We start from the raw sequence: 121,896 nt of genomic DNA on the forward strand, positions 1-121,896 counted from the left end.
TTTACCAATAAATTGGTCATTATGTCTTTCTGGATTTGTTGAGGGTTTTGGAAATTTTGTCATAATCTGTAAGTGTTTGGGATCATTTCAAGCCTAAAAGTGTAATTTTTTAGCTGCTCGATTTGTGATAAAATAACTTAATATCAGACCATGCTGCTGCCAGTTAGTGTCCGGTTGTTAGCATGCTAGCTATCCTCTTAGCTAAGGTAAAATTTTAAAGTGTAATTTCTTTGAAATGACAACTAGCTGAATAACATTACTTACATTAGTTAAAGTGGATAGTTTATACTCAAGTGAATTTGCAATAGTATATTAAGTTTAAGCGAAGTCCTTCAACTACTAGTCACTTGTTAGCGCATAGCTGTATTGCCATAGCTACTCCCATCCACTTGTATAGCATTTTAAGCTAGCGTTAGCTAGCTAGCTAGCTCGGTTCACATGACTAATTAAATTATTCATATCATGTCCTTAAGAATGATTCATTGGTATCATACATGATTATGGACAATAATACTGTGAACACAATTATGTTTATCTGTTCTTATTGCTTATTAAGAGAGAAAGTTTATTTAGTGACGTAAGGTGACACTCCCACTTATGCAGACCGGAACTGTCCCGTTTTGCTCCCATAGTAACGAATTACGTTGCTCTATCTTGCTAGTAATCAAGGATCTTTGGTTTTAGCTAGTTGTCATTTCAAAGAAATTACACTTCTCCGTTTAAAATGTTACCTTAGCTAAGAGGCTAGCTAGCATGATAACAACCGGACAGTAACTGGCAGCAGCATGGTCTAATATTAAGTTATTTTATTACAAATCCAAACACTAAAAAATTACACTATTAGGCTTGAAATGATCCCAAACACTTACAGATTATGACACAATTTTCCAAAAAACCCTCAACAAATCCAGAAAGACAAAATGACCAATTTATTGGTAAAATTCCACAAGTCTCCATTGACATTAGTGCAGCAAGGGCTTACTCTGGTTCTGCATAAAGGGGATTCCTTGCAATAATCGAACGCGGAAATTGTCGAACGTTTGCGCCTCTCGCTCCGCTTGAACCCTCTCTGGTTTTACTGTCTGACCATTACAGAAGGCATTCCGTCCACGAAATAGCCTAACTTAATATCATGGACGAAATTAGTGGCTTTTCGAAATCATAACGGACGAAATTATACTAAACGGATTTAGAAATCATAACGGATGAAATCATAACGGACCATAATGTAGCCTTGTCATAGTGTCATGAGGTCATGACATTTACATTAAACATATTTTATGGGCGCCGTGGCTTAGATGGTTAAAGCGCCTGTCTAGTAAACAGGAGATCCTGGGTTCGAATCCCAGCGGTGCCTTATGGGAAGTGCTGTTTTCTGTTCAGAAATCCCAGAGCAAAAAGTGCTGTTATGTCAACCGAAACTCACCCGAAGACTAGACGACATCGGTAGGCCTATACCCAATTATCAGAGAATGTCTAGTAGGACTAAGGCTAAGGCTATTTGGTTCAGCATCTGAAAACTGGCCTACCTGTAAATTGACATCGGTAGCCTACACCCAAGCCAAATTATTAGTCTAGCAAGCTTGACCTAGCAAACCATGCGAAAACCTTGCAAACAGATGATCAATGATGATGTTTTGGCAAAATTGGTTAAAGATCAGGGTGTTCTAATGCGAATCACAATGTTTATGCCTATTTGTCCCTAGCTATCAATATAGCCTAGCCTATATAAAACATGCCCACAAATGAACTTGTGCTTGATGCGAGTCGTTGGTAAGTAAATAATAAGCACTGAACATTTTTTTTGATAATAACCAGGTCCCTGGTGGTCTAGTGGTTAGGATTCGGCGCTCTCACCGCCGCGGCCCGGGTTCGATTCCCGGTCAGGGAATAAGTTTTGCCTCCTCCAGCTATCCATGTTCAAGCAAACCTCGTGGTTGTCGTAGAGACCTTTGAGAAAAGACATTCGAGGTAACGACAGCGAACATATGTTAGGCTTCGTCTTCACCTGTCATTCTGACTCTCACTTTGATGTTGCAGACTTCCACAGGAACTTCGACGAATCCACTGTAGGCATATTCTGGTTTCTACTAGATCTGGTAGCATGTGTGCATTGTTGGCTCGTTTCGATTAGTTGTTTTTTTTTGGAGGAAAATGGACTACTACTGACACCTAGTGACAAACCAAGTCCTAGTATCCCAACTAGAGTTAAAACAGTCATAAACCTGATTCGTCCGTTTCTGAAGAAAAAGAAACAGCCACTATACCAGTGATTAATAATGCCTAATGAATATTTATACAATTTCCAATCCGCGTACGTCAGTATTTTTTATTGAGGTGCGCTATGTGTGTGTTCGCATGGTGTGTGAATTTCAACAGTGTAGGGTCGTCTGCTCGTCTCAACTCAAACACGAACTCCGTGCACTTAACAGAAATGACGGCAGTAGCAGTAACATTTAAACATGTTACGCAGTTTGAACGCTCTTGAGCACATATGAAGCATTGTAATTGGAACATTGGAAGAGAATTGAGTCAATGACTTGAATTGTCTCATTTTTTATAATTTATGCCACTAAATGTCAGTACCTGCCCGGCTAGCTCAGTCGGTAGAGCATGAGACTCTTAATCTCAGGGTCGTGGGTTCGAGCCCCACGTTGGGCGACTTGTTTTGAGTTTAGAAAGGAGAACTCGATGTAAAATGTCCAATCTTGTAATGGAGACATTTCATGCACTACTTAAAAGAATATTCAACAATTTGGGGAATTACACTCTTTTTTTACACCTCCCCTTGACTTAAACATTTGATTTTTACCTTTCTCCAGTTCATCCAGCTGTTCTCTGAGTCTGGCGATACCACTTTTAGCTCCAGCGTAGCATAGATTATTGAATCGGATTAGACCATTAGCATCTCGCCTGCCAGCATCACGTTTAAAAGTCCTCTCCTTCCAGCGAATAATCAAGGCAGCAGCACATATCATGCAGCACCTGAAAATAGTCTTCCAGGAACAAGGAAGGTTGAGGTGCAGCAGACGAATTGGTTAGTGACTGGATTATTAAGCCTGAATGAGAGTATAGTTCCATGTCAAATCAGCCTAGAAAATCACCACGTTTCATTTTCCATTGGTCTTATTACACTTTCTAACTTTACAGGAGACAAGTTTTAAATAGGAAAATTACCGAAAATCACTTTTAAACGTGATGCTAGCAGGCGAGATACTAATGGTCTAATCTGATTCAATGATCTATGCTAGGCTGGAGCTAAAAGTGGTATCGCCAGACTCAGAGAACGGCTGGATGAACTGGAGAAAGGTAAAAATCAATTGTTTAACTCAAGGGGAGGTGGAAAATGAGTGTAATTCCCAAATGGTGGAATATCCCTTTAACAATACTGCTTAGTCTGCTCCTCAAAGCAAACAAGTAATGTGTTGTTACTTGTCAACACTAAATAACTAAAGATGGTCCATCTATGATAGTGTGCCATACTTGTGTCAAGGAATGATGCAAGTTAACACAAATTATCAGTTATGCTTTTTACTGTCATGATATAATATATAATAATAAAAAAAACATTGCATTTGAACTGAACAAGAGTACTCATTAGTCTTGACAACAGCTAACACTGTTATACCCGTAAAGTGGTGAGTTGTCCATAGAGAGGAAGGAGAAATAATTGTATAGTTAACTGCTACATAATCTACATCTATTGCTGAGGTAGTACATGTATTTGTAGTAATGTGACAAACAACTGGGAGTCATTTCACTGGTCCAATTCTTTACATTGATATAGTTAGGCAGTGGCACAGGCTCAACTTAACTTTGCATATCAGAAGACACATAAGACCTAAAGACACTGCCCAGCGCCAAAATGAGTTCTTAACAAGCCATCATTTTACTGCCTACCATTTACTTGTGCTACTTTAATTTTTAGAAGGCCATGATTTCAGAGGAAACTGCTATTTTTACCATGTTCCCACCACTTATATGCTCCAGTCATGGGTAGTCTTGTCACTTTATTTATGGTAACTGTACTAAAATTGCAATAAAAAACAACGTAATGTATGCAAAGTGTGGCCCTTTCTCCCTTCTTTTATCTGTATTGAAATGTTTATTTGCTCATTGTTGAAACCCCTCCACAAGCAGCTGACTGTTGGTGTGTGCGCAGGTTGCAGATCCAGGCAAAGTGTTTCCCGCAACGGCCACAGGTGTAGGGTTTCTCTCCCGTGTGCACGCGCTGGTGCTTCTTCAAATTGCCTGCCTCGGAAAACAGCTTCCCACAGGTAGTGCAGCGGAAAGGCTTTTCCCCGGTGTGAACGCGTTGGTGTGCCTCCAGATTTGACTGGCCAGCGAACGCCTTCCCACAGAATCGACACACATACTTCTTGCTTATCACACGCTCCACTGGTGGGAAGAGAATCTGTGGAGGCTGCTGCTGTTGCGACAGCCCCATCAAAGACTTGTGAATCTGCGTTGCCGACATGTCGGATGGCCTGAGCCTAGCGAAGGTTGACGGGACAGGGTTTACGGAGACCCTTTGGGGGAGTTGTGACGGAGGGGGGCATGTGCTGGTGGCACTCTCCAGAGAGATGGCATCCGTCTGACTCCTACGCAGCGCGTGCAGTTGACCACTCCTTGCCACGGTGGACGAGTGCCACTCAGCGAGTCTGGGGTTGGTGCCCATTACAGCCACTACTCCGTCTGGCCTCAGCGCCCTCTGTGGCCCCGAGGAGGACACTGTATTCCCAGTCACCACTGGAGCACCACAGACCGCCACGGATCTCGTCTGAGGCCCAGGGTGGACCAGGAGACAGTCCTGATCCGGGTCTGGGTCGCTGGAGGAGTAGGAGCAAGAGGGCTCGCCCGGTCGAGGTGGGCTTTCTGTGGGCCAGCATGAGAAGAGGTTGTCCAGTTCTGCAGGCCTCTCATACAGGGGGTAGTCTGAGCCCAGGGCTGCACTGCTGTTCCTTCTCTGCAGGCCCTGAGCCGGGTGAGTCTCCAGCTTCCCCTCTGGCGTGTCATCAGAGCCCGTCAGGTCCCATATAGTACCGGAGGTGACACCTTTGGTGCGTTTTGGAGCTATCTGTTTCTGCAGTACCTGTGTGACTCTTTCTCTAGACGGTTCAGAGCCCACAAAGCCTGAGACCACAAAAATAGAGGTTTGGATAATTTAGAAAGGTTTACTAGGTAACATTAAAGAAATATGTTACTGTCCACATGAATCTTACACAAACTGTACACAAAATTGATACTCAGAAAGACAACTTTTAAGCTAAAGAGGAATTTTTGTGTTTATGTAATTGGTTGAGATAACGATCTAACAATCAGCAGGCTTGACTTGCAAACATTATTAGCAATTACAGCTTACACTGACTAAAGCTAATTAGCCTGCTCAACTAATAGTCTTTTAGCAATATGTTCAGTAACCTTATCCTGTACTTTGCCAATTTTTAGCTTTTTTTTTTTTTTTTTTTTTTTTTTTTTTTAAAGGCCAGAGCACAATAAATCGTGAATAGTCTGACACCTTGTAGCAAGATCAGGTGTGTTCATCTCCAACACATGGCCATTTTACAACTGAAATAAATTGAGACATTAAAGAAACCGAGCAATTACAAAACCTGTCCAACAGGCGGTTTTAAATAAACATCTCAGACATAATGAATGATACTACCTTCCATTCTGGACTGTACTCCTCCTGATGGCACAATATCAATGGCCACCAGCTCATCCTTGTCTTCCTCTTTGGACAGCTCCATTGGTCCAGACTGTAGATGATGCAGGAAACACCCATTAAACCCATTTCTTTTATTTCGTTTGATTTCATTGAATTCATTAAGCCATCATTTACTTTCTGTATTGTCACCACCCCCTCTAATACAAGTATACTGTAGATCATGGGTGTCGGAGCCATTATTTGAGGGTGGGACAAGGACCCACTCACTTTTTAATACTAGATATACCGCATAGCGGTACAAAATATGACCGCCGCTCAGTCCTGTACATCTGTTCCGCGAAAATAAATCACACTTCAATTTGTCTCCATATTTTACTCCATCCCCCACTCTTGAAACTTTTGTGTATGCTTGTTTGGCATGCCTGAGTGTGTGTGTGCGGCTGCACAGAAAGTACCCTACTGGTGCTGAAAAGGTGAATAGATTGTAGAATAGCCAAAGAAGATGTAGCATTGTTATAAAACCTTTAAAATCTCTAAACAATCACAAGTAGGGCAGTTCATCACAGTTCATCCATTGCAACTGGATTGATGAAAGGTCACTTACACCTGTAGGCTACATTGTATTTGGGAAAAGCAAAAGGTATCAGCATAATGTTATTTATTTTTAAAAAATTTTTTTTATGTATTTTTAAACAAAAACATCTCTGTCAGTTCCATGCCGTTTTCAACAGCTATCAAAAACAAAGGTCATTTTGGATGGATGGATTTTTTTGTGAATGTTTCTTCTTCTACATAAGATTTTAGTAATCTTTAGTTCATGTAATACTTTATTGTCAATGCACAAATTAAGTAACAGTAGTCTGAAACGTTATTGTTAATGCACAAATTAAGTAACAGTAGCCTAGTCTGAAACGAAATGCTGTTTTACATCTAACCAGTGGTGCAAATAACTGACATGTCCAAATGGGCCTTGATGAAATGCGTCGCTAGACTGTTCATACACATTTTATCGGGCCAAAGTTGAAGAGCTTTTGTCCGTTATTGTTAGTGCAAATATAGGCTGATTCGTGTTCCCTTGCATTGTTTAACTGAGGTCCATGGCTAGTCTGGCTTTCATCAGACCAAGCTCAATCTTTTAAGAAATCAAAAAATAAATAGCGGGCAGATCAGGCTGGGTTCACGAGCCCTAGTCCATAGGCACCCGATATTGTTTAATTTCCGATTGAGATATACACACTCTGGCTATTCTAAATGCAAAAAATGCATCAGGGAGTTATGACAAAATGGTAACTAACAAACTAGATCCTAATAGAAAGCTGTTAGCTTCCCTAAGCTACAGGTAGGATTATAAGGTAGGCCTATTTACAACATAAATTGTCAATAGGCTATGCTGGCGACACAAATAAAATCTCCTTTGAAACCAATGGCTTACGCCTTACAGTATCAAGTGGACTTAAACTGTCATATCGCGGGCGAAAGTTGTAATAACATTCACGCAGCTCCATGAGTCAAGGAAGGCGCTGAATGAAGTAGCCACTTTTAAATGGGACCCACTACACAGTAGCTTAAGGTGTTTTGCTAAAGCAGCCATAATGAAATGAAGGTGTCATTGTTTGGATACTTCACACACACGTGCTTTTTTAATTTCACAGACTACAACTACCAAGCTGTAATCAAAGCACATCGATTCCCCTCTCACACCCTGCACGCACTTAAAACAAAATAAACAGGCGCCTCAGTCTCACGCATGTATAGGCAAAACTGTATCAGACCGGTTAACGCGTTGGTAAATCTTCCATTGCACAGAATGATTGTGTAGCACGCGTGCAATAAATGACAGTCGAAAGATACAAACAGTGCTGCTATACATTTGCTTGGTATAACCGCATTTATAGTTTTCTACAAATGCAATAAATCAAATGCCTCCATCACTCAACCAACGCTAACGGTAACATTACCTAGGTCCTTATTGATATTACAAGATTAACGTACCTGCAGTAAAACCAAGCATATCCGATAAAACATCCTCAGATCTATTTAGCTTCAAGAAGAAATGGGAATTACACTTCATGTGAACATCGTCCTATCCTTATTAGATGTTCGCTGCGGTAAATTACAGTCCTTGTATGAAGCGTCCATTGTTTTTTCCAACCCACTTTTAACTTCCAACAAAATTACGTCTCACTGCAACGATGCGCCATCTAGTGGACAAACGACTACTTATCGCCAATACTGAAAATGCAGCCATGATGATGATGAATATTTATTTTGGCTTTCTTTTAATCCTACTGAATTTGTAATTATGTATCGGCCGTTCTAATACCGATAGTATGTGGGTGCCTGTGTGTGTGCATGTGTATATGTGTGCACCGCCATTTACAGGCCAATAAGTGTACAGTCACTAAATGTACACATAACCTAATTTTTTTAGACCCCCCCCATGGATGAAATTCTACGAAACTTGGCATACTCCCGGAGAATGCCAGGTCAATCATACACATAACATTTGGTGCAGTTCTGAACATAACTGAAGATAGGGGCGATTAAAGCAGAATAATATTGCATTTTCATTTTTTTTACCGGGGGTGGGGGTGCAAATCACAAATGAGTGATTATGAGCCAGGTTGATGTGGGCCCTTGAGACCAACATACCATAAAAAGATTCTTCATCCTCAGTGCCACGGTTCAGGTAGTTATTTAGGAAAAACTGTTTTTTTTTGCGGTTCAGGGGCCCAGCACGGGGTTGGTGGTGGTCCCGGGGGCCGAAATGAAATTTTTCCCAGAAAGTCTAGTGGGGCTACATACCCACCAAATTTCATGTACCCGGTAGTTCGGTGTCCCGGTATCAATGACCAAAAATTCAGGTAGTAGATGACGGGAAAAATTCTTGAATTGTGTGCATGTGTCGCGTGTACAAATTTATGTTTATGTGTGTGGGTGTGTGTGTGTGTGTGTATGTGCTGCTTGTGTGTTTTTGCCTGCGTATGTGTGTTTGTGCATGTGCATGCATGCATGCATACATATGTCTACTGTGTGAGTATGTGTCATCATAATTATGATTACTGTAAATGTATGTGTGTGCGTGTGTATCTGTTTATGCACATGTGTGCACATGGAATGGGTTAACATGACCCCTGGAGGCAAACATACACGGAAAAATTGGTCATCCTAGGCCCTACAGTTCTCAAGATATTCACAGAGAACTGTGTCTGCCCTCCCTCCTTCGGGGTCCAGTCCAGCGGGGGCTACAGATCAAAAAACGAAGAATGACGGTTCCATGCTATCCATGTGGGGTACATGCCCACCAAGTTTTGTACCCGGTCTTTCAGTGTCCCGGGAATCCTTGTTGGTGTACGTCACTAAATGTACACATAAATTATTTTATTGTAAGGCCCCCCATGAACGAAAAGTACACAAAACTTGGCATGCATTCGGAGGGTGTCATAATGATCCTACACTTTTAATTTTGTGCAGTTTTGACCTTGTCAGCCAGAGATATTGTGATGAAAACACCTAATTTTTTGCTTTTTAATTTTTTAACTAGGTGGCTATACATGAAATAAGTGGTAATGGGATGGGTTGACATGCCCCTTAAGACCAACATACATAAAAAAGGTGGACCTCCTAGGCCCTACGGTTCTCGAGATATTCACAGAAAACTGTCTCCGCCACCTACAGACCAGTTGGTGTATAGTAACATAAATTAATTTATTGTGTGGCCCCCCCATGAATGGAATTCCACAAAACTTGGCGTGCATACAGAGGGTGTCATAATGATCCTACACTTCCAATTTCGTGCAGTTTTGACTATGTTAGGTCACAAATACCTTCAATTACAACACCTCATTTTTACTTTTTTGTATTTAACTAGGTGGCGCTATACATGAAATGAGTGGTTATGGAATGGGTTGACATGGCCCCTTGAGATCAACATACAAAAAAAAAAAATGGTCCTCCTAAACCCTACGGTTTTGAGATATTCACAGAAAACTGTGTCTGCCCTACCCTCCTTTCGGGGTCCAGTCCAGCGGGGGCTACAGATCAAAACGAAAAACGATGGTTCCATGCTATCCATATGGGGTTACATGCCCACCAAGTTTCGTGTACCCCGGTCTTTCAGTGTCCCGGGAATCATTGACGGAAATTTGGGCATGCGAAAAAAAAAACAAATCTGACTAAACCTATATGACCGCCGCTTCGCTGTGCGGCGGTCATAATTATTAGTTTGGACCCGCCCCAACCCCCACCACCCACACACACACACACACACTTTTACCATGTCGACATAACTCTTTCAATCTATTCATTGCCTCTTTTTATGTGAGCTTCCATATTGAATCCACCCCCCAAAAATACCCAAATCAGTGACATGCCATGTTTTCACTGCAACCTCCTGGCAGAATTATTGCACCCAAGCGCAGAGCAGAAATGCGAAGCACATAATGAGCACAAGTAGTGTTTAGAAATATGGCTAGTCTACCCTATTCTGTATCTTGGTTGTAAATAAAGGTGAAGTTTTATTTTGAACACTTACTTGTCTTCTTTGGATTTGTACTACAAGAAGAACGTTAGGGTCCAAATAACAGATAAACCATGAACCAAACTCAAATTCATGGTAGGGTATTTCACGTAAAAGCATAATTAAACATGTTGAAGGAAAAGGTGGATGGGGCAGTACAATGCCATGGTAACGTTAGGCTAAATGTAAAGATAATCGCGCCCTATTCTCCTCGATTAACCTGGCCGATTCAGCCTAGGCTATATGTGCCAAGTTTGATCCAATTTAGCCATCTTAGCAACTGTCTAAAATTGTAATAGCCCACCTTGCTATAGTAACAGAAGTAGTCAATGCCTATTTGTTTCCCTATTTACAGGCTAGGCAACAAAGAAACGCGTATGTTATTAATCTGAATGTCTTGTTTTGCTTAACTGTTTCATGTCTGGATAGCACCCAGCTCACCTAGATCACTCAAAAAGTCACAACTGAACTTGTCAAGCGGTACAAAATGTCTCTTACATCATCAATGTATGCCTAGATTGAGCAATGTTGAAGGACAATCACATAACCTGTTCCATGTGTTCCAATTGGATGATTAAAGTTATCAAGAAACTTGTACACGTACACGTTACTCATCTTGCACTAGATCATCTTCCTGAATCTCAATGTTCTGATCACAACAACTGTCAGCACCAGTCCAAGGCTGCATTCAATGTTTTGCACTTTTAAGTCACTACAAAAACACACCTTTAAAGTATTTTCATACAAAATAAGAAGCCATTTGTTCAACAAAATAAAATTACAAATGACAACATACTATTTTGTATTTGAAATACTTATTTTAAATAGATGTATCAGAAATACTGCCTATCGCTGGCTGTTGGCTGCAGCAACTCAAACTAGGTAGTACCGATTTTTTTGTGTTTGTGTTTTGTGTTTGTCAATTTTGATCCAATCTGACCGCTTTGCTATGTTGCCCACCCAACATTTCTACCAGCCCAGTGAGCCCACCCAAATGTAGTAGGCTAAAACCAGCGCTGAGCCTAGTCGTTGTTTAATATTACTAGTATTCGAATCGTGGTTTAACCCAAATGCAGCGCAATTTCTGTTATTCTGGAGAGCATGCTCAGCTCAGCCAGGTTCGCTTGTGCAGTCAAAACATAATGTGAACGAAAAAAGGTATCGCTCTTCTCCAGTAGGCCACCTGTTAGAATGCACCAGAATAAAGGAAATCACATCTACTCAGTTAAAAAAATTCCTGAGGGAGAACCCCCAGACCCATGAGTTTGGTTTCAGCTTTGGTGGGGACACATCCCCAACTCCTGTTGTCACGATACCAAAATTATTGTTTCGATACTGATACCAAGTGAAGAAACTCGATTTCGATACTTTTTGCGATTTTTAAAATTTGAGGGCCCCCACCACCTTGATGCCATCAGTAGCCTAATATTGAATATTGTGTGATCACTCACATCGGTGGTGATCCTAGACTTTGATTGACCCTCCACACACATACACATAGAATGTGACGGCTTTTATGGCTTTTATAGTATTTTATGATCTGCATAATTACTAATAGCTGAACATATTTTATAATTTGAATACATCACAGTACAGATAAAGATACCTTTATATGGCTCTGGGTAACTCTATGTGACTTCTATTTTGTTGTGCTATAGGCTATGCGACTGTCCGTGCTGCACACCCCTAATCAACATGACTCCTAACCTTGGTTGAAAGATTACAGAAGCTAAGTTTGGCTGTGACAATATCCTGGGTATATTATATATTACTACACACAGTTAATGTTGTTTTTCACAGTAGAATCCGCATTTAAAAGCCTGGTCATGTTAGGCTACCTGTTACCAGTTTGTGTGGCTAGTTATTTTGCATACTTAGACTCTGCATAATGAAAAAGTTTTTTGTATTCTTCTTTGGTGGCATAGCTTTGGTGGCATAGCTGATCTACAAAGCACAAAAGGGGGCAAAAATATACATGCTGAAGGGCAAACGGTACATATTAAGATGTTTTACACTGGCCTTTTTTGGGTCATGTATTGGTAGACAGCCCTGATAACTTAGCATACACTTGGCCAATCAAATGACAGTGTTTCTTTTACAGTCGTCCTGGCCGTCGGAATTAGTCCAAATAGCACAAAGGAGTTAGGGATTGGTAGGGACAATTTTGTAATCTCAAAATATTGATGGGGACTAGTACCTAGTGTCCCCCCGTAAACCTACACCCATGCCTTGACCCCCGCTACTTTGTCCCACCCAGGTTTGAAATACCTCCGACGCCCTTGCTGTAGAACTTTGCCTTGCCCTTGCTGTGAACATTTCAAAGACCTGATAATGTCTGTGATGCACTCACCTCAAGAGCATTGATTTCTACATTTGCTTCGGAAACTAACACTTGTGCTTCTGAGGGCTGGTCCACTCCAGAGTCACCGGTGCTGGACTCAACCACTCCTGTTGAGAGATAAAGGAGGACCATTGGTGCAAAGAAGAAATATAAAAAAATGGTCGGACTCCAAAATCGTTTCTTTTTGCTAATTGTTAGATGTAGTTGTTAAACCCGGTGAATAAAATATAACAGTATCATATCAAGGATACAAGGAAGTTTATTGTCACATGCATATAGATAGATAGATAGATACTTTATTGATCCCCAGGGGAAATTCAAGGTCTCAGCAGCAGCATACATACAACACAAACACATTCTTTAACAGCAGAAAAGTAATTAAAAGTATATAATATAAAACACAACTAAGCAGTAAGGACAGTAGAAGATAAAGAATATGCTAAATATACTAAATACAAATTATACTAACACTTAATACAATATATAAAAATATACTAAAATACAAATTACAAAAATACAAATTATACTAACACTTAATCTAAATCAATTCTAAAAACAGTATCCACATAGTGGTGATTAATCAATCAGAGGCTTGCAATGACTGAGGCAGGGGACTGAGCCTGTGATTCTCTGTGCATAGTAAGGTATGGTAAGGTGCTCTAAGGTGCTCTGTGTGAATGAGTGTCATGGTGGTAGTGCAATGGTGATAGTGGCTATGGTGATAGTGCAAATGAGTAAGTCAACAGTGCAACAATGCAGAAATAAAGTAAAGTAAAGTCTATATATTTAACTATTTAAGAAAATGTATAAGTGTGGCCACAGTTCGGCTGTGGCATGGGGGGGTTATGCATATGTGCTAATGTGCTAATATAGGGGGGGGTTATGCATATGTGCTGATGTGCTAATATAGCACGCAAACAGTGAGGCATAAAGACAGTGGTACAAGTGGCTAGTGGACAGACAGTACCAAACATGGAGGGGGTGAAGAGGCAGACAGACTATGCAGACTATCTCTCCTCTTCCCTTAAGTGAGGCATTGAACAGTTCAATGGCCCTGGGGACAAATGACTTTCTCAGTCTGTCAGTTGTGCAAGGCAGTAAGCGAAGTCTCCAGCTGATCAGGCTCTTCTGCTTAACAATAGTGCTGTGGAGTGGGTGACACTCATTGTCCAAGATGTTGATCAGTTTGTTCAGGGTCCTTTTGTCAGATAGTGAAGTGATGCACTCCAGTTCAGCTCCAACTACAGAGCCAGCTTTCCTTACCAGCTTAATATAGTTACTGGATGTAAGAAATGCAGTGAAATTATGTCTGGTGTCAGCCTATTTGTGCATTTATGGGGGCAGTGTGCTGTAAGTATGTTGGGGATGTGTGTTGGAGAAGCTTAATGAAATAATGTGCTGTGTATGTAGGGGAGAGTACTGCAAGTATGGTGAAGGGACTTACTATTGCAAGCAGAGTACTGTATGTATGATGTATGTGAGTGATGACAGTGCAGATGTGTGTGTGGGCGGGAGGGGAGTGGAGCAGTGACTGTGTGTGTGTGTGTGTGTGGGGGTAGGTGGGGGCAGTGTGCTGTAAGTATGTAGAGGATGTGTGTTGGAGAAGATCCTGAAGACAATGTGCTGTGTATGTAGGGAGGGGGGGCAGTGTGCAGCAAGTATGTAGAGGAGGCTTACTGTAGCAAGCAGTGTGCTGTATGTATGTGAGGTGATGACAGTGATGATGTAAGTGTGTGTGTTTTTTGTGTGTGTGTTGGGAATGGGGGTGGGGGGGGGGGCAGAAAGGCTAGGCAATCAAGGACATGGGTAGATAGATGGAGGAGAAATCAAAAATAATAAATAAAAAGTTCTATGGAGATGTGCAAAAGTTGGAGAAAGTCAGATATGTGTGTGTGTGTGTGTGCGTGTGTTTTGACGTGTGATGAAAATGAAATAAGAAAAAAAATAAAAGGTCTGTAGCATAGGGAGAGGGATGTAAAAGTGCTAAAAGTCATGTAGGTGTGTGTGTGGGGGCAGGGGGGGGGGAGTGCTGATGAGTGAATGAGTGCAAAGTCAGTATAGTATAGTGTGAGTTCAGAGTTGGGAAATGTTTGAGAGTGCTGAGGAGTGAATGTGTGCAAAGTCATGTATCAGATCTTTGAGTACCATAACTCAAATCCAATAAAATAATAATTATTTACAGAATCATAGATGTTCTGTAGGCCATCTATCTCATGCATCAGTCAGGAGCCATAGCCAATGAAAAATACATGATAAGAGTTTTAGTGTCACAATGCCAAAATTATTGTTTTGTCAAGTCAAGTCAAGTATTTTGATACTTTCTTGGGAGCCCCCCACCACACCAGTGGAGTTCATAGACATTACACAACATAGACTTCCCCCAATGAGGGTGGCTTCATATCATATGTTTGTATTTCATACATTTTGAAATTCATATTAAGTTTATATTATTTATGATCTGCATAATTACCAATAATCATATTGATTTTTATTTTAATTGACATTATCTCCCTCAGCCTCCCCATAGACACACCCCTGCTACTCACCCTCTTGTACACTCAACCCCCTTCTCTTGCCCTCCTGGTCTTCCTCTGAGCTCTCCTCCTTAATGAACAGTACGTCAGGTTCTCCTTCTTCCATATCTTCTGGCTGGGGGAGAGATAGGACACATGGTCCCATTATAAGCATGATATTTGGCCAGCACTGTCGTATATATAAATACACACACACACATTTATATATATATATATATATATATATATATATATATATATATATATATATATATATGTATATGTCAGATGTCTAAGAGCTCTTACTGCATGGAAGCACAATATTAATACATTTTTGACAGATTTCTCTCACCACAAAATGGAGAGAATGGACCCAAATCTGTGATTTATTTACACTTCTCCTATAGAGTCAGCTGATTTAGTACTCTAGATGCATTAATCTCTGGAAGTGTCCACCAGAAGTAGGCCTCTAACTAAGAGCAGAATTATGTAAAACAAGATAAACAAATATGCAGCTTTTCACATAAACATGCATCCAAACGTTTTAATCTAAGGCTTAGGTAAACAACACATTTCCATTACAAAATGTAATTTATTGAAAACAAACCAGATGATTTAAGACACAATGCAACTCTGTGCACAATGAGATACATTTATGAGAAATAATATTGTCTAAACTAGGTAATAGACATGTTTAACTTGGTCACAATTAATAACATATAAATCCAATCACTCACCAGTTTTAAAAGAACACAATAGCTGAATTGTGTGTCAAGGTGCTTGATTTTAAGTATGGCATAATTGAATATGATATTTGGTGTACTAAGACCATTGGTGAGTGGAAAATTCCTTAGCCTTAATTTAATACAAAGTTCAGACAGAACTAGATAAAATATCCTTTATTCAAGAGGAATAGTTTCATAGATGCAAGCAGTCAGACAATTTTAACAAGTGTCATTAATTCCTGAAATGCCATGGCTAGTATACATACAAAACAAAAAACTTGCATCTGGACTAACAAAATTCCAAACTCTTTGATGGTAATAATAGTATAACAGTAATATTATTATATAGTATAATAATAATAATAACTTTTTTTTACAACTGGCTACAAAACAGCTGTGCCAACTTGACTCAAACATAATCAACAAAGAGGAGGAAAAACACACACACATACAAAGGAAGTCCATGTCCATGGAAGACGGGCACTCCAACAAAGCTTACAAAAGTTTTTTTTTTTTAGGTGGGCCCAACCCCTTGCATCATAAGATCATCTCCTGTGTATATATCAGGGTGGTTCCTCTGTTGGTGTGTCTTCAGATTGCGGATCCAGGCGAAGCGTTTCCCACACAGCGAGCAGCTGTAGGGCTGTTCTCCAGTGTGGACGCGCTGGTGCTTCTTCAGGTTGCCCGCCTCTGAAAACAGTTTCCCGCACGTAGCGCAGCGGAAAGGCTTCTCCCCAGTGTGTATCCGCTGGTGAATCTCCACTTTCTTGGGCCGGTTGAACGCCTTGCCACAGTACGAGCAGATGAAGAGCTTCTCCCGAGGACCCCCAGTTCCTTTTGCTGCCCTGGATGGTTTTGGCGGTGGCAGGAAGCTTGTGTTGCCAACCCTCTCCCATCCGTTCATGTCCCTAAAACTGGATGGCACCGAGATATCACTGCCCGCCATCATTGCATGAGGGGGCATGGTGAAGTTGTCAAGACACATTGCGCCCTGTTTCTCCATGACGTCACCTCTATACTGTCTCTGTGCTTGACACTGTTCTGACAATGGATCATCACTATTCCACGTGCTAAGCTCACCCCCCTCCTCATCCGAGTCAACCTCAATAACTTCCGACTGCCTCTGTGCTCCGCTTGACTGGAAACTGTCTGCTTCTTGGCCTGCCAGCGCATAAGAGCAAGAGGGCTGCTGTGCTTCGACTGCATCCTTCCCATCGGGGAGAAAGAACGCCTCCAGCGAACCAGCACTTGCATCCGTGCCAAACTCTGGCTCATCTTTTCCTTTAGGGGGGTCCAGGGACACCCCCTCCACGACCTCAAATTCTGGCTCAGACTTAAGGGTAGCAGTGGTTCCACTGACCTCCACGGTGCCCCGGCCGGTCCTGCTGCTGCGCTGCAACTGCGGCTGCTCCTCTGAACTCGCGGCTGGTGAATTCCGGCTGTCCTCAAAGCCTGACCTCTCCACTCTAGAGCCGACCTCTACACGTCCTGCAAATCAAGAGTGAAAGTAACCATTTTAGGAAAAAAGGATCAATTATTTCCATGGCAGTCTTACACACAGATAGATCAAACTGGGGATATAAACCAATCAAGACCGACAAAAATGTAACTGAATATCAATGATCACCTATGTAACCCTGGTCCCAACTTACAACTGATACAGAGTGCTTGTGCTGCCAGTTAATGTAGTCAATATGGTGCTCACTTATAACTTATTTAGAAACAAATTATATAGTATTTGAATATAAGCCATTCCACTCATTTTAAACCAATGCCACAGTAACAGGCAGCCTACGTGTGGGGAATTTGTGATTATGAAAATATTTTTAAAAAATCTTAATTTTGAGGACATGAGTAAGATTAAATCTTCAAAAACATTTCACCAACTCATTTGGCCACATTTGGTGGTTCAGCTGGTTCAGTAATGCAGAGAGGTAACTATGGGATCCCCACTTTAAAAACAAATCCCACTTACCATCTTCCCTGATTTGTAGACCCTCCTGTGTGTCTCTTTCCCCAGAGTCATTGTCCATTCTCTCTTCTTTGACATGCACTAGGTCAGGCCCTGGCAACTCTTCACCTGCAGACTAGAAGAAGGTGACTCCTTACAACTGCTTAACTTTAAATGCACATCTTGCCATTTAGAAATACCTATGTGCCACTGTGTGCATTTTACTGGTAAATAAAATACACAGTTATATTTAAGATGGTGGTTGGCTTACAGCTGAGATGGTTGGTTCTACATGTTATATTAGGAAGGAATTCTTTCACACAAACATAGGGCATTTGTGGGCGGTAACCGGATATGCCATGCTGTTGGAGGTGCAAACAAACGCTGCATCGCCATTGAGATCACATAGTAAGGAGCTGGCTCAAGGGTTATAAAAGTATTTTGTTGTGTTTAGTTGTATAATGAAAGCACAGTTTTATAGCCATCCATGCGTGTACACTTCTGGCTCCTTGGCTATGAACTTGGAACTAATATAGCAGGCTATTTGATGTCTTTAGAATACTAAACATATCTAGATGTCATTCTAGGTGTCAAATGTTGAGCTACTCGGTTCTAGATTTATTTGACGTTGATCACTCCTATGATGTATCGCTATTGTCTATCTAAAGTAAAATGCCTGGTTCGAAGTTAACTGATGGTCAAATCAACCAAAACTCCAATATTGTTTGCACCTCCAAGTGGTCTGTGACGTATGTTTGTGTGAAAGAATACAGTTTATTCAGCTTTGCTGTAGTCTCCAGTAGGTTTAATGTTTAGTGGATAATCATTTTCAGGGTACTATATGCATATATAAATGAACTCGACAGACACCGATCCAACCCCACGTTAACACATACTTCAGTTGTTGATAAGCGATGAACAGGTTCGGTTCCACCAGACGCATCCTCCCATAAACCGATATTCATTTGTCTACCAAGAACACCGCCATCGGATCTGAAGTGTTCTGTAAATCGAAGAAAACATAACGTTAAAAATTATTTCCAATAGTTTGATCTTCTAGGTTATAATATGTGATATGATGTGTCACTGGTGTCAGTTTGAAAGCAAAGAAGGACTTACCAGACATAGGTTCTCTGTACTTGTCAACGATGTTTATGTTTGCATTAACATGGACTCTGTTCAAGCGGTTGCTCATAGCACTTTCACGTATTCTCCTTTCGGCATAACCCCGAGCCATTTTAAGTTCCAATAAATGCAACTTCCTTTTGAGTGATTTGTTTTCTCTTTGACACTGAGACATTTGCAAATGAATAACGGCGTAATCGTCGTCCACAAGCTTACAAATTTCTGCCACGGCTGCATTAGCTAAAACCTCCATGATGGAGGCTAGCTGCGTCTGGAACGCCAGACGATTCGACATTGTGCTATTCTTTCAAAGCGACTAAGTCAACTGTTTGCTGTTACCAAAAAACAACAACACGCAGTGCTCGAAACAGTACACGTAGTATGTAGATTACACAAAACTAGTAACAAACTCGTAAAAATAATATTTGTAGTAGGATCAGCCTAACAGCCTATGATAACAGCAGCTGGTGAAAATGTGTCTACTTCCGCTTGTCTCGTAGCTATGACGAGGTAAACAGTACTCCCATTTGACGAATCAGAATGCCGACTGCCATGACTGATGCTTCCAGAGGATGACGGACACCATGGATACATTACAAATGGTTACACCAGAGCCCCGTGTTAGACATTCTCTGGTTACACCTTATTGCTCACTCTCAGAAAATAACTTTAATTTGGTGAGAATTGTAAAATTCTGGCCCTTGTAGCTGACAAATCTAGGCCTATTTGATGTCCTCCTGGTCCTGGTAGACTTGTCCTCAGCAGCCATAATTACGATTTCAGAAACTGATAATTGTTGGGATTAGAATTCATTTAATCTTACATGTGGTATATGGCAGTACATGAATGTGACATCGCAGTGATATGTTCTATGTATGGATAATATTTCAACAATTAATATGAAACATAAATCAAGTTGCTTAATTGGCTTGGCTAAGGTCATTTTAACACCATGCAACACGTCATGTTTTCCACTCCAGAATTACTAAATACTATGTTAGGCTACAATTCAGTGGCTAGTTTCTCCACTAAACATGACCCCTGTATGAACTCTCCTCTGATGCTTGTTAAGGTATTTCGATGATGCAAAGCTCTTGTCACAGTATGCACAACTGAATGGTTTTTCTCCTGTGTGCAGCCTCATGTGAGTCTTCAGAGAGGAGGCCTTTGAGAAGCACTTTTCACAGCAAGGGCAACTGTATGGCTTCTCTCCTGTGTGACCCCTCAGATGGACATTTAGATATCCTTTCTGTGTGAAACGGGCTGGGCATACAGAGCAGCAGTATGGCCTTTCTCCCGTGTGGACACGTTGATGGATCACCAGGTCTGCTGGACAACGAGTTAAAAGACCACAAACTGAACAGGTTAGACGTTTTTTCCTTTCACGCTTCTTGTCAGACCTCTTTTGTCCAGGTCTTTGGATGGACGTTGTGATGGGTGACCATGTGGAATCTGCAGTGTTACGATCCTCAGCCGTCATGAACTGCAAGAAAATAGAGGAATAGAAAATGTTCTCAGTACAGTTCCATATAAGTACAGTCATGCATTCCAAATCAGTACAATTGTGCATTCCATCCATCCATGATGCATCAACCATCAAGGTCATGCTTCAAGCATCAATCGCTTTATGGGTTTGACAGATAATTATACTTTTGCTATGAAAAAATGGAAATAAGCAATTGACAATGAATTAACATTTTTTAACTTATTTATTCAGCAGACTTTACATTCATCAAATAATGCTACATGTTCTGCAATTACAGCTTTGCTGACCTTTAGCACTCTAGGTATTGGTTTTGGAAGAAATGGGAATTATTCAACACAAACACCTTCTGTAGCCCATCCCAGAACTGTGACAGACCTGTCGAGCATGTTTCTGCTTAACAGCATTTGAAATTTGGCATTGCTTTGAAGCTTGCTTCAGATAATTGACCTGTTGCCCCCAGTTCACATATGATGGCATGTAAAACAGTGATAAGACTGGATTGTATGAATACAATAGCTTATCTTACTTGCACTGAAACACTCCAAAATCATTACATTTCCTCTGCTTGACATAACATATCAAGTGCTCCTGCATCCTCTAATTTGCTTAACTTCTCACAAGGTTTCCTCTTCAATCTGATCAACATAGATAGCACAAGTATTATGATTGTATTAAGGTTTAAAGAAACATGTTCACATGTTCCGGTATTAATTTATTCCCATCACCTGTCCCTTGTATTGGGCAAGAGTCTTGTTTGATCCCAGAATATAATGTCATCAATATTAAAAATAGTTGTATTGTTTTTCTGTGTTGACTTTTTGTTATAACTCATATCATGGTCATTAAGAAACAGATGAGAGAAACACATTTGAATAGTAAAACATAATTTTAAGAACATCACATTGTGGAGCTTTTTGATTAAATAGCATTCTGCACATCTGATCGTCACCTAAAGCTGAGTTGTTAGGTCACCTCAGCACCGCCAACAGATCATGCATGGTACAACAGGAAGCAGTTTTTTGTCTTTGAAACACACAAATACATGTTACATTTAATACATTTGATAAACGTTTTCCCTTTGCATCCTTTTCTTCTGCATCGTGATGCATTCAATCCATCCACCATCTTTGGCAAGTGTAGTGCCCCAATTTTTTTCACATCTTCTATGGGCTGTCGTTCAACAGGCCTTCTCTTCTTGGTTGGAATATACTCCTCACCATAAATCCTCATCTCATCATCCAACTGATCAACCTGTAAAACAGTTGTTTGTCAAACTACGAGTCTAATGCACTTATCCTCCTGACCATTTCAATCTGGGTCTTTTGAGTTCTTTTCTGGTTCTGGTCTGATTAGATTTGAAATCTCCTCTAGGAATGAAGTAACCAAGACCTTTATGGTCTTCAGCTTCATTAGCCTGGCCATGCTCCCCTAGAATCTCCTTTCAGTGAAATACTAGTCTGCCAAACAATACACTAACGTTTCCCTTGGACACAAAGGGGGACGAGAGGGGATGACGCTATAGTTTCGAAATCGAAAGTGGCTGTGATAAATGGAAGTAGTAACTACTACTACTACTCCAAACATAAAAAAAATAAAATATATATGTAATATGTAAATTCATGTAAAGGTTAGGCAAAGTAGGAAGTAACGTTAGGAATCCCTGATCAATGTGATTGGCAGATAATGCAAAGTCTACGCCAGTTACGAGAGGAAACATTTCCCAATCATCAGAGGCCAGACTCTCTTCATAAAGAGAAAGTAAGTTTCATAACAAAATGGGGGAAATGTGTGGTAAATATGGCATAATGGCACACTTGACATCCTCTACATTAATCCAAGTAAGCCCTATATAGCTATTTATTATGGAGTGCAAAATGGATGTAATGGACGTGGACCTTAGGATTTACATACATATCTTTAAAACACAATTGTTATCTGTTTTGCACATGTAAAATATTTTAAAAGAGGATTCAAAACTGGATTTTCACTCCTTACAATACACTCCTTCTGCAAGAGAATTTTATTTTCAGTTGAACATACACTGTAGCTGTCATAATATATACAAGCACATCACATGAGCATAAAACAACTAATTCAGCAAAGAATATGAAATAGAATTAAGGGACATTGGCAACAAACAAATAAAGATTCACTCCCAATTACAATCAGCACATCTGTTGCTATTTAATGGCTCTCTCACTGCTGTCAAGCTGCCAACAGGAGCATATATTGGAAAATATCCTAACGTCTACAAAATGTAACATATACTACAATTCAGTGGTTAGCTTCAGTAGACGCGGTTCCTGTATGAACTCTCCTCTGATGTCTTTGGAGGTATCTCTTTGACGCAAAGCTTTTGACACAGTATGAGCAACCAAATGGCTTTTCTCCTGTGTGAAGTCTTATGTGAGTTTTCAGGGTGCTGGACAAGGAGAAACATTTCCCACAGTGAGGGCAAGCGTATGGCTTTTCTCCGGTGTGACACCTCAGATGGACCTTCAGACATCCTGACTGTGCAAAGCGAGCTGGACATACTGTGCAGCGGTATGGCTTCTCGCCTGTGTGTACCCGTTGGTGGATCTTCATCTCTACTGGATAACGAATTCCTATACCACAAATTGGGCAAGTCAAATTTTTCTTTCTTTCTCTCCTTTTTCCAGGCTTCTGTCGTGTGCATATTTGCACAAGTGTTGAGACAGGCATTTCAGAATTGTCGGAAGAATGGGGGTCCTCAGGGTCCTTCTTCAACTGTAAAAGAAGATTGATATATTTAGTACCTTGATTATCTTACCAGAATTCAGTGACTTTAAATGTGGCAATGTCAAACGACGTAATTTTTCCATGGCTGAGCTTCTGTGGCAAACTTTACTTGACCCTTTCTTGACATGTCTTCAGCAATGTTCTTTGTGGTGTGAGTTTGGAGCATGACTGACATTACAAAATATTCTTATACAAAAAGTTCAGTCAAATTTGTTTTTCCAAATTACTGTAAGTAGAATGTGTACTAATGTAGCACATTTAACAGTGTCTATTTTTCAGTAATTACATTAATACAGTGTGACCAACATTGCAACTTTTCCACTTACAATAATCTGTTTAAAACCAAACCCTTGCTTATCTCTTTTGTTGGTTTGAATTAAGTATTTATATACACATATACATATTGAGCCACAAATATTGCTTAAATTGTTAAAATAAAAACACAGTGTGCATCTGATTAACATGAATTGAATTTGATCAGTTAGCAGAAAGCATCTGAGAACAGTATAATCTTCGGTCTAGATTTGAAAATAGCAAGTGTTGGGGAATTTTTGATGTCATCCGGAAGTGGTTCCAAAGCTGAATCGCATAGCAGCTAGAGCTTGCTTCACCCTGTTTAGTTCTGACAGCGGTTTTTACCAACAAATATTTCTCCTGTGACCTGAGAGGTCTGGAGGGTGTGTACTGCTGAAATATGTCTTGATAGGTAATTAGGTTCTGCTCCATTTAGTGATTTATAAATAAGCAGGAGTGATTTAAAATCAATTCTGTGACTGAAGTATTGGAGTAATGTGGTCAGTACTTTTACCATGTGTAGTGTGGTCACTACTAGTTTTCATGAACAGCCTAGTAATCAACAGTAATCAACCCTACTGGAGATAAATCAATGAATGAGTTTTTCTAAATCATGTTTTAAGATAAGACCTCTACGTTTGTTTTCATGTGGCTGTTGAAATTTAAATCACTGTACATTAAGACACCAAGATTTTTAGCAGCATACTTTGCTTGAAGCCCTTTGTCAAGATGAGTAGTATGTCATGCCAAGTATACCAAGTATAATTACTTCAGTTTTGTCTTTGTTCAGATGAAGAATTTTGAGACATCCAGTTGTTAATTTGTTCAATGTATTGGCAAAGAGACATCGTCATTAAATGACAGAGCTAAGTAGATTTTAATGTCATCAACATAGCTATGATACGAAATAAAATTGTTTTTGATGAATTTTCAAGTAAGAGCATATAAAGGTTGAATAATAGTGGCCCCCAAGATCGACTCCTGGGGAACACCACAGGTCAAGAACGTTAGTGTTGAGGTACAGTTGCCAATGGCAACAAAGAAACATCTTTCTTGTAGGCATGATTTGAGTTAATTGATAACTATACCTGTAAATCCAATCAAGTGTTCTAGTCTGTGTAGTGATATGTTGTGATCAACATTGTCAAAGGCTGAACTAAGGTCCAATAACACTAGAATTAATGTTTTGCCTGCATCTGTATTCCTCTTGACGAATTATGACAGCAGTGTTTGTGACAAGGTTTTGTGTTCAAATAAAATCATTAATTAAAAATGTCTTATGATCTGATATTCTGCTGGGAAATTCTAAGGTTGTTTTGGTACAGACAGGGTGATTTGCCTGGTTTGCCCTGCAAGCTAGATGCACACGATTCCTTCTATATCTAGTCAACACAGGAATAGAGAACGCCATAGACCTACAGGGTCCCGTCTTGTTCCCAAACGAATTGGCTCTTGATTAAATCCCTGAAATTTCGTTTTTATGATACAAGCACACATCTGCCCCAATTTATGAAACAAACATACACTACAACATACAACAGTAAACTGGGCATGCAGATATTTCCACGCAATTTAAGCTTGGTATGTATCAATATCAGAGTGTAGGATATGATCAAATATTGCCATATTCTGAATGACATCTATTTGTTCATCACATAAAAATATGTAGCCTATAGCAAAATATGATATCTTGTAAAGGCCTACATCAACTATGTGTCATATATCCCCAACTTACTTATTTTCCAATTCCCAATTTCCAATTCCAACTTGTTAAATCACAAAAAGTATTGGACCAACACCTTTATTGTATAGCATAGCCTAGCCTACTTTTTGTAAAATAGCAGAACTGTTATGTGGACAAAATGAACATTCAATTGCCAAGGACATTATGTGGACAGAACTACTTTTCATTGTACAAAATGACAGAATATCAACAAAATAAAAAAGTGCAACAGTCAATTCAGGGCACAACATTAACTTTTGTTTATTGTGCATGAAAGAATGTGCTCTCTACACAATGTTCTGTGGATACAATGCTGATGCATTTGTGTTTAATTAAGCCTGCTGCTGTTTTACATCACCCTAAAGCTTGGCAGATGATATCCCTTTTATAAAATGGAACAGCCTTAGTAATGATCTCCTTATACAGAGGTGTATCCCATTAGCTGACGTTGACTGCCAGTTCTGCATCTGCATCTAGGGCCTAGATTATAGGCAGATGTTATCACATGTTCGCAGTAGTTCCAACAGACAGTTTTTTTTTTACAAAATGGCTTTCACGATAGCAATCCTGGCTGCAGCACTTGCCTAGTACAATAAGGGCTGATTCATAGTTCATAGCTCTAAAGGCCTTTGCATAAGGCCTGCACATGTGTTGGCACTGGCTCCCTTACCTTGTTGTCTCATCTTTCTTCAAGGCACGCCACTTTGAAACTTCCTTGTCTCTTCACGACACAGTCTCGGAATGAGCTCTGTATCATAACTCGGGAGGCGTAATTCATTCTCTTTCTTCTTTGTCCTTCTCCTCTTCTGGTACAGGGCATTCTTCTTTTTATATTCAGCATACTTCTGCTCGTTCTCCCTTAGTCTGGCACGGCGTTTAGCCTGACGCTCCGCAGCAGTCATGGCCATTTTCACCTAGTGAAATCGTACATGCATACAATTTCAATGATTTCACATTAAAGTTAGCAAAAAAGGAAAATCCATAAATGTCCAAATTAAATTAGCCAGGTATTATGATAATGAGGCACTCATGGGAACTGCAGAATTTTGTAGTCTCATCTTTTAGGTCTTAAATCCCTTAATATGGTTATCAGAAGAATTCAACTGTAGATCTACTTGCTTTGATCCTTTATCATGGTTCTGTGTTTCATGTCTGCTGAAATTGAGGACTGTGCACGACAAGGTGGCCGATATTCACAAAAGGAAGATTTTAATAACAAAAACAACCAAACAGGTACCAACCAGGGGGAAAAATAGGATTTTGAGAAGCAAAAATGCAAAACTGTGAGATTAGGGCTATAATGGAGAGGGAAAGAAAATTCTTACCTGAAGAGTTAAGATGTAACTGATGTTACAGACAGTTCCTCCAGAATCTTGTGCAGGTTTGTTGTAATTGTCGAAGCCAAAATGACTGAAATTGATGAGGGAACTGAAAAATTCTGGTTCTTGAATTTACGTAAATTTGTGTAAAACGGCAAGTTTGGTAAATTTGTGATATCAGAAGTTTGCAAAATCCTGGAGGGACTGCAAAGCCAAGGAGTTTTAATTAAATTCGGATTCCTCCTAATAACGAAAAATTGAATTGCGCAACTGATGTTACAAAATTTGACCAACGTTTCCTATTTCAATACGAGCCCTGTGAGCACAAATGACTGACCTGGGGCTTTGTTTGACCCAGATTATTTATTTATAACCTATGAGAGAATTGTGAAAGGTAAGCAAATAAAACGCAAATACTGTCACCTTACGTTTGGCAAAGTTCTCATCCTTTTCGCCTAAAAAATAATCCCTTCTCAAAGTTTAGATCTCCTGTCTCCTCATCCCCTTCTTCAGCTTTAACTCCATCAGAATGAGTAGGCCTAGGCTACTGATGCTGCATTCCACACAACTCGTAAGTTCCAGAGCCAATCAGAATGTACCCTGAACTGAACAGGCCTCTGACTTCCAATTTGTCTGAAATGCAGCAGTGGCTCATATGGATTCTCAGACCTAAAAGGTGAGTAGTTTGCATCCCTGGCTTAAAGTTCTCAAGCAATGTGCCTGATTTCAGGTGGCCAGGTCGTTTAAGATATAAAAAGAGATTCTATACAAGGGCTTTGAAGACTGAAATTCAGCAACAGATTTGTTCCTTGCTTTAAGCCCTGTTGTAATGGAATGCCTTCCGGCCTGTTTGAGAATCTGTAAATTACGTGACCACAAAAGGAGAATTGAATATTCCTTTCTTCACTGTTACTGTCCTTAATCCCATGTTATACACAATCACAAATGATTGTTAAAATGATGTTGTTGGTTTAGAATATTCACTTGTAAGAATGTCAATGTCAACATTCAAGGGTCCATATCATGTATTCTACTGTAGTAAAGTACAATATACAGTATGTACTCTACTCACATTTCGAGAAAGGAACTGCCTCTCATTCTGGTGCAGATCTGGTGAAGGGAAGACAACATCAGTCGTGAAGTTTGTTGCCTGTTCCACTGAGTAGACTCCCAAGCTATTAACATCTCTCGCTCCTCGATGCTTCATTGTGATGTGTGATACTGTGCTGGACAATTCTGAGGACTAGAGCAGAATATTAATTAGATGTTTACTTGGATGAAGTTGTTCATCTTTCCACAACTGGATCTTCAACTGGAAACTGATCAAGAATGGTTGTCATAATATTACAATAAAAGCAGGTGTATTCACTGATGTATGGCTCCAGAAGCCAAGGCAATTTCTAGAAACATATATACATCACTCATTAGATGTGGAAAATGGCTTATGTATGTATGTAGTTTAACCATGTATGTAGTGCATGTAGGTTACACTTCATCATTAAGTGGTTGTTATGAGCTATGGTTTGTATATTTATGGTATTTTTCTTATTTTCATCATAACAGTGCATGAAAATGTACTGTTCTGTTATCCGAAGTCATCTTCTTATATTACAGTGCATGAAAATGCACTGTTCTGTTATCTTTTTTTTCTATTTTTGTAAACGTTATACTTATATTAACAAAAAACAAGTTTATTTTTCCCCATAGACTTTGCATTGCCACTATGACATCATAAAGGGCTAATTAAACCGATTTGCACCTGTATCAACTGCCAGCTGCTCAACTACGCCGCTGCCCCTCCTCTGCATGTGCATTTAACAAAATATTCACGATTGTTGAAGGATTGTTGTTGCTTGCCACATAGAAGCATTGCATAGAACACGGCGGGCTAAATTGCTATTAAATCCGCTTAGCATCGTGACCATGTCCAACCAAGTGTTTTCCAAGACTCAAAAGTGCTTGTCCCAAGGAGAAGTATGAACCGTTATTTGAACTAACTACGTTATGAATTGCATCCACACATCAGCAGCGTTTTAACTGTGTTAATGTTAATTACAAGGATTCCCTCACGAACGTCGTCTTAAAGTGACAGGCACTCAATTAGACCTATACACTACTGAACTGAACTGAATGCTACCTCTGACTAAGAATGCATTACTTCGCAATTGTATAGTCTTTTATTTTGGAATCTTAAGAGCAATAAACATATATTCCAATGTTAAGGAATTCATGTTTTTGTTCATTCAGATATGTAAATCAACATGTACAAGTTGCTATTAGTCAATTAATGGGGAGATAATTGAATCGAATCGAAATCGAATCGGACTGAAAAAATGAATCGTTAGATTAATCGATGCATCGAAAAAATAATGCTAGATTAATCGTTTAAAAAAAAAAAACTTTTATCCGAGCCCTAATTCACATCTGTTGCCCATCAAAACCTTTGGTTAAGGACTTTTTATGCCTTGTGGACTCTTTCAATCTTGTGCAATCTGTTATGGCCCCGACACATCAGAAAGGCCACACATTAGACCTAGTATTGTCTTATGGTTTCAATGTTTCCAACTTAGAAATTATGGATGTTGGGGTCTCTGATAATTTTTTTATTTTATTTGAATCTATTTTGTTTTGTCCCCCTGTATCTCCCCCTAAGTCCTATTCCTTTGCCCGTTCTATTAATTCCACCACAGCCACAACATTCTCTAATACTTTCATCCTCTCTCACTGACCTACTATCTCTGTTGCTATTTCCACCTGCTCTGACATTAAATAATTAGTCACTCTCTTTAATGCATCCTGTCTTGAGACCTTAGACTGTGTTGCCCCACTAAAACAAAAGCGTGTCAAAACTATCACCACTCCATGGTTGAATGCCACGACCCGTTCTGTCAGAAAATCTTGCAGGAAAGCAGAGCGCAAATGGAAAATAGAGAAGCTTTAGGTCTTCTATGACCTTTTCAGAGATTCTCTAAAGACCTACCAAAACTCTGTTAAGGCAGCAAAGGTTGAGTATTATGCTCAGCTTATCAACAATAATGCTCATAGGCCAAAAGTTTTATTTAATACCATTAATTCTATTATAAATCCTGCCTCTGCGTCATCTACTCTTGCCCCTTCAACAGAAATCTGTGAGAAGTTCCTCACCTTCTTCATCGATAAAATTGACAAAATAAAATCTCAAATCTCACCTCCGAATTCGGATCCCTCAGTGATAGAACTTTCACCTAGCTGCCTCCAACAGTTTCAGGATATATCTTCCTCCCAGCTTTCTGAGGTGGTCTCCCATATGAAATCTACATCCTGCCACTTAGATGTTTTTACCTGCCGCCTTTTTTAAAAAAGTTTTTACCATCATCTGCCCTCTTGTATTGGCCATAATTAATCACTCACTAACCAATGGAGTGGTCCCCTCAGGTTTTAATCGTGCAATTGTGCAACCTTTACTTAAGAAACCTAACCTTGAGCCCAGTGACCTGAAGAATTATAGGCGTATTTCTAAATCACCTTTTCTGTCAAAGATACTAGAAAAGGTTGTCCTCTCTCAGGTTTCTGAGTGAGTTCAATATATCTGATAAATTCCAATCAGGTTTTAGATCTCTGCACAGCACTGAATCGGCCTTGCTTAAAGTCCAAAACGACATTCTTTTAGCAGTTGATTCTGGATCTTGCACCCTCTTGGTGCTTCTTGATCTGAGTGCAGCATTTGACACCATTGACCATAACATCCTATTAAAACGCTTGGAGGATGAAGTTGGTCTCCAGGGTTCTGTTTTGCAATGGTTCTCTTCTTATCTTAGTGATGGATCATTTTCAGTTAGTTTAGGCAATTTCTCCTCTTCCTCTGCCCTTATAAAGTGTGGTGTTCCTCAGGGTTCCATTTTGGGCCCTCTTTTATTCTCTCTTTATATGCTACCCCTTGGCTCAATTTTTAAAAAGTATACCATTCAGTATCACTGCTATGCAGATGACACTCAGTTTTACCTGCCTGTTAACACTAATGGCATTTGTTCTTTGGAGAATATTTTTAACTGTCTCAGTGACGTCAAATGCTGGATGGCAAGAAATTTTCTTCAACTGAACGAAAGTAAAACTGATATAATTGTGGCCCTCCAAGTGATGTTTCTATCTTGAAAAATGCACTAGGACTTCTGCAAACTGCCACAGTGAAGTAAAGAATCTTGGGGTTTTCTTTGACTCCTCTTTAAATTTTAATAAGCAAGTAAATAGTGTGGTCAAAGGCAGCTTTTTCCAGTTAAGAACCATTGCAAAACTGAAGCCCTTTTGTCCTTCTCCGATCTTGAAACTCTTGCTCCGATCTTGAAATACATGCTTTCATAACATCTAGACTAGATTATTGTAATTCATTATATGCAGCCCTGACCCACTCCACTCTCAACAGACTTCAGCTAGTTCAAAATGCAGCAGCTAGATTATTAAGTGGCTCTAAGAAAAGTGAGCATATAACTCCTGTGTTGGCTAAGCTGCACTGGTTACCTGTGGAGCACAGAGTTAAGTTTAAAATTTTACTTTTTGTCTTCAAAGCCCTCAGTTACATAGGTGACCTACTAATTCCTTACAGCACTCCAAGATCACTTAGGTCTTCATCTCAGAATCTTCTCTATATCCCCAAAACACGCCTTAAAACTAAGGGTGATAGAGCCTTCTCTGTTGTTGCCCCCCAACTCTGGAATAGTCTACCTGTACATATTATTAAGTCCTCTCAAACCATTGACTGCTTTAAGTCTAACTTAAAGACTTTCATTTTCTCCCAAGCTTTTAATCTACCTTAATACCCCCCCACACACACACACTCTTTATTCTTTATTTTATTTTTGACCAATTTGTTTATTATTTCAATTATTTATTTATTTTCCCCCCATGTTATGTTATTGACTTGAGCCAGATGCCACACTCTGCAGACACTTGTTTGTGTGACATAGAAAGCATCCCAAATTGCATCCACGTATCGTAATGCACTATGCAAAAAGTTGTTTCCACTTCAACACAGTGAGATGCAAGCCTTACAATCCACCCAGAAATGTAATTAGGCTACTCTCATGTCCTTAAAGTGCCAGACAGTCAATTAGACACACCACCAATGTAATGGCATTAAAGACAAGTGTAGCCTAATAGTTTAAAAGTCAATATGAAATTACTAGACTAGATGTACCGCATAGCGGTACAAAATATGACCGCCGCTCAGTCCTGTACATCCGTTCCGCGAAAATAAATCACACTTCAATTTGTCTCCATATTTTACTCCATCCCCCACTCTTGAAACTTTTGTGTATGCTTGTTTGGCATGCCTGAGTGTGTGTGTGCGGCTGCACAGAAAGTACCCTACTGGTGCTGAAAAGGTGAATAGATTGTAGAATAGCCAAAGAAGATGTAGAATTGTTATAAAACCTTTAAAATCTCTAAACAATCACAAGTAGGGCAGTTCATCACAGTTCATCCATTGCAACTGGATTGATGAAAGGTCACTTACACCTGTAGGCTACATTGTATTTGGGAAAAGCAAAAGGTATCAGCATAATGTTATTTATTTATTTATTTTTTATGTATTTATAAACAAAAACATCTCTGTCAGTTCCATGTCGTTTTCAACAGCTATCAAAAACAAAGGTCATTTTTGGATGGATGGATTTTTTGTGAATGTTTCTTCTTCTACATAAGATTTTAGTCATCTTTAGTTCATGTAATACTTTATTGTCAATGCACAAATTAAGTAACAGTAGTCTGAAACGTTATTGTTAATGCACAAATTAAGTAACAGTAGCCTAGTCTGAAACGAAATGCTGTTTTACATCTAACCAGTGGTGCAAATAACTGACATGTCCAAATGGGCTTTGATGAAATGCGCCGCTAGACTGTTCATACACATTTTAACGGGCCAAAGTTGAAGAGCTTTTGTCCGTTATTGTTAGTGCAAATATAGGCTGATTCATGTTCCCTTGCATTGTTTAACTGAGGTCCATGGCTAGTCTGGCTTTCATCAGACCAAGCTCAATCTTTTAAGAAATCAAAAATAAATAGCGGGCAGATCAGGCTGGGTTCACCCAGCCTAGTCCATAGGCACCCGATATTGTTTAATTTTCCGATTGAGATATACACGCTCTGGCTATTCTAAATGCAAAAATGCATCAGGGAGTTATGACAAAACGGTAACTAACAAACTAGATCCTAATAGAAAGTTGTTAGCTTCCCCTAAGCTACAGGTAGGATTATAAGGTAGGCCTATTGACAACATAAATTGTCAATAGGCTATGCTAACGACACAAATAAAATCTCCTTTGAAACCAATGGCTTCGCCTTACAGTATCAAGCGGACTTAAACTGTCATATCGCGGGGCGAAAAAGTTGTAATAACATTCACGCAGCTCCATGAGTCAAGGAAAGCTTAATGAAGTAGCCCACTTCTAAATGGGACCCACTACACAGTAGCTTAAGGTGTTTTGCTAAAGCAGCCATAATGAAATGAAGGTGTCATTGTTTGGATACTTCACAGACACGCTTTTTAATTTCACAGACTACAACTACCAAGCTGTAATCAAAGCACATCGATTCCCCTCTCACACCCTGCACGACTTAAAACAAAATAAACAGGCGCCTCAGTCTCACGCATGTATAGGCAAAACTGTATCAGACCGTGTTAACGTTGGTAAATCTTCCATTGCACAGAATGATTTTGTAGCACGTGCAATAAATGACAGTCGAAAAGATACAAACAGTGCTGCTATACATTTGCTTGGTATAACCGCATTTATAGTTTTCTACAAATGCAATAAATCAAATGCCTCCATCACTCAACCAACGCTTAACGGTAACATTACCTAGGTCCTTATTGATATTACAAGATTAACGTGCCTGCAGTAAAACCAAGCATGTCCGATAAACATCCTCAGATTTATTTCGGCTTCAAGAAGAAATGGGAATTACACTTCATGTGAACATCGGCCCCCTATCCTTATTAGATGTTCGCTGCGGTAAATTACAGTCCTTGTATGAAGCGTCCCATTGTTTTTCCAACCCACTTTTAACTTCCAACAAAATTACGCCTCACTGCAACGATCGCCATCTAGTGGACAAACGACTACTTCTAGCCAATACTGAAAATGCAGCCATGATGATGATGATGAATATTTATTTTGGCTTTCTTTTAATCCTACTGATTTTTATTTTTTTTGCGGGGCAAATCACAAATGAGTGATTATGAGCCAGGTTGATGTGGGCCCTTGAGACCAACATACCATAAAAGATTCACAGAGAACTGTGTCTGCCCTACCCTCCTTTCGGGGGTCCAGTCCAGCTGGGGCTGCAGATGAAAACGAAAAAATGCTATCCATGTGGGGGTACATGCTCACCAAGTTTTGTGTACCCGGTCTTTCAGTGTCCCGAACCTTGTTGGTGTATCGTCACTAAATGTACACATAAATTATTTTATTGTAAGGCCCCCATGAACGAAAGTACACAAAACTTGGCATGCATTCAGAGGGTGTCATAATGATCCTACTCTTTTAATTTCGTGCAGTTTTGACCTTGTCAGCCAGAGATATTGAGATGAAAACACCTAATTTTTTGCTTTTTTATTTTTAACTAGGTGGCTATACATGAAATAAGTGGTAATGGGATGGGTTGACATGCCCCCTTAAGACCAACATACAAAAAAAGGTGGACCTCCTAGGCCCTACGGTTCTCGAGATATTCACAGAAAACTGTCTCCGCCACCTACAGGCCAGTTGGTGTATAGTAACATAAATTAATTTATTGTGTGGCCCCCATGAACGGAATTCCACAAAACTTGGCGTGCATACATAGGGTGTCATAATGATCCTACACTTCCAATTTTGTGCAGTTTTGACTATGTTAGGTCACAGATACCTTCAATTACACCACCTCATTTTTACTTTTTTGTGTTTAACTAGGTGGCGCTATACATGAAATGAGTGGTTATGGAATGGGTTGACATGGCCCCTTGAGATCAACATACAAAAAAAAAATGGTCCTCCTAAACCCTACGGTTTTTGAGATATTCACAGAAAACTGTGTCTGCCCTACCCTCCTTTCAGGGGGTCCAATTCAGCTGGGGGGCTACAGATTAAAACGAAAAACGATGGTTCCATGCTATCCATGTGGGGTTACATGTCCACCAAGTTTCGTGTACCCCGGTCTTTCAGTGTCCCGGGAATCATTGACGGAAATTTGGGCATCTTGCGAAAAAAAAAAAAGAAAAAATCTGACTAAACCTATATGACCCGCGCGGCAAGCTCTTGGGCGGTCATAATAATTAGTTGGTATTAGTAGTAGTAATTATGCAGGTCACAGAATAGTCATTGTTGAAAAAAGATGAACTTAATATGAATTACAAAATATATGAATGTATTGAAACATATGACATGATGCTTTGTGAATTACCCCAGTCAAAGCATTTACATAAATAAAGTAGGCCTACTTGGATTTTCTGTAATCTTTACTATTTACCTTTACTTATCCTTTTTAATTAGCATATCAAGATGATCAGTGTGATTTTGGTCTTAGTAAACTTAGTTGCCTTTGATTTAAAAAAAAAAAATCACAACTATTTTTGTAATTTTCTCTTCCTCCTGCAATTTCTTCGCAACAAACGGCTAAAACACTTCCATCGCAATTTTTTAGAAAAGTTGTTGCGAAATCAGGCATCTTAGGTCGCAACAATCTCAAAAAATCCTTGCGAAATCCTGGACGGACTGCCTCTGAATGGTAAAGTTACACACTCACTCCGGTTCGCAGTAAAAAACATCTATTTTCTGGTTCAAGCTCCAAACCAAAGTGCCATGTTCCGAACCGTGTTTTGTTTCGAAATGCTCCGACTGGTTCAAATGTTGGTTCGCGAACGAGAACGGAGCCGGTTTTCTGTCAGTGGAAAAGACCTATCGGTGCCTCTCCATTCTACAAGGATTTAAGGCACATTCCATCCAATTTTCTATCCATCCTTCTTCAAAACATACACTCATTCACCCATTAAACTATCTATTAACATCCATTACACTATCTACATTCAACTTTTAAACTATCTACTTTGTCTCAGGCTTTAAACATACAATCTGGCTCCCTTAAGACTGTAGTATATGTTTCCTGTAACTGTTAAGACTCCCTTAAGACTGCAGGTTATGTTTCCTGTACCTGTTTCCTCTGCCCACAACTACAACTACTATTAAATAATTTGGTAACACTTTATATTAAGACACACATATTCATCATTAATTAGCTGCTTACTAAAATGTATATTAGTAGCATACTAGCCATTTGTTAGTCATTATAAGTCACTAATTAATACCTTATTCTGCAAGACCTTATTCTACCTTTACTAGACCCTTAATTAAGAATTTCCTCTATGTAAGCTCCTAATTACCCTTTATTCATAGTTATTAAGTAAGTTGTTGCATAGTAATTATGACCTAAATATGCATGACTCAGTATGGGGCTTATAAAGTGGTAGTACCACAAGAACAGTTATTTACCCCTAATAATAGTTATCAAAGATGGTCTATTCATATGGAACTAGACACAAAACCACAAGTGCTAATAGTGGACAAATAACTCATAATTAAGTCTTTGTAATACAGAATATATTTCCTATTCTAAAGTTGGGTCTTTGTTCACATTTAATTCACAATTAATGTGGCACTTCTTAACCCCCATGTTAAAGTGTATTACAGCGCACACAAGAAGCAGACAGCCAAGTTAGCACAAATACAAAAATAGATTTTAAACCATCAGCCATTCCAACTGTCAGTTGTCATCAACTATTACTCCTGCCAGAGAATGTCTAATAAGGGGAGAACCGCCACTCTCCGGAAACTTCTGGTTTCTGAACTGGTTGCAGTTCCGTTTCTGGTTCCACATGAGGGTGCTCACGAATAAGTGCACGAATAAATGGAGCTGTACCCCTCAAATCCACTTTTCTCTGGATATATTTTTTTGTGCAGAAATTTGAATGTTGCATGCGAAAGAGGGGACAGAGAAAATACACACCGCTGAGTATTATATTTTTGAGTCACTTATTTGTTCTAAAAAGTCTTTCAAATGCGTCAATGACGTCATTCATTAGCAGAAAGCTAGTGTGTTGTGGGCAACAACGACCCAACCTGTAAGAAATCTGAAAGACGTAAGTACTCGTTCATTCAACTTTTGACCTATAATCCATATTGAGCTTGCAGAAACCACAATCAAATCTTCGATTTTTCAACAACCAGGTGAAAGAGACACATTTAGCCGTCTAGCTCCATAGACGCCCATTGTTTTTGCACTTATTCGTGATCGCCCCTAGCGGAACTGCCACAGATTGCAGGTACAATGGAGTTAATAGGGAGTGATCCGGCTCTCCGTAAACGGGCTCTGCTCCTGCCAAATGTTTCCTCTGCCCACAACTGTTTCAAAATAAAAGTCCTCACTACAATAATTTACTATTAAATTATTTAATTATTTAAACTTAGCCATTCCAACTGTCTGTTGTCATCACCAATGACTCCAGCCAACTATACTGCTCAAAAAGATTAAGGGAACACTTCAATCATACACTGAATCGGTACTCTGACACTGTTTGGTTCTGAGCACAAGTAAAACTTTTGAGGCGAGTGTTTTATTTTGCAAGAACTGTCAGACATTCTGTGAATGTAGCTTGAGAATGGAGAAAAGGGTGGAAGGTTTCAAAAAATGTGTTTTAACAATTGTGGAAAACTGTAAGTGTTCCCTTAATTTTTTGAGCAGTATATATAAAACCACAACCTACCTAGCAACCAACATAGCAACCATTGAAATAAAGCATCTACCGGTATGTCAGTTTCCATAGCAACCAACATGATTACCCTAGCAACCATCATAGAAACAGCTTTATTTAGCGTTGCAACAACCATGTCTACCTAAGCAAAACCATTGTAACTATCTCTACATTATCTGTTTTAACAATGTATATTTTACATCATATGTTTTGCATTTTCATGCACTGGTAATTCATTTTCTAGTTAATTGTTGATATAGCATCGACATTATTGTTATTATTGCTATTTTCCTTAATGTAGTCTAACGTTTTAAAGCTGTTTACTGTTTTTTTAACTATTGTATTGTTTTATTTTGTAAGTCACTTTGGACAACCATGCATGTATGTAGGTAAACCATATAAAAGAATATATCATTTGAATTGCTAATTTTTTTATTATCTTTTAATTAGAAAATACATTAACACAGACATTTACTCATTAAGACCATACATGGTAATAGGTAACAGTGGTAAAAAAAATGTTTTCCCATTTTCTCTCCTCTCAACTCAATGTTTGATCAGTGTCTCTCTCCATATGTCAGGTGGATCTGAAACTTTTTTAAAACAAAAAAAAAACATTTTTGTAATGTCTCTAAATATATTGTGTAACATGTTCACATCCTGTTGAGGCTTGCTTTGAGACTGGGGATGCAGTCCACTTGTCATTCAGGAGTTCCATAAGGCAGGGATACAGTATTTATGTAAAGAGGCACTCGAGGATCCTGTTTTTTCCTTCGACATCTGGCTTTTGATGCCCTCCATTGTTCACGAAGTTGTTGACGTTTTTCTTCAGACATGTACTGTATGCTTCGTGGTTTAATTTCTCCCTTTGCCTTCTTTTCAAGATATCTTTACAGGAAACCCATAAAAATAGCAGTCAATACACCATATTCATTGCAAATAATAACAATAAAAAGTCACTGAGTCAATAACACCTACATTCAGCACCACAAATGACTTACTTTATTCTTCTCTCTCTTCGTAATTCCTCCCTCCTGTTTTGGTCTGCATTGAGCTTCTCTCTGTACCTTCTCGTCCTCTCTTTCCCAGATGTTCCTGGAAAAGACTAATAAGAAAATAAAAATCACATTAAACATTGCCGTCAACAGCACACAGTGTGTTTACATAATGAGTGCAAACCTGGCAACACTTCATGACAAGACTGTCTGGTCACAGTAGAATAGTTCAGACAGTAAATGTTAAGTCTTTATTTGTCTGACAAGACTCCTGGAGATGTAAGTTTCAGTAGTCATAAAAATAACTAAGAAGAAGAATAAGAAGAATTGATTGTCAATGTTATGTGAAATTAAGGTGAGACACTAGCACTCCTGGGGGAAGAACGTTTTTACCTATTAGGCCTTTGCCAAAACTTTACTGCATGTGAACTACATATATTCATGTGTGTGAAAAACATCACAGCAAACATTAACAATTCTATAACTGTCCTAAAACCCACCTGCCAGCTCCATGTGCTTTCCAGCGTCTGTTGAACTTCTTGGTTTTGGTCAGAAGGAAATATTCCAAGCCGTGTCTGAAAAATTGCCCGTTAAAGAAGAGATATTCTGCATCACACAGGACGAATCTTGTTTGGCTTATAAGGAAAACAAACTGACCAGTAACTACCCTGCCTTATGTGGAAGTGCTGCTCAAATATGTGAACAAATTTGCATGAAAGTCTAAACTTGACAAAGGCCCTTGTCTGCTTCCTGACAATAACTGCTTGGTATCTCCCCCAGGCTGGCTTTCAACCGGCCAAGAAATTGGTTGAAAGTTAAAGCCATACTATACACCTTCAAATTCATATTAAATTAATAGTCATATAAAGAACAGATCAACAGGTAATTCCCACTAGTCACCCATGCTATGAACTAAATTGTGCAGTCTGGGTTCGAAACCCACAAAATGTAAAAAAAAAAAAATACATCGCCGCTTGACTACTTTATATTTCCAGAAGACACCAGTTAGCAAGCTTCTAACCATGCCAACTGGTCAGTTGATATTTTGATGTTTATCTAGTTGGAGGGCAATCATTTTAGGTGGTTAGCAATAACGCAGTCTGACACTGTTAGCCACAGCTTCACATAATTCACTGGATGTGGGTTAGACCAGTTAGCCTACAACTAGCAAATAAACTTATTTTCCAAAAAGTTGTCATATTCCTAAAACATCATGTTCCACTAAAATCCTAATTTTATAATGAGTTTTCTCGCTCCATCACATACATAATACTGCTGTAGGAAACCTCATCCACTTACGCTATACAGATGCATACCTCTTTTTTGACGGACAAAAGTTTCGGACGTGGTGTGCAAATGTGATTGGCCCAATGTGAGGTTGACACAATGTGAGATCATATCTATTTCAAATGATTAATGTTCGGGAGGAAAAAAATAGGTCTTAATTTAAGCAGGTTCCAGCAACACCTGACTTAATATTTTTTAATTTCCAACAATTTGAGCAAACTTTCATGCATTGTAAGCTAAAGGTTAGCATAAGTTTTCTTTCCCTAGCAACCAATGCCATACAGTACAGGGGTCGGCAACCCGCGAGCTGCCTTTAGCCACTCTCTGTTGGCTCCCTGGCTTTGTTTAAAAATATAAATTAATTAAATATTTTTTACAATTTCTTTAAAAACATATTTGTCACCAGTGTTAAGCTAATACATCCTTACGTTAAAAACTTGTGGAAATATGTAGCTGTAGGCCTAGCCTACGCATGTAAAATGTGTAAATGTGTTTATTTTAATGAGTCATAGGCTGACACATCCTCGCGTCCCTTTAACTCGTGGCTGAAGTGGAAAAACAAGCAATGGTGTCAAACTCCCTAAAAGTCGTGAAGGCTAAAACAGATCAATTTAATAGCCTAATCAATTAACGGATGTTTGCCACTGCGACTGAATCGTCAGCGGGATGTCTGATCTGCAGCAAGAGGACACGCAAAATGTAATGTTGAAGACATCTCGAAAGTAGATCATTCTGAGAGCGCAGATATCTATACAGAACAAATAGCCTACCATGCCATGCAACATTGTAGTAGTTAAAGTTGCCCGGGCCAGGCAGCCCGGCGATTCAGAAATTTTCCCTCGCTACATTCCGCCAGCTTTCATGAAAATCGGGCTTGTAGTTTTGTGTGATCCTCAGGGAAATAACGAAATCGCTATGGAACATTGCATTTGGACACTGAGCAAAACTGTCAAGGAATGCTTAGCCTACATAGCCAGCAGCAATATCCGTATAATAATTGTAATGTTATGATCATTATTACGATTGCTACTATTATAATGTGGAGCAACAGTTTGACCATGTAAAAGGGAAACGGGAATAAGAACCGCTTGGAATCAACTTAAAAGACATAACATTCAACTGTTATGGCCGGTTATTCAATTAAAAAAATAAAACGTATTTGCTAACCCTTGATTCAGGTAATGTTGATAAGCTAATTCAAACCAATAGGCTAAAGACTGCTTGTATTTAAAGGGCTTAAATATTGTTATATAAAAGTTTTTTGGGGGTTTTTTTGGTCAAAAAATGTCCCTTTTGAAAGTAAAGGTTGCCGGAAAGGTTACTCAGAAAGCATGAGTGAAATTTAATTAAATGTAATTAATAAAAATACAAGATAACAATAAAGTATAAATGGTTATATAGTCTGAAAGCAGAGGTGACATAAACTGGGTCATCCGCACAGTCTGTGCCAATCAAACCTTGCAGAAAAGATGGACATTTTCATTAGTACGTTTGTTCCCTGGAAATAAAACTATGGGAGAACCACTGATAATAGTTTTGTTTATTTCATGCTTCAGTGAATCATATCTGATTAGATTACCAGAGATAGTATGTTACAGCAAAGATCGATTGCTAATTAGATAGACTAAGCATTTCTGAAGAAGTGGAAAAAATATAGACCTACAGAAAATAACACAATAAACAAGTCTATTAGCCTGGCCACCTACATCTCCTTTCAGGGAGATACAGTACTAGTCTGGAACACCATAATTCACTAACGTTTCCATCAGACCCCAGAAAAGTAGGACCAATCAGTGACGAGAGGGGATGATGCTATAGTTTCAAAATCGAAAGTGGCTGTGGTAAACAGTAGTAGCAATTCCTGCGAACATCATAAATTACAGTGTAAATTAATATATGGCAAAGGTAGGCCTGCATACATTGTTCCCTGACTGTTAATGCTTTTTATTGTCAGTTTGTAAAGTTAGGCAAAGTATAGTAAGCCAAAATCCCCAAATTTGATTGGTTAGGCTGGACCAATGATTTCAGAGTTGACGCAAAATCTACACCCATCACCATGCTAGAGTTGAAAACGTTTCCCAATCATGAGTCCCAAGGCTATTTTACAAAGTGAATGAGTCTGGTTTTAACCAGGCTACAAGTCTACTTTTTGCAAAAACATTTCTGCTAAAGTATATCTGAAACCTAATAAATTATTAAATGGTGCAGTATTAAAGCTCTCCAGAGCAGATCAGAGCTACCATAACAAAGTACAGACTAATGGCTTGCCATCCCAATACAACTTAAATAACCAGAGGCATTATAATTCACTTTAGAGATGACACCAGGATCACGAATGAGTGAATTTATTGTCAGTTTCACAAGTCACCAACTGGAATGAGACAACCAAATTGTCAAAATCACACTGTGTCAGGGTCACCACCACCAATTTGTATTGGTTATCATTTATACTATTAAAAAAAACAAAAAAACAAATCATGATCCCATTCATGGTTCACAAGGCTTGCACCCTGCACATTTGTTTTTGTATGCTCCTAGCGTTATTTTGTTTTCATTTATTCAGAATTGTCCGACAAATATACACATTATGCAGAATAAAAGAAAAAAATACAGACAAATTTGAGAAAAAATTCAAGTGGGTCACCCACAGCACACCCACAAGTCATGAAGAAAAGTAATACACCACTGATATGCTCAAGGACTTCAATATTTAGATAGGGAGGTACAAACTCCACCCACTCAAGGCCAAACAAAAGTAACAATCTAAAAAGGGCTGACATTGAATTAAGCTCTTCAAAATTGCCCATTACTGCTGCTATGAAGAAAATGTCAAGTAAATGTACTTTGTAAAAGCACTTTTACGCAGACCATTTATCAAGTGACTAATTGATGGAAACAGAATGGGACCTCTGAAGGTGAAGTCGCACATAGCTCTTCTCTGCAAATCTCTTGCCACAGCGGAAACAACTGAATGGCTTCTCCCCTGAATGACACCTCAGATGTTTCTGAAGCTGGTGTCGCAGAGAGAAGCGTCTGTTACACTGAGGACAACTGAATGGCTTCTCCCCTGTGTGAACCCTTTGGTGCCGTTTTAAGTTGCCTGCGACCGAGAAACTGGCAGGGCAAAGAGAACAACGAAAGGGCTTCTCGCCCGTGTGCACTCGATGGTGGATCTCCACCTGCTTAGGACACTTGAATGTTCGACCACAAAGCAAACAGGGGAAAAGTTTCTTTGTCGCATTCTTCCTTTTGGCCTTGCGTGTGTCTTTTCTAGGGCTCACAAAGCTACCAACGCTTGGCATTTCCGCTAAAAACTCATCTTTGTTTACCTGGGGCAATACAGGTGCAACTTGCCCATGGTCACTGGTTCGTTTAACCAGCACATCAGTCTCACACTTCTCACTTCCCAAAGACGGCAAGCTGTACCCATCTGATGGTCTTAAAATAGAAACCAATTGTGGTGCAAGACTCTCTGGCTGACCTTCAGAGTTTATCTCCCATTGTACACCGGATGTCCTCATCTCCCAAGTCATTTTGTCTGCTCTAAGTTCATTAATTGCACAAGACAGCCTCTCAGTCTGCAATCTGTGAGTGCTGTCTGATCCACTGACCTCCAAAGTGTCACTTGTGCTTCCACGATCGTCAGTCCGTTCAGATGCCAAACAAGCGTTCCACTCCACACCAACTGTCCCTGACCACTGGTCCGCTACAAGAGATACGAGAGAAATTATGGTGGGGAAACATGGCACCAGGACTGGAACAATTTAATTTAGAGAGCAAACAGCAGACACGATGTACACAGCTTTATCTAACATCCGTGTATATTCTATGCCATCCTGATTGAGCCCTGTACAACTTTTCTACATTTAAATATAAGTGTATACAAATAACTGAAAAGAAAAATAAGTAAGCTATTTTTAGTCTATAAGCATTCTCAATTTTAACAACACTAACCTACATGGCAGTTAGGGTAACAGTTTGAATCAAAACGTAAAAATCTAAATATACAAATCATATAATGAATGAAAACATTACATTTAATGGTACATATATGCATAATACAATAAATACTCCTGTTGTTATTTCCATTGTCATAATTTAAAAGGCATACACTATGTTGGGTAGTGAATATAAACTCTAGGCTACTTATACATTTGAAGGCTGTAGTTTTAGAAAACAAGGGCAAAAGGGCATAAACTGGTATCTTACCAGAGGTACTTGGTCGAGAGTTGGCCTCTTCAGATTCCATTTTAACCACACGCTAAAATAGAATACAACAAATATTGATGTACAAACAAGACTATATGGTCTATTTCATTATGACATATCTAATAAAACTAAGCAGTGTGATCAACATATTTATAATAAAAGACAAAATTATTTGAGTACAGTAACGCTCCACACTGGACATTCAACAATATTCTATGTACTCACACTAAAAGAACTGTGTTCCATTGGTGGAAGCACATTGTGCTCTTCTATGCAGCTTGAAGGAAACATTGCACTGTTAATTGTGAGTTCGGACTCTTTGAAACCGGCGAGGCTAAAAGATGTGGATGCCTCTATTCGCCTCTCCTCGTGTTCCCCCATCTCAGTCAATGGTTGGTCAAGATCTGTTTTCATTGCCTGAAATAGAGTAAAAGTTGTGTTAATATCACAAAACAAAAATCACTCTACAATAGATAAATATGTATGACTTAGCAAATAATATGTAATATCAAAATTATTATATTTGACTCTTGTTCAAACACATTACAATCTAAATGTAAGCTAGATAGGTGGTATCAAGACATCACTGCTCCAGAACACAGATAAAGTGGTGCAAGGCATGTCTCATAGTTAAGGCAATTATATAAAAACACACAGGGCCATTAAGGTGAAGACAAAAACAAAATGATAAAGATAAAACACAATCTTTATTTGATAAATACTTAAAACTTTTCATATGCAACGTACAGGTGTTAAAAATATATGACAACATAGTGAACGAGTGCCTTCACATGAGTAGACATACATGAAACTTTCTGTTCAGTGTAATAATAAATAACAATAATTCAAGATGCCAATGAACAACCATTTGATCATTTACACCTCCTGCATATCCCACATGTAACATGTTTAAGTATGTCCTAAAGGAGAAGTCCCTAATTATAATCGATAGTTCATTTCATTGGGCCCTAGTTTAAATAGTGGGCAAAGGGCAAAGGGTTAAGTCAGCAAGCAAAGTTCTTGTGCATGAACTATGGTGTGGCATATGGGAGCTTTGAGCTGACTCCTCAATAATCGTGGTTAAGGGCATCCCCATGTTAAATTAGCTAACGGAGTTTGCCTACTTTTTCAATTAAATTTGGTTGAATTTAAGAATTTGCACTTTGCCCATCATTCGAATTAGGGCCCACTGACTTCAGCAAGTTATGCTAGCTTTCCATCACACCCAAAAAAAGCTCTGGAGATAAGAGGCAAAGTGTCTCAGGCCAAGCCATTCACTAATACTGGCTAATCAAAACGTTGCGTTCAGATACACGAAAGGGTATAACTGGACAACAATATCTACAACCCTTTGGCAGAATCAAGAACTTTACCATTAAATCTCAAAGGAAAGAAACACATTTTGGTAACCATATTTCAAACAATAATGTATTTATTTTTTCATTCTGCCTCCTCTGATGAATGGCTTTTATGCATGTGAATCCTCAGGTAGCTTTTTTCAGAGAACCTCCGAGTGCAGTGAGGGCACCCAAAGGGCCTCTCGCCAGAGTGCACCTTAAGGTGCATCTTCAGTTGGTGCAGATGGGAGAAGCGCTTCTCGCACAGACTGCAGCCAAATGGCTTCTCCCCGGTGTGGACCCTCTGGTGTCTTTTCAGGTTGCCAGCCTGGGCAAAGCGCATTCGGCACTGGGTACAACTGAAGGGTTTCTCGCCCGTGTGGACTCTCATGTGGATCTCCACTTTTTTGGGACAGCTGAACCTTTTACTACAAAAGCTGCAGAAGAACCTTTTGTCTTTAGATGCCATCACTGCAAGATTTCCCAGTTCAGAACCACTGTATATTTGATTTTGCCGTACTTGTGTGTGAGCATCTGACAAACCCATATTAGCAACAGAGACATTACTTCCAAGGCCAAACGAAGAGGAACTCATATCATAACTCTCATACTCAACCATTAAACTGTTTATGTGATTATCTACATTCTGCATATGCGGATACTCCTCAATCTTAACAGGAGAATCTAGTTTTTCGCCTTGGCCATCTGAGGGCCTCCCAAAAACGTCAGGAAAGCCATCTGTACACGGGATAGACTGATTGATCAGCGTGGATGACTGTGATTCAGAGATGACTGAGATAACAGAGCTTCCGTGGTCACTCTCCTTTGTAGTCACCGATGCCTGCGAGTTCTCAATTACTAAACATTCGGGGCTGTGCGCATTGCCAGCATTTTTAGTTCTTGTGTGTTCAGTTCTCTGGTTAATGCTTTGAGTCTTTGCCTCAGTCTTAATCTCAGCCTTCAGGACAGCATCTGATCCACTGACCTCCACAACAGTCTGCCTGCTCCCAGGTTGCTCAGCCGACGAAGCCAGGGGGTCAGCAGTTACAGTGTGCGAGACCATTCCATCACAGGCGGGGCCCACTATTCCTTAAGGGTGAGAACACAAACATAAAGACAAAAAGGGATATCTTGTTAGCTTTCCACATGGCATAGTGCTATGATAGCATTGATGAATAAAAACAGAGATGGTGGTACTCTCTGTTCTTACTTTTCCAGGACGTGCCTTCAGGTCCATGTAGGACAGCCTCTGGGATCTCCTGCTTAATTTGCACCTCTGGGTCTTCTAGCTCAATAACTGTGGGCTGATAACAGAGAAAGTTTACTATACAGCATTCCTTCATTTATTGCCCGGAGAGAGCAGATTTAAACTCGCTTGTGTGTAGAAACGGTCATTTAACTAGACCTGTATGAGGCACGAGACCTCCTCAGGGGTCCTCAGGGGTTACGATTTATAAAATGTAAACTTAAGGTGTAAACAAGGACAGGTCTACATCCCACTCATTGTACAATGCCTCAATTCCCTTGATTCACTGCTACTGCATAGTTTTGATCCCATTTTGTTTAAATTGCTTTCTCACCAGTGGGAACACACCAAGGTCTAATACTAATGCAGGTGATGCATCTCAAGACCACCTCTATCTTGAGGTTCCGGGTAATTTTTTTGCTACTGACCTGGGTGTGATTACTGTTTCAGGACATACAGAAAAAACTAACCAATCCAAACTGCACTTTGTTTTGATAAAATAGATAGCTGCAGATGTGAAAGCACCCTTAGATCTACAGATTGCAAGAAAGCAAAGAATGGTGCTTTCCACTCAACTAAAGAAATCACTCTGCAGATGGCCATCCTTGTTACTTGATTGCTGTATTAAGCAGATATGCATACATTCTGTTGGGTAGTGAATATGAATTCTAGGCTACTTAGGATAAACGTACCCATTAAGCCCACCAAAATCTGAGTTCAGTTATTTTTCATACATACTGACATAGTTTATTAACGTAATATTTTGTTAACGTGTAAGATTAATCTAATTTTAAAATACATTAATTTATTTGTGTACATATCATATAAAATTGGTACAGTGGCACCACAGCCCTAGTGTACAATGTCAGTGTATGTGTCTTAGCTGTTCAGGTCCAACACACTGTACAAACCATAAAGGCAACGGTCCAGTAGAAGGCTCTGCGTGGCACCATTTAAACCCACGTGTTCCAAATAAGCCCACGACAGAAATGACCGACAAAATATAAAAAAATATATTATTTTCAAAGCAGTAAAAACACCCAATATTTATTCAATAACAAATCTTACATTTAACAAGTATTAAAAAAATATTTGATTTTATGCTTGGCTTGCTTTTGCCAACTAATGAAATCAGTGAGGTAAAAGAACATCAAAGTCACAGGATTACAGTGAAAATGTATCAAACCTCATAATTTCAGGAATTTCCTATTGAAACACATGATATGCTTTTAAATGGAACATGCTGGCCTGGGCTTAAATGGCTTATTGCCTACCGAGGAAATAAAGATGATATGTTCACACCAAAATGAATAAAGCTACGACTGGAGTCTAAATATGCTGTAAACTTGCTATCATAGTTATCCAGGATTACCAAAGTGTTCTCATTCAAAGTTAGCTTGTGCTAGCTGCTTTTTGGGTCACTGTACCATTTAATCCCACCTAGAAAAAAAGGCATTTTTTTTTTAAATATGTAGCCCACCCAAACCACTTACTGTGTCTTAATTTGTAGATTGTAAAATTAATTAGAAAACATTTAGTGTACATACTTTTTAATACGTAATATGTATTAACAAATAGATAATATGTATTAACCTTGTGATTAGCTCGCTATGCTAACTAACTAGCTCATCTTTCCAAATTAAATAAAATAGTAAAAACTGACAAAACATTAATCTCTCAATTTACATAATATGAATGTACTGATCAAGTAAGTGGCTGAAAATTGTTGAAAAGAGATCATTTCTGAGAGGTTCCAAAACAGCAAAGTTTTGATGCGACTTTATGTGAGCCTCCTTGAGACTGCTCTGAATTAGGCTAGCCTAACTCAACATTGACAAATGTGATTAGAGCTCAACAAAAACTGACATGTAACTAAAAAATTGTATTGTATAAAATAATGAATAGCACAAGACAGCCACCTCTTCTTTTTTTATTGACTTCAAAGTTGCAAGTGGGCTTAAATGGTGCCTGGGCTTAATGGGTATGTTTACTCTATACATTTGATGGCTGTAGTCTCAGCAAGAATTTGTTTAGTGTGGAGTTCATTCCAAAATGGTATGTTCCTCATCAATGCAACTTTGTGTAGACAGGCACTACAATAGACTTAGAACATGTCCTACTACATTGGGTATTGTTTACCTCTACCGTTTCACTAGTCCGCTTTGATGGTTGATCATCTGTGAAACATCTTCTGTTTCTCCAAGAACTTTCCCCTTGAGTGGCAAGAAATCTGTCTCTGGTTGGGAAAAGACCACCTCCTGCAAAAGGGGTAAATTAAATGTTTGCTCTACTGTAAAGACCATTAGGCTAACTGTAACAGTTGTCCATTGACCAACAATATTCTGGAGTTACCAACTCAATGCAATGCTGCACTACAAACGAAAAGTCCAATATACAATACAGTATTATCTGCAATTCGAGAGTTTTTTTTTACGACCTAACGTTAACGTTACCTCTCCATCCTCGGTTTCTCTCCATGACGGAGGTTCTTCCTCCACTGCGAGCGCTTGGTGCGCGCTCTCGTATTGTTCTTTCCGCGCGTTCTCTGGCCATTTTAAGCTCCATCATTTGCAATTTTCTCTTCAATGTCCTATTTTCATTCTGACTGTGCGAAATTTCGAGACGAAGAACCGCATAATCGTCGTCGATAAGCTTGCAAATTTCTGCTACTGCCGCGTTGGCCAACACCTCCATGATGGAAGCGATCTGTGTTTTAAAAGCGATGTTGTTGTTCGCCATTGTAACGTTTCTGGGTTACAAAGCGATGCCAACGGAATCGGAGGAATGAAGGCTACACTTTCATAAAAGAACAATAACTTCACTTAGCTAACGCTTATTCGCGATTTGAAACGAAATTTGAAGATAAATTTGACAGTAAAATGTGGTGTCACAACAGCAAAGGCTGCTTTTTTCCCTTCCTTGTTGTCCCACTGTCTTCACGTCCTCTACTGCCTCCCCCTGGTTGGGAAGACAAACAGTAGAATGTGAGCTGTTGTCCTGGAGCCCTAGACGGGTCATTGCAAGGTATTTTTTGGTATATCCAGAAAGCGTGGGCTCATTTTACATTTGTGCCAGAGCCCGTCTGTCTTTGTGCTCTCAATTTAGTAAATCATACGGAAGCTTATTGCTGCCAGACTAGACTAAATAAAAAGGCTCAGTATCACGTAATTACGTGAAAAGTTTCTTGTTATAACAATATATTTTATATATACGTTATTTCATGATAATGATATATATCATGTTATTTCAAGATATTATATTTTCACGTTTTTACAAGATATTTATTACATTATTACATGAAATTATCATTGTCTTTCAAGTCATGCTTCTCCAACTTGCAGTGAGTGTTCCAGTGAGTGAGTGTTGCCATGGCTCAGAATGTGGATTCTCCACTTTCCAGATTTCTGCGAGTTCGTGGAGTACCCGAAGAATGTCTTGTTCGAATGGAGCAAGAACATGTAAGTGTGTTTTTTACACCCACCGTCTAATTTAAAGCATTGTGTGTGGTTAGCTTACGGTGGCTATTGGCTAATTTAGCTTGCAAGCCCAGTAGGATCTGACGTTAGGCTACACACTGACTATGAGGGGCTAGAACTGCCTATTGTAAGCTAGAATACGCAACACTGTTATTAACTCTCCAACAAGGAGCCTAATAGTACAGCGGTTAATCAAGGGGAATTGTGCACTTTTTGAAAGAAACATGAAACTTCTACCATAGTTAGGTTATACCATAAGGTTTATTTTCAGATTGGGAGGGAAGTCAAATTTGACCTCTGAGGCCCGGGAGAGGTCAAATCCAAGATGGCCGCCAACAATATTCAAAAGTGCCTTAGACCATAGACAGTAAAAGAAATGGACGAACAGACTCCGTCGTTTTCAATGGGAGGGCACTGAGTCAAATAGAACGATTTTTCAGTTGGTCCCCCCAGTACTGCGCAGCCTCATACTTAACTTCGTGACGTTAGCCATAGAACTGAATCTTGTAACTCATATGATGGATACACAGAAATTCTTCTCACATTTCCTTCGCCTTCAAAGTCATCAAAGTTAAACATTTATTTATGTATTATTATTAATATCATCCTCACCAAGTCGTGTTAATGTTGAAGCTACCATACATGATCATCTTCAAAAACAGTCATGCTAAAACAAAACAAAAAAGTTATAGCCTTGAAGCTATTTTCTTTCCACTTTTCCGACCTACGGTCAATCTATCGAAAACCTCTGAAATGATTACTGCCGTTTAAAAATTAGGTTTACTTTTTTTATTATTATTAGGTTGCCTCTGTGTAATGCTTTACCTTAACATACGGTCGTGTATGCTAGGTTTTGCTTACGAGTTACCGTCATAGACAGTAAGGTGGACTGAGCTTCTTATCCAAACAATACGGTGATCTCCCCTACGGCCTTGAAAAGAGATTACGTCAAAGCTAGCTTCCCTCCAACCGAACAAGCTAAACATTCTTCTTCTTGGGTAACCAACGTTCACGGACGAGGTAGTGGAGTCTGTTTTGCCTTTGTAGTGTTTATGTTGATTACACAAAAGCTACAATATCAGCACAGGATATATGTTATATGAAATTATGGTATTTCAAAAAGATCCTAGAATGAATGGACTTCTATGGGAGTTAGCAGAGAGGTGGTCCCTCCAGCCTACGTCGATTCTTCTACTTCCGGGAATTCGCCTGCCCCCTTGGTTGGAACCAAATATAGTAGAAAAACACATAAGGTGTCATTTCCCACTAACCTTTGGGTGCCCATTCTGTATCTGATAACTTCGAAACCACCAGAGTTCTAGAAAATGCATTTATGTAAAGGTAAAGGTAAACAAAACATCAAAATATTAATTTTGTATGTATCCTACCCAATTCATTTCTTTGTTGTCCCTGTATTATTCAGTTATTAGTTGTTATTTCATGAGATGTGTGAGGGATCGAGCAGGCTGGCTTAAGGAGACGCAGGTTTTTCAGTTTCAAAAATGAAACTTTTTTTTTTTTTTTCTTTTTTCAAAAAACAGATATGATAAATCATATCCAAAATGATAACTTAACATAACATAATAGGCCTATGAGGTCAGACAAACAGAACATAACAAGTATATGCGCAAACTGAACACAAAAGACTGACCTAACTAAATGGGATGACAGGGGAACATAAATGCCGGCCGGCTAGACTAACAAGACACAGAAGGGATGACAACAACTAATTGACATCTAGAAAACAACAAACATAGCAACTACGGCCAGTTCAACATAAGCATAAAGGTAAGTAAATAATACTTCTTGAATGAAAATAATCTTAAACAATATAGTTAACAGAATAACTTAATTATTAATATTAATATGTTCTGAAGAAGTCCAGACAACGACTCTACTTCCTTCGTCAGCTAAGGAAATTCAAAGTTTCTACATCCATCATGAAGGCCTTCTACACTTCAGCGGTTGAGAGTGTTCTAACTGGTAGCATCATCACCTGGTATGGGAACTCCACAGTTAGAGATTGTAGTACTCTGCAGAGAGTAGTGCGCTCAGCTGAACGTACTATAAGAACTCAACTCCCTGCTCTACAAGATATCTATTCCAGAAGAGTACTCCTAAGAGCCCAAAAGATTCTGAAGGACTCTTCTCATCCTAACAATGGATTATTCCTACCATGAGAAATCAAGAAGACGCCTATGTAGTCACAAAGCCAGAACTGAGAGACTCAGGAGAAGTTTTTATCCCCAGGCCATCCCAACTCTGAACTCACACTATACTGACTTTGCACTCATTCACTCCTCAGCACTCATGACCCCCCCCCCCACACACACACACACCCCCACACACACCTACAAGACTTTTAGCACTTTTACATCCCTCTCCCTATGCTACAGACCTTTTATTTATTTTCTTATTTCATTACACGTCAAAACACACACACACACACACACACACACACACATATATCTGACTTTCTCCAACTTTTGCACACTTTTTATTTATTACTTTTGATTTCTCCTCCATCTACCCATGTCCTTGATTGCCTAGCCTTTCTGCCCCCCCACCCCACCCCCATCCCCAACACACACACTTACATCATCACTGTCATCACTTCACATACATACAGCACTCCTCTACATACTTGCTGCACACTGCCCCCCACATACACAGCACATTGTCTTCAGGATCTTCTCCAACACACATCCTCTACATACTTACAGCACACTGCCCCCACCTACCCACACACACACACTACACACACACACACACACAGTCACTGCTCCACTCCCGCCCACACACACATCTTCACTGTCATCACTCACATACATTACATACAGTACTCTGCTTGTAATAGTAAGTCCCTGACCCCCCCCCCCCCAACACACACACTTACATCATCACTGTCATCACTTCACATACATACAGCACTCCTCTACATACTTGCTGCACACTGCCCCCCCCCAAACAGTACTCTGCTTGCAATAGTAAGTCCCTGCCCCCCCCCCCCCCTACATACACACACAGCACATTATTTCATCAGGAAGCTTCTCCAACACACATCCCCAACATACTTACAGCACACTGCCCCCCAATACACAGCACATTGTCTCATGAGGAAGCTTCTCCAACACACACATTGCACACTGCCCTCTCCCCACATACACAGCACACTATCCCATCTCCCCCACACTATGTCATCCCCCAACACACACACCAAGACCCCTGGCAGTTGGGTTAGCCCCTTGAGCCGTGGATCTGCCCAAGGTTTCTTCCTTGGTAAGGGAGTTTTTCCTTGCCCCTGTTGCTCTTTGCTCTTTCTCCTTGTTGGTGCCCCCCACCCAATCCCAATCCTCCACCACCTTTTTATGCAGCCCTTGCCACTTAATCTATTAAACCCTCTTCTACTGCACTTTTTACCCCCCCCCAGAGACTCAGGAGAAGTTTTTATCCCCAGGCCATCCCAACTCTGAACTCACACTATACTGACTTTGCACTCATTCACTCCTCAGCACTCATGACCCCCACACACACACACACCCCCCCACACACACCTACAAGACTTTTTAGCACTTTTACATCCCTCTCCCTATGCTACAGACCTTTTATTTATTTTCTTATTTCATTACACGTCAAAACACACACACACACACACACACACACACACACACACATATCTGACTTTCTCCAACTTTTGCACACTTTTTATTTATTACTTTTGATTTCTCCTCCATCTACCCTACTGCACTTTTTACCCCATTAATGCACAAATAGGCTGATACCAGACATAATTTCACTGCATTTCTTACTTCCAGTAACTATATGCATGTGACAATAAACTTCCTTGTATCCTTGTATCCTTGTAATTTATAAGACCAAATTAATCTTCCTCTTTCCCCATGACGTTTCTTTGAGATGGTCTCTTCCGGAGGACTCGTAACGCGACATGATTGACGCAGGAAGCCCTTTGCGCAGAAGCAGAATCCGGAAGTCCAGCCAGACGTATTCGCCGCCGGCCTCTCACCAGTCACGGTAACTTAAGATAACTCAAAGAAAACATGTAAGTGTACGTGGATTCAAACATAAGATACAAACTGTGTGCACCCAGCTGTAACTTAATGTGTTAACCGTTAAATAAAGTTTAAAGTGTGAAACGAAAGTAAACGTGTTGTGTGTTTTGTATTGTAGCCTAGATGGTGTGTGTTACTGTAACTGAATAATACGGGATAACTTAATATTTAACGAATGAATGACAATGTGACCAGGTAATATTTCAAATGTGCATAAACAAAGACAAATAAATTAACTATGTGAGTGTGTGGAGAGTAGGCTAAATGACAGAAGAGAACTGACCATTTGCCACCTCTTCGTTGCTCTGTGCGGCGGCTGGTCCGGCCGTCACAAGATGTGTGGCTAATTTCATTTCTTCACAGCACACATTTATCCACAGGTGATCCCCCTAGACCATTTTCACAGACCACCTGCCATACCACCGCTGGTTAAAAAAAACCCTGCTTTAGAGAGTTGTTGCTACAGGCCACAGTACGCACAATGTAGAGAGCACTTCAATCGACATATTCTAACAGGTAAACATATTGACTATGAACAAACAATATTATTACATAATTACATAATATTAATCATGTTGCAAATTAATTTAACCATAGCCAGGAAGGAGTTTTCCTTGGTAGTTGGCTTTTGAGGTAAACTCTAGCTAAACTAGAAGACAGTCTGGAACATTTATGTGAGCTGAAGCTAGTTTAATGATTGAACAGAGTATATTGTAGATATGCCAGCTTGGTAATGTGAAATTTGTTATGGCTGAAATAGGTAATGTTAACAGAGTAGCCTAGTTAAAAAGCCGGTCAACCGGGCTTGAACACATTTGTAGCTAGCATGTTAATATAAGGCTGTCTTTAATTACTACTAATTAATTACTTCTTACTGTTAAAGACTATCAATTGGGAGATTGTTAGGGCAGGTTTTGTGGTGGACTGATGCTCAATGTTTGTTCCATCAAGTACCATGTTGATGAAGGCCAAGAGAGATGGTGGCACAGCCCTCTGCTGGCAGTTTTCTTTGAATGACCCGTCAAAAGAGAAAGATGAATTAAGGATCTCTTTGCGCACTACTTGTGCTGCTCGCATTAAGTGCATGGCATCACCATCAGTTTGACAGGCTATCATGAGAGCTGGTCCAATGTCCTTCTCAAAACTCAGGAGTGTGTCTCTTCCGCGTGAATGTGCCCTCAGATGTGGAAGCTCAGAAAGCAGTCGTTCTTTCAGTCTGTTGGCGTGAATCCGTTCACCTACAGTAAAATAATTATTATGTTTGTCTTGACAGATTGATGCCACAGTTATTGATTGTATGGATGATGACGCTCTGGCTGGCTACATCCCAATTTATGGAGATAGGATTGCAGCAAGACGCTTCTGTCTGCAACATCATGGTGCAAGTGCAAAAGAATCAACAAAACATTCAATGGGGGTTGAATGGGATGATGACCCTAATAACCAGGAGACTTCTACTGCAAAACGGAAAAGAGGTCATGCGAAACAGAACAAATGGGCGGAAAAAACAACAAGGAAAGTGGAATTGGGGTGAATTGGGGGGCCTAGGACCCTTGATGTCCCCAAAGAATCAAAAAAAGCAGACATATTACAGTATGCCAAAGACATTTTCTTCCCACAAGGAGAAAATAAAGTAGGAAAATATGAAGCATTTAGTCATGACATATTAGACTATCAGGAGGAAGCTATTTTTTGATGAAGCCATTACAGTTGGAGAACTGTACAGCATACTAAGAATGGGAGTTTTGAGATTTTACTTGTGCACTAACACCCCAAAGGATAAGGAGGATGATGAAGAATGCACTAACACCCCAAAAGATAAGGAGAATACAGAAGAATGTGGTAGGGAAAATGTGAATATGGATGTAGTGCAACTGAATGAAGATGAGCAACATTTTCCTTATATAGAGGCATACATAGACCTAGACACCTCAGATGTGATACTTGGCGCCTATATTGGAGAAGAAATGGCTGGCCAAATGGATGACACGTTGCCATATCAACCTGCACTCACCCTCTCCTCACCCACAACATACTGTACACAGCAAACATTACTCCAGAGTCAGCATCTGTAGGTGATGTTGCAAGTAGTTCTGCAGCTTCATATGATGTTGTGAATATCACCATAAAACTTCATAGGGTCAATCTTCTGGAGGAGATGATAGGCCAATTCAAGGATCCGGCACTTCTCAAACACCACCTGAGATACACTTACATAGATGAAATAGGAGCTGACATAGATGGTGTCTCAAGGGATGTGTATGCTGCTTTCTGGACATTGCTTTTGGACCACACAGCTGAAGGGGAGGACCTGAGGGTTCCATCTCTGTGTCCTAAGTGGCTAGAAGACGAGTGGAAATCCATTGGCCGAATTCTACTGAAAGGATTTCAAGACCATGGCTATTTTCCCTGTCGCCTTTCCCCTGCTTTCACAGTGGCACTTATTTTTAGTGAAAATGAAGTGTCAGATGATGTGCTATTTGACAGTCTTCTTCTGTATGTAAGTCACTCAGACAGGAATCTGATCACCACTGCCTTAAAAGAAGGTATCTTAGAGGAGGACAGGGAGGAGCTGATTGACCTTTTGGATCGTTTGGACGTAACAGCATATCCAACACAAGAGAATTTAAAAAGCATCCTGCTAAAAGTTGCGCACAAACAGTTAATCCAGAAGCCAAGATATGCATCTGAAAGGATGTCCTTAATTGCTGGTTCCTCTCTAAAAGAAGCTTTCGCAAGCCCACAAGATGTCTTGCACATGTATGAGGACAAAAAGCCAACTAAAAAGCTTTTGAAGTTACTCGATGCCTGTCCTTCAACTCAAGCAGAGAACCAGAGCTTTCGTTTCCTGCAACAGTACATTAGAGGATTGGATGATGCAGGTCTCAGAAGGATGTTAAGATTTGTCACAGGGTCAAATATTATCTGTGTTAACAAGATTGAGATCATGTTCACCGCAGTAGATGGACTGGCACAACGACCTGTAGCGCATACATGTGCCGTTTTGGAACTGCCATGGACATATGCTTCCTATCCTGAACTACGCACTGAATTTGACAGTATACTGATCGATAAAAGCGCCTATACATTCACCATAGCATAGGTTTATTATGGTATGGATCTCATCTGAATGGAGAAGGCGGCTAGCTTCAATGCAGATGGTTAAGTATAAGGCTGATATGTTTGGACATCCGAACAAAAATGAGGTAAAAAATAATCAGTTAAATCAGCATTTATCTGGCTTTTGTTTTGGGGCATACTGTGGGATGTTTTACTTGCAATATCAGCACTAATGCATATTGTGTTTGAGAGATGGAGGGGCACATAATGTTTAGACATAGGAGCAGAGCATTTTATCATCTGTCAAGTTTGTGCAAAACAAGCCTGTATAAACATGAGTTTCAGAGGTCAGCGTTCAAGACCTGACCACTTTTTTGTGTGACTGATTTCAATGTTAGATAAGCTCAAATTTCCATACTCTTGTTACCTGTTGATGAGTTCCCACAGAGAGCAATACGTTCAAGACCTGCATATGTATGGGGTTGTGCTGCTGTTGTCTTTTTTTATATCTAGACTTTTTTTTATGAGGTAATAGATGTTGATGAGCTCCAGAGTGCTATGACCTCAAGACCGATTGATTTTAATGTTAGTTGAGCACAAATGTATTTTATCAGGTAATACATGTTTATGAGTTAGGCAGCAATGTGATACTACAGTGGTTGCTCTACATGTTACTTTCAAATAAATTTAGATTTGCACTTATCACTCATTTTTTCATTGATCATATTGCACCATAATGTTGGGAAACAACAGTTTTGTGTCATATTTAGGTTTGTTTTATTCTAAAAAAAAAAGTAAACATAACCACACTGAATTATTGTACATATAACTTGGTAAACTACAGTGTAGGTGATAGATCAATAATAGATCAAGAATCAAGAATAGATCAAGAAATTAAAACAAAAATATGATGGTTGGGATCTTGCTATTCTGCATATATTAAATGTTCAAAACTAACCAAATCACAATACTCTAGAAATCATGGGGTAATTTCTAAGTCTTTTAGGATGCATGCTCTCAGAAAAAGATACAGCTCTATAGCTTTATCTGCTGTGGTGGGTGAGTGTAAAAAGTTCTCTGACATTATAAGGCAACACATCTTGAAAACTATTTCATCACAAGGGTAAGGTCCTCTCTGTTGGCATTCCTGTTTACAAGCCTCCACTGCTTCCCGCGAGACCTCTTTCAGGTGATCTTGTCCTCCAAATAGGTGAGGGGTGGTGTACATGAGAATTGGATGTCCATTTGGAGCTACTGCATTTCTGCTCCTGCGGATGACATGGGTATTCCACAAATGTGCTACATGCTGCAGTTCTTCCTATATAGTAAGACAAAAATATGGACACATTGTTACTCACAGGCATAGGATTTTTGTCAGCTCAGGTCAACACACAGCTAATAATGCTGGATAGCTTTTCCCTGTGTCTATTGCTTTACCCAGTTAATTGATAGTATGCAATTACTTTCATCTGTAATATAGGCTACATATTTTTTTAGAATTTATGGCCTGTTACGCGCATTGCGCGCATTGGTAGCCTACCTGTATGATGGCTAGGCAACTAAACAATAAAAGCTGCTTGTCCAAGAAGTCTCCAGAGAAACAGTCATTGTCTTTAAGTTCCTGGTAACGATTAATCCAGTACTGAGCATGATGTCTTCTCAAAAAGGCCCACCAGCTTTCGATCCGCTGGTTGTGATTACTGGACTGGAACAATTACTGACGTGACGATGATCTGTACTCCATCGTAAGAACCTCTGCATTTCTGCCATTGTGACATTTTATGTTCCCAAATCTGCGCGAATTCTGGAAGGTGTCCCCATCCTCCTCTCAACTTCTAGTATGAAATAACCAGCGATTATGTTGGGATCGCTGTTTGTAGAATAGGCATGAAGCCATATCATGAGTCTTGAAAAGCCATCTGTGGCTCCATTTATACATACACCATATGGCTTTAGTTTGTCGTAAGAGTCAACATGCCACATAAAATTAGGCCCAGGGTTAAAGTACATGCGTCGCATCAGGCGATTTCTCCGTCTTTGTTCAACACCACGGGGGTCGAGGAACTTTAACAAATGCCTCACCGTACTTTGGGTGACAGCATATCTAGCTTGGATGCAGTTCAGATGGTGGATCCTGTACCCATGGAGCCTTCCATGCCCCTCCAATTGATCAATGAGGAACGAGGCTACCTCAAGAGGGTCGGATTCATTCTTCCGTCGGTACAATCCCAGGCGTTTTAAAATCCTCCTGAGTGTGCGCATACTTATAACAACGTCATCCACTGTGTTCAATAACTGGAGAATGTCACCATGTCTTAAACCGAGTTTAAAATAGAATGTGATTAACTCGTGTAAAGGAGCCATGATTGAACTTGTGTAAGCCTATTCTTACCTCTAAATAGCCTATGTGAACGTGAAAATATCATAGCCTAGGCCTATCTTGAAATAACGTGATACTTTCATGAAATAACGTGATCATTTCTTGTAAAAACTTGAAAATATCATATCTTGAAATAACATGATATTGTCATATAACGTGAAAATTATCATGAAATAATGTGATAAGTTCATGTAATAACGTGATACATATCTAGTTAAAACGTGAAAAACAACATAAAACATAAGAAACTTTCACGTAATTACATAATATTGAGCCCTTTTTTTTGTGTGGCAGCAATAGGCTTTCGTAAAATCGTGCTCACGATTTAGTAAAATGTGCACACGATTTAGTAAATTGTGTATATTTAGTAAATCGCACGTTTTACTAAATAGTGCGCTCATTTTAATTGTTGTAAATTGAGCGCACAATTTAGTAAAACGTGCGCACAATATAATAAAACGTGCGCACAATTTACTAAATCGTGTGCACGTTTTACTAAATCGAGAGCACAATTTAGTAAAACGTGTGCACGATTTAGCAAAATGAGCGCACGTTCTCTCGATACACAAAAATATCTTGCAATGACACCTCCTGGGCTCCGTAGTTGTCAGCCTATTGGAGCCTACAACGCTCTGATTAAGGTCACTACCAAACTTTTCTCAGTTGATCCTATAGTCTAGTACTTTTTTGTGTAGAATCCATTTCTGCTGGGGACATTTTTGTATCACGCTTAGATAATAAGATAATTTGCATATTTGAATAAATTAGCAGATATAAATATAATCTTAAACTCAAAGACATATATTGATCATTTGAATGTAGATAGACAGTCATGTCTTCTGGCCTCAACATGTTTAAATTTAATCAAATAATTATGAAAAATGATGTGTTATTTCATGTAATATTATAGATACAGTAGAAAAATCTAAATGTTTATTGTCAATGAATGAGTTCCTCTTTATAATTACAACTCAAGGACATGTATTGACAAAGTATTTGACTCAAGGTAGACTGAGCCCTGTCTTCTGGCCTCGACATATTCAAATTTTATCAAATGGTTACACAAAATGATGCGTTTTCATTTAATATTACAGATATGCAAATTAGGAAAATGTAAATGTTTATTGTCAATGAATGAGTTCTTCTTTATAAGTATACATCATACAAAGAGAATATTGATATTCTTTCACCAGATTAGTCTAGATATGCATTCTGTGCATTATTTTGTTAAAGTTAATATGCATATAAATGCAAATGTATCAACTAATTTGCATACAAGGATAGATTTATGAATTGTGAATTATATGAGAATTCCATCTCTCTTTGTTTAAGACATCCCAGAAACTCAGTTCATAATGGTCTTTTGGGTGGGTTTTAATGCACATTCATGCATTTACCTTGGCATTATTCCGACAACTCTTTTTTGTTCAGTTCCATTATTTTTTCGCTATGATTCTTTATCATAAGACAAAGCTCTACGTAAAATCTTCTTCAGCATATCTGAAAGATGGGAAGTCAGTACTCTATGGTGGCCAATTTATCTGTGGAGATGATTCTTCATTCTGATGATCCACTCTTTCACAGGTTGAGGCAGATGATTCCTGGCATTGTCATCCGGACTTCCGGACTGAGAAATATTCCAGGATGCCAATGTTACCCATGACATTATATGTTATCCATGACTATCCATCAGTATATATCATCACTATATCATCACTCCCTTTAATGTCCACGACTTTTGACCTCCTGCAGGGTGCTACAGTTTTTACTAAGTTGGACTTACGCAATGCCTACCACCTTGTCCGCATACGGCAGGGTGACGAATGGAAGACTGCCTTCAACACGCCTTCGGGGCATTATGAATATCAGGTGATGCCTTTTGGTCTAACCAATGCTCCAGCAGTTTTCCAAGCCTTAATGTTCTTCGAGACATGATTAATATTTTTGTTTTTGTCTATCTCGATGATATTCTTATCTTTTCTAAGACCCTGCAGGAACCCCATCAGCATGTGTGCCAAGTTCTTCAAAGACTCCTGAGGAACCGCCTGTATGTCAAGCCTTCTAAATGTGAGTTCCATGTTCCAGAGGTGTCCTTCTTAAGACACATCCTGAGAGGGGGTGAGGTGCAAACATGGGCGAAGGACGTGTCCACACCAATATCAAATAATGACTGAAATGTCCCCACCAATATTCAGGTTGAAACGGGGGAAATTAGCGCCTCATGCGGTACACAAAAGGTTAAATAATTTCCCACTTCAGTACCGCCACCCAAAATACGTCTTTGAGACAGGTCTGTTTTTTGATTGGCTTAGCTCCCTGTAGCCTATGCTGTCGATGCTGACTAAGTTTTTGGCACGATATACTAAATTGAGAGCACAATTTAGTAAAATGAGTGCACAATTAAGTAAAATGTGCGCACGATTTAGTAAAATGTGCACACAATTTAGTAAAATGAGCGCACGTTTTCTGGATATATACCAAAAAATATCTTGCAATGACCCCTCTAGGGTTCCGTAGATTTGTTACTTTGTCAGATGACAGAAAAAGCAACCCAGCCGCTCCCTTTATCAGACAGCGGTGGTGTGGCAGGGTCACTCACAGCAGCAGGTGAACTTTATTAAGGACATGGTGTATTTTTTAGTGTTAGCTAGTTAGCTAGCCTGCAATGATTATGAACTACTAACAGACACTATCACTAGTTATATTCAATTCTGTGTGGACGCTGTCATAAAAACAAAAAGGGTCAGAATCTATCCCAATAATAAACCATGGGTCAGTAAAGAACTAAAACACAACTTAAACCAGAAAAAAAATGCCTTTTTAAGGGGAGATCAGCAAAAAGTGAAAGAACTACAGAAATAATTGAGGAGTTTAACCAAAAAGACCAAACTGGATTATAAAGACAAGGTTGAGGGGAATTTAAGGAATGGGAATGCAAGAGATGCCTGGAGAGAACACTATGATGGGAAGGAATCATAAAGTAACACCTCGGTGTGAAGACCCTGTCAGTCTCTCAAATGATCTGAATGTTTTTTACTCTAGGTTTGATAAATATGACTTCAGTGACAAATGTGATTTTGCCTGTGAGGGGATGAGAGCTATGCCTGTGACACTAAGGGAAAGGGATGTGACTTCAGTCCTCCAGCGTGTTAACCCCCGCAAGGCCCCTGGACCAGATGGCCTTAAGGGAAGGATACTGAAAGAGTGTGCCACTCAACTGGGTCCCATCTTCACCCAGCTATTCCAGCTGTTCCTCAGCACCAGTTTTGTTCCTCAGGCCTGGAAAATGGCGACCATTATCCCAGTGCCTAAAACAACACGCCCCAAGTCACTCAATGACTTCAGACCCATTGCCCTGACCTCTTTATTATGCAAGTGCTTGGAGCGTCTAGTGTGCAGAGAACTAAAACTGCAAACGTCTGAGCATATGGACCCCATGCAGTTTGCTTATAAAGCTGATCGAAGTGTGGAGGATGCCACTCTCACTCTCCTAGAAAAAAATCACAGTCACCTAGACAAGGCCAAAACATTCACCCGTGTACTTTTTATGGAATTCTCCTCTGCATTCAATACTGTTCAGCCACATCTTCTGCTGGGACGCCTAAGTGCCCTGAAGGTCAGCCATAGTCTCATTCTATGGATTAGGGAGTTTCTGAGGGAAAGGCCCCAGCGTGTCCGTTTGAACAATACCATCTCTGACTGTCTCGTCCTAAACACCAGTGTCCCACAAGGGTGCGTCTTGTCCCCCCTTCTGTTCTCCATATATACCAATGAGGTCAATTACAACAACAATGACTCTATACATCTAATCAAATATGCAGATGACATGGCCCTTGTGGCCTGCCTACAGGATGCCAACAGCCCTTCCTACTTTCAACACATCAACCATCTTATCACCTGGTTTGACAGCAGCTACCTTGATCTAAATGTCAGCAAGACCAAGGAACTGTGCTTTGGAGGAAAGAGAGGAGCAGGCAACAGAGGACCTAACTTCATGCCCATCAACATGAAGGGGAAGGATGTGGAACAGGCTGCGAAGCTTTAACACCAGCAAGCACACTCTGACCATGGCGTACAGATCACTCACTGAGAGTGTTCTCACGTTCAACATCACCTCCTGGTATGGGAACCTCTCAGTGAAACATAGGAACAAGCTGGCTCAGGTGGTAAACCAAGCCAGCAAAATTACAGGAGAAAAGCAGGTACAACTCCACACTCTATACAGCCGTTCCATAACACAAAAGGCCATCCAGGTCTTCAATGACCCCACCCATCCCCTTCATCCATCCTTTCAGCTACTGCCATCTGGCAGAAGACTAATGGTCCCAATGGCCAAGAAAAATGGGTACAAAAAGTCATTTGTTCCTTCTGCTGTGTCTATCCTGAACCAAGGCATACTAAAATAACTCCCCCCTCCACTTACTCATGCACCACCCAGTCAGGGTGATGATGAGAAGGATCAGTAACGAGAACTGCACTAGTATTTATTCATTTATATTTTTTAACTATTTATGTAACTACAATTTAACTTATATTGTCTGTTGCTGTGTGTTTTTATGTCGCCAGAGTGCCAAAGATAAATTTCCAGTGTATGTACATTCAGTGGACAATAAAGTTTGTATCTATCTATCTATCTATCTATCTATCTAGTGAATACTACTGGTCTTCGATATTTGAGTCATGCTATGTCACTGCTCATGACATCAATATTTTATTTATAAAGTGACAGAGGAACCCCGGTAAATACAGGTAAATTTGACATGGTGTTTTGACTAAATGTTTTACTGCATATGCATCAGTAGGTATCATACAAAGTTAAAGTCAGGCATGCATCATACATTATTTCATTTTTCTTTTGGGGGCTGGGTAGTGTCCCCACCAAAGCTCAGACCAAACCTACGCCCTTGGGTGCAAATGGATCCTAAGAAGGCCCAGGTGGTGTGGGAATGGGCCTCTCCCAAGTCTGTTATGGAGGTCCAACACTTCTTAGGGTTTGCAAAGTTCATAAGAGGTTTCAGCTCCGTGGCAGCCCCCCTCTCTGCTCTTACCAAGAAAAATGGAGGCTCATTTCGCTGGAATCCCCAGGCAGAGAACGCTTTCAAGGACCTTAAGCAGCGGTTCTCTTCAGCACCTATACTGGTTTTCCCTGACCCATCACAGCCTTTTATCATTGAAGTTGACGCTTCAGATGTTGGGGTTGGGGCTATTCTTTCTCAGCGCTCCTCTGGAAAATTGCATCCCTGTGCCTTTTTCTCACATCGTCTAAGTCCTACAGAATTCAGTTATGATGTGGGGGATCGTGAGCTTCTGGCTGTGAAGATGGCTCTTGAAGAGTGGAGGCACTGGCTGGAGGGGGGCAATTTTGTCCAAACACTGCAACTTTTTCGCAAATTTGACCAATCATGGTTTCCCCGGGAAATTTCACCTACCACAACAGCCCACATGTGCAGAATATTGACTCAGATGCCACACTCACTTCTGCAGACACCAGAGACTGCCCTATAACTTGTTCACTCCTCTGCAGTTTTGATGACAATGAATAGAAGGCTAACGTTAATGATCTGCTTTACTTGCATCTGTCATCTCAACCTAGTGTTGCTAACCTGCTTAAGCTATGAAAGTAAGTTAATTAAGGCCTACTTGGTTTACTGCCATTTGAGTAGACTACAATATGCAACCCATTGGCAAACGTTTACACCTGGAGATGTCCTTTTAGCTCGTGTCATGTTTGCTAGCTTGTGGGCTCAGTTTGTGTAGTGCAGTGCTACCAAAATCATAGAAATGAATAATATTGTAAGACATTTACCTCTTCTATTATCCAAGAATGATTTCATACGAGTTATTTTTTAACATTTATTTTAACTAATGACAAAGAAAACATCTCGAATTCTATCTACATATCGTAATGCACTATGCAAAAAGTTATTTCCAGTCGTAGCCGAAGTCGTATGACGCTACTCTCCCGTCCTTAAAGTGGCAGGCAGTCAATTAGACTTACACACCACCAATGTAATAACATTAAAGAAAAGTGTAGTCTAATAGTTTAAATCAATATGAAATTACTAGATACTTAGTTGGCTATTAGTAATTATGCAAGTCACAGAATATGAATTATTAAAAATATATGAACTTAATATGAATTACAACATATATGAATGTATTGAAACATATGGCATTATGCCATCTCTTTAGGGGGCTTTCTTTTTTGGACAGTTCTACGAAAGGTTATACTGCTTTGTGAATTACCCCAGTCAAAGTATTTACACAAATAAAGTAGGCCTACTTTTATTTTCTGTAACCATTACTATTTACCTTTACTTATCATTTTAATAAGCATCAAGATGATCAGTGTAATTTTGGTCTTACTAACCTTAATTACCCTCAATTAAAAAATAATAATAATAAAAAAATCGCAACTATTTTTGAAATTTTCACTTCCTCTCGCAATTTCTTCGCAACAAACGGCTAAAAACACAGCAACTTCCATCGCAATTTTTTAGAAAAGTTGTCACGAAATCAGGCATTTTAGATCGCAACAATCTCAAAAAATCCTCGCGAAATCCTGGAGGGACTGCAATGTCCAGAATTGTGGCTCCTGTTCGGTGGGGCATCGAGTCCACAGTTAAACAGGCACAACGACAGGAGCCAGGCCCTGGAACTGGTCCAGCAGGACGTCTGTTTGTTCCCCAACGAGTGCGGTCCCAGGTCCTCCAGTGGGGACATTCTTCCCATCTCACAGCACACCCTGGGGTCCGGAGAACGCTGGAGTTTCTGTGAAGAAAGTTCTGGTGGCCTGAGATAGAGAAAGAGACCAGGGCTTTTGTGATGGCCTGCTCAGTGTGCACCCGCAGCAAGAATCCTCGTCAGCGTCCCCAAGGATTGCTGCACCCTCTTCCCATCCCTAAACGCCCCCGGTCACACCTGTCTTCTGACTTCATCGCCGGTCTGCCGGAGTCTGAAGGTAACACTGTTGTTCTTGTTGTGGTTGACAGGTTTTCCAAGGCCTGTCGATTCATTCCATTAAGTAAATTACCTTCTGCCTTTGAGACTGCCAAACTAATGTTCGATCATGTGTTCCGAATGTTTGGGCTTCCTCAGGGCATTGTCACAGACCGTGGACCCAAGTTTTCCTCTTGGGTGTGGCGGCTTTCTTCAAACTCCTCGGGGTGACAGCCAGCATCTCATCCGGCTATCATTCCCAATCCAACGGGCAAACGGAGAGAGCCAATCGGGAACTCGAGGCCACCCTGAAAAGCCTGGCAATGGACAACCCATCCACATGGTGCTCCCAGCTGCCGTGGGCGGAGTACACCCATAACACCCTTCAGTCCTCTGCCACCAAGGTGTCTCCGTTCCAGTGCCAGTTTGGCTTCCAGCCGCCTCTGTTCCCTGAAGGGAAGGGTGCTCTCATCACCTCATACCCCTGCTCCAAAAGACCCCCCTCCTCCTCGAATCTTCAATGGTGAACAAGTTTTCACCATTCACCGGTTGCTGGACTCCCGCCGGGTGCAAGGTGGAGTTCAGTTCCTGGTGGATTAGGAGGGCTATGACCCGGAGGAACGATCTTGGGTCAAGGCACGGGACATTTTTGACAAGGACTTAATTCAACAGTACCACCGTCAACATCCTGATCGTCCAGGGAACGTCAGGAGACGTTCCTAGAGTAGGGGGTACTGTTAGGATTTTGGGACTTTTCTGGCTTCTAGTGGCCACTATGACCTTGTTTTTGTGTTTTTGGTTGTGTGTTCATGTGTCCTGATTTTTGATGTGCCATGTGCTCCAGTTTTCCCTGTCTTTCGTTATGTACCATTTTGGGTTTGCCTGAAGTTCATCTTTGTCCGTCATGTGATTAATTAGTGTGTGTATTTAAACCTGATTTTCTGTTACTGTGGTACTGAGTCTTTGTCAAACCGCTTTGGTGAGTTTTTGCTGAGAACTTTGCGCTGTCAGTTTTTGCTTTACGTTTTACCCAGGGGCGTCACTAGGGCGTCACTTCACTGGGGCACATGCATTAGTAAAAGTCTCCAGTGCCCCAGAAAAATTCTAGCACTGCTCTCGCTGGAAACGGCATTCATGAGCACATCTCCGTGCCTGCTTTAGTCACTTACCAGCCAATAAAAAAAAAGGAAAAAAAGAAAGGGGCCATAATAGCCAATCAGGAAATAGCACCTCTGTAGCTGGGTAAGATTGAACGCAACAACCAATGAAAATCGTTCACATGATTCTTCCGAGTATTTCGTTGTACACACACACATACTGTATAGTGGAAACCGCTGGAGCTCGTCATATCACTTTGAGCACAGAGTAAGTTGTCCCCTGTTTTAATGTTACAACAAATTCACAACTTGTTTGACAGAATAAATGACAAGTTGATCGCTGTTAGAGAATGTTGCCCACATAATTAGCATGTTTTTCAATGCTTAGCGTCGTAGCCTAAATTTAGCAACAGTTTACCAGCTTGTGCTCTCTCTCTAAAAATAAGCTTCCCTTGTGTAGGAAAGCCTATTAAAGTCATGCAGTGAGTATACAGTAGGCCTGCTTATGCCTATGTGTTTGGATGTTGCTGCAGTGGCTGCTACAACAATTGAGGGAGACAGTGCTGGAGGAGAAGAAGGTTGAAAAGAATGAGAAGAGGGGAGAAAGAGCACATGCTGGGCAGTCCAGTACCAGGCAGGAGGAGGAGGAGAGAGAGAGAGGCAAGAAACAGATGAGGACATGATGGGGGGCTAGACGTAAAAGCCATTTATTTCATATTGCGCGCACATTTAAATGTTTTTTTTTTTAATGTATTGGGAGTTGGGGGCCTGTGTCCCAGCAAAGCTCTAGGTCTAGAATCGCCCCTGGTTTTACCCTTTTGTTGATTTATGCTTTGGACTTTGTATTGAAGAACTTTGTTTTTGTGCCTTTGGATTACTTGGACCCTTTGACTGCTGGATTTTTCCTTTTTGGATTACTGCCCCTTGTCTTACTGCTCTGCCTTAGTTGGATTGTACTTTGTTTTGAGCCTTTGTCTGGATCTACTGAGCTTTTTGGAATGCTTTATTAAATCTGAACTTTTTACGTTACCTCTGCAGCTCCTTACGTTTCCTCTGAATCCTATCTTTAGCGTAGTGGTTAGCCAACTGCCCTAGCAATCCAGAGACACAGGTTCAATTCCTGATCCCGGTGTTACACTACAGTCAAATGATCAATACATGTCTTTGAGATATATCTGCTAATTTATTAAAATATGCAAATTATCTCATGAACTATGGGCGATACAAATATGTCCAAGCAGAAAGCAGACTCTACGTGAAAAAGTACTATAAATCAACCTGGCGGCTACTATAAACTCTGGGCCTGGATGAAAGGAGCAAAAAACAAGCTGCTCGTCAGATGGGGGAGGAGGCAGAACGTGGATATGGAGTAAGCGGGAGGTGGAAAACTGGAAGCCAGGAGCACACACACTCACACACACATTAGATGCATCAGATGCAGTCAAAACGGGTGAAAAGACACAACACAATAGAATCATGAAGGGCACTTCTGCGCCAATTCATAGGTATTTCTGAAAAGAGGATTCAGCACAAAAAAATTGAATTAAAAGAGAGAGAACAACTATATGACAGAAAAGACAGTGTGGTGTTTACTATGTAGAAATGTTTGAATGTTTAACAGCACTATGTAGAAGAATAAAATATAATACACTATAACTTACTATAGTAAGACAAAGTGAGTCCTTTGGAATAACTGACATTAAGTTATAAATGTATGTGTATTAAAATACTGACTTTTTTTTAAATTTGAATTACAATAATGAACAAACATATTTTATTTTCACTGATAACACACAAATGACTACATTGTTCCTGTCCATATGGAAACATTCAAACCTTCATAAAAAGTAAATGAACTTCAAGTCTAATGCCTTCAACAAAAGCTAATTTGAGTTTGAAGTTAACAAATATGTAGTTCAAATAATGACACAAGTTTGAACATGTGGTTTAGAGCTACTTTAACTGATTAAAAAACAATTGAGAAGCATATTCTGATGTGATCCATGCCTGGCAAGTAAAATTTATCAGAAGACCTGCAACAACAACAAAAATGCTGAGCTTAATAAAGCTGGAGAGGGCTACAATGTAATTGTAAAGAGTTTAAATATTCATCAGGCCACAGATCAATTGTCATACAAGGAGATGATTCAGTATTCTGGCTAGTCGCCCTTAGGTGGGCACCCAGACAAGAAGTCAGAGTGGTTGTGTGCACATCCCATCTATATTTAGGCCAGGTGCAGGACAAAGTATACAAAAATGTAAAAACAAAAGTGTTTTTACACAAGAATACACCACATGCACAATTGTCAATAAAGTAAAGAAAAACCATGTAACAGTTAAATGCAAAGATTCATTGGGAGCTGGTTAACATATTTGTTCATGAGTTCACCATATTGTAACGTAAAAATATTGTTTTGAAATAGTTTACATGCAAATGTTTTTAAGGCAGATCGTGGTTCATGCTGTGTTGTGTTTAAACTCCTGAAGTAAGAGTGATCCGCACAGGAAGGTAGCCTGAGGAAGAGCCAGGGGCTTGAAACGCAAAATAAAAACCTTTCAAGAGAGCGATATGGTGTGTGGATCACTCTCTTCTACTTTTGGAGTCATTTCTCTGATCCAGCACCCATCCAAAACGGTGAAAAGGGATGTGCGCGGTCACACGTTTACTTGTTTAAACTTCTGACCTCAAATAGTGGTTGTCTTCAGCAGCCATTTAACCCTTCCACTTCAACACAACACTGTAAATTGAGAGTGGAAGTAACATACAAACAAACAAAGCTGACAAAAAGATTTAGAAAATTACAACATATTGCCTTGTTTACAGCATAGCTATAATTTATATTGAATCCTAATCCCGAAATCATAATCATAATATATTGAATTACAATGATGTGTATCATCTTGCCAGGTTCTTGCCAATACATGTTATTTGATAGCAAATATCTAGCAGTGTTATTTACTTTTTCTTTCGCTTTGTTATGACTAATCTCCTCAAGGAGATGAAAACACAACAATTACAGTATAGCACTCGAACATTAACATGCATTTAAAATAAAATCACCCATCATTCCAACACACTGAATACCATCCTAAAGTTCATCCATTCAACTACTTAAACAATGTCAGATATTTAATGTCCCAGGATTAGTCTTCATGCTTATGTGTACAGTCTGGTGTCTTACAAGATTACTAAGAACTGAGAAACTTTTCCCGCACTGAGTGCAACTAAATGGTCTGACGTTGGTGTGCACCCTCTGATGAACCTTTAGGCTGCAAGACTGTGAGAACCTCTTTCCACACAACGCACAGCCAAATGGCCTCTCCCCGGTATGAACTGTCATGTGTCTTTTAATGTGGCTCGACTGGGAGAAGCGTTTGCCACACTGAGGGCAGCTGTAAGGCTTTTCTCCCGTGTGAACTCTTCTGTGTGTCTTCAGCTGATGGAGATGTGGAAACTGTTTACCACAGAAATTGCAGCCAAACAATCTCCCTGCCTGACCAGGTTGTGGGGGCCCAGCATGGTCAGGAGAACTGGAACCATCTCCCAGCCTGAGCTGAGAGGCCGTACCAAAGTCAACAAAACTCTCCTCGTAGCCTGGCAATGACTGCAGTTCTCTTCTCATCATTGTTGGGTGGATCTTGGTTGCCCTTGCATTGAACATTTCATTGACATCAGGTAATGCACTGAAATCTAGCCCTACACAGTCATGCCTCATTTGAGTATCTACTCCAGTCTTGAAATTGAGGGGATTCAGGTCGCTGTTGTCTCCTACTCCCATCATGCCAGCTTTATACCCTTTAGTGTGTGACTCAAAAGAGCTTCCCTCCTTCCATGCACAGTCATCTGCCTCCATTTTCAACGAACTTGAGTCAGTGGGTACTTCAGGCCTCCATCCAACGAAATTCAGAGATGATGTGCTGTTATAAGAACTTGTCTGGCCTGTACTGGATATCAGCTCAAGGTCTGGGTGAGGAGACTGGGAACTATTCTCCTCTGCAGATGACATGATTCTACTTTGGCTGGAAATAGGAGGCACTTCAATCTCTGGACTATATTGACTGTCATTTTGACACAGGGTCCTCTCATTAGCAGCCAAAACAGGGGCCTCCAGGTCAGCACTTTGATGTCTACCTGTGGCCATGAGATCATGAGGGTAATCAGATATTATTTGGGAAGCTGAGGGTCTTTCACCTTTGCTGGCCTTTGACGTATCTGTGTGAAGAAAAGCAAAGACACAGGAAATCCTCCTTTTAGTGGGTGAGTTTTCATGAGCACTTGTGTGATCTTGGATCAGAATTAGGACTACGCTCTGGGAAAAGTTGTGAGAAACATTTTTATGGACTGGATCAATCATTACCTACATTTTCTTAAAAACAAAGCAATATCAGGAAAGTTTGTAGTAAAAGTGGTGCAGGGTGAGACACCAGGTCCATCCATTGTAGGGAAATGTTAGGCAATTTCTTTTTATCATTATTAGTATTTGTAACTTACAGTCATTTCTATAATGTTCATCTTCTTGCGTTTGACTTCTTATATTTTGCTCAACCATCTCTTCTTTTATTACTGGAACATGTGAGTGTGTTGGTGAACTGACTGCAGGCTTAAGAAAAAACGAAAATACACCAGACATGTTAATGTAAATGGAATATCTGCACAGGCATACAACCATCAGTCCAATGGCACATTAGTTTATGCTAAGTGATCCTGTTACAGAAGTTTTGCTCTAAATAGGCTAATAAAAGATGCAAAAACCTTACAAACACCAACAGCACAGTTCACAACATTTAAATGCTAATAAATCTTACAAATATGCCAGCTAGCTTCGTTTGAGCCAGTTTCATCTTAAAAGACAAAAAATTGAACCAGCATAATGGCCTAGAAAAATAGCCAAGCAATGCAATTGCAGAAAACTGGGAGTTCTTTAATGAAGCGTTTCAGTCTCAAGCATTTGGACCTATGCTTGTATCAAAAGTTTCATGGGACCCTTGAAATGGTCATAAATAGCTTGTGTAGAACTAAGTGTGAAACAATTTTTCCCTACCATGCAAGACTGTGCAGAGCCCAAATCATCATGGAAGGCAGTGATTCCCTTTCCTCCAGAAGGTGTCTCACTAGTTCCAACTGTAAAGACATGGACAAAGATAGTGGAACACGACCTCATGAAAGATACCAGTGGATTTATTTATCTGTTATTGGTTATCTTGTCATAGGCTACGTAGGCTACACTAAGGCAAATTAAGCTGTATCTAATATCTAAAATATGCAAAATTCCAACTGTGATGTGGATACACGCAGCTCAACCCTTACGAAAAAGGAATCTGAAAAACACAATTGTGGTAGGCTAGCTAATAGAAGTAGGGACACTAGAGGGCAAGGACATCACAGAGTTATTACAGTAGGTATTACTATAGTATTACAGTAACCACGATGTGTAGTATAGCTAGCTGCTATGATAATTATAGTTATACTAGAAATGTAGGCATACAATATTTCCTTTTCGTAAGGTTGGCTGGTCTGTTTGAAGAAAACGTCGGGACTCGTGCACTGAACTAGCCTATATTAGAAGAGCAACCTTACCTGCTAAATGAGTTTGTTCTTCGGTCTGCTCTTGATTAATAGTGGCGGTTGTTCCTTCTGTCCCGTTGTCTGTATCTTGAGATAAGAGAAGCTCTATTGATTTTAATTTTCTCTTCAATGATTCGTTTTCTCTCCTGCTTCTGGTCATCTCCAGTCGAAAAACAGCATAGCCTTCATTAACAACTTTACAAATTTCCACCACTGCTGCATTTGCTAAAACCTCCATTACTGCGGAGATCTGTGAGCGGAAATCTATAGAATTAGACATATTTTAAAATTGCGTGCAATCTGAAAGAGTGCGTAAGGCTATGCGTTCACCAAATCCCCATTTCATAAACTATTATTTTCTCTTCCGGAATACCGTAAATATTCTGAAAGCAGCACCGTGCCACATAAGACGTTTTAGAAACAGGAGTAGGCTACAACTTTAGACAACCTTTATTCTTTGCAGTCACACACAAAAAAATGCATGTTGTTACAACATTATTATTTTTTTAATTATTTATTGGTATATGTGATGGTTACATAATTTACAGTTATATCTATATAATAAAAAGGGTTATTTTGCTACATGAATTGCCTGATGTCGGATGAGATTACTCAAGAAGGAGAAGTTTTTCCCACACTGAGCACAATGGAAGTTCTTTTCACCTGTGTGGACGGTCTGGTGAACTTTGAGGTTGCTGGAGTGAGCAAACTGCTTTCCACACTGGCCACAGCGGAAAGGCTTCTCCCCTGTGTGCACCCTGTGGTGCCGTTTAAGGCTGTATAGCTGGATGAATCGCTTGCCACACTGTATACAACAGTAGGGCTTCTCTCCAGCATGGATCTTCTGGTGTACTTTGAGTTGTTTGACAGTCATATAGCGTTTGCCACACAGCGTGCAGCAGAAAGATCTGCTCCTCCTTTGAGAGGGGACTGTAGCAGAGGTGGCATTGTCTTCTGAGTCTGATAGCACCCATGGAAGTTGCTGCCCCTGTGATTCACCAGATGAATTATCAAGGCCAACACACATATTATAAGACCCAAGTGTGTTCATGTCCATTGAATAGGACTCTGACTCAAAGACATTTCCCCCCTTCTTTTGAGAATGTGACTGGCTTTGGTCTCTTAGCCCTTGCATATCTTTGTCCGCATATTCTTGTCTACAGAACTCAGGTTGTTTATTGGCTCTTTGCATCTGTATGTCACTGTGCCACTGGGACTGTGTATTCTGCTCCTCATTAACTGTAGACGGGTCAATTATTATGACATCTGGCTTTTCATCCGGACGTCCTGGGCTCAGCTCACCCATGGTTCCATGGACATGCCCAAGCCTGCTGCTGACGTGGAATGATGAATGGTCTAGACTAGGCCTAGTGGAACAAGATGGCCACTCAGAGTGATTGCGCTGTGACTTTTGCGCTCTGAAATTTCTAGAGCCTGCGAGTTGCGGTTTTTGCCTCATGCCATCTTTCCTGCTCTCTGGTTTGACGGCTTTGTCTGGTATGTTGACCTCAACAACATGGAAGACTTCTGTGGAAATAGATTTCATAATTTCAAACCATACATACTACATATATCAATATATTATTTCACTGTTATCCGTCAAGCGTATTCTTACATGTCTCAGCTAGTTTTCCACAAACTCACCTTCTGCACTGATTCCTGGTTTATCAGAACCTTCACTGATGCCTATTGTCTCTTCTGTATTCTCCTGTTTAACTGGTTTGGTTATGGTCTTCCTATCATCCAGGACTTTATCCTGGAAAAAGAAAAGTGATGTGAATAAATGAAAACGAAGATATCATTATTCACCAAAACCACCATCAAGGTGATGACATGTATTACAACTTGAGCCTTTATCATATATACCCAACCTCTTTCTACAATTTTGAATGGAATGCTCATTTGTTGTAGTGCCCTATTCAAATCTATTTATTGTGGGTCTGGGTCTGATTATGGTTCATATATCACAAATTGTCCACAAGCTATTAAAATGCCTTTACTTTCGCAACCCCAAAACATAGCACACCAGACTGATCAACCAAGGGTTTTGTATTTTATCATTAGAAATTCAGTCCCAGTGAAGACAGTGGTGTTTCATTGTAACTATGAACGAGTAGCAGATATAATAATAATAATGAATATGACTGGGAAAATCTAAAGGATTAAAAGTGTCGCTTGTAACATAGAAATGCAACAGATAAAACGTTATTGGAAGCAAGTGATATGCTTTATTGTTATAAAATCTAAAAACATTTTTACAGCAATGACTTAAATTTTTCTTTAATTAAAAAATTCCAATAGAAATGAACACATAAATAATGTATTAAAGGATAATAAAAACCCACATTGTTATAAATGTTCTATAGTGCTAATGCACTTGCTTTTGGTGTCTCTTAAGGTTGCTGGGATGAGAGAACCTTCGCCAGCACAGATGACAACTGTATGGTTTATCCCCTGTATGGACATTCCTGTGCATGTGTAGCTGACTTGCGCTTACAAAACTCTTTCCGCACAGTGAGCAAGGGAAGGCTTTTGCCCTCCTATGAATAGCTTGGTGTTTCTTCAAGTCCTGTTCTGTGACAAACTTCTTCTGGCAAACTGAGCACCCAAATGGACGTGGCAGAGTAAAGGAAATGGGCTTTTTGCTTCTAATATCGCTGAGCGGCACATTTCTGGCCAGAGCTTCGACAACTTGAGTGTGATAAATTTTGTGGGTCTGGGTCCCCTCCACATGTACATGATTACCTACTGTTGTGGCAATCATGGGACAAGGCCTAGAACTGTGATCCGAGGAAGAGCTTATAGGAATATACTGTGGCTGCATAACATTCTCTCGATGTGATTCATGACACTGCTGTAAGCTAGTATTAGTAACACCTTGAGCTTTACTGTTACTCCCCTGCCTGATTTCTCTTATTTCCCCATGACTGGACAACAACTTCTGCCTCCAACTGATGCTGCTTTGCACAGAATGCCCTGGTGTTTCAGGCTCAACCACAATCACATCAGGCTGCAATTCTGATGCTGAAGAACAAGGTCTGCTTATGCTATTACCATCACCTACTCCGCCTGGTCTTTCCTCCAGATTCATGGAGCCTGTTTCAGTGGCTTGACAAAGAGATGATGGAATGACTCCCAAATCTGTCCACTCTTTATTTACGGGTAGTGTCGAAGGACTTTGGCCTTTATGGACTAGTTGAGCCTTGTTTGTATGATACAGTCTTTTAGTACTGAGCTCAGATCCAGTGTGCGGCAGACTGTGCTTTAGCCCTTCAGACTCTGCCTCTGACTTGTGGACGGAGTCTGATCCACTGACCTCCACGTCTGCGTGCCTGGTCCTGGGCTCCACGGGGACTGCAGAAGGCAGGAAAGGTGCATCATCATCAACATCATAGGCACTTTCAAGACAACGACCAGATTCTGCAAAGAGAGAAAACAGGCTCCCAGTGTGGGCTTTGGAGAACTGTGTACATTTTTCCATACAACTCTGCTTTGAATATACAAATGTGATTACAGTGGGCAAAAGGCAACATAATAGCTTTAGATATTGATTCAGGTGTTGAGATGGTATGCCTGAAACTCCTTACCCTCAGCCTCTTGATCAAGGGGCTTTGGTTCCTCTGGCTTCTCCTCCTTGATAATCAGCAAATCTGGCTCTCCCTCCTCCATGTCGTCTGACTACGAGGCAAAAAAGATCTTTATCAACACATTGACATGTTTTTGTGCACCTCATTTCAGTGAACACACTGTTGAACACAACCAAATTCACATATTGAAACTGTATCAGAAGCAGCTCATGGGGGAACCTCTGACTTACCCCAACTTTACTGCTGGCAATTACATGTGGAGACTTTTCTACCGGCGCTTCTGTAGGTGGCGTATTAGTGCGGACATCCCAATTCCTGAAGCGACTCTTCACAGTCAATCCTGCTGCTGATCAAAGTAATTAGTGAATAAAAATTGTTATAACTGTTAGAAAATCTCTTCTGTAAAGAGTCAGATCCGAAAAGAAGCAGCAACAACAGAGGTACAACATAGGCTAATAAGCAATTATAGTCTACGTATACACGTGGTCAAGGAAATCAGTGCAGTCTGGGAATAATTAAAAGTAAAACTAAATGTTACCCTCAATCTACCTCACTTTCTGTTTATTTTAATGCATGAACTGGAGAATTTAGCAACACATAAGGTCTTTAAACCATAGCCTACCTCACCTACAGTTAGCACCTCTACCACTAGGGCCTGCATCTTGTTATCCCAGCCTCAATGGCCATAGGAATAGAACAGTTTCACAAAAGATCGTAGGCTAACAGATTTATCTAGATTCTATCACTCTTCTCGATCCTCACATTTTTTAGACCTACACGCACGTCACTTAGTAATAACAATTGTTATATCATCTCTATCTCAGTGATCTAACCAAGTATATATCTATAAATTGCATGGCCTAGACTACACATCTCTCAACAATTTCGTTGATTCCGCGATAGGCTCCCGACCAAAATAAATGTGACTTTAGGCCTAGTACCTAATGTTGGAGTGATAACAACATCATTCCACTGCCAGTGACAACCACATAAACCTAAAACCACAAACGCAGGCCCTAAATTCAGAACATGTGTATGCCTAATGTTACAACAACTATCAAGCATGCAACATCAGATTATGTGTCGCGGTAGCCTACCTGAATTAGCCCTCTCTCTGTTTTGTCTGTTCAGCAATTGCACACCATGGAAACGATTTAGAAAAGTCCCGTCTTGACATCTTCGTTCGGCACGAAGTTTAGCAATCTGAAGCTCCATTAATTTTATCTTTCTCTTCAGAAATTCGTTCTCTTTGTGGTTCTGAGACATCTCCAGCTGAACGACGGCATAGCCATCGTCAACAACTTTACATATTTCTGCCACGGCTGCATTGGCCAGGACCTCCATAATAGAGGCTATTTGCCCCTGAAAATCCATGGAGTGAGACATTGTTGTCTCTGCCCACGGTCAGATCAAATTCCTTATGTGAAATTAAATAAACAATAAAGGATGAAAACAATGTTTAAAATGGTAAAGGTTAGGCCCTCTTTTTCATTACAGCCAGTGATGGAAGGCGGCGTCAATAGTAGTGACGCAAAGGGCTTGTTTTTTTGTTAGCTTTTTTACCGTACAGCTCCTAAAAGACGATCCCATTACTTTTTGTGCCAATTCGCTCAGCATCATCTCAAGAGTAGTGGCTGGCGAATGAATGAGCACTGTACAAAACCTGTACTTCCATTTTTCTTTATAGTAGCCTATTATAAAAGTAACAAGGGTTTGTGTTACTGCTAGGCTTTACAACAACAGATTCTCCTTTAGAATACTATCAGTGCAATCTCCTTCTCATATCAGTGATGTGACAGTGGGAGAAAAAATAGACTACTTACACCGCATGTGTTTAATATTACAATTTTGTATTACGTTTTAGTTCAGGTTCACATTACATACAATTGTTAGAACTAGAGCCCTAATTTAAATGCTGGGCAAAATCTAAAGTCTAATTGAAGCTTGTAATAACTATGCAAAATCTATTTGCAAATTTAATACGAGAAAGATGCTAAACACAAACAGGGTCAGCTAAAAGCTGTCTCACGCCACAATGCCCTTAGTTCATGCAAGAGAACATTGCTCATAGACTGACTTTGCACCTTGCCCGTCATTTTAAATTAGGGCCCCTGGTGTTCTGTATTTGAGTTTCTCACTAATGCAACACAGGTCTACATTATGTACACACAACTTAAATCTCTCCATGAATGGCTCTCTAATGAAGTTCAGGTGACCGTGACATCCATTGATAGGGCAGTGAGAACATTCCCTAAGGCAGACAAGTGACTATTTAATATGCATTACCTATGCCTCTGCAGAGAATAGTGCTTACATATAATAAACAGCCTCCAATAGCAGGGGCATTTTGTTTAACCTTTGAGTTGTGTATTGTCTCTGCTGGAAATGACGGTCATGGGTTTGTAATCCACAATGTATGATGGATTTGTAGAAACAACGTAATTATGTGTGATGAACTGCTATAAAACAGGGCTTCGCCCAGAGAACTTTGGAGTTGCTGCTGGAACTTTACTGGTGGTAACATGTACCCAGCCGTGGTTCCCATCCCTGATCGTAATTAATCTTCACTGCTGCCTGTATTGCCTTGTCTTTAATCATTTTCACTACATGACTCTGGAAGTCAAGATTTCAGTCAGCCTTGGAAGTTTAGCCACAAACATTTTAGTTTAAAGTTTGTTTTTTCTTTAATCTTTCCTCAGCAAATTACATATGTGCACATTTTAGATATTCATAGGCAAGAGTCTCGAGTTCCAGAGACCATATCCAAAACATTCAACAATAGCAACATTTTATTGATCTTTCTCAACTTGTGACATTTATAGAGAAATGGAAAGAGAGGACACTACTATTATTAACATCAAATTTCTTTCTTAACTAGGCTACAACACCCCACCCCCCTTACAAATGTATACACTGAAAAAAGGCTTAATACCATGAGGGAAAAGGTCTCTCATAGATCTCAACATTTTAAAAATCTCATCAGCAAAAACACTTCAAGTAAATCTACACAAGTTGTATATTCTTGCAGCCACTTTATAGAAAAACTCTCCAACTTGGTAACCTCATACATTTTACAACCCCATTTCCAAAAACGTTGGGACGCTGTGTAAAATGTAAATAAAAACAGAATATGATAACTTGCAAATCATTTGCACCCATATTTAGACTTTAGACGACATATTAAATGTTGTAATAGACCAATTTCACAATTCTATAAAAAAATATATGCTCATTTTGAATTTGATGCCTGCAATACATATTATTAAAAAAATGGGATGGGGCAATAAAAGGCTGGAAAAGTTGTGCAATGCTAGAGAAAACAAGGAGGAACATTTCACAACTAGGTTAACTGGCATCCTCATTGGGTAGAAAAAGAGCATCTCAGATTGGTTGAGTATGTGGTATTCATCACTGATATATCAGATGACACTACATTAAAAACACAGCTGTGTCTGTAATTCAAATCATTGCATGGGCTCAGGAAAACTTCTGATTATCAGTCTACAAACACAGTTTGATGCTCCATCCACAAACTCTGAAAAACTCTACCATCCAAAGAGGAAACCACATTTAGACATGATCCAGAAGTTCCACAATCTTATCAGACCTATTAAAATGAACTGAGGCGAAGTAGGACACTGTCCTGTGGTAAGCCCAATCAAAAGGTGTAATTCATTTTTAGAAATACTGGGCTCTGGGCTGAAGAGGGACCATCTAACTTGTTATTAGCGTACAGTCCAAAAGCCATCTAAGATGGTATGGAGGTGCTTTAGTGCCTGCCCATATGAGCAGCTTGCAAATTTGGAGAGCCAGAATTAATGCTGAATGTTATACAGGTTTTGGCCAACATATGCAATCATGCAGGCAATGTCTTTTTCAGGAAAGGCCTTGAATATTTCAGGAAAATAATGCCAAACTGTATTCTACACATATTACAAGAGTTATCGCTCCATAGTAAAGTCCAGGTACTAAAATGGCCTGTTTGCGGCCCAGACCTGTCACACTTGATGTATATTGGGATGGAAAACACTATTATGAAGACCTCAGACTGTTGAGCAGCTGAAATATATAACATCTCTTGCTCAAAACTCCAATAACTAGTCTCCTCAGTTACCAATGTTTAGAAAATGTTGTTAAAAGACTAGGTGACGCAACACAATGGTAAACATGCCCCTGTCCCAACATATAGCTGGCATTCTCCATTTAAGAATGACCATATATCTATATTTTTTAAAAACAATACAATTGATGTTATCTTTGCACTATTTTCTATTAAACATATGATTTAGGCTGCATATCTTGAAAATCATAGCATTCTGTTAATGTTTACATTTTACACATCATCACAATTTTGGAAGGGGGGTTGTAAGTCTATAAGCCCAACTGGATAAACGTATTGTACAATTCAGCAAATTGCTCCACACAGCCTGCTTGGCGATGGCGCTGTTTGTGCATTAAAAAAAAACAAAAAAATGACTCCGGTATTCATACACAGTTCTAAAAGCTCAAATATCAACAATCTTTCAACAGAATCATGGACAGTCTCTTGAATGCAAGCCTATAGCTAGAGACTAGAGCTGGGCTAGAGGCACAGCGGAAATGAACAAACTGGTGGTTGAGAACACTGCTAGCTCCCAAAACTACAGCCTGACCTTTGGTGCCTGATGAGGCTGCCCTGTGTAGTGTACCATCTCCCACAGCCAGCGCAGCTGTGGGATCGTGTCTGGCCCGTATGGATGCTCAGATGTCTCTTCATGTGGCTGGACTGTGTGAAGTGGCGGCCGCAGTGGATGCAGCGAAAGGGCTTCTCACCCGTGTGCACACGCACATGGTTTGTAAGCTGGTGGCGGTGTGAGAAGCGTTTTCCACAGCGGACGCAGCCAAACGGCTTTTCACCTGTGTGCACGCGCTCGTGTCGCTTGAGGTGCGCCATCTGGAAAAAGACTTTCCCACACGATATGCAACGAAAAGGGGCATTGCCAGTGTTCCCTAATGAAGCCCGGCCAAGCTGCTGGGACCTCTCAGCCTGGTTTGCCTGGTGAGCTTGAGTCAGGTGGCAAGGTGATGTGGTGGGCATTTCACCTCTGTGATTTAAGGGAGGGCATGTTATATTGGAGCCACTTGTACTGTTACTGATCATATTCCCATGCTCAGATATGTTCCAGTCTGAGGTCATGTCTGTCTCCACTTTAATGGGCACTGAATCAACAAGCACCAGATCTGGCTCCCAGTCTATGGAACCAGCTGAGAGCAGACAGTTAGTGGCACTCTCAGAAGTGCCCTTATTTCTGGAGAAAGTCCCATGATCCACATCTGCATTTGATATGTTAGTGTTAGCACCTGACTTTCTCTGTTCCTGGGCCCATGCTAAAGGATCTTCTAGTAACTGACCAGCTTCTTGCCAAGTCCTGAACTGGGAATCATCTTCTGTTTGCCTCTCTGCCTCTCTGTTGTGCTTCAAAGTGTGGGCTTGAGGATGAGGGTGACTGGTCTTGTCGGAGTCTGATTTCTGAAGGGGCCTTGTCTCTTCCGTCCTGACTTCTTCGGAGGAATTGACACAGCCTTCATTGTAGTCATCGGTCACAACATTTTCTAAAACACCAGCAAGAAGTTACACACAACAAGATGTCAGTGTTAAGCTTTATTAGGATAGAGAAGTGCAGTAATTATTTGATATATATTATGAGAAGCTGTTGGCATTTGTCATCAATGGGTTCTAGTTCGCCTTACGTCTGTCACTCATGCTGTAGCCTAGACTACAATGGGAATGATGCATATGCTATATCATTTTCAGTTATTGATAGCAAAGTGTTTGATTATTTGATTACTATGAGTGTTTAATAATAGATTACACAATGTACAATATTAAAGGTGACAGAATGGAGGAACAAAGTATTCTGTTCTCTGATGTTAACATAAAAGATAAGCAGCTTTGGTCTGTCAAGAAACATGGTCAGCTGCTATTTCTTTTCACAAGACCATTTATAACTCTATAACTAGGTTGGGGAATAAAATGGCCCATTTTAGCAGATATCTAGCACCCCTTCATGCTTATCTGGTTCTCAAATGAATAATTAAATGACCTTTACATTGATTGGCTGGCAGCCAATCACCGTGCATTACAGGCTCCAACAACTTCTACCAGAGACAGTTCTTTGCTTCTACCTGAATCTCTAACTCAAAGTGGTAACGTAATGTGTGGAAGGGGCCAGTGATCAGAGAGATGGTTTACTTCACACTCTCTGTCCTCTTTAAATTGGCCTGTTTTTAGCAGCCATTTCAAAGTCAGAGATTTCCATATGAAGGAGGAAACAACCATGCTTTGGGTACACAGTAGCTCTGCGACCATAGACCAAACTTTCCTTATTCAACAAAGCCAAGGTAAAAATGTTCTTAAAAATAGACCTCCTAGCAAATGTATATCTGGGTTAATTAAATTTCCAAGCAAAATCTTTGTTTATGTGATTGAAATATATAATTTAATTTGAGGTTGTTTATATAGCTCACTTTCTTTTCTTTTATAATTTCTGTTCTTCAAAAATTAAACACCATGAACGGCATGAATGAAAGAACACAACCCAATGATATGTGGACATGTGTAATGAAGTATTGAGCAACAAGATGTAATTTCCAACTTGGCATTGCCTACCTCTTGATAGACACGATGTGGTATAATCTGCAGTGTTATCTTCAGTCTTGACTGTTGCCAGTTCTTTGCTTGCACCTGTTAACTAAAACATAGGAAGTTGTCATGAGTCATACAATAACAACTATTACATTTTGTCACTTTTAAAAGGTTATCTGTATATATATATATATATATATATATATATATATATATATATATATATATATATATATATATATATATATATATATATTGCTGCTGGCCATGAGTATTTTGATTTCTGTGCAAGGGCCGCTTCTGACTGGTATCCTGATTTTGTGACACAGGACCATGTTCCACTTCTGGTATTGAATTGCTATTCTCTGTAAATAGAAAAAAACACCACTCCCATGAAGTTTTAATATCAACATTGCATTTAGAACTACATTTGCCCTGCCCTATAAGGGAAAGCATACAGCCTTTTAAGATGCATGAAACAAACTAACCCATGAGAGGCACAGGCCTACAATGAATTGAAGGTTAGGCTCCTGGCTTACGAGTAGGCTAGGCACTGATGTCGAAAGAACATGATCAAGATAATTTAGGGATCAGTGACTCCTGAAGTTATCTGGATAAGCCAGTAACCTTGCTTCAAATAGTAGCATTCTTGTATCAAGATACCCTCCAAACTACTAGGCCTAGTAGGCCTACGGACTAAACCCATGAAATGTAGGATAGGCTACTCAGGATACTATTTACAGACCTCTGCTATAATATCTGAAATCTCTAGAACGGCATAGTGCAGCTGTCCATAAGACCACATACTGTGGGGGTCGCCCGATAAAATCTCATCGCCACAAGACTTAAACACAACATCTGGGCGACTCACGGAAGCTTTGAATGGAGTGGAATGTTTTGCCCCGCATATGGACACCAGCAGGTGAAGACAACCTTCCTAAACCATATCCCTGTGCTCCATGCCTCTCCGAGCATACGCGCCGACAACGAAGTTTCGTCATTTGCAGTTTTTTCTTCAGAGAGTCGATCTCGTTTTGACTCTTCGAAATTTCAAGGCGCAAAACTGCGTAGCCATCATCCACTACTTTACAAATTTCTGACACTGCTGCGTTGGCCAAGACCTCCAGTATAGAGGCTATCTGACCGTGGACATCAACTAAGTTAGACATTGGAGAGGACATTGTTATCAACTGAGATTGTACACCGATGTCAGCGGCTGTAGAATGTAAACACACATTTTAAGGAACCACAGAAACATTTCCGGGTGAGTATCGTAAAATATCAAAATAAAAGTATGAAGTAGCCCAATCCATGGGGATGGCTAGTGTGACGTCAGGAATCGTTAGGAATCAAGGTCACGTAAACAAAAATGGCTACAGCACAGGAACCATACTGTCTATGAACCGGTCACGTAGTGCTAGCCATGCCCATTGATGTCCACGGCTGGTCCACGGTGAAATTTCTTTAGGCCTACAACAAAAGTAGACCACAGCAAAGCACAAATCTGTAGAACATTTTCAGATCAGGCAGGTCTTTAGTGTAGGTTTTTCTTCACATAGGTTCATAATTTCATGATAAGATGATTTCAGGTTATTTCATAAGACATTCTCAGTAATGTGAAAATAGCCAATGTTAAAACATGATCCTATTATAACAAAATTAACTTTTCATGTTTTTGTATCTTTTCCTATGGAGTTTTCAATATGAATATAATATCTGTATTTGTCAACCAAACTAATATCTCTGACACTTTGTCTCATTCTCTTATTTACACACAATAGGCTCTATAGGCCTACACAGACATCCACAACAGCAGTTTTGAAATAGGCCTATAATAAACCGCTATATGTTATGTTTATGGTTCTTAGATGCATTTGAGGCATCAATGCCCTCCACCAATGCGTCACCAAGTCTAAAAAAAAACATCAGAAGTTACCTCCAGACTTTCAAATGCATGCCAGGAAAGAGCTTTTGTAGTCATTGAACTACTAAGGTAAATTAACCTGCTCTGCATCTGGAAAACTGAAGCTCGCGAGATCAGGATGGTCTCACGAGGCTAAAGGTATATGGCTGGAGTTGCTATAGGCTACTGGTAGCCTGGGTGCCATTCCGAACTTAGTCCCGCCCACAACATTTGAGGTCGGGAAGTTTGGTCTGGCAGTGTTCCATTGTGGTGGAAGTATGCTCGCCCTATATCGGGCGGACCAATCAAATCAGGCTTTACGATGATAGACAGGTGAGCAACAGCGTCTGGTCTATCACGTCATCTGAGCACGCTTTGATTAGGCTTATGTTTGAAACAAAAACGCTGTGGCTAGAAGCATACGGCTTTTAAGACCCCATATGGAAAATTCATATTATTTAATGAGGTTGTATCACTGAAAACGATTATTTCTGAAAACTTTGGCCAAAGTTGAGATGTGGGAAAACTTGTGGTTTCACTTTCATCAAGGGAAAACAGCGCTGTTGCATTGTGACATGTTCCCTCATTCGTTTGAAATCTCTGATTGACCACCTGAGGGATTTGCAACAGCCTTTCCCAGCTGTTTAACATGTTTGTAGCATATCACTGTTCAACAGAATTATTTTTAAAAACGGAGGGGATATTAGTCCAGTGGACAGAAAGCTGAACCCGGAAATGTTGAGTACACCAAAGTTTTATGATGGAAATATATAGTATGGGTTCCCAGCATGCAGAAACTGTCGGATGCTAATTTGCATATGTTGGGCAATTTGTGTAATTTAGCTAATTAGCATAAATTAGCATAATCACCTATATTGACCATGTTAGTATGTTTTAGGGGTTACTGGAGATGCTGAGTCCATATCTGACATTTTCAAAATTCAAAATCACTATTTAAACTTGGTTTGGTCACGTTTTTACTCTCATTATGCTGATTTTTGAGTTTTTGGGAGCGATTTAGACGGAATTTTGGAGGATAAAAATGTTCAGTGTTTAGGAATAATTTGGATTCTCAAGTTATTTCTGAATTCCACAATCATTTTGGAAATAGCTATTCACTGGCCCTCTGCTGTGACTCACAATTGAGTAACAAAGGGAAGAACTAGCCTCTACTACTCCTCACTGTCCTCATCCGTTGTCCTGTCGCCATCTTCTCCAGACTCTTCATCCCTGTCCTTCTGCTGTTTTTGATGTGTAAATATATTGCCACATGTAACATCACTGCCTTTGCAGAAACAATAATTAGCGCAGGCCAGGCCTACTTTCCAGATACATGTATAGACAGTTTTAACCCAGCTTTGCAGTTACAGCTGATAACATCTAACAAATCAGGAGGAGCAACAGGACTTGAATCGAGGGTGGGCAAATTCCTCTTCTTTCTTCATACCTGTCTTCTAACTACCTCCAAACGCGGTTATATCCACAGCCGGTGGATCAGGACGGTCTGCTGCTTTCCAAAGCAGCACCTGTAGATGGGCACGTTTTCCATAGAGGAGCAAGACCCCACCGCCAGGGATGAATTACTGCACGGGCCTACCGGGCCAGGCCCAGGGGCCCAAGGGGTCAGGGGACCCTGAAGCCCAAGCCTTTGCATGAAATCATTGCCTCAATATCAACACATCAGGATGTAGGCTATGAATCTGATTGAATTTAGTATTGGCCATCCCCAAAATGCACCAGAATACAGGAAATCACATCAAAGAAATTAAAACATTTCTGAGGAAGGACCCCCAAACCCCCCATCCACATATGCGACAATTAATGGGGGGCCCTTAATACATCTGGGCCCAGGGGCCCGAAAGTTCATAATCCGTCCATGCTCACCACTAGGAGGAGGCCCAAGCAAAAGGATCCGACAAGACAACAAGACAGCTGAATGTGGTAGAGTTGTAATAGAAATAGTAGGCCTAAACTATAGGCTAATCTGCATAAAGTGTGCTGTCATAAATATCAGACATTCAGTATTCTCTCTTTTTATATCTGGATGTAAAATAATACAGATATATTACATTGTAATCCTCTGGTATTCTAAGGTAGGCTATTGAAATGTGTAGTCCCCCCCTCCAAAAAAAGAAAAATCGAGGTTCGTATCAAACCGTGGGTCAAAAATTGTGATACGAATCGAATTGTTAGGTTGGTGTATCGTTACAGCCCTATCCTCCAAAAATCTGTCTAAATTGTACCAAAAAAAAGCTTAATGAGAGTAAAATGTGACCAAACCAAGTTTAAATAGTGATTTTGAATCTTGATCAGATATGGACTCAACATAAAAACATACGAACATTGTCCATTTTGGCCAAGCAGCTCTTATAATATGATCAATATAGGCTATTATGCTAATTTATGCTAATTAGCTCAATTACACAAATTGTCCAACATATGCAAATTAGCATCCGGCAGTTTCTGCATCCTGGGAACCCATACTATATATTTCCATCATAAAACTTTGGTGTACTCAACATTTCCGGGTCCACAATGGGGCTCTATGGGCTGTCCACCGGATTATATAGGAGAAGAAGGATGGTTTGTGTGTTTTCTTCCTACACCTCACGGTAAGCTATTTTGTTGCTCTGATTGGTTAGGTCTATCCAATTGAGTGCAGAGGCATTCCCCCCCCTGTATCGGTTGAAACACGCCCCATAATTAAGTCCCAATGGAGCAGGATCAGACTCATATTCTGACTAGAATTGAGTATGACTACGTCAGGCTAGGCTACTGGGGCTTTGCCTAGAATAGTGTTCTGGTCAGATGAAAATACGATAGAGATATTTTGACAATAAGCAATCCACATGGGTTTGGCGTAGGCTAAGTAGAAGAATTACTCATACTTAAGTATAAGTATGGGTAGGGTCATAAATACCATCAAATTCCAACACATTCTTTAATCCAGTGTTTTTCAACCTTTTTTGTGCCACGGCACACTTTTGACACTTAAAATGTCCCACGGCACACTAACATCCTGTGTGAAGAAAAAATAAACATACCATAGCCAAAGATTTCAAATAATACACAGATATGGCCTTATTATGGCTTCTACGGAAGACCTGCTCAATAAAACAAGCGACCTCGGTTTCATTTGTAGGTGACTATATCTAATTTAATTGTTGTTATGAACTGGATATGTAATGATTCTGTGAATACTGGATATGGCCCCCGTTGTACAATGCCCGCATACCACAAATAGTGCAATCATACAATCAATGAGTTCAAACAGTTGCTTTTCTGGACCAGTGAGTGACATTTGGGTAATTTTCTGCGGCACACTAGTGTGACACTAATCAATCCTCTTCATTGCTGTGTCTGTTTATGATCTAATCAGCAACATAACTAGACAAACCACATGCCCTTGATCTGGGCACCATCAAATTCCAACAAATTCTTCAATCAATCCTCTTTGTTGCTGTGGTCATTTATGATACAATCAGTAACCCAGTAATCAACATAAGCCATTGGTGCGGGCACCAACAACCACCACTCGAGAAACAAGATTTCACAAGTCAGTGAAAGGTTACAAATGACCCCAAGTAGTCTGGGATCGCCTCAGCCTTAGCCATTGGCTTGCCTTTTCAGCATCTTTGGATAACTCTTTTACAGATCCTTTCAGTGATCATCCTCAAAAACCAAAATCCAACAGAAGCGTTGTGGCTGACTGTTACAAAGCAAGGCCATATCCATGGAGTAAACATTGGGGGGAACAGATGTGAAAGGGGGCAGAGGGTCAAAATGAGCAAAAATCAGGTTATGGTATTTGCCAGATGCTTTTGTCCAATGTGACTTACAGTATAGACCTATATCAGGCTGAAAGAGGCTAAGGAGGAATACAGAACGAAGGTGAAACAGAAATTGCAGGAGAACAATGTGAAGGAGGTCTGGGATGGAATGAAGACCATCACTGGTCTGAGGAAGAGTAGCAGCTCTGTTGAGGGAGATCCAGTTCGACTGCCCTGCTCCAGCTCCAAAGGCAGTCGTCCGTCAACCACCCCCTGCTGACTCAGACACTGCTCTTGCTTGTTGGCCTGCCCAACTCACCCCTCCCCCAAAAGATGACCATGAACAATGCAACTACACTGACGCTGGTCACAAGCCACCAGTCTCCAGCCACCAGACCTTAATTGGGGCAATAAAGGTTTCATTCATTCCTCTACACTTCCATGACCTCTGGCTGTCCACTGTTACTGCTTACACTGTATACTAGCTATATTAGCCCACTTGAACAACACCTCCCTCCATCCCCTAGTCCAGACTGTGGTCTAACTTCATACTTGACCAATGGCTGATACCCTATTACATTAAACCAAACCTATCCTTGCACTGCTGCTATAATTCTTATATTACATTTTTTGTGTGTATTGCCCATATAGTTATACTACCGGACCAGTATACATCCTTAGTACATTCATGTGGATCCTTGATTTATCTTTTACTTAGTATATTTGACTGCCCTTATTAGTAATGTGGATTTGTTTTCTTTTCATCATCCTGTTTATGCTGTAGTGTATGTTGTGTGTTATGTCTTGAGCTACTGGGACCTTGAATTTCCCCTTGGGGATCAATAAAGTATCTATCAATCTATATCTATCTATCTATCTGTATACAGTAAACACTACTAGTTAACAATAGTTAATAAGTTTAAAATAAAGTTGAAAAACCTACATTGAACATAATAACTAATAATAACAACAGTATCAACGTTAATGACAATATCACATATCAACAATGAACAAAACCCACCATACACGACACCATAACCCTCTAAGAGAGTTCATTAATTAAGTGCATGGTGAACAAATGAGTCATTAATTAAGTGCATGGTGATGAACAAATGAGTCCATGTCTTGAAAGTACTAAAACCACCACAAGGTACAACTTCAGGTAACCCATTCCCATTCTTCAGTTTTTACTGAAGAAAACAGTCTTGACCGTCTTAGCATTAATGGACAGGCAACACAGCAAACACTCTGAGGACCGCAGTGGATGAGACGTTAAGCTGGAAAATGGAATTTAGGCAAGGCAAGGCACGTTTAACCACAGTGTTGGTTTTGGTTGATTTTGCCAAGTAATTAAATTAGCTGTTATACGTAAGACTTCGCACTTTGTCCTTCACTAAAATTAGGGCCCATGGTGTGAAATGTTTATTTTTCTTTTTCACAATAATGTCTAACAGTATTACACAGCTGTTTTTCTTCTCTTTCTGTGGGGGTAGAAATGTGAAGCCATTTATTAGGGATTAATAAATAACATATATCTGAGACACCCTACATTTACACAACCTGTTTTACATGTATTCCACAATACATGCATTGATAAGTGTAGCAGAGCAGGCACTTTATTAATGTTTGATAAATAGTCAAAATGTGTGTGCATGTGTGTGTCGGTACAGTGAATACTTGATGTAAATTCCAAATAACCTTAACTTCATCACAACATTATTTTGCTCGGGTATATTTGCATACATGAAAAAGATTCAGCATTTTGTATATTCATCCAAATGTCATGGTGGTTTAAAATGAGTGTTCATGTTCTGGTGAGGTAAAAATACTAAATGTACTGCATAACGGTACATAATATAACCGAGTGTGACATTTTAGACATGACATGACATGAGTACATTAAGCAAATTCTTAAACAATCAAGGGTGGGGAGTCACTGCTGATGAACTCCAGAAACAGGCCCTTGATCACCACATTGCAAATAAACCAAATTACCTGTCAATCATCTACCAAAGTATAAATATCTTTTCACATACTTGCATGTTACAAATTGACCAGTTTTTACACATCTCTATGACCTTTTGAGGGAAATTAAATACTAGAATCCAGTCTTTTCTCCATGGAAGCCATGTGCATTTGTCCCATCAAGTTCTGCTCACCTAAGCAGCTCTTTAGCTGGTGATTCACTAAACTTATCTTATAGGCAAACACCTGGCCACAGCCCTCACAGCTGAATGGCTTTTCACCTGTGTGAATCTTCATGTGTGTTTTAAGGTTGGACGACTGGTTAAATGTTTTTCCGCACTGACCACAACGGAAGGGTCTTTCTCCAGTATGAATGCTGACATGTTTGCGGAGGTTGCTGGGGTCCGAGAAGTGCTTCCCGCAGTGTGAACACCGGAAACGCTTCTCCCCCGTGTGAATGCTCTGGTGCTTTTTGAGACTGGAAGCCTGCGTGAAGCTTTTGCCACAAAGAGGGCAAACAAAGCGGCGCTCTCCAGAATGCACTCGCTGGTGCTCGATCAGACTGCTGCCACTCGGGAAAGCCTTGCCCCCCTTCTTACCCGCAAACCACTGCTTATGCGGTCTATACTGAACGCCTGTGTACTCTAGAGTAGTAGAAAGAGCACTGAGTGAGGGCATTTCACCAACCATGGTTGATTCAGGAGTTACACTTCCAGGGTCTCTGGACAATTCACTTCTGTGCCTGAAACTGTCAACATGATACATTTTCTCTTGGTGTAGGTCTGTTGCTGTGGTGTAGGAACAGTTGGAGCTATTTCCTTCATGGCATAGAGAGTTGACAGGATGGAAATTGCTGAAGGAGCCTGTGTCATGGTCAGGGTTTAACAAAGAATGCTGGTTGATGGTGTCATTGCTGCCTCTATAAGATGTTGATAATCCTTCATGTGTTTCTGAGAGAGTGTCCCTTGTGTCATCTTGCATTCCTGATTCTGGTTTGTTCAGGGAACAACAATCCAAAGACATGACTTCAAAAACATGAAGACATCAAACACATGAAAAACATATGACTGTATGGGGTCAAACTATAAAAATGGCATTTTTATTTCTTTCGATACCTTCAAATATATGGGGCTCATCATCTTTGATATACGCATCCAGGCTCTCACCCTTGATATGTTCACCTGTGCCAATGGCAGCACACTGCAACACATGACAGGTAACACAGAGATTATAATGTAAACAAAATAACTTCTGTCGGCTCAAACATCATCCTTTATCTTACTTTCAAGCATGCCTTTACAGTAAAAACACAATACAATATGTAATTCTTTACATCTCATTCATTGATAATGACAGCGGTTTTCTAGTTTCCAGGGTCAAATGAACCAGATTAATGATTGTGAGTGTGTGTACGTGTATGTGTGTGTGTGTAAACCTATTTGACCACAGGAATTGAAAAAAACAATGTAACTGTATAATAAGAAGAGAACCTGCCCGACAAACCTCTATGTTTCTGCAGTCCAACATTTCCGGCATCGTGTCTACTGTTCTGTGCTGAGCATCCACTGATTTGTCTCCGTGTTTTTGCACTGTAGTATAGCAAGAAGATCAGAATAATTTTGTGATTATGGAAAAAGAAGTTCCCTGTGAAATGCATTCATCTGCATTTGCTTACCTTCCATGTCATCCACATGTATACAGTCGCTTGTGTCTACCATTCGTTCTTCTTTGATTGTAATGACATCAGGAATCACCCCCACTGTGCAACCAGACTGACAAACATCACATTTACACAACTTAGAGCCAAACTATTTTCTACTAGACACATGCTATACATACTTTTAATTAACAGACCTATACATCAACATTTTCTTTTTAATGGATTCTCAACACATTTCATCTTCATTTAAAAACAGCAAGAGTTATTCAGCATCGTGTATAGAAGCATAATGCATAAACATTAACAGTAAAAATGCCCTGTATATCTTAATTAATGACGTTCCTATCTCCTTAATTCGGAAAGCTCTTTTTTTAAATTAACAAGATGATACACTAATTCAGAAAAGAAAGGGAAAAAAACATAATTGATTTCCTCAAGTGAATGCATATTTTTCCACATTCATACATTTATTTTTCTGGCATCTTCACTGTTGAATCCAGACGTTCCATCCATTTGATGAACTTCGACTGCTTCATTTTCAGGATTGTCTGGTGGAAAAAAAACATTTTTTAGTCTAAGATGGCTCGTAGAAGGCTGTCTTCTAGCCTACTAATCAACTCCTCAACTCCTCTAGCCTACACTGTGCAGCAGAAACCTGGCAAAGTGGCATGTAACGGTAGTGACCCTTTGGAATGATGACTGACTGATCGATTGAAATGAAGCAAATAAAATACATCTGTGAGAAGGTGTGGGCCTACAAATCTGTGAATTCTAGAGCAGGAATTGATTTGGGCCAGCCTAAAGCCATGTTGATTGACAGCATGCCCCTTCAAGGAAAAACAATGGCAGTAGAGAAAAAGCAATGGCAATAGAGCAAAAAGCATATCAATAGTAATACAGGAAAGGCAAAACCTAGTGTAGGCTACACCAAAAGCCAAAAGTAATTGAAAAAACAGAATGCTGAATTGAAAAACAATCTTCCTTCATATGTCCTCATTTTGTTTTTACTTATTTATTCATTCGTTCTTCTTCATATTTCCACATTCATTTTTGTAGCCCATTCTTTCACAGCTTTATGTTTTTGTCTCACTCTGGTCATTCCGTATACTGCAGCATTAATTAACCAAGCGTTAATTCAACAGTCTAGAATGTTGTTGTTTTTTTTTTAGAAAAGAAAGAGAAAAACACCAAGAAATTACAGATACATTTTGAAGAACTTAAAGAAATTGCTAAGTTCCCTTGACAAGGCATGACAGGGACATGCCATGATATAACATAACATGTTCTCCATCATCAAAAGAGAGTGAAACTCAAGGCGAGTAGCCTGAAACTTACCCACTGTTCTGGATCTCTTTTTCGGTGACTTTTTAACAGGAATTTTACAAGTTTGATTAACTGATGAAAGTCTGTCCCGGTTGTATTTCGATGCAAAATCCATGTCATCCTCTAGCAACTGTATCTTTCTTTTTAAAGCGTCGTTTTGTTTGCGGCTTTGGGATATTTCTATTTGTAAAATAGCGTAGCCATTCTCCACAACTTTACAAATTTCTGCAACAGCGGCATTGGCAAGGTCCTCTATTATACCGGCTATTTGCGTTTGGAATCCCACGTGTGTCATTTTTGTCTAAAGATGATTTCTTACAGACAAACAATATCTTTTTGGTCACATTCGTTTGGCCCACATCAATGGCAGCAAAATATCCTAGCCAACTGCTGGATCAAGATCCTACTTCCGTGTCAGAGTAATCAAAATAAAAGCCTCTAGAACATACAGACATACACGTTAAATTACATATTTTTGTTCCTAGAGACAAAAATGTAACGTGCGTTCTCAATTTCTAGAAGTTATTTATCCAAGTTACGTTTTTTTATTACTAAGTATATGAAATATGATCTCAAATGATGGTCCAGGTTTCGATGGGTCCAACCTCAGCCCAGTAGATGGCAGTAATGCATTTCGTTTTCCAATTTACAGTAGGTCTACAATGAGAGAAAAAGAAGAATTTTGCTTTTGTAAAATTAGAAGAAAGGAGTAGCCTAGCCTTGAGGTCCTGGGAACTCTCGCCAAAAGGAATCCCCTTCCTTAAAGTTTACACAAGATCTGATAACAAAGCTATAACTGAGCTATACATAATAGACTACACGGTCATACACGTCTAAATGCAATAATGCTGTTTGTAGACGAATTTGAAGGGGAGGTTATCGAGATCGTTGAGAGATTTACAAAAGCAGCTATGATAGATATTCTGGAGGTATTTAATAGACGTTCCTCAGCTTTACGCGAAGAGAATGAGGCGCTCAGGACATCACTGGTGTTGATGGAGCGCGAAATGCGCGCAATACGCAACGCATGCAATAAAGGCAGCACTTTAGATGTGTCAGTCGAACTTCAGGTACATGGAGAGCCAGCTACAGCGGGGACATGTAAGTTCTGATCAGCATCAAATTTCATTATGTTAATGATCAGTCAATTAACAGAGCCATAGCCTTATTTCCATGCTGTCTTCACCAGTGAGTTGTCTGAAGAGAGAAAGAGATCCTTCACCCTCACCAACTCCCCCCTTCAGCAACGCCTCAGCTAGTGACCTGCCAACAATGGATGGGCAAAGTATCCCACTAACTTTGACAAGCCAGGTTGGTCACTTGTTTCTGACTTATTCTTTCTACTTTTGAGATAGTCATTAGTCTAGCCTCGAGTAGGCTTTGCAGGGTAGGGAGTATAGGCTAATTCTAGAGTTAATACAATTACCAACTAAATCTATTTGTAATCTCTGTAGTTTCTTTGGAAAATATACTTTGGCCTTATTAAATTCACACTATTGTATTGCATCTTAACACATCTCCATGATTTCACAATATGGAGAATCAATATGTTCTTGTTGTTACAGGGTGACTGTCCAGAATCCTTCCCTTCTACAGATGATATCTCAGAGAAGATGGGGGACGGTTATACAGATAGGCTCTCATCCTATCCCGACGCTTACTATACGGAGATTGAGCCTGTGGAAGAGTTTGGGCACGGCATAGTGCATCAAAAACAGGGGTTGCCCTTGAAAAACAGCATCAGAAATGCTATTGTGATGAGTCAGATAAGCATGCAGAGGAACCACAAACCCGTGGCCCACAGAACTCCAACATCTGATAAATCACCATTGGTCATGATGTCTGATGCACCTGTTCAACCCACAGAATATCCGTTTTCATCCTCTGATGAACCCCATGTTGATTCATTCAGCTACACACAACGCAACAAGGTCGTCAGCGTCACAGACAAGTTTAAGCAGCACCCACATACACATCAAAAGAATTCTACATCCCTGCCTGGGCGACCATTCAGGTGCACGTTATGTGGGAAGGCATTCACTGCTAAGAGCAGTCTGACTGCACATCACATCACACATACTGGAGAGAAGCCCCATAGATGCAGCACCTGTGGAAAAGGATTTGGTCTCGTCTGCAATCTCAGAACACACGAGAGGATCCACACTGGCGAGAGGCCTTACGTCTGCACACACTGTGGAAGGAGCTTCACTCAGAAACACGTGCTGAACAGGCATGTCTGTCTGTCGCATAAAACCAAGGCCTCATTGTCCACTTTGCAGAAGAGCAGTTGTGCTACTCATATTTGAGTCCGACCATCTGATGCACAGGGGTAGACAAAATTGAGTTAGAAAAAGACAGTTCTGCAATATTTTCCCCTCTGCATAATTAATAGTATGAGTAGAAAGTCTAGTGCCCCTGTTATTTTCTGTTCTAAGTTGCAGATTCAGAAGAAAAGAAATTGACAATATCAGGGGGGCTCTGTTGTAATTCATTTTGGGGGATATGGGGTTGCTATAGGCATCTGTTTTTGAAACTAGAAACCCTGATGGTTTAATCATCCTGCACATTTGGACTCCAGGCCCTCCCATCTCTTTACATTGTGCCATCTTAAGTTTCTTGGCAGTGTCTTGCATGGAATAGCCTAAATATTGCAAATACATGCAGGCTTCTGAAGAAAGCTCTTCATTTGTGACCATTTTAGACCATTAACAAACCCAAATCTGATACTGAAAGAAGTGTTTTCTAAAGATGAATATTGCCTAGAAATAACAGTGTTTTAAAACTTTAAGTCTTAAATTATGTGAAAAAAAAAAAGTTTCAGTGATTCCAAAGTTCTAAACAGCACATAGGCGTATACAGTATCATTCCCATGCACTTTCCCATTGCCATGCGGCAACAAAAGGCTGGTTTCAATGCGCACTGCCTATAGTACACAGTGTTACATAAGATGTTCTGTCTTCTTTGTGGCTTGATTCTTGTTTCTTTGTGCTTTTGACTAATTGCACATGTGCCCTCCTGTATATTGTCTCTATAAATATATGAAATATGAGAAAAGTATCCTGTGTCTGGCCTGGTCATTGTCTGGAAAAATTTGTTTAGGTGTGGTCAATACAAAGAATCATCGGGCATCTGATGTCACTAAATGACTGTTAGACTAATGTGCTCTTTAATGGTCGCTACAGTCACTTTAAACAGGTGAAGTTAGACATTTACTTATGATTCTGTTATGGTGTAGAGTAAAACTAGAGTGATATAAATTCCACTAAATGCAGAAAAAACAAATAAGCCTTTAAAATAACCTGTATATATAAATATACAATACATACAAGCCTTTAAAATAACCTATATCTGTTGATAAATAAATACAATAAATAATCACAAGCATACAATCGTGCAAGCATACCATCATTATTGTTTAAATATAGATAGATAGATAGATACTTTATTGATCCCCAGGGGAAATTCAAGGTCTAGATAGATAGATAGATAGATACTTTATTGATCCCCAGGGGAAATTCAAGGTCTCAGCAGCATACAGACAACACAAACACATTCTTTATCAGCAGAAAGAGTAATTAAAGTATATAATATAAAAACACAACTAAGCAATAAGGACAGTAGAAGATAAAGAATATGCTAAATATACTAAAATACAAATTATACTAACACTTAATCTAAATCAGTTCTAAAAACAGTATCCACATAGTGGTGATTAATCAATCAGAGGCGCTTGCAATGACTGAGGCAGGGACTGAGCCTGTGATTCTCTGTGCATAGTAAGGTATGGTAAGGTGCTCTAAGGTGCTCTGTGTGAATGAGTGTCATGGTGGTAGTGCAATGGTGATAGTGGTCATGGTGATAGTGCAAATGAGTAAGTCCAACAGTGCAACAATGCAGAAATAAAATATGCATATGTGCTATTGTGCTAATATAGCACGCAAACAGTGAGGCATAAAGACAGTGGTAAAAGTGGCTAGTGGACAGACAGTATCCAAACATGGAGGGGGTGAAGAGGCAGACAGACTATGCAGAGAAGTCTATCTCTCCTCTTCCCTTAAGTGAGGCATTGAACAGTTCAATGGCCCTGGGGACAAATGACTTTCTCAGTCTCAAATATAAACTGTCATTCAAAGCATTTAGGTAGTGCCCTGAATACTAAAAGCCTAATAAATTGTTGAATAATCAGCGGTGTTCTTAGCCGCTAATGGTGTACTGAATGTTGTACAAGCGTCTTCTCTTCCATCGTCTCTTAAAAGCAGCGCAGCAGCCACAAAGCACACACTAAAAATGGATAGAGAAAACACACAATCACATATATTGGTGGTCAATGTGTCACTGTTTTTCTATTTTTTTTATTCTGAGTAAGAAAAATCATGACTAATTTATAGTAGTGCGAATGGAATTAGAGCTTGATATGTAAACTATAGCACTCAACCCCAATCATGACTGAAGAATGATTCATTCCAAACCTAGAGTTTTGTGCAGAATTTGAATGTGAACAAATTTAACAAAGCAGTCAAAAAACATGTAAGAACCATGTAATTAATATAAGAAGAGACTGTTTGGTGGGCCTCACACAAACTGGAATCCAAAAAGCGAGGAGTACACAAGGCATAATGGTGAGGAATGCCCAGTCCTGGAAGCCCCCCCCTGCATCTGTGCTGTTTCCAGTGTTTGTCATGTTCTGGGCTGTGAGGCTCAGTGTGGTGGCAGTAGTGATTGTGGTGTTCACTGTGCTCTCTAAGCCTGCAGTCACAAAACAGATAAGTGAGAATCCAGGGAGTCAACATAAATCAATAGAAAACACTAGTAGGCTATTTTGTGGCAGAGAAAATATAGGCTATACCTACCACTAACTTTCATTATCTCAGTCAGGAAACTGCTAGGTGAGGGGATGTCTCCCTTCTTAAAGACATATTCCACATCAGCCTGAATCTGCCGGTCGGAATTTCTACATAGACACAAGCACATTCTCATTCTTATCAATAACACAGCTGTTGCTGTTAGTATAAACAACAAACATTCATAGACAAAACTCACGTATAGTTTCCTTGTGCAAATGTGTATGGTGTGTCTGGGTTCCCATTCAGTAGCGTGTTCAGCTGACGGTCAATCGAATAAGTAGGTTAAGGCCATATCCAACCAAATTATATTGTCCTTAAAGTACACAAGGTTGTTGACTTACCAGACTGTTGATTAAGGCTTGAATTGAATCATATGTAGTGTTTCTGAGTTCAACCTTCTCAGGCATAGCAACGTTGCTGAGATTGTATGCTATGTTGATGGAATACGAGTTGTTGCTTATTTCTTTCAGAAAACAATGAACTGTTATTATTTGGTCATGGATGCATTTGATAACATTTACATAGGCATTGTAAACTTCAATATGTCAAATTTATTCATGTTTTTTGTGAGTCCCCATGGTGCATAGGTTTCCTTGTGTTTGCTATGTATGTCCTATATGTCATTCTTTTCAAACCATAAGAAAGTGACTTACTCTCATAAGTGACTTTAGGATTGCTCAAATCTCTCCTCTGAAGGTGAAGTCCTAGTATTGTTTTCACAATATTAAGGACCAGACTCTCACTAGGGACAGACTGAAAAGTGTTGAACACCAGTCTGATGTAGATCATGACATTTCCAAGTCTAAAGGTCACAAAAGAATATTTGCCATTATTTGACACATTGGAATGGGATTGAATGTAGTATTGTCTTACACAATAAACTCACATTGACGCAGCATTGGTTAGTATGGATGTAGCTGTGTGGCTAGTGGACAGCAAGGCTGGTTCTACAAAACAAAAAAACACACATATCACCTTTTAACTGACTGGTACAGTACAACAACAAGTATTTATCATTGCAATAGAACCTTGAGATGTACCTGAATGTTTTATTGTAGTTGTAGCCATTGTAGTTGTTGAAGATGATGTTGTTTTTGAACTGAAAGTTGTGATAGTGAGTTTGATCATTGAAGTGGAAGTTTCAATCATATCTGTTGTGTTCTTTGGAAACTTGAGTACTTGTGAAGTTGTTTTTCTAAGAGTCATAGTTGAATTTATGGTTGAGGGTTGAACTGGTACTGTAGACAAAGCTGATATATTTGACGTTGTAGGATTTACTGTTCCTCTTTGAGGTTCGATCGAAGATATAGTTGTTGTTGGAGATAAGGTTGTGGTGGTTGTTGAAAATGTTTTTATGGTTGTAACTTTTATTGCACTTTTTGATTTGATAGTTGTATTGGGATTTGTTGTTGGGTCTGTAGCTGAAGTCATAGCACTGGATGGAGCTGCAGGTCCTGTCATGGTGGTGACCACAATAGTTGGAGATAAGGTTCTGTTTTTAGTTATTGTAGACAAACTTACAGGGAGAGATGTGGATGTTGGATATTTGGATAAAGGTGTCATTGTAGTGCTATTTTTAGGTATTGGAGATAGGTTGAGAGTTGGTGAGCTTTCCTTTGAAGTTGTAGACTTATCTGTTTTAGTTGCATCTTCTGTTGAGGTTGAGGTTTTGATTATTTCAAGACTTTTGGTGTTGTGAGCTGTACTTCTTGTTCTTGAAGAGGATGTAGTTGTAAATATAACTGCAATAGTTGGTAGAACGGTTGTGGAGGCAGGTTGTAAAGCTGTTGTGGCTACTGTTGTACTTGTAGGATTTATTGTTGTCATTGAAGCTGCAGCAGTAGAATTATGAATAGGCCTATCTGAGGCAGATATGATAGTGGAGTGGATTGCTGTAGTTGATGATGGATTTGTTGGCTTATCTGTGGCAGATAGGATAGTGGAACGAATTTCTGTAGTTGATGATGGATTTGTAGGCCTTTTGGCAGGTAGGATAGTTGAGCAGATCGTTGTAGTTGATGATGGATTTATAGGCATATCTGTGGCAGGTAGGAGACTGGAACAGATTGCTGTAGTTGATGATGGATTTGTAGGCCTATAGGTGGCAGGTAGGATAGTTGAGCGGATTGCTGTAGTTGATAATGGATTTGTAGACCTTTTGGCAGGTAGGATAGTTGAGCGGATTGCTGTAGTTGATGATGGATTTGTTGGCCTATCGGTGGTAGGTAGGACAGTTGAGGGGATTGCTGCAGTTGATGATGGATTTGTTGGCCTATCGGTGGTAGGTAGAACAGTAGAGGGGATTGATGTAGTTGATGATGGATTTATAGGCATTTCTGTGGCAAGTAGGAGAGTGGAACTGATTGCTGTAGTTGATGATGGATTTATTGGCCTATTTGTAGCAGGTAGGATTGTTGAGCGAATTGCTGCAGTTGATGATGGATTTGTTGGCCTATCGGTGCCAGGTAGGATAGTTGAGCGGATTGCTGTAGTTGATGATGGATTTATAGGCATATCTGTGGCAAGTAGGAGAGTGGAACTGATTGTTGTAGATGATGGATTTGTTGGCCTATTTGTAGCAGGTAGGATTGTTGAGCGAATTGCTGCAGTTGATGATGGATTTGTAGGCCTATCGGTGGTAGGTAGGATAGTTGAGGGGATTGCTGCAGTTGAGGATGGATTTGTTGGCCTATCGGTGCCAGGTAGGATAGTTGAGCGGATTGATGTAGTTGATGATGGATTTGTAAGTCTTTTGGCAGGTAGGATAGTTGAGCGGATTGCTGTAGTTGATGATGGATTTATAGGCATTTCTGTGGCAGGTAGGAGAGTGGAACGGATTGCTGTAGTTGATGATGGATTTGTAGGCCTATCGGTGGCAGGTAGGATAGTTGAGCGGATTGCTGTAGTTGATGATGGATTTGTTGGCCTATTTGTGGCAGGTAGGATAGTTGAGCGGATTGCTGCAGTTGATGATGGATTAGTAGACCTTTTGGCAGGTAGGATAGTGGAGCGGATTGCTGCAGTTGATGATGGATTTGTAGGCTTTTTGGCAGGTAGGATAGTTGAGCGAATTGATGAAGTTGATGATGGATTTGTTTGCCTATTTGTGGCAGGTAGGATAGTTGAGGGAATTGCTGCAGTTGATGATGGATTTGTAGGCCTATCGGTGGTAGGTAGGATAGTTGAGGGGATTGCTGCAGTTGATGATGGATTTGTTGGCCTATCGGTGGTAGGTAGGACAGTTGAGGGGATTCCTGCAGTTGATGATGGATTTGTTGGCCTATCGGTGGTAGGTAGGACAGTTGAGGGGATTGATGTAGTTGATGATGGATTTGTAAGTCTTTTGGCAGGTAGGATAGTTGAGCGGATTGCTGTAGTTGATGATGGATTTATAGGCATATCTGTGGCAAGTAGGAGAGTGGAACTGATTGCTGTAGTTGATGATGGATTTGTTGGCCTATTTGTAGCAGGTAGGATTGTTGAGCGAATTGCTGCAGTTGATGATGGATTTGTAGGCCTACCGGTGGTAGGTAGGATAGTTGAGCGGATTGCTGCAGTTGAGGATGGATTTATAGCCATATCTGTGGCAGGTAGGAGAGTGGAACGGATTGCTGTAGTTGATGATGGATTTGTTGGCCTATTTGTAGCTTGTAGGATTGTTGAGCGAATTGCTGCAGTTGATGATGGATTAGTAGACCTTTTGGCAGGTAGGATAGTGGAGCGGATTGCTGTAGTTGATAATGGATTTGTAGGGTTTTGGCAGGTATGATAGTTGAGCGGATTGATGTAGTTGATGATGGATTTGTTTGTCTATTTGTGGCAGGTAGGATAGTTGAGGGAATTGCTGCAGTAGAGGATGGATTTGTAGGCCTATTGGTGGCAGGTAGGATAGTTGAGCGGATTGCTGTAGTTGATGATGGATTTATAGGCATATCTGTGGCAAGTAGGAGAGTGGAACTGATTGCTGTAGTTGATGATGGATTTATTGGCCTATTTGTAGCAGGAAGGATTGTTGAGCGAATTGCTGCAGTTGATGATGGATTTGTAGGCCTACCGGTGGTAGGTAAGATAGTTGAGCGGATTGCTGCAGTTGAGGATGGATTTATAGCCATATCTGTGGCAGGTAGGAGAGTGGAACGGATTGCTGTAGTTGATGATGGATTTGTTGGCCTATTTGTAGCAGGTAGGATTGTTGAGGGAATTGCTGCAGTTGATGATGGATTTGTAGGCCTATCGGTGGTAGGTAGGATAGTTGAGGGGATTGCTGCAGATGAGGAAGGATTTGTTGGCCTATCGGTGCCAGGTAGGATAGTTGAGCGGATTGATGTAGTTGATGATGGATTTATAGGTATATCTGTGGCAGGTAGGAGAGTGGAACGGATTGCTGTAGTTGATGATGGATTTGTAGGCATATCTGTGGCAGGTAGGAGAGTGGAACGGATTGCTGTAGTTGATGATGGATTTGTAGGCCTATTTGTAGCAGGTAGGATTGTTGAGGGAATTGCTGCAGTTGATGATGGATTTGTAGGCCTATCGGTGGTAGGTAGGATAGTTGAGGGGATTGCTGCAGATGAGGATGGATTTGTTGGCCTATCGGTGCCAGGTAGGATAGTTGAGCGGATTGATGTAGTTGATGATGGATTTGTAAGTCTTTTGGCAGGTAGAATAGTTGAGCGGATTGCTGTAGTTGATGATGGATTTATAGGTATATCTGTGGCAGGTAGGAGAGTGGAACGGATTGCTGTAGTTGATGATGGATTTGTAGGCATATCTGTGGCAGGTAAGAGAGTGGAACGGATTGCTGTAGTTGATGATGGATTTGTAGGCTTTTTGGTAGGTAGGATAGTTGAGCGGATTGATGTAGTTGATGATGGATTTGTTTGCCTATTTGTGGCAGGTAGGATAGTTGAGGGAATTGCTGCAGTTGATGATGGATTTGTAGGCCTATCGGTGGTAGGTAGGACAGTTGAGGGGATTCCTGCAGTTGATGATGGATTTGTTGGCCTATCGGTGGTAGGTAGGACAGTTGAGGGGATTGATGTAGTTGATGATGGATTTGTAAGTCTTTTGGCAGGTAGGATAGTTGAGCGGATTGCTGTAGTTGATGATGGATTTATAGGCATATCTGTGGCAAGTAGGAGAGTGGAACTGATTGCTGTAGTTGATGATGGATTTGTTGGTCTATTTGTAGCAGGTAGGATTGTTGAGCGAATTGCTGCAGTTGATGATGGATTTGTATTGCCTAGTTGAGGATGGTTTAGGCCATATCTGATAGTTGAACGGAGTGCTGTAGTTGATGATGGATTTGTAGGCCTATCTGTGGCAGGTAGGATAGTTGAGCGGATTGCTGTAGTTGATGATGGATTTGTAGGCCTACCGGTGGTAGGTAGGATAGTTGAGCGGATTGCTGCAGTTGAGGATGGATTTATTGGCATATCTGTGGCAGGTAGGAGAGTGGAACGGATTGCTGTAGTTGATGATGGATTTGTTGGCCTTTTGCAGGTAGAATAGGATTGAGCCGGATTGCTGCAGTTGATGATGGATTAGGCAGACCTTTGGCAGGTAGGATAGTGGAACGGATTGCTGTAGTTGATAATGGATTTGTAGGCCTTTTGGCAGGTATGAGAGTTGGAACGGATTGCCGTAGTTGATGATGGATTTGTTTTGTCCATTTGTGGCAGGTAGGATAGTTGAGCGGATTGCTGTAGTTGATGATGGATTTGTTGGCCTATTTGTGGCAGGTAGGATAGTTGAGCGGATTGCTGTAGTTGATGATGGATTTGTAGGCTTTTTGGTAGGTAGGATAGTTGAGCGGATTGATGTAGTTGATGATGGATTTGTAGGTTTTTTGGTAGGTAGGATAGTTGAGCGGATTGATGTAGTTGATGATGGATTTGTTTGCCTATTTGTGGCAGGTAGGATAGTTGAGGGAATTGCTGCAGTTGATGATGGATTTGTAGGCCTATCGGTGGTAAGTAGGACAGTTGAGGGGATTCCTGCAGTTGATGATGGATTTGTTGGCCTATCGGTGGTAGGTAGGACAGTTGAGGGGATTGATGTAGTTGATGATGGATTTGTAAGTCTTTTGGCAGGTAGGATAGTTGAACGGATTGCTGTAGTTGATGATGGATTTATAGGCATATCTGTGGCAAGTAGGAGAGTGGAACTGATTGCTGTAGTTGATGATGGATTTGTTGGCCTATTTGTAGCAGGTAGGATTGTTGAGCGAATTGCTGCAGTTGATGATGGATTTGTAGGCCTATCGGTGGTAGGTAGGATAGTTGAGGGGAGTGCTGTAGTTGATGATGGATTTGTAGGCCTTATGGCAGGTAGGATAGTTGAGCGGATTGCTGTAGTTGATGATGGATTTGTAGGCCTACCGGTGGTAGGTAGGATAGTTGAGCGGATTGCTGCAGTTGAGGATGGATTTATAGGCATATCTGTGGTAGGTAGGAGAGTGGAACGGATTGCTGTAGTTGATGATGGATTTGTTGGCCTATTTGTAGCTTGTAGGATTGTTGAGGGATTGCCGCAGTTGATGATGGATTAGTAGACCTTTGGCAGGCAGATAGTGGGAGCCGGATTGCTGTAGTTGATGATGGATTTGGGGTGGCTTTGGCAGGTATGATAGTTGAGCCGGATTGATGTAGTTGATGATGGATTTGTTTGGTTCATTTGTGGCAGGTAGGACAGTTGAGGGAATTGCTGCAGTAGATGATGGATTTGTAGGGCCTATCGGGTGGCAGGGATAGGATAGCTGAGATGGATTGCCTTTTTGTAGGATGATGATGGATTTGTAGGCCTATCGGTGGTAGGTAGGATAGTTGACGGCATTGCTGCCGTTGATGATGGATTTGTTGGCCTATCGGTGGTAGGTAGGACAGTTGAGGGGATTGCTGCAGTTGATGATGGATTTGTTGGCCTATCGGTGGTAGGTAGGACAGTTGAGGGGATTCCTGCAGTTGATGATGGATTTGTTGGCCTATCGGTGGTAGGTAGGACAGTTGAGGGGATTGATGTAGTTGATGATGGATTTGTAAGTCTTTTGGCAGGTAGGATAGTTGAGCGGATTGCTGTAGTTGATGATGGATTTATAGGCATATCTTTGGCAAGTAGGAGAGTGGAACTGATTGCTGTAGTTGATGATGGATTTGTTGGCCTATTTGTAGCAGGTAGGATTGTTGAGCCGGCCAATTATTGCAGCTGATGATGGATTTTGTAGGCCTTTTGGTAGGTAGGATAGTTGAGCCGGATTGCTGCAGTTGAGGATGGATTTATAGCCATATCTGTGGCAGGTAGGAGAGTTGAACGATTGCTGTAGTTGATGATGGATTTGTTGGCCTATTTGGTAGCAGGTAGGATTGTTGAGGGAATTGCTGTAGTTGATGATGGATTTATAGGCATATCTGTGGCAGGTAGGATAGTGGAACCATTGCTGCAGATGATGATGGATTTGTTGGCCTATTTGTAGCAGGGATAGGATTGTTAGATGATGGAATTGCTGGCAGGTGATGGAGCCGGATTAGTAGGCCCATGGATTTATAGGTATATCTGGGCATAGTTGAGGGGGATTGCTGTAGCTGATGATGGATTTGTAGGCCTTTTGGCAGGTAGGATAGTTGAGTGGATTGCTGTAGTTGATGATGGATTTGTAGGCCTATCAGTGGTAGGCAGGATAGTTGAGGGCATTGCTGCAGTTGATGATGGATTTGTTGGCCTATCGGTGGTAGGTAGGACAGTTGAGCGGATTGCTGCCATTGATGGTGGATTTGTGGATTTGATTTCTGAAGTTGAAATGTCACTTTCACAATCATCGTCTGAAGCAGATACTGCAAATGTTGATGATGTGGTGGTAAGTGGAATGTCTGTCGCTGTTCGTGATGAAGCTTCCCATGCAGTTTCAGAGTAACTAATCATTGAGTTAGTAATCAATGAAGCTGCCTTTGAGGTGGGAGTGACTATTGAAACGGCAGTTTTTGGTTCTGACGTAATTTCAATACCTGTTTTTGTTATTGAGACTGAAGTACTGGGAGGAGTAGATGAAATCATAGGTGTAGTTTTGGGGCTTGTTTTTGGGGATAATGTTGTAACACCAGTATAGGTTGTGTTATGTAGACCTTTGAGTGTTATCAAAGATGCTTTTGTAGCAGTTTCAACTGCAGTTGCCAAGGATGAAGATTTTGATGGGCTCACTGTGGTTGTGTAGTTTTGTAAGCTACTGGATGTATCTGTTGGAATGCGATATATCTTAGGGCATGTACTTGCAATAGTAGGATCTCTAAGTTCAACAGTTGTAGGCAGGCTTTTGGAATGATCTTTTGTTGATGGTGAAAATTGTGATGAAGAGATTGATGTAGCCTCAGGAACTGATCCCCTTTTACAAATATAGGACAAATTAATAAAAACATTCCATATTTTCTCCATTAATGATATTCAAATGTTGTTTATTTTACTTACGTTTCTGCTGTGAGTATAGTGCACTGTTTGATTATTAATACTGTAAAAGGAAAATAAATAATTGTTTGCAAATACATTAAAGTTATATTGTGATTTATTTGAATATAAGAGTCCAGGATCATTGCATATCTGATATATGTAGTGATACTGATATGTACATACAAATTGACATAAAAGCTCTTGCACTCTGCATAGCTGTTGTCCCATTAGGATTTGAGAGCATAAACCTGAAATCATACACATAACATTTTATACCGTTGTGCCCGGCAGCTTAGACATTAAATATAAATTTATCCAAATAAAAATATGCACATCAATGACTAAATATGTCAGAAAAGGGGTGACTGCATGATAATTTGACTGATGTAAGAAGTTAAAGGAGAATTAGATTAATTGAAGGATCTCTTATGCACACTCAAGCTGTATATCATTCATTTAGATTAAAAAATAAAAAACTTAAAAAAAAAACTAAAATAAAAAAAACTATTTATTCACATTTATTCACTCAAAATGCCTTCCACTGAGATTAAAAACACAATATTCACAATATTCATGGCTCATCTTATTTAATCAGAAATAGAACAGCTAGCCTGTTGTTATAATTATGTTTTGTATGCTTATATAGGTTAAGCTATATAGGCTACAAGTAACATTACTATTAGGCTGTACTTTGGAATATGATGGATAGCACTATATAGTTAGGGTAGCCTATACATTTGTATCAGAGCAGTGCCAGAATGTCTGGAGTGAATTAAGTCCTTACCTGTACTCTTTCGCCGCCATAACCATGTGATGTAGATGATGTGCGTTTCTTAAAATGAAACAAATGGGACATCCCTCTTCTCTTCTCTCAGATGTATGAAAGGGCATTTATGAAATGCTATTGATGTTGTGGGGTGTGGCAGCAGGTGTAAACCAATCTCAGACAAACAGTAAGCCTATTCATGAAATAAAGTTACCAGTAGACAAATGAATACACTTTCATTTTATGTTCTTCAAGGTCTAATTAATGTCTTTTTAATCTTCAATTAGTGCTGAATGCTAAGAAAACTACATTCACTCTATTTACTAGAGATAGGACCATTGAAGTTAATAATGTGCAAATAACCACAATAAATTGATAATCTCTGAATATAAATATTTTGCCATCTGGCTGAATGATAAAGTTACATTTAATCACCATATAGTTAACATTGTAAACAAACTGTGACATTTTTTTTCTTTTACGGAAACAAAACCTGCATCCCTGTTTGTTGTAGGAAATACATTGTTGAAGCAGTTTTTATGTCAGTGTTACTAAGGAGATCTAATTTTTAAAAATGCTGCTGCTTCTTCACTCAAGGTCCTGGACACAATCTATCATTCTGCCTTTAGATTTATTACTGGTGATGGTTAGTACTCACCATTGTGTCCTTTATGATCAAGTGGGTTGGTCATCTTTAGCAGAAAGGATAAATAAACATTGGTCTTTATCTACACAACTATTGTTGGGAATGTCAGGCTTTTATTATAATACCCTACTTCCTGGAATAATCTAGCCTGGAAAATCCAGACCCTGATAACCTAGAAAGATTAAGGGTCTGGCCACGAACAATGTAATGGCCCAACTCGAGGGGCGGCAACAAGCATGCATTTAAAAATCTCCCTGCACGCAATTGGATAACACTAGACCATGTTTACTCTGAATGATTTCGGACCTCGACACAATCGGATAACACTACAACCAATGTGTACTGTCCTCCAACGTTGCAGCGCTGTCTTCATCAGTTTAGCTGGTTCCCCAGAATGTTGGGGTAAATGTAACGTGCATCATTGCTCATTGCCAGAGTGTCTCGCAGAGACAATTCCATTGTGCTCTCGTGAGAACTCTGGATTTCCAGGGTAGGAATAATCTTCAACACACTGTAAACATGAACTATTAACTTTCCCCTTCCCCCTATAAAATGTGATGTCTTATTGCTTATTTCATTTTGGTTTATTTGCACATTTCACTACAGCTATTGGCTTCTTTTGTTCTTGTTTTGTTGTGATTGTGAAAGGTTGAATGAATGGATGAATGAATGAATGAATGAATGAATGAATGAATGACTAATTGGCTTACAGTCTGATGAATATGTAAATAATCTGAGTGTCTCCTACATTGTAAGTAGGCCACCAAGAATATCACTAGCATATATCATATTTCAACATGGGAGAATTAACTAAGGCCACAAGAGTGACTCTCTAAATGTATGGGACAACACAATTTGTCGGGCACAGATTATTATTCAACTGATTTGAATTATAGGAAAGGGACAAAGTGTGATCATTCTATAAAACAACAAAATACAATTCATCAAAGATGGCTTGGCCCCTTGTGCCCTCTGCTGGTGTCACAGAAAATAATGTGTATAATATTGTAAGGAGTTGTAGTTATAAGTTTAGACAGAAAAAGACTAAGGGCTCTATTTTAGCGATCTGCGAAGTTTTAAGGTGTGTCCAGTCCACATTCACAAATTTAACGGCGTTATTTTGTGATCAGAGGCCCGGTGCATTGTTCAAAAGGGTTGTTGTTATGTTTCTTAAAAGGATCTCTGGCTAGTTTGACAAATTAGTCTAGATATGATGCCAATACTCCTCCTAAGTAAGGCGCTTGGTTAAAAATACCTGAAACGCTTTCATGATGAAGAAAAATAATGGAGTATTATGCACTTTGGATATCTATAATGGAGTATTATGCACTTTGGATATCTTACGTCAGTGTTTCTCAAAGTGTGGTCCGGGGACCACTGGTGGTCCGCAAGCTATACCAAGTGGTCCGCGGGCAGACGTGGTAAAATATAATATAGATGAGTTGTTTGCAATATTGAACCAACTTGTATGTAAATCCAAACAGTTCTGCAACACTGTGTAAAGCTACCAGTTTAAATCATATGAGTCCTCTGACACAATAAGCAAGGTGCCAAGATAATAAGCAAGGTTGTTCAGTGAGTATGTCTATTGTGTAATATACTGTTGAAGTAGGTCTACTGTTTTTTATTTTTTAGCTAGGTGGTCCGTGAAGTTTCTATTTATTGGTTAAGTGGTCCTTGGTCTGAAAAAGTTTGAGAAACACTGTCTTACGTGATTGTAGCCGTGTCTAAACAACAGAAAAGCTCATCAAAATGCGTCTAAGATACAAAGGCATATAGGGCAGGACTTAGACCACAAGAAAATGTGCGATGTTTCGAGAAATTACATTTTATTGGCAGCGCAGATCCATTTGAGTTGGGTGAGGGAGACGAAGTACCAAGTTCAACCACAAGCGCCCCCCTTCCTCTGATAACTTCTGACATTATTCTCCTTTCTCCCTTGTTTTTTAATAACTTTTGGAAGTCGATACCTACACCAGATGTTTTTCTCAGTCTGACCTATTGGTACAACCTAAAACACGGCAATAACTAACCATTTTCCTTGACGATGTTAGGGATTTACTTCAGTGCCTAATGCTTTCTAATGAGGAGAGTATCTCCAATATGGCAACATCCAAATCTGCACGCCGTGCAAACCCCTAATACACAATTTGATTGGCCTGATAGAAGTTTAATTTTTACAGCTCACAAGTCAACGGAGAGTTGCTAGACTAGCCCTGGCTGTAATTTGCTGCCGCTAGGGTGCGTCTAGATTTCTAGGCCATGCAACTAAATAACTGTTTTACACCATTTACGAGGCTCAAAGTAGCTCCACACTTCATTGGTAGACTTCCAAGGGCCCTGACATTTAAAACGAGACATTGAGAACTTTGAAAAAGCACTGGTAGTTTATTTACAAGACGATTTATACATACAGTACCTTCAGGAAGTTTACCGTTTGCCGCCATCTTGAATTTAGTCACGATAAGTCGAGCGATGAGTACGAATGAACAGGTATGATAAGGGATCAGATTCCAAAAATAATTCTGTGGAAATGCATGGATTCCAGTTGCTTCAAGTAGCAGCAACTAGAATCCATGCATTTCCACTGAATTATTTTTGGAATCTGACGAGCTGAGATGAGCTATGAGACAAAAGTTCACACTCGGTATCATGTTTCAACACACTTTAGGTCAACATCACACCGAACTTCTCCTCTGACAAACCAGCAAGAAGTTGTGCTCTGTGGAGATGGCCAGTGTGACTCTCCTGGTCACTCAGCTAAATACTATACCTTTATGGATGCACTGAGTGAAAAGATGGTGGACTTTTTGGTGGAAAGTTGTAAGTTGCAAGTTTGCAAGTACAAACAATATAAGACAATGGAGCTAAGTTGAGCACCATCTCCACTGACCACCACTCTCAAATTGTGAAACAAATGAGGGTAAACAATCCTGAAAAACATCATCAATTTGACCCATGGCATGTGGACAAAGACCTATCAAAAAAATTAGCGAAGGTAGCAAAGACAAAGGAACGTGAAGGCCTGGTAGATAAATCATTTGTGGTGGTGTGCACAAACATGTGAGGGTAATGCTGAACTATTGAGAGAGAAGTGGGTCTCCGTAGTATACCATTTTACCAACCGTCATGAGTGGCCTGGGAACAGGTACTACCACACATGTCCACACGAGCCTCTTGATGAGGCAGTCCAAAAAGGAAAGCTGTGGCTGAAGCCAGGATCTGTTGCACACAACAGTCTTGTGAAGAGTGTGACAGACAAGCAGCTTTTAAAAGACTTGGATCACTTAACGGAGTGCATCCACACAACACTAGAGGTATGATCAAGTATAGACATTAAATATAAGCATGATTTCCATTGTTGGATGTAATTCAATTGTAATTGTTCTCATTTGAAATTATATTTTGTTTAAGGTGTATCACTCCATGTATCTGAAATACCTCCCAAAGAGAACGCATTTTGGATATGATGTGATGGTTCATGCCTCTATGCTTGCTGCCCTGGATCATAACAACAATGTGAACAAGGAACAGGTGAGTGTAATCATTCCCACTCATTGCACAGTATTTTGCACTATGTGACATCAGTCTGTTTCTCGTGAAACAAGGTTAATGATGTTATCAGTATCAGTACATCATCAGTAGACACCATCTACTGTTAGACTGGGTAGGCTACACCCAGTCTGATCTGCCAGTGATTTGATTTCTCCCTGCAGCTTGGGCTGGTAGGGAGCAGACTTTTCCTCCTGTTTCCTAGCCACATATGCTGGAGCCAATCACATTGGCTCATTGCAAACTCCTGGCTCACTATTACTGAGTTTAAAACCATGATAACAGATTATTGACGACAAGCAGCTCTAGTACTTGCTTGTCTGCTATACCCTATTCCATGCTTTTTGGAGCTGTTTTTAAGAGAAATTGATAGATCCTGCTAGATTAAATAGCAGACATATCTTCTGTGTGTGTCATTCCATTTACACAACACAACCACTTAACGATTGTCTTTTTTCTTATTTGCCCTTTTTGTTTTTGAGTAGGCAGTTTATCAAGCAGTGGACATGAGTTTCAACCAAAGACACATCATGGCTCCACAGGTGACACTGTCAAGATCACAGATCATTTTGCAATCATTGCAGTATTCACGCTTCAAATAGCTGCGAATCTCTGCCACATTTGTTTATTCAGTTATCAGTGATGTAGGAAAGCAAACCTGTATTTATAAATATCTAAACCTGTAAATATGTACATAACAACTGTCAATCAATAGTTTGATTAGGTTTGTCCTGGTATATCAATATGTTGGTGTATAAATATCTAAATCTGTAAATATACATAACTGTGCTTTATTGTAGCAATATTGGATGTCTGCCTGTCATTCCCCATGTATGCTATTGAAGGCAGGGTTGCGTGGACCTTGGAGCGAGGGGGAGCTGCTGATTGACACACACACACACACATCTTAAATGCTTCGATATTATTGAAGCAGAGCTCACCTGCTTTTGTATAAGGAATAAATTGTGATGGTCCCAAAGGACTGAACATTATTTCTCTTCATCTCACAAGAAACTTCTACTTTGAGTATGGGAAGTGTGCACTTTTGACACCTCTGATAATACACAATGAACATCAGTGGCGTAGCGTAGCTATGCTGGGCCCCGGTGCAAGCATTTTCATTTGGCCCCCCCTCGAACACCAACCCCACCTCCCGCGACACAAACACACGCACACAAAATTGCATGTGTGTGATGGAGTCATGGAGATTCACCAAAATTATCAGAAAGAGCCATGGACAGTGGCTACCTGACTAATCATCGCTACCACCTGTTAAACTGAATTCTCCCAACTTCCGAAACCAAACCGCAGATAACGTATAGCCACAGAACAATTAAATAGCCATTAAGGAAAACACAGCAACTCATATGCGTGGCGCCTACACAATAACCACACAATTGCTTAATTTAGCCTAACAGTGTGGCGCAGCGGTAAGATAGCCTTCCACAAAAACGTCACAGAAAGTGCACCTCACATATGCCTACTCCATAAAAAAGCAGCCTGTAACCCACCCAAGTTCACTATACGGGCCTTCTGTTGTCATTGATGATATATCGTTGAAACCAACTCCCTGGCTCTGCTGTTCTTTATGGAGAGTATAGCCAATCCACTCAATCGTTCTTGTCCCATGCCTAGATTTCTTACAAAGATTTTACTTTGTTCAAAAGTAAAATCTCCTGTTATCATTGAGAAAACACTTCTATTCAAAATGCAAATACATGTGTTAATTGGTAAAACCCACACACACTTACAGAGAAAACAGAAAACTTACAGAGAAAACTGAACACCAATCAGTCTGAGGCTTAGCACTACAAATAGACTTCAGGCAAGTGTACCTGTGTACCTGTTCAAGTGTGTACTTTTCCATTGAGTACCCATGTACAGTTCTGTATTTGCCCATTTACTCCCCATTTCTAAAACCTATCGAAGGATTATTTTCAGTGGGCCAATGAAAAGTATATGATCACCAACCACATACCTGCATGCCTCTTTTGTAAGCAATTGTGTCAGTTCAAGGGTGCATATGGCACACAAGGTGATATTGTCCCCGTTGCTTAGAGAGAACCCGAGAGAACATCACCTGCAATGTCGACGAGGACTTGTGACCAAATCTGAACAGAAAGCAGGAACATCCCCCCTACACACACACCCACATGTTTTTTTTTCAATAGAAATTCCTCCAGTAATTGTTTATTTGGGGGCCAAGCAGCGAAGGCACCCATTGTGTTTCTAGCTTTTCTTATTATGCTTCTTTCTACCGCAATGGGAGTCTATGACAGCCCATAGAACTGTCTGGTAAAAAGTTGTGAAATTTGGCACACTAATTAGACACAGTCCCATCATTAATTTCACCAAGTTTCAAGTCAACACCTCGAGCACTCTAGCGCCACCAACAGGCCAAAGTTGAACTTTTGGCCCGATTGTCAAAAATTAGGTATCTTTAGAATCCTTGAACAAAGCCGAGTTCAACGTCACTGACGTCATGACGTCAATTTCCACCATGATGGATTTTTTGGATTTTGTCAAAAACCTTTAAAAAGTTTCACGCCTCACATAGTTTGTCCAATTTTCACGAAACTTAGCACATATGATCTTCAGACCAAGCCAAGATCTTCGGAACTAAAACCGTTCTCCCCTAACAGCCAATCGAAATTTGTGGCGAAGCCGCCAAACAGGAAGTGAGCTCATATCTCCGCAAACATTTCATGTATCATAACCAAACTCAGTACGTAGACTCATGACCCCATCAGGAGGATGTGTAAACACTTTGGTGACCTTTGACCTCTAGGGGACACTGCAATTAGGACAAATGCGTTTTGGCCTGTAGCTGCTGTTGTGTTTGAAATTAAAATGTACTAGTGGTGTCTGGCAATACAGTTGGAGGTCCTTAGGCTGACCCAAGCCAAATTGTGATGTCATCGTAATTGATTCGGCCGGCATATTGGATTTAATTAAAAACACTAAAACGTTTTCACAAAAGGTCACTAAAAGGTCACAAATTTCATCTGATCCAGGCACTGCGCCAGGATTCCAGTTTTGGATGGGCCAGACCAATTGTGGGTGGGCCTTAAAAAAAAACTTTATCAAATCACTGTTTAACCTAATAAAAATGACTGACTAATATACTGTTATATTATTTGTGCTTACATAATAGAGATTTGAATAGCTTGATGCTCTTTAAATAGTTTGTTGCATTGTAAAAAGGACGGACGTACCTATCCTCGATCACTGTCCTTGGTTCTGACCAAATAAGAGCGCTTTGGAATCTCCATTACGCACCACTGCTGGCTATGCTTTAGCGCATCTCTTGAATAGACCTACAGTAAGGCCTATAGGCTGTAAAAGTGGGAATCTAATATTTCCCCCAAACATAGTTTAGTTCTGCTTGTATAACATGAGGTCGAATATTTCATTTGTTTTAGGTTTTCAACATTACAGATCGATCAATCACACTGCCCGACAGTTTCAATCAATATGCAGGGCAGTTGAAAACATTCGTTGCTTAGCCCATAGAATCTAAACGGTTTTCATAATTCCCATTTTGCCTGACTTGCTGCTCACTTTTCATAAATTAATCCACTGACTCAAGCCTCATTTGCGCCACATTTATTGAATATTATGGACAATATTATTTTGACAATTAGAGGATGTAATGACATTTAGCTATCTTGACATTTTCTGTTTGCTATTACAAACGAACTATATAGCCACCTAGCAGAGTGGCTTTTAAATAGCAATATGCATTATATGGTTTTATGCTTAGCTTAGGGAGAAGGGAACATTGAAGACTCACTAATTCGATTAGAAGATGGATTCTCTGTTGTGATGGCATGCAACGTCCCTTTTTACTCTTCTGAGTGAGCAGTGGGTTCGGCTGTGCTGTGTGAGAGGCTAAGGCCTGATTCATCGAGTTCGCCCAAAGCGTTGCCCCATGATTATATATATATAAAAAAAGACTGACCTAGCCTATGTAGTAGCTACTAGGCAAAGTAGGCCACCACTGTTTGGCCAGCTCCAGACTGTAGGCTAGAGGCTGATAACAAACCTGAACTTGTAGGCTAGTCTAAACGACGAGAACAGGATAACTCCACCACCACCTTGTTATTGATGACTTCATGATTTCCTTGTAACGTAGGCCTATACCAAATATCAAATGCAAACAATGACATGCCCAACCTCGCGCGCGCACGTAGCGTCCAAATTATGTGTTATGGAAGGTAACGTTCATGTTAAATCTGCTGCATGAAGAAGAGTGAGTTCACCCGTGTCCGCTTGTTTGTTAAATATGTCCATCTCATCTCAAAGTTTTAATGCGCGATCGGAATAATGGTTTCATATTTGTTAACTGTACAAAATACATTCGGGCTGAAGCCCTGGCAAAATCAGCTGGCGACTACCCCTCGGGCACAGAACTTGTTCATTGACAACGTCATCTGTCATGTAAAACATGCTCCAAGAGAGCTCATAAAGATCAATCACACCCATTAGGCCCTTTAATGCAAATCGGATCAATGATCACAATATCAACAACGTTTGCTGCATTGCAAAAAAAAAGCATTTCAGAAGCCATTATTAAGCCATAGAGATATATCTATAATCACAGGAAGTAGGCTCATATCTCAGCAACGCCTTTATGTATCGAAACCAAACTTGGTATATGGACTTGGGACCCTATTCTGAGGACACATAATACATTTGGTGACCTTTGACCTCTAGGGGCGCTAGAGATACAGGAAATTAGCTTATATCTCAGCAACGCCTTTACATATCGAAACCAAACTTGGTATATGGAGTCGAGATTCTATCCTGAGGACGCACAATGCATTTGGTGTACTTTGACCACTAGGGGTGCTATAATTAGGAAGACTTTCTTGTATTGACACCAAACGTACGTTGACTCATGAACACATCCTAAGGACCCACAATACATTTGGTGATGTTTGACCACTAGGGGCACTATAATTAGCTACACTTTCACCAAACTATTTAGACCAAACTTGGTATGTGAACTTATGAGTACATCTTGAGGACACACAATAAATTCAGTGACCTTCAAATCCAGTCCAGTCCAGTCCAATCCAATCAAATCCAATCAAGTCCAATCCAATCCAACCTAACACAACACAGTCAAGTCTAGTCCAGTCCAATCCAAACATTGCTGCTTGCAGCTATATTTTCTTTTTACTTTTGTTTTGTTGCTACATTTTTTATTTGTTTAGAGTACATTCACTTACAGTATTGTTTTGATAAGTGTGATTCTACTTTTTTTTATTTCTGTATTTTTCTTTTTTTTATTTCTGTTTTTTGTAAAAACTTTTGTTGCAAAATATGTCAGTTCATTACGGCAGAAATTGTACTTTTGAATTTCACAGAAGACTGAGTCCAAGAAAATGACAATAAAAATAGAAACACAAAGACTGCAGTGTTTTATATAAAGCACATCAGCGTGTTGCTGTTTATTTGAAAGAGCAATTCAAACGGTGCATGATGTATGGTTTTGTTGCAATAAATACATTTTTAGAAAGGATTTTTTGATTGCAGTGTTTCATTTTGACATAGATGTGCGTTGTTTATCTCCAAGTGCTATGTCTTATTTGGCAGTCAAATTCTGCTAAAAGTGTGTAAACAATGACGGGGGAAAAAACCTTTGACAGTTCCTATATGATTGCTACGCTATGCTAGCAGCAGTCATAATAAATCAGGCTCCATGTTAAACAGTCCATCATTGGCCAAGTTATTGTAGCCTATATTGTTACTATTCACAATATTGAAAGGGGAGATAAAGCAGAGTTCATCAAGAGCATTTAATTATTCAAGTAGACCATCACTGGGTCCATCCATTTACTTTATCATCAGTTATTTTTATCCATTCTCCATGTCAGATGTGTGTGGACCAATAGGCAATCCACTGGAGTGGCGATTAAAATATTAGCCTGTACTCTGGCCTAATCTATTGGCTAAGAAAAATATTACTCGCTGTTAAGTTACTTGCCGACCCTTGGTCTATAAGATACTCACTAAGTGGGAGCATGCAGTATCATTGACTATGAGCTTAAGAGGAATCCTTGGATGCGTTAGCTGATATGATATGATATGAGAGCACATGTCCTTACATCACACAAGTATGAAGCACATCAGACACATGAATTAAGGACGAAACATGTTTATTGATCCATGAGGCATTCTGAGGTTTATTAATTACAAGGATTTTGGTTTCGAGAACAGAAAAATGGTAAGGAAGTTCCACAGTTAGTATTTGACCATCCACCTGTAATGAATGAATGAACGAAAGAAGTGAATTACTGTATTATTTGAAATTTAGACAAACCTACAACTTTAGAGTTAATGCCAAAGATAGAACAGAGCCTTTGGTTAATGCATCCATGGTCTTACCAGTTGAGCGCATGAATATGCATTGATAGTGAGCTGTGCTGGCTGGGGAGAGCCAGTTCTCGTAGTTAAAACCTGTTCTGTCAATCCACATCCATGAGCCCTGGCAAGTGAGTTTGAGTTAAATTCATTTTTCTCTACAGGAACTGACACATACTTCTACTACGACTATTTGTTGTATTTTTTTTTTACAGCTGTAATGCTGTAAAACAGGTTGGTTTCTGTTGACAAACAGCAAAGCACATTTTCGATGTAAAGAGTATACAGAGAATAACCTAAAATAATCTGAATTGACTGACTGACCTGGAAATAAAATCCACCTAGCCAGGCAGTTGATTTGCCAGCAATTTGAGCCAGATTCTGAAGGAATTGGTATTCATCTGGGTTTCGCACTGAGGCAAGAGCCGCCTGCTGGTTTACACAGTGTTTCTGCAGCGGAAACAACAATCATTCACTTAGTCAACTTAACACATATTCATTTTGTTCACTAATGATAATGATATAACAATTGTGTTTGGTAAAATGTGTTTGTTTGGTAAGAAGATGTACCTCAGCATTGATCCATGTCATGTGACTGTTAACATATTGGTAACAGTGGGATCCAAAATTGAACCAGCCAGGTGGACAGTACATCCGTGCAGCTGGACAATAATAGACATTGGGGCATTTTGTTAGATACCAGAACTTTCAAAGAGATGCCATCTACAGTATTTTAACAACATGGATAAAGTTAAGTTGTGTTTAGTTAGTCCATGCAGAAACAATATGTTTTGTTAGTTTAGACTGTCATGGTCCTTAATTTATCTTGGTTTACACAAAAACCTAAACTGACCTGCATCAGCTGCATCGTCATTTTCTGGAACTTCAGCCATCTCTGAGTCTGATGGTTAAGAACAATTTGATTTAAGTTAATTCACACTGTTATACAGTAGATGATTCAACTGAATATGTCATGTAGGCTACCAAATGTGCAGTATTATTGTAAACAATATCTGACTGGAACATGCGTCAAAGCGCCGTTGTAGTGATAGAGCTTCAGTGCTGGATCACAAGAATATCTTTTCAGCAAGGTGCAAATACTTTTGTTGTGTTTATTGACTAAATAATGATTAAATTCTGATTAGAGCATTTGCTTGCTTTATAAACAATGCTTAAATTCTCACTGGTTGTAAAGCTTTTGATTGCTTCATTCACAGATTTAATCCTGATAAATAAATTAAATAAATAAACTGGTCATTCCAGGCTGTGCAGAAGGATATATCTTTCTTAAAACATAATAGATATCAGATTACAGGCTGTACACAGAATCGTGGTGATCAGGGCTGTGGTGGGGGCTAAATGCAAGTAAACACAGTTTATCCACCTCTGACATTTCAGAAATAGAGTTTATCCACTTCTTATTAGAGCTTATCCACCTCTCAAAAAAGTGTATTCACCAATAGCAATTACTTTTAACATTGAAAAATCACACATTAACCACATTCACAATATGTACACTCATCAACACTCTAGGAACCATTTAATACCACTGGTATTGTTATAAACATTGAACAATAACCTCCACCATCATCAAACATGTTCTGAATGCCTTTTTTAAAAAGTCCAATACCGCATGGCGCAGTCCACCTTGATCACAGAATTCATAGTTAACCCACCTCTTATTTTATCACTACACCCATGCTGGTGATCTATTAACATTCCACATTCTGGGTTTGCCACTCACCTGGTACAGAGTTCTGTGCTTCTTCTGGTGTCTCTTCAACAGCCACCACTGGAAACACATGGAACAAATAGACTGATGAACTGTACTCCCTGTGATATTATGCATCCTGCTGCAAAAGTTAACGGATTGTCTGAGTTGGGTATCAAGCTGAGCCTTACCTGCAGCTGATGTCATGTATGCAAAGGCGAGACAGAGCAAAGCAGAAACTGCGAGAGCCTTCATCATGAGGAGTTTGATGATTGTCTCTAGAAACAAAGACGGGGATTAATTAAAAGTATGAAAAGTTTCAGTAATCTTTCTTTTTTTGGAGAACACCTTAGCTGAGATTTGAGCTTAACTTAAAGTCTAGAAAACAAAGCATACCTTTAGATGATGTTTCAGTGAAGTATGAAGACAGTTGGTTAAGTGATAAGCAGACCTGAGTAGTGGTTCTTTTATACTCTCCTACCTCATATGCCAAGAAGAGACACTTCCTGTTGCATGGCAGTAAATGTCATAAAACAATAATGATAAGCTCAAAACCCTCTATCAGTAGAAATAATGTTCCTGACAAGAAACATCAAGGAAATCAATTACATTACATAAGTTTTCAGTGGAGGATTCTCTGATCAGGGGTCAATAAAGTCTATACTACATGTAAATATTTTAATGTTTCCGAGTAACAGGATAATAGCAGGACTTTTTTTAAAAAACAAGTTAAATATTTAGGCAAAAATCCACCACTTGTAGGTGTTGACTCTCAAAATAACTGACCTATTAAGTGTTTGGAATAGCCTATAGTGAAAGACATGTCAGACTCACAAATCATAGTGTGGACAAAGGCTGGTTTGCACGAGTTGATTTTTATAAATAACTTGAAAAGGTATTATACAAACTTAACTCTGAACACACAACAATGCTGTGAGATTGCTCCCTGTCTTGCCTTACTCTTCAGTGTTTCTTGGCAAATATTTGATCCACACGTGCAGACTTGAAGGCTTATCTGACCCAACAAAAATTGAAGGCCACTTCCTGAAAGATGGAATTTCTCGAATATCTCTTCCTGAAATAAGGCGCAGTGGTTTGGGTTGTATGGAGTAACAACTGATATGGTCATTTAAAGTATGACACATAAAGATAAACGTTTAAGATTAATCACAATTGAGTTGACTATAAAAGGCTCTCTCTGATCATTGCTGATAAATGGACAAAGGAAAAAGGAAAAGTTTTTACAAGACGCCCATCCAGATAAAATGTATACCAGTTGAACTTTAACTAGATGTACCACAGAGCGGTACAGAATATGACCTGCACATTCTCTTCGCAAAAATAAATCACACTTGTCAATTTGTGTCCATCTCCTACACTGCAAAAAGAGATGTGTTAAAAATGACACATCATGTGTAGAATTTTAACACATGTGGTGAGTGTGTTCAGGGACTACACATGTTGTGTCAAATTTTACACAATAGATGTGTGAGCCATTTTAACACAGAAATTGTGTCAGTGGGGGGGGGGGGTATGGTGTGTGTGTGTATGTGTTTATGTGTGTGTGTTTGTGTGCCTTCTTGCCTGCATGTGTGTGTTTTTATGGGTGTGTGTGTGTGTGTGTGCATGCGTGTGCTTGTGTGCGTGCCTGTGTGTGTGTGTGTGCGTGTGAGTCTGTGCGTGCGTGCCTGTGTGTTTGCATGTGTGCGTGCGTGTGTATGCCTGTGTGTTTGTGTGTGTGTGTGTTTATGTGTGTGTGTGTGTGTGCCTGCATGCGTGTGCATGTATCTTTATGTGTGTGTTGCATGTGTTCATAAGTGCGTGTGAGTGGGCATGCGTAGTGTACAGTCACTAAATGTACACATATATGAATTTATTGTATGGTCCCCCATGA

At 40.0% G+C, this 121,896-nt stretch overlaps 8 protein-coding genes, 1 long non-coding RNA gene and 3 other non-coding genes across 24 annotated transcripts; 4 read left to right on the top strand and 8 right to left on the bottom strand.

Moving 5' to 3' along the window:
* Window positions 1–1,283: 1,283 nt before the first annotated feature.
* On the top strand, window positions 1,284–1,357 carry trnat-agu. Its single transcript has one exon. It is a non-coding gene; the product is annotated as a tRNA-Thr (tRNA).
* A 462-nt stretch (window positions 1,358–1,819) lies between these two features.
* On the top strand, window positions 1,820–1,891 carry trnae-cuc. The gene has a single exon. It is a non-coding gene; the product is annotated as a tRNA-Glu (tRNA).
* Window positions 1,892–2,588: 697 nt separating this feature from the next.
* trnak-cuu lies at window positions 2,589–2,661 on the top strand. Its single transcript has one exon. It is a non-coding gene; the product is annotated as a tRNA-Lys (tRNA).
* An 872-nt stretch (window positions 2,662–3,533) lies between these two features.
* si:ch211-89o9.6 lies at window positions 3,534–19,327 on the bottom strand. The gene is made up of 8 exons (XM_048249700.1): window positions 18,837–19,327; window positions 18,614–18,720; window positions 17,742–17,853; window positions 17,127–17,254; window positions 15,075–15,177; window positions 12,538–12,635; window positions 5,666–5,759; window positions 3,534–5,133 (listed from the first exon to the last, which is right to left on the bottom strand). The coding sequence occupies exons 1-8, from the start codon at window positions 19,135–19,137 to the stop codon at window positions 4,106–4,108; spliced, it is 1,971 nt and encodes a 656-aa protein (XP_048105657.1). The 5' UTR covers window positions 19,138–19,327; the 3' UTR covers window positions 3,534–4,105.
* A 308-nt stretch (window positions 19,328–19,635) lies between these two features.
* LOC125298862 (zinc finger protein 263-like) lies at window positions 19,636–49,190 on the bottom strand. 10 transcript variants are annotated; one of them, XM_048249770.1, is made up of 10 exons: window positions 48,711–49,184; window positions 48,397–48,515; window positions 46,222–46,315; window positions 45,997–46,100; window positions 43,900–44,091; window positions 43,675–43,726; window positions 43,077–43,171; window positions 27,497–27,667; window positions 25,776–26,019; window positions 23,024–23,076 (listed from the first exon to the last, which is right to left on the bottom strand). In XM_048249770.1, exons 1-9 carry the CDS (start codon window positions 48,994–48,996, stop codon window positions 25,795–25,797), a joined length of 1,338 nt encoding a protein of 445 aa, XP_048105727.1. In that variant the 5' UTR covers window positions 48,997–49,184; the 3' UTR covers window positions 23,024–23,076; window positions 25,776–25,794. The 10 variants fall into 10 exon arrangements, 9 of the variants coding, with proteins under 9 accessions (XP_048105700.1, XP_048105717.1, XP_048105708.1 ...); XM_048249779.1 differs by lacking the exons at window positions 23,024–23,076; window positions 25,776–26,019; window positions 27,497–27,667 and adding exons at window positions 37,595–38,071; window positions 38,185–38,288; window positions 38,679–38,753 and having other exon boundaries at window positions 48,711–49,183; XM_048249743.1 differs by lacking the exons at window positions 23,024–23,076; window positions 25,776–26,019 and adding an exon at window positions 19,636–20,325 and having other exon boundaries at window positions 48,711–49,186.
* Window positions 49,191–69,030: 19,840 nt separating this feature from the next.
* Window positions 69,031–73,199, bottom strand: LOC125298924 (zinc finger protein 45-like). Its single transcript, XM_048249868.1, has 4 exons — window positions 72,858–73,199; window positions 72,322–72,401; window positions 71,772–71,880; window positions 69,031–71,492 (listed from the first exon to the last, which is right to left on the bottom strand). The coding sequence occupies exons 1-4, from the start codon at window positions 73,123–73,125 to the stop codon at window positions 70,402–70,404; spliced, it is 1,548 nt and encodes a 515-aa protein (XP_048105825.1). The 5' UTR covers window positions 73,126–73,199; the 3' UTR covers window positions 69,031–70,401.
* Window positions 73,200–73,305: 106 nt separating this feature from the next.
* Window positions 73,306–77,940, bottom strand: LOC125298901 (zinc finger protein 432-like). 4 transcript variants are annotated; one of them, XM_048249839.1, is made up of 6 exons: window positions 77,530–77,940; window positions 76,663–76,778; window positions 76,433–76,523; window positions 76,162–76,199; window positions 74,490–74,601; window positions 73,306–74,372 (listed from the first exon to the last, which is right to left on the bottom strand). In XM_048249839.1, the coding sequence occupies exons 1-6, from the start codon at window positions 77,816–77,818 to the stop codon at window positions 73,417–73,419; spliced, it is 1,602 nt and encodes a 533-aa protein (XP_048105796.1). In that variant the 5' UTR covers window positions 77,819–77,940; the 3' UTR covers window positions 73,306–73,416. The 4 variants fall into 4 exon arrangements, with proteins under 4 accessions (XP_048105796.1, XP_048105787.1, XP_048105779.1 ...); XM_048249830.1 differs by having other exon boundaries at window positions 73,306–74,369; window positions 76,162–76,265; XM_048249822.1 differs by having other exon boundaries at window positions 73,308–74,372; window positions 76,162–76,265; window positions 76,663–76,775.
* Window positions 77,941–79,203: 1,263 nt separating this feature from the next.
* LOC125298942 (zinc finger protein 227-like) lies at window positions 79,204–84,302 on the bottom strand. Its single transcript, XM_048249910.1, has 4 exons — window positions 83,929–84,302; window positions 83,313–83,422; window positions 83,082–83,163; window positions 79,204–82,024 (listed from the first exon to the last, which is right to left on the bottom strand). The coding sequence occupies exons 1-4, from the start codon at window positions 84,236–84,238 to the stop codon at window positions 81,060–81,062; spliced, it is 1,467 nt and encodes a 488-aa protein (XP_048105867.1). The 5' UTR covers window positions 84,239–84,302; the 3' UTR covers window positions 79,204–81,059.
* A 5,726-nt stretch (window positions 84,303–90,028) lies between these two features.
* Window positions 90,029–94,060, bottom strand: LOC125298934 (zinc finger protein 16-like). The gene is made up of 6 exons (XM_048249896.1): window positions 93,691–94,060; window positions 92,821–92,903; window positions 92,371–92,467; window positions 92,199–92,284; window positions 91,811–91,895; window positions 90,029–91,684 (listed from the first exon to the last, which is right to left on the bottom strand). The coding sequence occupies exons 1-6, from the start codon at window positions 93,971–93,973 to the stop codon at window positions 90,822–90,824; spliced, it is 1,497 nt and encodes a 498-aa protein (XP_048105853.1). The 5' UTR covers window positions 93,974–94,060; the 3' UTR covers window positions 90,029–90,821.
* A 269-nt stretch (window positions 94,061–94,329) lies between these two features.
* LOC125302353 (oocyte zinc finger protein XlCOF8.4-like) lies at window positions 94,330–96,700 on the top strand. Its single transcript, XM_048255512.1, has 3 exons — window positions 94,330–94,779; window positions 94,868–94,989; window positions 95,244–96,700. Exons 1-3 carry the CDS (start codon window positions 94,524–94,526, stop codon window positions 95,982–95,984), a joined length of 1,119 nt encoding a protein of 372 aa, XP_048111469.1. The 5' UTR covers window positions 94,330–94,523; the 3' UTR covers window positions 95,985–96,700.
* A 2,610-nt stretch (window positions 96,701–99,310) lies between these two features.
* LOC125310187 lies at window positions 99,311–99,698 on the bottom strand. Its single transcript, XR_007196265.1, has 3 exons — window positions 99,563–99,698; window positions 99,409–99,469; window positions 99,311–99,324 (listed from the first exon to the last, which is right to left on the bottom strand). It is a non-coding gene; the product is annotated as an uncharacterized LOC125310187 (long non-coding RNA).
* An 18,371-nt stretch (window positions 99,699–118,069) lies between these two features.
* Window positions 118,070–120,465, bottom strand: LOC125304606 (ladderlectin-like). Its single transcript, XM_048259015.1, has 8 exons — window positions 120,399–120,465; window positions 120,194–120,280; window positions 120,036–120,083; window positions 119,145–119,192; window positions 118,862–118,953; window positions 118,616–118,741; window positions 118,316–118,415; window positions 118,070–118,190 (listed from the first exon to the last, which is right to left on the bottom strand). The coding sequence occupies exons 2-8, from the start codon at window positions 120,258–120,260 to the stop codon at window positions 118,117–118,119; spliced, it is 555 nt and encodes a 184-aa protein (XP_048114972.1). The 5' UTR covers window positions 120,261–120,280; window positions 120,399–120,465; the 3' UTR covers window positions 118,070–118,116.
* Window positions 120,466–121,896: the final 1,431 nt, after the last annotated feature.

This window comes from Alosa alosa, chromosome 1 (assembly GCF_017589495.1).
Source record: "Alosa alosa isolate M-15738 ecotype Scorff River chromosome 1, AALO_Geno_1.1, whole genome shotgun sequence".
In the NCBI taxonomy this organism is placed as follows: Eukaryota; Metazoa; Chordata; class Actinopteri; order Clupeiformes; family Clupeidae; genus Alosa; species Alosa alosa.

Bases quoted from the DNA above. Each gene is read 5' to 3' on its own strand.
- si:ch211-89o9.6 (XM_048249700.1), bottom strand. From the start codon at position 19,137: ATGTCGAATCGTCTGGCGTTCCAGACGCAGCTAGCCTCCATCATGGAG. The intron at 18,721-18,836 runs GTAAGTCCTTCT...TTCGATTTACAG, and splicing joins GTACAGAGAACCTATGTCTG to AACACTTCAGATCCGATGGC. The intron at 12,636-15,074 runs GTGAGTAGCAGG...ATCTCTCAACAG, and splicing joins GGGGTTGAGTGTACAAGAGG to GAGTGGTTGAGTCCAGCACC.
- LOC125298862 (XM_048249736.1), bottom strand. From the start codon at position 48,996: ATGGCGAACAACAACATCGCTTTTAAAACACAGATCGCTTCCATCATG. The intron at 48,516-48,710 runs GTAACGTTAACG...CCCCTTTTGCAG, and splicing joins GAGAAACCGAGGATGGAGAG to GAGGTGGTCTTTTCCCAACC. The intron at 43,727-43,899 runs GTGAGTACATAG...ATTCTATTTTAG, and splicing joins TGGAACACAGTTCTTTTAGT to CGTGTGGTTAAAATGGAATC.
- LOC125298924 (XM_048249868.1), bottom strand. From the start codon at position 73,125: ATGTCTAATTCTATAGATTTCCGCTCACAGATCTCCGCAGTAATGGAG. The intron at 72,402-72,857 runs GTAAGGTTGCTC...ATGTCTTTACAG, and splicing joins AGAACAAACTCATTTAGCAG to TTGGAACTAGTGAGACACCT. The intron at 71,881-72,321 runs GTAGGGAAAAAT...TTTTTTCTTAAG, and splicing joins GCTCTGCACAGTCTTGCATG to CCTGCAGTCAGTTCACCAAC.
- LOC125298901 (XM_048249814.1), bottom strand. From the start codon at position 77,818: ATGTCTCACTCCATGGATTTTCAGGGGCAAATAGCCTCTATTATGGAG. The intron at 76,266-76,432 runs GTAAGGAGTTTC...CTCTCTTTGCAG, and splicing joins CCTTGATCAAGAGGCTGAGG to AATCTGGTCGTTGTCTTGAA. The intron at 74,602-76,161 runs GTCAGTGGATCA...TTCTTTTTCCAG, and splicing joins CCAGGCACGCAGACGTGGAG to GATAAAGTCCTGGATGATAG.
- LOC125298942 (XM_048249910.1), bottom strand. From the start codon at position 84,238: ATGTCCTCTCCAATGTCTAACTTAGTTGATGTCCACGGTCAGATAGCC. The intron at 83,164-83,312 runs TATATATATATA...CCTATGTTTTAG, and splicing joins ATACTCATGGCCAGCAGCAA to TTAACAGGTGCAAGCAAAGA. The intron at 82,025-83,081 runs GTAGGCAATGCC...CTGGTGTTTTAG, and splicing joins CACATCGTGTCTATCAAGAG to AAAATGTTGTGACCGATGAC.
- LOC125298934 (XM_048249896.1), bottom strand. From the start codon at position 93,973: ATGACACACGTGGGATTCCAAACGCAAATAGCCGGTATAATAGAGGAC. The intron at 92,468-92,820 runs GTATGAATGTGG...GATGTTTGTCAG, and splicing joins AAGATGCCAGAAAAATAAAT to TCTGGTTGCACAGTGGGGGT. The intron at 91,685-91,810 runs GTATCGAAAGAA...TGAACAAACCAG, and splicing joins TGAGCCCCATATATTTGAAG to AATCAGGAATGCAAGATGAC.
- LOC125302353 (XM_048255512.1), top strand. From the start codon at position 94,524: ATGCTGTTTGTAGACGAATTTGAAGGGGAGGTTATCGAGATCGTTGAG. The intron at 94,780-94,867 runs GTAAGTTCTGAT...TGTCTTCACCAG, and splicing joins GCCAGCTACAGCGGGGACAT to TGAGTTGTCTGAAGAGAGAA. The intron at 94,990-95,243 runs GTTGGTCACTTG...TTGTTGTTACAG, and splicing joins CACTAACTTTGACAAGCCAG to GGTGACTGTCCAGAATCCTT.
- LOC125304606 (XM_048259015.1), bottom strand. From the start codon at position 120,260: ATGATGAAGGCTCTCGCAGTTTCTGCTTTGCTCTGTCTCGCCTTTGCA. The intron at 120,084-120,193 runs GTAAGGCTCAGC...ATGTGTTTCCAG, and splicing joins ATACATGACATCAGCTGCAG to TGGTGGCTGTTGAAGAGACA. The intron at 118,954-119,144 runs GTCAGTTTAGGT...ATTATTGTCCAG, and splicing joins TGACGATGCAGCTGATGCAG to CTGCACGGATGTACTGTCCA.